The 144,179-nt window shown below is 44.5% G+C and overlaps 2 protein-coding genes across 4 annotated transcripts; one reads left to right on the top strand and one right to left on the bottom strand.

Annotated features, from left to right (window-relative positions):
* The first annotated feature begins 34,902 nt into the window (after nt 1–34,902).
* PITRM1 (pitrilysin metallopeptidase 1) lies at nt 34,903–66,794 on the top strand. The gene is made up of 27 exons (XM_028750564.2): nt 34,903–35,050; nt 39,487–39,595; nt 40,776–40,882; nt 41,229–41,380; nt 42,743–42,857; nt 42,955–43,051; nt 44,535–44,695; nt 45,964–46,090; nt 47,600–47,688; nt 48,923–49,051; nt 51,889–52,002; nt 52,195–52,291; nt 52,499–52,633; nt 52,853–52,991; nt 53,772–53,888; nt 54,678–54,810; nt 56,905–57,025; nt 57,304–57,380; nt 58,086–58,251; nt 58,635–58,735; nt 60,298–60,418; nt 61,590–61,661; nt 62,958–63,070; nt 64,077–64,202; nt 64,968–65,113; nt 65,525–65,627; nt 66,221–66,794. Exons 1-27 carry the CDS (start codon nt 34,995–34,997, stop codon nt 66,312–66,314), a joined length of 3,117 nt encoding a protein of 1,038 aa, XP_028606397.2. The 5' UTR covers nt 34,903–34,994; the 3' UTR covers nt 66,315–66,794.
* Nucleotides 66,795–67,688: 894 nt separating this feature from the next.
* PFKP (phosphofructokinase, platelet) lies at nt 67,689–121,997 on the bottom strand. Of its 3 annotated transcripts, XM_077936766.1 has the most exons (23): nt 121,346–121,991; nt 110,155–110,228; nt 103,605–103,682; nt 101,017–101,206; nt 99,309–99,474; nt 97,653–97,697; nt 97,456–97,564; nt 95,816–95,911; nt 92,955–93,047; nt 91,912–92,037; nt 91,044–91,108; nt 89,868–89,937; nt 86,621–86,767; nt 84,368–84,438; nt 83,646–83,733; nt 82,596–82,748; nt 77,058–77,210; nt 74,253–74,417; nt 73,854–73,915; nt 72,193–72,304; nt 70,763–70,862; nt 69,086–69,191; nt 67,689–68,264 (listed from the first exon to the last, which is right to left on the bottom strand). In XM_077936766.1, the coding sequence occupies exons 1-23, from the start codon at nt 121,425–121,427 to the stop codon at nt 68,126–68,128; spliced, it is 2,490 nt and encodes an 829-aa protein (XP_077792892.1). In that variant the 5' UTR covers nt 121,428–121,991; the 3' UTR covers nt 67,689–68,125. The 3 variants fall into 3 exon arrangements, with proteins under 3 accessions (XP_077792892.1, XP_028606048.2, XP_028606047.2); XM_028750215.2 differs by lacking the exon at nt 82,596–82,748 and having other exon boundaries at nt 121,346–121,997; XM_028750214.2 differs by lacking the exon at nt 77,058–77,210 and having other exon boundaries at nt 121,346–121,996.
* Between the last annotated feature and the right edge of the window lie 22,182 nt (nt 121,998–144,179).

Genomic DNA, 144,179 nt, shown 5'->3' with positions numbered 1-144,179 from the left:
ATATCCAAGCCCCATTCCCTCTCCTACTAGCTGTCTACTTGCGGACATTTCCCCCCTATACACTTTCAACCATTTGATTCCCCCCCCCCACACACCTGAAATGACATAGCCCATTCTACTTCTCAACACCCTCATTCATCTTTCTGCTTCTTGCATAAGACCGGGTCTTAATGCCACAGAAATGGAGGAGGGTGATAATTGGTGTTGTCAATAACCTGCTCAGGAGAGGACAGGTATCCCCAGCAGATGTTTCCCTAAGCTTTGCAAGAAGACCTCCATTGAAGGAGAGAACCGCCCATCCTCTACGTAATTGGAGCCATTGTTGAACTGTTCTTACCATCATGACATTTCATGCCACATCCAACCCAAATCTACCCTCCTGTAAATGATTCCCCTCAGATCTCCTCCTGCCCTCTGAGGCATCAGAGAACAGATTGCTGCCCCCGGAGGTTGGTTCCTCAGGGCAGGTATGGGCCCTGCCCCATCACCCTCATCCTGACCCCAGCTTGCCTTCTTTCTTTCTTACTTCCAGGCAGCATTCACACAGCAATTTCTTCCCTTCATGTAACGGGAAAGCTACTGCCAGAAATCTAGCAGGGCAGAATGAAAGTTTATCACTCATTTCCATGTTAATTGATTGTAGGAAAAGGGAAAGGAAAAGGGTTTGCAACCCCATTAGCTCAGAAAAATCATGCCCTCAGAAGTAGCAGCAGGAGAGGGACCCTGAGCAACTTCTAGGTGCTTCTAGGACTAAGATGAAACTGTGAAGCTGCCTTGTAATTTTTGCTTTTGGGTTTTGCATGCCATTTAAGTAACCTTGTTATATTTATAGTATTGAAATATGGGTTACATTGTGTGTTATTATATTTTCTACAGTGGTACCTCAGGTTAAGAATTTAATTTGTTCCGGAGGTCCGTTATTAACCTGAAACTGTTCTTAACCTGAAGTACCACTTTAGCTAATGGGGCCTCCCGCTGTCGCTGCGCCACCGCCGCACAATTTCTGTTCTCATCCTGAAGTAAAGTTCTTAACCTGAGGTACTATTTCTGGGTTAGCGGAGTCTGTAACCTGAAGCGTCTGTAACCTGAAGTGCCTGTAACCCGAGGTACCACTGTACTGTTTTTCTGTGCTCTTAAATTGTCACTATGTTATTGTGTTACTGTTATTGTTTTACTGATATTTAGCTGTTGCTTCATTATGAAATAGTTTTTGTAGTGTTTGTTTGAAATGCATTCTTGGTTTTTGCCTCTCTCTTTTTTTGTAAGCCGCTGTGAGCATGGTGTTTTGGGGGGTTTTTGAGAGGAAAAGCGAACATACAAATAAAATTATGGATTTTGGAGCAGTATACCAGCATGCATACAGTTCTTTTCTGCCACTTTCATGTGGGAAACAGATGCACACATGGGCGGAATCCAGGCCAGGGAATAGTGATGTTGTCCAAAGAAGTTTGTTGTGTCACCCTGCACCCACTGGTGTGAATGAAATTTAGTGTGACACGCCGGTATATCAGACTAAAAGGCACAGTTTCTGTAACACAACAAGGACTGCAGTATGAAAGGAATGTTAGGAAAAGAGCCAGAATACTAGCATTACTATCGGGAAAATGAATGCAACATTTCCTATGCCTGAACAGGATTGCTTATCAGCTTCCTCCTCATTCTCAGCGTTGCAGAAATCAGCAGGAAGGAGGACACAACTAGATAGCTGGATAGCTCAGTCAGGAGAGCATGAGACTCTGAATCCCAGGGTTGTGGGTTCGAAACCCATGTTGGGTGTCAGATTCCTGCATTGCAGGGGTTGAAACAGATGACTGTTCCAACTCTACAATTCTGTTATTTGCCCTGGCTCCACTTACTTTTGGGTTCCCTGCCTCCCCCCCCCAGCAGACCCAATGGGTACCAGCCCCCACTGGTCTCTGCCCCCTCCCATGCGCCAGTCCTTCAGATAGTTGAAGAGGGCTTTTACATCCCTCTCACCCTGCTCAGCCATTTTTTCCTCCAGGTTATACATACGCATTACCTAAAAGGACCCGTTTCCCACACGCTGACCATCTCCAATGCCCTCCTCTGAACCCCGCCTGATTTTGATACATGCTTCTCTAACACACACACACACACACACACACAACAAATGGTGTTAGTGCCTTGCAAGCTCACTTTCGACTCATGGAGCATTTTACACATGGCTCCCCCACTGGAAAGAAAACCTCGTTTGCATGCATTTTTAAAATGTTGTTTCCGAGCTATTATTCTAAGGGTCATTATTTCTTCAATCACAGGCTTCCTAACAAGATTCGGACAAGATTGCTGTTTTACCTGGTGCGTAGTTTGAATTCCGAAGAACATACTGGCACCTAGTGGGCTCTGGTGGTATGGAGACCATGGAAGCTCTTTCAGGATGAGCTTTAATTAAAAGGCAGCAGAATTATTTACTTAGTAGGGTTTCTCCTGACATTACAGCTGGCCCAAATGGATTCTTTTGATGTTTGGAAGCGGGGTGGCTGGTGGAATTCCACACACCTCCTCTTTCCCATCGAGGAACACCATCAGGGAAGTTCTCCAATCCAAACCTCATTTGAAAGAACAGCAGCGACATGGAAATGAGCTAAAATATTGGAAGGATGTAGATATTGTGGGATTTTTGTACCTATGGTTGTGGGAAAGGGCCCTTCACTAAGTGAAAAAGCAATTTTTGTATGTGGAAGGTCCCAATTTCAGGTGGTCAAAGGTTTGGGGAAAACTTTTTGGAAATCCGAATAGACTATATCATTCTTCCACAACCTAGTGCCTGCCAGGTGTTTTGGACTACAACTCCCAAGATCCTTCAATGTTAGCCATATGGGTCAAGGCTGTTTGGACCTTTGATGGTCTAAAACATCTGACAGGCGCCAAGCTGAGGGAAGGCTGAGTGAGAAAAACCAATGGTCTGTCTCCAAACATGGCATCTTCATATGTTGTAGCAGGATTTGTCAAAAAGAGGGATGTGGGAGAAATACAGTTCAGTTCACTTTTTATAGGTGAATTTATGTAATCTGCAGGGACACAGGTGGCGCTGTGTGTTAAACCACAGAGCCTAGGACTTGCCGATCAGAAGGTTGGCAGTTTGAATCCCCACAATGGGGTGGGCTCCCGTTGCTCGGTCCCTGCTCCTGCCAACCTAGCAGTTCGAAAGCACGTCAAAGTGCAAGTAGATAAATAGGTATCCCTCCGGCGGGAAGGTGAACGGCGTTTCCATGCGCTGCTCTGGTTCGCCAGAAGCATCTTTGTCAAGCTGGCCACATGACCCGGAAGCTGTACGCCAGCTCCTTCATTAGGTGAAAGTCCTTGCGAAACACTTGTCGAAACTGCTTACAAAATTGTGTGATTATTAGGAGAAATTTGCACTGAAATGTAGGTGAGTTTTCACAAGGAATTTTCTTTTTGATGGCTGCGGCTGCAGGCAGGTGTGGAACTGAATTTAAGATAGGAAAAATGAGAAACGGAGACAACTGAATTTGACAGGTCCTCCTTCCATCCCTAGTCAAACTTACTGCAGATTTCGCAATGGCTGCATCGTGAACATGAATTCTGCCAATGACTAGGTCACTGGGACAGAGGCTATAGTGCCACTGTCTCTGAGTCTGGTGCTGAAACAGAGAATAGCAGCCAGGATACTGCTGGACCAGAATCCACTGTTCCAGGGCCCATAGAATTTGAGGCAGGCACCTTACAGACACAAGGAATCCGGGGCCAAAGGAACCGGTTGCTTCCCAAGTAGAGATGGGGAGAAATTAGATTCAGTTCACATCTAGAACAAAATCTACCTAATTTACACTTTCCATAACCACTATATGAACTGAAACATAGCTGTGCTTTGAATTCACACTGCTCTGAATTTTGCAATGCAGTTCTTCTTGTCCAGTAACCAAGGCAAACTGTGCATAAAAATGCATATATTAGTGGTGAGGAAACATACAAAAATTCATTATAATTGGGACAATATGCTTTGCAAAAAAAAAGGTGCATATCAGAGGAAATTGCATACAGAAATGTGTATATTAGGTGCAAGTCACTTTAAAATACTGATAAATTTTCATGAGGATTATGTGGAAATGTGGAGAACTGGAAACTGGGAAAATGAGGGACTGAAACTGAGTGATTATCTGAGTCATCCTTACTTCCACGTTAATTCATGGGTCTAGTGGTGCAGAGACTGTACCAGGCAGTTGGTGCAGCAAACGTGCATGTTCTCAGGCCAGGTCTCTGGCCCTTTAAGAGACTCTTATTCTCCAAAAAGGAAGCACAGCATAGGAAAAACTGATTGGAGGCAGAGGCTCAGAAAGGCTCCAGTTCACCGCCATTTATTTCTCAGAGCAAATTGCTTACTGGGCACGCTCCTGTGGGTTTCTTGGCCAGGGTGGAAAAAAGCCAAGCCGCCATGTTTTCCTTGCCGATATAAGCAGTTGGAAAGACACATTTCTTTTCTTTTTATAATTTTTTATTCAATTTTACATATAATTTCCATAAATCATATAACATATATTCATATCTGTCAGGGGCTCAGGAGCAGAGGCACAGGAAAGGGAGGAAATAGAGAGCGAGGGGGAGGAATCCGAAGGAAATGTTAGCGATGACAGCGGCCCGAGGTCTCTGAGTCTTTCCAGCGAATCGGAAGATTCACAGAAAGGGGCTCCCATGGTCAGAGCAAGGGGGGTGCCTAGGGGGACACCCCAGGAAGAAGGGGCCAGAGGGGACTCAGAGAGCAGCAGTTGGAAATCAGGACCAGCTTCCCCACCAGAGCGCAGTAGGGGGGAGGAGTCCCAGGTATCGGGATCAGGCGGCTCACCGCCAGCGGGAGGAGATGAGTCAGGATTGGCCACGCCTCCATCGGAGAGCGAGGAAACGGTCAAGAGGAAGGTTGGAGGCTGGGCGCGCGCGCCAAGTTCAAATGTACAGGAGGGCGGCGCAGTTGGCAGCCCGGATAGGGAGCCAGGTCCTAAAGCCCGCCGAAAGGAGGGAGAGGAGTCAGGGGGGTCAGCGTCAGCGTCAGAAGAGTCCAGAAAGGAGGGGCCCCCGGGGGGCAGAAGGACCCAGAGGAGAAAGGAGAGACGGAAGAGGTGGAGTAAGGTTAGAGTCTTAAACTGGTGTACAGGGGGTGGAGACTCAGATGGAGCTTTGCCGGTCTAGCTTCTAAGACGTAGAGCTGCGCGCTGCGGCTTGAAAATGGAAACTGTACTTCAATAAAGACTTTTGTACATTACTACCGGCTAGCGTTGGTCCTCTGTGAGCTGGGACCTGGAGGCAGCTCTGACAATATCTTATACAATATTTTGGACGTCCATCAACTACATCTGAAGGTTCTTCAATCTTAACTAATAATTCTTCTTAATCCTTAACTAATAATTCTATTCATAATTTTTTTTCTGCAATATTTTGTATTGTCCTCCTTACAAAACTTCTTGCAGTCCTACTAGCGTAATCTGTTGATTACAGTTGCTTTTCAAATAGTTCACATATAATAATAATAATTTAGCATTTATATCCCACCCATCTGGCTGAGTTTCCCCAGTCACTCTGGGAGGCTCCCAATCGAATATTAAAAACAATACAGCATTAAATATTAAAAAAACTTCCCTAAACAGGGCTGCCTTCAGATGTCTTTTAAAGATAGGATAGCTGCTTATTTCCTTCACATCTGAAGGGAGGGCGTTCCACAGGGCGGGCGCCACTACCCAGAAGGCCCTCTGTCTGGTTTACTCCAGTCTTTTGAGAACCTCTGGTCCCTCTGGTTTCAGATCCTTCCTGTCACCTTATCCAATTCTGCGTAGTCCAGGAAAGACGCATTTCTTGAAGGCCTTTTTTCTGCACCATGTCCAAGTTAGGATGGATCGTGAGGGAACTAGGGCTGTGCACCAGAGTCAGCCAATTCCCAAGCCAAACTGGGCACATCTGGAGGGACTCAGATGAGTTGTATACTTGCAGTTGCGGATTGTTCCAGATTGAGGTGTCTGGCCGAGAGCTATCCATAGCTGTTAGTGTGGTTAGGGCAGCAGGTGAAAAGGGGAGTCAGGTACCAGGAGTGGAAACCCCACGAAAAGGCCGAGTCCTACCTCCAAGGCTTGCTGTGTCTTCCCAGGAGAAGGTAGCAGCCGCCTGACTTTCCTTCTTGCCTGATGCCCCTCCTTGAAGGAGCACCATGCAGGATTGACAGCTCTGTCAGCAGAGACACTGATCCTGCATGCTTCAGGGTGTTTCTTTGCAAGCTGCTTCCCTGTGGAGAAGCCCCTCGTGAAGGAGCACCCCACAAAATGGACCCCACTGCTCTCGGTCAGGAGTGGCGGCAAGCAGAAAGAGACACAACTTCTCCTTTCCCTACCTACCTTCCAGCTGTATGGCTCAATTGGTTTCTTTGTTTTTTAATAATAATAATAATAATTTATACCCCACCCATCTGGCTGGGCTTTCCCAGCCACTCTGGGCGGCTTCCAACAAAATATTAAAATACAATAATTCATCAAAGATTAAAAGCTTCCCTAAACAGGGCTGCCTTCAGATGTCTTCTAAATGTCTGGTAGTTGTTGTTCTCTTTGACATCTGGTGGGAGGGCGTTCCACAGGGCGGGTGCCACTACTGAGAAGGCCCTCTGCCTGGTTCCCTGTAACTTGGCTTCTCACATTGAGGGAACCGCCAGAAGGCCCTCAGCGCTGGACCTCAGTGTCCTGGTAGAACGATGGGGGTGGAGACGCTCCTTCAGGTATACTGGACCAAGGCTGTTTAGGGCTTTAAAGGTCAACACCAACACTTTGAATTGTGCTCGGAAATGTACTGGGAGCCAAAGTAGGTGTTTCAAGACCAGTGTTATGTGGTCTAGGCGGTCACTCCCAGTCACCAGTCTAGCTGCTGCATTTTAGATTAGTTGTAGTTTCCGGGTCACCTTCAAAGGTAGCACCACGTAGAGCGCATTATAGTAGTCCAAGAGGGAGACAACCAGAGCATGCACCACTCTGGAAATACAGGCTGCGGGCAGGTAGGAACTCAGCCTGAGTACCAGATGTAGCTGGTAAACAGCTGCTCTGGACAGCCCCACCCCTGAACTAGTTTGGGACCAGATCCAGGCTGGGACAAGTGGTCCTTGATCTGGCCCAGGATGGGTCAACCTGACTGATGAGATCAAGACCATAGGGTGAACTTTTGGAGGGATGTGCGGCTTTAGCGATACCTCTGTGTTGTGCGGCAAGGATTTTTTTTTTAATGCAGCACTTTTTAACATGCTGACCTAGTACAAACATTTCCTCTCTTTCTATGGCAGAGGCAGTCTGTGGGAAATCATCACCTCGTGCCTCGCCTAATTCCATTTCACGTCCGATTACTCTGCCTTTTGCCGTACTTTACATGTAGCAGGTACCCGATTTATCATGCGGGGGGGAGTCCCTCCTCCCTTCAGTTTTAAGTAGCACTTACTGCTACAAGTCCCTTGCTTCTTACAGATGGCAGCACCCTGTCAGATCTAAGATTACATGATGGATTTGCCTCGAGTAACCTTTGCCTTAATAAATCCTTCGCAACCATAAGCTACGTGCCGCACTCCAGACCAGATCCTCTGCAGCCGAGTGACTCAATCTCACTGAAGCCGCCGGAGCAAAGATTGTGTTACATCTGCTGTAGACTCATCTGCGGGAGGGCATTAATGGGATTCTCAAAGCTCTCTTCCTTTTGTTGGCCAGCGTAAGCCCAGAAAACCATTTGCCTCCTCTTAAAGGCATCCTCCTTGCATGTTTCTTTCATCAATGTATTGTTTTTAAAAGCATCTATCCCACCTTCCCTGCCCAACAGGAAACTATTTGCAAAATAAAATAATGCCAAAAAAAAGTGAACATACACATCAACCCTATACCAGTCAGTAATCATTAACACAAGGGGCCAAGAACTCTGTTAAGCAGCGAGAGCAGCAATTCATAAAACAGCAGTCAAAAGAGAAATGGATCAACACACAGTCAGCCAAAGGTCTTTTGGGACTATGTGCTAGTCACTGGAGCACTCAATGTGACCTGTGAGCATTCCAGTTGGAGAACAGCCTTTACCAAAGGTGTCATGGACTTTGAAGAAGCACAAACTCAGGGCAAAAAGGAGAAACGAGCTAAGAGGAAGGCACATTTGGAAAACCCTCACCATGATCAACTCCCACCCGGAAACTTATGTCCCTACTGTGGAAGGATGTGTGGATCCAGAATTGGCCTCCACGGTCACTTACGGACTCACGGTTAAGACCATGTTCATGGAAGACAATCTTACTCAGCTACGAGTGATCGCCAAAGAAGAAGCTAGCCAGCTGCCCAAAAGCACACGGAAACAGGGATTGATGGATCTCGCCTGAAAGGGCATTCTGCAAATTGGGCACCACCACTTAGAAGTCCCTACTCCTCATAGCTGCACCTCAGATGGCAGAAAAATCTGGAGCAGGGCCTCAGGTTTCAAATGAACCATGGGGGGAGGAACCTATATATATGTCCCAAGCTACTGAGGTCTTTCAAGCTTCAAAGCAGCACCTTGAATTGAACTGGGAGGAGAAAGAGCAACCAGAACAAGTGTTTTCATTATTGATTTGAATTTGTTGACTGATGCAAGCACTCACTGCTGAGTTTGCAAGACAAAATCCAGGGCCCACTGACACTTTGCGGTAGCGCTAAACCAATTTCCACCCCAAGTTTCCCCCCCCCCCAAAAAAAAACCCTCCCAATTTCTCCATGAATTTATGAGAAAATAAATTGGATTCAAAATTCCTGGAAAGGGAGATATTTTGGGGGTAGAAATTATCATGGGTGGTCTGCAGACATCTGACTTTCAAAAGGGTTGATGAGTGTTTGTGAGTCTACCCTCTTTTGTTCAACAAAATTATCTCTGCCATGGCCTGGACTTCCCTTAAAAGCAATCATTAGCCAGTGTTCCCAGTTGCTCATGCTTCAAATAAACCTCAAGGGAAGATGTCACAAGGTCACAACAAGTCCAACCCTCCCCCCCCCCCCATTTTTTCCCTAAAGTGCCCCAAGAAAGAGGCAGAAAAGCAAGAGCCTCTTTCATAGGGGGAGAAAACATTTGAGAACTCAGACAACCGATTTTGACACAGCAGTAGTTTGTATATATATGTACATATTGGTCCATAAAATGTGTGCTGAAGTGGTTTCTCTTTCATCGTGTACTAATGCCGTTCCAATAAAATGACCCTCTAATTTGCTTTGCATCTTATTATTATGTGACACAAGCTCTCTATTAAGCCTAGAGAACCCAAGCAGTGTCAACAAGCATTTTTTGAAGCAATATAATCACTGAAAGGTCAATCTAATTATAGAAACAGATTCGGTCTAATCAATTGTCTGTAATATGATAATCCATATACAAACATGCAATTAAATCTAGGTGAAGCCCATTAAGTCAGCAGGAAACTTTGAAATGGAACTAATCCTAGGAGCAATAGACTTCAAATCAAGCGGAGTTTCAGGCATCTAATGCTGCCCATTTTCTGTCTTCCTGCTGCTCAATCCCTGCTCTGTCCCATTCCCTTTTGTGTGCCATTTCTCTTTCTTCGCAAGAACACCCACAAACATGAAATGCACAGCTTTTAATGCACTCTTCCATAAAACATGCATTCTGTACACATCTTTGATGTAAAATAAGTATATTTGCACATCAAAAATGCATCGCAACATCTGGAGGAGGACATGATCTGATTGGGAGTTTACGATCTGAGCCATCAGACTGGGTTTGGTCCAAAAAGCGGACCAAATCCCTGTGGTTGGCAGGGATAGGCTGGTGAAATGGCCACGTCTCTGGGACAGAGCACCTGCTCTGAATGCAGACAGGCCCCAAGACTGACCCCTGGCATCTCCAGGTAGGGCTAGGAATGTTTCCCCTGTCTGAGCAGGGACAACCATCACTGGTCAGAGTAGACAGTACTGAACTCGATGGGCCAGTGTTCTAAGGTAGTTTCCACCGTTCTTACTGGAAGCAGCACTGGAGGCACCTACCCCAAAGCACCAGCCACTCAGTACTCAGCAACAGAATTATTGAAATATAGAGTTGGAAGGGGCCCTGAGGATCATCTAGTCCAACCCTCTGCAAGGCAGGAATATGCAGCTATCCCATATGGGGATCATACCTGCAACCTTGGCGTTATCACCACCACGCCCTAACCAACTGAGCTATCCAGCTTGTCATATTATTATTATTATTATTATTATTATTATTATTAAATACCCTACCCATCTGGCTGTGTTTCCCCAGCCACTCTGGGCAGCTCCCAACAGAATATTAAAAACACGACGAAACATCAAACATTAAAAGCTACCCTAAACAGAGTTGCCTTCAGATGTCTTCTAAAAGTCAGATAGTTGTTTATTTCCTTGACATCTGATGTGAGGGTGTTCCACAGGGCAGGGGCTACCACTGAGAAGGCCCTCTGAGGCAGCTGAAGCCGCCATCTTCATTTCCCTTTGGGCCTGCCTCCAATGTACACTGCATAGGAGCCCAGATGTTGGCTGCGTGACATTCCTTTCCCCCCATGACGGGCACTGATTTAAAAATAAATAAATAAATATAAATAAATAAGTCAGAAGCATCTGGAGTGAGAACTCTGAGGTCTGTGAGCCACGACCTTTGCCTGACCATACTGTCTGTGTGCTGACAGGCAAACACTGGTTTTGCAGTCTGGGGCAAGCAACCATTACAATTTATGGAGCAACCTTGTTGGGTCACCTTACAAGGCCTGGTGTACTGTGTTAATCTTTGCGAAGATCGCCGATTGCTCGGACGTGACCGTCAGTGTTTGGATTTCAGGTGGTTTCATCCGACTCAATGGGCTGGCTGGACGGTGGTCAGGTTGCTTGTTTTCAAATTCATGCATCTCTCACTTTCCCCCCTTGAGGAGACAGTCATCAATCCACTGCCCCCTCTTCAGCAGAGGTGACTACAGCCTGGTTCACAAAAGGGTTGAGCCGGAATACTTGAGCCGAAGATGAATGAGCCCCATTGATGTCAATGGGATTCATTTATCTTCATTCTGAGCATTCCGCTCGCAACTGCTAATGGATCATATAGCCCTGGGTCCTTGTCAGAATACCAGATCACAAGAAAGAAAGCAGGGCTGTTTGAGGGAGGGACACACACATTCAGAATAATTCCTGTGACCTCAGATAAGGACAAGTACGGCGATTGTTTTCTAAGTCGTTTCTGCCTGTGGGTTGCCATCCTCTATCTGCAAACTTTGATTGGCTGTCTTCCAAACCATTGGAGGTTTGTTTCCAACATCTTTTTCCGGGACCTTACTCGCTTCTGAGAGTCCTGTGGGGAGACAGGCTGTTCGCAGCAGCCAGAGAATTATGTCAGCCTGCGCAGATATCTTGCAGGTCCTGAGGTGAACTTGTGGAAGGATGCAAGGCTCATCCTGTCTGGCTGAGACTTAACTGAGGGAATCCCTCCCCCTTCTTTACTGGTCAGAAGTGGAGGAGGAAAACATTTGCTCTAAATTGACCCTTCCAGCTCTACAATTCTATGATCATTATCTGTTCATCATCCTCTAAGTGGTGCAACGTGGACCAGACATTTAGTGCATGCACCAGAATCAAAGAGCTTGATTGTTGGTAGTTGGCAACCCTAATTAGCAGAAGTCCTGGGGCCAGCTTGTGTATTGGGCAAGCCAGTAAAGTAATTCTTGTTAGGGACATTCGTGCTATTGATATATGTATCAAACTTCCTTATCCTACTCTACTCTTTTAAAAGTTGATTAAAGTTGTGTTTAAAACCCAGTTAGATTGATTGTTGGCTTTGCAGAGCAGAATGAATCAATTGTAGAAAAATAACAGGTTTACTTCCAAGGTTGTGGGGAGTTTTTCTTAAAGGCTCAAGACACAGGCAACGGGAAGAAGAAGAAGAAGAAGGAGAAGGAGAAGAAGAAGAAGAAGAAGAAGAAGAAGAAGAAGAAGAAGAAGAAGAGTAGTAGTAGTAGTTTGGATTTGATATCCCGCTTTATCACTACCCGAAGGAGTCTCAAAGCGGCTAACATTCTCCTTTCCCTTCCTCCCCCACAACAAACACTCTGTGAGGTGAGTGGGACTGAGAGAATTCAGAGAAGTGTGACTAGCCCAAGGTGACTAGCCCAAGGACTAGCCCAGCAGCTGCATGTGGAGGAGCAGAGACGCGAACCCGGTTCCCCAGATTACGAGTCCACCGCTCTTAACCACTACACCACACTGGCTCACCGGGGAAGAACTTCTGCTTGAGACTCTGGAAAGCAGCTGCCATTTGGGGCAGAAAGTCCTAGGCTAGGTGGACAAATCCATGAAATAAGGTACGTTGCCGTCTCCAAGTACAGAGCAACTTGTCCTCCGCTGTGGAGCTGTCCATGGTTTGGTGGACTCTGCTTTGCAACCCTCCCTCCCCAGCAATTTATCCTCCAGTCCCAGTCATGGGGTTCCCACCAACACCCTGCCTTTGCCTCATGCTTTCCTTCCCTTTGCTTTGAGTCTCACAGGAATTCTCTCAGAATTCGAGGGGACCGGCAGGGCAGAGAAGCATTTGATATTCCAGACAGAAAGAAGAGAAGCAGGGAAAGAAGACAGGGAGAGAGAATCAGAAAGAAACTGAGAAGCAGGAGGGGGGAGAGAAAGCTTCTGCATGTAGTCAAGATCTGCAAAGGCGAGGAGTTGCATATTGATTTGAAATCAGCTGCAAAGCTAAGGATGGGTAAACCTTTGAATTTCAGCTTCTCATCTTTCATTCAGTTTCCCACAGTTATATCATCAGCATTATAGTGCCAGTTTCTCCATTTTGTACATGGTTTTGCCCTACACACACAAAGAGAGAGAGAGAGAGCAGTTTTCTCACTGTGTACACACACACACACACACACACACACACACACACACACACACACACATTTTACTACAGTATATGCATACTTGTTATCACTTTGCCGACAAAGGTCCGTATAGTTAAAGCTATGGTTTTCCCAGTAGTGATGTATGGAAGCGAGAGCTGGACCATAAAGAAGGCTGATCGCCGAAGAATTGATGCTTTTGAATTCTGGTGCTGGAGGAGACTCTTGAGAGTCCCATGGACTGCAAGAAGATCAAACCTCTGAAGGAAATCAGCCCTGAGTGCTCACTGGAAGGACAGATCCTGAAGCTGAGGCTCCAGTACTTTGGCCACCTCATGAGAAGAGAAGACTCCCTGGAAAAGACCCTGATGTTGGGAAAGATAGAGGGCACAAGGAGAAGGGGACGACAGAAGACGAGATGGATGGACAGTGTTATCGAAGCTATCAGCATGAGTTTGACCAAACTGCAGGAGGCAGTGGAAGACAGGAGTGCCTGGCGAGCTCTGGTCCATGGGGTCACAAATAGTCGGACACGACTAAGCAACTAAACAACAACAACATGCATACTACTCAGCTGGAGAGCAGCATTGCAAAATGTGAAGAAGTCACAGTTTCTGAAAGATAGCTGCTTGTTCTCTGAAGGATAGCTGTCCTGTTGTTCAGAAAAGTGCTGGCAGGTACACCTTTAAATGTTAAGTGAATTAAATGCCTTCCCCCACCCCTGAGCCAGAGTGGTGTAGCAATTAATGTGCCAGGCTAGGACCTGGGAGACCAGGGTTCAAATCCCCACTCAGCCATAAAGCTGCTGGGTGACTGCCTTGGGCCAGTCACTGTCTCCTCTCAGCCTCACCTACCACACAGGGTTGCTGTGGGGACTCACTGAGGAGGGGAAGAACCATATATGCCCCCTTGAGTTCCTCAGAGGTGGAACAGAAATGCATTAAAGATAAAAACCCGAACTCTAGTCAATTGCAGAAAAGACCCATTGCAGAGCTGGCACACATTGGCAAACAATCTTGTTCCTGAAAAGAATCCCACGCACAATGAAGTCTTCCTTGCTCTCAGCTTGTCCTTTTACACCAGAAATGACAGCAAGGCAAATGTGATTGACTAGAAAGGGCTGTTATGTACTCCTGTGTTTCTGCTGCTGAACGAGGTGTACGCAACAATATACTTCACAGCTAGAAGGAGAGTCAAGCCCTTGAGTGAATTACTCTGTCTTCAATCCAATCATGAGCAGGACTCACTTTATATATAAGCTATCTGTGTAAACAGCGAGCTGCAGCCAGGATATTAGAGGTGACTACTTTTTAATAACATGTCCTTTCTACTTCCCCCCACCGAGAACAGATGGAAGGAGAGTCAGGAGGAGCGAGAACGATAATCCTGTAAACACTAATCTCACATTCAATTACAATCCAGCAATATACTCGGTGTCAGAAAATCTACTGAAGCCTCTCAAATTCTTGTTTACTGAAGGAACAAGCCATGCTTACAAGGTGAAATCTTTTGGCAAGATGTAATGCTGGTGTGGTAGGGACGCGGGTGGCGCTGTGGGTAAAAGCCTCAGCGCCTAGGGCTTGCCGATCGAAAGGTCGGCGGTTCGAATCCCCGCGGCGGGGTGCGCTCCCGCTGCTCGGTCCCAGCGCCTGCCAACCTAGCAGTTCGAAAGCACCCCCGGGTGCAAGTAGATAAATAGGGACCGCTTACTAGCGGGAAGGTAAACGGCGTTTCCGTGTGCGGCTCTGGCTCACCAGAGCAGCGATGTCACGCTGGCCACGTGACCCGGAAGTGTCTCCGGACAGTGCTGGACCCCGGCCTCTTGAGTGAGATGGGCGCACAACCCTAGAGTCTGTCAAGACTGGCCCGTACGGGCAGGGGTACCTTTACCTTTACCTTTAATGCTGGTGTGGTGCATCCATGCAATGGTACCACATTCCCGGTTTCTGTGTGGAGAGAGTTGGTGGGTGTTATCTAGGTGGCCCCAGAAGATGGCGTCCCGGTTTGTTGTCTTGACGTGTTGGAGGGTATGTATTAGCGAGGAAAGGAAAATCTGACACTCACTGTCCAATAACAGCAACAAGTGACCAAAGGTGCAGACAATCGGCTCCAAATTCACCCTTAGAAACACTGGATCAAACAGCAACTATGCCACTATAAATGGTAAGGGTGGAAAGGCCTTGTATCAAGACCAGAAGGGTGTTCCCAACAATGTTCTCTTCCCAGAATGCACTGGTGCTGGCCAAGGCTGGCTGGCAGCCATTACAGTTCTGAATCTGCACCATTATTTCAATCCTTGGTCTCAGAGACTGTTGTTGCTGCTGCCGCCGCAATGTCTCTTTCAGCCTCAGAAGGAAGAGTGCACCACAAATGCATAAACATGTCGAAAGCAGGCTGTATTAATTCCTGTTTTATTATGTTGGCACTCCAAACGGTCATTTGGGAACGAGTGCTATGCCTGGGGTTTGGTTGCAGGACGGTCCAACGTAGATTAATATACAGCCCTTATATATATAAAAAATGGCGATTTGCAAAGGCGTTGTTGACTTCATGTCAGCTTGACCCTGGTCAGCCTCCTTTCCGTGCCCTGTCTCAAAAATTGGTTGACATCATTCTTTCCAAGACAGGTTTTATGGCCGTTGTCTGGGCTGGGCGGGTGGAGGGTTATGAGTGGTGCAATTTTGGCTCGGAAATAAAAAGCTGTTAGCAACAGGAACAGGGTGGTTTGAAAAGAAAAGAAAAGAAAAGAAAAGAAAAGAAAAGAAAAGAAAAGAAAAGAAAAGAAAAGATAAGATAAGATCAGCGGTAAGTTTGCCCCCCCCCCGCCAAATATAAAATATCAGTTTTAGGATTTATTGGCAGCAGATCATCACAATCATCCTTTGCGATATAGACTGCTGTGTGAAGTTAATAGAGGGAGCAAATGATGTTGGGTGCCTCCTGCCATGTTACATTTATGTGACATAGGACTTAGGTAAGAGGAGGCCCCGATTTAGAAACTGTAGGCAATTTGGATGCCCACCAAGACCGCTCCCATCAAAAAAAGGGCCTTATTTATGCGTGTGGTGTAGTGGTTAAGAGCGGTGGACTTGTAATCTGGTGAACTGGGTTCGCTTCCCCGCTCCTCCACATGCAGCCGCTGGGTGACCTTGGGCAAGTCACACTTCTCTGAAGTCTCTCAGCCCCACTCACCTCACAGAGTGCTTGTTGTGGGGGAGGAAGGGAAAAGGAGATTGTTAGCTGCTTTGAGACTCCTTAGGGTAGTTATAAAGCAGGATATCAAATCCAAACTCTTCTTCATCATCTATTTTCTGTTTGCACCTCATCCACACAATCAGTAATGGTTCTGAATTCCAGTTGCTCCCTCTCTCCTTCCGGATAAGCCACAGTGACACCAGGAGCTTAGCATGTGATCATTCTTGTCCTTTTTTTTTTACAATTTTATTTTGATTTTCAAAAGTTAATTACATATTTGGTCATCGTCCCCCCCCCATATTTTTAACAAATGTAAATTTCCCCTCCACGGTTTCCTTGTTTCCCCTTATGGTGCTGCGTATTATACCTGACATGCCTCTTCAGCCTAACTTAATAAAGAAACCATTTGCGTGTTAATCTGACTATTATGTTTCTTCAAATATTCCGTGAAGGGTTTCCATTCTTCTCTAAACATAGATTCCTCCTGGTCTCTAATTTCTGTGGTCAAACTTGACAACACCACATACTCTTGTCAGTTTCTTCAGCCAGTCTTCCTTGGTTGGTATATCTTTCTCTTTCCACTTTTGCACATATGTTACTCTTGCTGCTCTCGTCACATACAGGAATAAATTAAGTAGCTTCTTAGGGATATCCAATTCCATTATTCCCAGAAGAAAGGCTTCCGGTCTTTTGGGGGAATGTTGTCTTAAACATCTTCTTCAATTCAATACATATTGCCTCTCAAAATCATTTAGCCTATTTGCAGGTCCACCACATGTGGGAAAACGGTGCCTTCCTTCTCTTGACACTTCCAACATAGGTTCAAAGGATGACACATTCTTAAGTCCATGCCAAATGTCAATCAGCATCAACTGATGCCATCATTCTTTTCAAAGTACTTGAAAAATTGTTTTTGGGACTCCCCCCTCCCCCACAGAATATGCATTTTTGTGTGTGTTTTACCCTAAGATAAGCATCATGTACATATTTTATCCTAAAATGTATACAAATCCACTTTAACCTAAAATGCACACTTTTATGTGCATTTTGTTGTTTTTTGAGCTGAGGAATGTATAGTAGACGCTCGGGTTGCGAATGTGATCCGTGTGGGAGGCATGTTCGCAACCCGCAGCGTCCGCAATCCACACCGCCACATCTGTGCACACGCTGGTTGCGATTCGGCGCTTCTGTGAATGTGCAAAGCACAATTTAGCTCTTCTGTGCACGCGCAAAGCACCGAAACCCGGAAGTAACCCATTCTGATACTTCCGGGTTTCGGTGCGTCCATAACCCGAAAACACGCAACCTGAAGAGTCTATAACCCGAGGTATGACTGTATTGCAAAATTTGAAGAAGTGCAAGAACTGAAGGACAGCAGCATTCTGAACAGTAGCAGTGTGAATCATGCTGGTTCACTTCAGAAAGTGGACCCGATAAAATATCTGAGCATCCCTAAGATCAACTCTTGTCTCAGACATTTCTAAAGTCTTGAATCAGAAACCGCTTGGTTTTAGGGTACTTCATGAACACTTTGGAAGCAACAGACAGTCAAAGCCTGATCTTCAGAAGCCTTGCCTTCCCCTTGGAGAAGTGGCTCCACAATATTTTTATAAGCTTGTAATTAACCAACTGGCAACTGAGGTCAGCGGTCTTTCTTGAAAAGTCCTCCAATTGAAGTGCATGTGTCTCTCTTCCTGCTTTGTTTTGGTTTCTGAGGTATTAGGGAGAGCGGCAGACGCTCTTCAAGCGATGCTATGTAACTATGCGCAGAGAGTAAACAACAACAAAGCAGCCCTGGTTGCGGTTTCCCCTCCCGTCATTCCTTTTCCTAAATGAATGTTACATTTTGAGTGAAACTGAATGACTCAGGAGACTTTCAAGAAGAAATCCTAAATATTGTGGGGCTTGGAAAGGAGAAAATCAAAGGACTTCTCTCGGCATGACAATGGGACGGTGAGTCAAGCCCTGCACATGTGTTTGACATTAAAATCCAGCATTCAGTCCGAGACCAACTTAACCGGTGGAAACTCATTGAAGCCGGTGAGGCTGAGGAGAAGCAGTTCGTATTTATAGAATTTGCTGAGCTGGCAAATTCTCACTCACCCAAGGCAGCCAGTGCAACATCTGTGGATTAGTATAGACACCAACCATGCTCCTGAAACCTACAGATAAAATAACTGATTTCAGATAAAGGGATAAATGTAGCAAAGGTGGCCACTATCTCCCAGCATTGGTCGTATTTCTGACTCAACACTTCTTGTTGTTGTTTGTGTGGACAGCTGTGATATGTATTTTTCCACGCAGGCTATAAGCCATCGATGAACGGAGTCCATCCACCAAGAATCCTACACTGCTTTTTTGTGTGTTATTCCAGTCTCAAAAAACTCTTTCGAATATCAGAGTATATGGAAGAAGGCTGTACAGCCTAGGGCACTGCTTGTGGGACTTTGGTAAAGCTTCCTATATCAAGGACTTCCATGCATCGCAAGACTTCTTTGACAACAGTTTCCATTTCCTGAGGTAGTTCTGCTGTGACCTAATGCCATGTTTGTTCCAGGGTGGCCATGGACACTACTTTGATGCCCTCTGTTTTGAAGAGCTGTTGGTCCTCTGTTTGAAGGCATCTCATATTGTCCAGTGCAAATATCAGAACAACTGGAAACCTTGAACTTAGCCATCAACAGTTTTTAGCATCTGAGCATGCAGGTCTTTACCCCAGCTGGAGTGATATATATTGTGATTCTATTTAAATGACCGCAGTTATTTATAAATGTGCGTCCCTACATATGAATTACCATTTGCAATTTTCATGCAAATCTGTGTCACCCTTTTTTTACAACGCATAAGCCGCCACCCTAGATTTTTCAACTTGCCAGTGAATGTCAAACTGGGTTTTCCAAGGAATCTGGGAACTCCTCTGGGAACTTCTCAGCAGACCCTCAAAGTTCATGAATGCCCAGATGAGCATAAAGACAACTTGCCCACAATTCCCTGCCCTCTTCTGTAATATGCAGCCATGTTCACATGGGGCAATGATCAACATGACTCAGAGTCCTCCACCATGCACATTTATGTGCTCTGATTCAGAGCAGGGGTGAGACCTTTGAGGAAGAAGACTCTGAAAGGGAGGAGGAAGAGGGGATCACACAATGGAGCAGAGCCCTTTAGCAAAGCCCCTAACATGTTCAGACTGAAAACATGTTCAGACTGAAAACTGGGATGTGCATCTTCCCAGCCATGCTCCCACGAGTCACGTGACCCATGCAAGATCACGGCGCTCAAAAATGGGATGTCCCAATTTAGTCAGTTGAGGGTTATGCTGTAGATGACTTCTCCCCTGCCTCTGAAAGCACTACTGATGAGGTGAGGAGAGGGGGTCACATGTTGACATAACTAACAGGGTTGTTCACGTACCTAAGGGACCGCCTCTCTTGATATGCCCCGCGGAGGACCTTAAGGTCCACAAATGACAACATTTTGGAGATCCCAAGTCGCAAGGTGGTTAGATTAGTCTCAACTAGGGCCAGGGCCTTTTCAGTACTGGCCCTGACTTGGTGGAATGTTCTGTCACAAGAGACTAGGGCCCTGCGGGACTTGACATCTTTCTGCAGGGCCTGCAAGACAGAGCTGTTCTGCCTGGCCTTTGGTTTGGACTCAGTCTGACCCGTATTTTTCCCTCCCCTTATGGTTTTGCTCTATGGGCTACTTTTAAAATGAGGCTGCATTTTAAATTGCAGTTTAACCTGTATTTTAAATTGGTGTGTTTTTTTCCTATTATGTTTTTAATGTCATTTTACTGGTGTTAGCCACCCTGAGCCCGACTCTGGCTGGGGAGGTTGGAGTATAAATAATAAAAAATATGATGATGATGATGATGATGATGATGATGATGATTTTAATGGGTCTACTCAATTTGTTATTCTAATTTATTACGTGCCCTTCACCCTAAGGTCCTAAGTTGAATGCAACCCTATGTTCCTATGACAAAGCGACCTACAGATTTGTGTTTCTTTTTTTAATGGATCTTCTTCCAAAAAAGTAAATAAATCTTTTTTTGTGATGCACTGCCCTGTCATCAACATCATCACAGAATGCTGCCTTAAGCTTCATTTCTGTTTGATGGCTGCCTCGTGCCTGCTCTCCCAATACTTCCCCAAGACACAGTTTTATGACTCAAAGGCAATAATGTGTTCGCTTTTATAGTAACCTCTTTGACCACCTCCCTGGAGCAAGGAGGGGGCTTTTTCATAGCAGTAAGTATCTGCACCCAGTACAAGTGATCATCATCTCTCCTGCAGGGGTCAAAGGAGCAACGGAGGGTGGGGGAGGCAGAGGAGGCTTTTTTGGGGAGGGGTTCTTAGGATGGAGGAAGGGGAGAAAGGGGAGAAACAGCAGGGGAGCAGTTATTTTTGCAGACAGCTGTAAGTTGAAGCTCTACTGTTTCTCCAAGGGCAAAATAACCAGGATGGGGATCAAAAGCATGAAAAGCAAGTGAAGGATATGTAGCCCTGCTCCTGCATCTTGGATCGTGCTCGCAGCTGCCTCCCCGGGTCTGAAAACCGCATCCTGCGATCCCTAAACATTTAACGTGTCACGGGGTGAATCTCGTAACCTTTAGCAGCGTTTTAAATAACGCGCCCAGGGACGGATTGGGTTGATGTTTTGATTCTCATATTCATTTTTATTGGGAAGAGAGCAAAAGTAGGTCACTGTCACACTAGTAAATGAATGAGCCGATTGGTAAAAGAAATCTATACTTTTCACTTGAGGGCAAGACAGGGTGATGATGGAATTGAGGAGAGCGAGATTGGATTAATTCTGCTGATGTGTCACGCCTGGCCATTATTCCTTACGCGGATCAATAGGAATGGGGATGGGGAGTTTTTCTGAAGAACACGGTTGCTTTCTGGGAGACAGGGAGCTGTCTAGGTGGCACAGATAAATTCCCAGAGTTCTGATATGTTATTGCACGCTTCTACCTATGGGCCTGGGATGCGGGTGGCGCTGTGAGTTAAACCACAGACCCTAGGACTTGCCAATCAGAAGGTCGGCGGTTCGAATCCCCGCAACTGGGTGAGCTCCTGTTGCTCGGTCCCTGCTCCTGCCCACCTAGCAGTTCGAAAGCATGTCAAAGTGCAAGTAGATAAATAGGTACCGCTCCGGCGGGGAGGTAAACAGCGTTTCCGTGTGCTGCTCTGGTTTGCCAGAAGCAGCTTAGTCATGCTGGCCACATGACCCGGAAGCCGTACACCGGCTCCCTCGGCCAATAAAGCGAGATGAGCGCCGCATCCTCAGAGTCGGCCATGACTCGACCTAATGCTCAGGGGTCCCTTTACCTTTACCTATGGGCCTCACTTTTCCCCTGAGAAGTGATCTTGTGACAGATTGGCAAATATGACAGGTTCAGTTTCTCTCCTTTTTTTCTCTTTCCTCCCACCAATCTTAAATTCACTTCTCCATATTTTCACATTTACAAAAAGGTTCTCGTGAAAATCCAGCCATGTTTCTCAGCATTCGTCTGAATAGGCACATTTGTCTATGCTGTTTTCACTAATTTATATTCATTCAACATGCACATTTTGTCCTAGTCAATGCGGCAGGTGCAATCTCCGAAAGCGCTGGAGAGGATGGGACTTAGGCGGCGGTGGGAAGGTGGAGACTTTCAGTCTCGGCAACTGATTTCATGGAGTAGGGCCCACAGGGAATGAGGTGCTGTGCTCATGAGGCTTGACGCTCAGCCAAGTTTGCGGAAATCATGTTTTTGCTAATAAAGAGTTAACTGTGATTTACTGACCGGCGCACTCTGTGACAACACCCTACGTTTAAAACATATTCATTCAACACACATGTAACAACAACAACAACAACAACAACAACAACACAATAATAACAATAATAATTATCCCAGCCACTCTGGGCAGCTTCCTACAAAGATCAAAAATACATTAAAATACATTAAAATGTCACACATTAAAAACTTCCCTGAACAGGGCTGCCTTCAGATGTCTTCTGAATGTCAGGTAATTGTTTATCTCTTTGACATCTGATGGGAGGGCGTTCCACAAGGCGGGTGCCACTACTGAGAAGTCCCTCTGCCTGGTTCCCTGTAGCTTTGCTTCTCGCAGTGAGGGAACCGCCTGAAGGCCCTCAGTGCTGGACCTCATTGTCTGGGGAGAACGATAGGGGTGGAGACGCTCCTTCAGATACACTAGACCGAGGCCATTTAGGGCTTTAAAGGTCAACACCAACACTTTGAATTGTGCTCGAAAAAGCACATGAGTTCCCCCGAAGAATGCTGGGAATTGTAGGTTCCCACTCTCAGAACTACAATTCCCAGTGCATCTAGCAAACTACAGGTCCTAGAACTGTTTGGGAGAAAGTGGTGTTTTAAGTGTGCGTTGGGTGGGCTTTAAATGTACAGGGTAAATCTGTGCAAGCGAGCTTCCTGTGATTCTGTCCTGCTGTTGAAGAGTCTTCAGTGAGCTGCAGGAATCAGTAACTGTGCAACATATGAATGGAGAATGCTTCTCCATTTGCACAGATGCCAACGGAAAAGACCGGTCATATGTCTTGCCCCCCAAAGAGTAAATAATTAACCTTCTTCTCTTTGTGCAAAGCCATCTCATGTGAAGCCAATGGACTGTAGACAACACTGCACAGTGTACAAGGACTTCTCTGATATTCCACAGTCTTTGAAGTTTTGCTTCTTCTCTCCCCCCCCCCCCCCCCCGGAGGTTTGTTTTGCTGCTCTCTGCTGCCCTCATGTGTTATTTTGCCCTCAGAGCAGCTTGCCACAAACACTGTTTCATAGAGTCATAGAGTGAGAAGGGACCACAAAGATCATCTAGGAATCTTTTGCCCATTGCGGGTTTCGAACCCACGACCCTGATATTAAGAGTCTCATGCTCTACCAACTGAGCTTTCCCAACTGTTGTTTGCTTCATTTATATTCTACGCTTCCTCCCAAAGCAGCCTGGGGTGGAAAAAACAATAGTGTGTGTGTAAACATTGAAAAACAATTGCAAACTTTTAAAAAATAGCAATATAAAAACATGTAAAATGATCACCTACCCTCAATTACAAGGTTGCCAGCAACACTATCTTTCAGTCACCAAATGCCTGGATTAACAGGATTTCAGCTGTTTTGCTAGATAGTAAGCAGGAGCTAACTGAATTAACTGAGGAGCTGGTTGCAAACTGCAATAAGGTGTTGTTTTTTTTTGCAGGATTCTGGATATTTCTTATATATGTTTGGAGTCAGATGCGGAGCCATCCCAGGAAGTGCCCAGTTTCCAATATGTTATTTCCATTTTTATGAGAAGAGTTGTGGTTCTGTGCCTCTTGAGGGCAGGGAAGATGACCGTGTAAAGCGAAAACCATTCTGAATAAAATGCAGGTGAATCTATTTAGATTTTGTGCAATGGTCCTACTATTCTTAAAAGATGGAGTAGCTTCTCCCAGGCTGGAATCTGACTGGCTTGCAAAATAAGCTAGTTTAGGCTACCATCACCCCAAAATCAGAAAGAGCTGCTCATTTTCTAAGCCATAGGAAGCTAGGTAAAGGTAAAGGGACTGGACCATTAGGTCCAGTCGTGACCGACTCTGGGGTTGCTGCCCTCATCTCGCTTTACTGGCCAAGGGAGCCAGTGCATAGCTTCCGGGTCATGTGGCCAGCATGACTAAGTCATTTCTGGGGAACCAGAGCCATTAACCTGCGTTAACCTTCCCGCCAGAGCAGTACCTATTTATCTACTTGCACTTTGACGTGCTTTTGAACTGCTAGGTTGGCAGGAGCAGGGACCGAGCAATGGGAGCTCACCCCGTTGCGGGGATTTGAACCGCTGACCTTCTGATCGGCAAGTCCTAGGCTCTGTGGTTTAACCCACAGCGCCATCCGCGTCCCTCCATAGGAAGCTAGCTTGTACCAAATCCAGACCTCTAGCCTGGATTTTGTTGTAAAGCAGGAGTGGGGGACTTTTCCTTAAGCCCGAGGACTGCATTTCCTTGTGGATATAGTGTATGCACCAACCTTACCAGAGCCTCAACTTACACCCCTCCTGATAATAGTGGCTCACCAGCTGGAAAGCTTGTGTAGGTGCCTCCAGACCAAAACACTGTCCGCTGCTGCTTGTGGGCATCCTTGCCCCCAAAGCATTCTGGGAGCTGTTGTCTGCTAAGGGTGCTGAGAGTTGTTAAAATACCCCTATCCCTCTCCCAGAGCTATAATTCCCAGAGTTGCCTGGGAAGAGGGATTGTTTGTTAAACCACTCTGTAAAGTGTAGCTCTGTGGGTCTCCTAGCAAATCTCAGCATCCTAAATATAAACAAAGCCCACAACTCCCAGAATCTTTTTGGGGGGCCCATGACTGTTTAAAGTGATATTATAGCAGTTTAAAGGTAAGGTTTCAAACCAGTCACAATCTTTCAGCTGCACCTACCTCACAAGGTCGTCGTGAAAATAAATAGTGCTATAAAATAAGGGCAGGGCAAAATTTAATAAACTAAATTTGCATGCCCCGCTGTGCATGCCTTAGCTCCTCCTCTTCCACTCCTTCCCAAGAAGGAAATTGCAGCTAGGTAGGGCAATGTACAATGGTACCTCGGTTTTTGAATGTAATTCATTCCAGAAGGTTGTTCGAGTTCCAAAACGTTCAAAAACCAAAAACTCAGTACGGAAGCCTCAATACAGAAAACTCAATACGGGAAACTTAATATAGAAGCCACATGGCATGTTCGACTTCCGAGGCAAGTTTGAAAACCGAAGCATTTACTTTCGGGTTTACAGTGTTCAAAAACCAAAATGTTTGTCAACGTAGATGTTCAAAAGCCGAGGCACCACTGTACTCCGTAGTGGTTTTTGCTTGTCACTGGTAAAACCAGTGAGAGGTTATTTACAATAACCTTCTATACCCGTTCAAACATATTATCCTAGCAACCCTGCCAGCATTTGATGCAGCTGGGAAATGTGGCAATAAAGAAAAGCAAACATTAATATTAATTCAACAGGAAAAAAACAGCTAGGGCCTATTTATTTTGCACATCTAGCATCTCGATCGTTGCAAGAAAATATGCTTTTAATATAAAGTTGGCAAACCAAATGGCGGGTTAATATAGCTGTGCAATCTACTTATTTAAAGCCCTTTTATTCATATTTACAACTTAATACGCATGATTCTGTTTAATGGAAATTTATGGGCAGCCCAGCGTGCTGCAGTTATGTGGGACAGATTGAAATCAATGAGAGTCGCAGGAGGAGAGGCTGGCGAGGTTTGGAATATCAAACTGGCAAAGGAGGGAGCTTTTAAAAAACACATTATCTCAGTAAGATACCACGCCGTGAGCTACTTCTGGCATGTATGCTCATCCCTGGACTGCCAGCACCCAGTCAACAGCTTGAAGAGATCAACAAGACCCCATCAGTACCCAAGCTTCATTTTGCTAAGATGCAAAATTGGACCTTACCTGCAGATACTAACACACACCTTCCCCGAGCCTCTTTTGTCACGATGAGGTCTTCAAGGATGTACAGTGGTACCTCTGGTTACGAACTTAATTCGTTCTGGAGGTCCGTTCTTAAGCTGAAACTGTTCTTATCCTGAGGTGCGCTTTCACTAATGGCACGCGCCTCTGGCGCACGATTTCCGTTCGCATCCTGGGGCAAAGTTTGCAACCAGGAGCAGCTACTTCCCGGTTAGCGGAGTTCATAACCCGAAGTGTTCGTAACCAGAAGTGTTCGTAACCCGAGGCACCACTGTACAGTGGTACCTCGGGTTAAGTACTTAATTTGTTCCAGAGGTACGTACTTAACCTGAAACTGTTCTTAACCTGAAGCACCACTTTAGCTAATGGGGCCTCCCGCTGCTGCTGCCGCGCCGCCAGAGCCCGATTTCTGTTCTTATCCTGAAGCAAAGTTCTTAACCTGAAGCACTATTTCTGGGTTAGCGGAGTGTGTAACCTGAAGCGTATGTAACCTGAGGTACCACTGTACTTCATAATGTACCACTTCACTGCTCTCTATATTATGCAGCTGAAATGACTAGGAAAGCTGAAATGACAAGTGCGCATTCGCCTGTAAGCTGCAGGTGAGATTGCTGCAATGCGCTCTATATGGGGCTGCGCTTGCAGCTGGCTCAAAAGGTGCAGCTCGTGAGAAAAGCAGCAGCTTGACTGCTCACCAGGGAAGAATATCGCCATCATATGCTGCTGTGAAAAGAACTGAAGTTGGCTGCCAATTAGCTACCAAGCTAGGTCCAAGAGCTGGCCTTATACATCTTTGGACCAGGATATCTTACAGATTGACTCACCACCAGCCAACCACTAAGTTCTGCAGGAGAGGGCCTTTAGTGTGGCAGCACCTACCTTGCGGAACTCCCTCCCACTGCGTATCAAACAGGCGCCTTCTCTGTTACCTGCTGAAGACATTCTACTTTCAACAAAATCTTTATTCCCGTTGCTTTTGAATCATTGTTTTTACATCCAACTGAGATCTATCCATTCCGCATTGGAAAGAAATTGATCTTTTAGTGTAGCGGCACCTTTGGAACTCCCTGCTTATTGATACCAGGCAGGTGCCTTCACTGTACTCTTTTCAGAACTTGCTAAGAACATTTTTGTTTAGACAAAGCCTACCCAGAGATGTAGGATCTTGAGATGTGCTTTAATCTGTTTTTAGTTTATTGCTGAGCTCAATTTTTTTAAAAAAAAAACAAACAAACTGATAATTTTATTGCCTTATTATTTTTGTAAACTGCTTGAGGGCTTTTTAAAAAACAATCAAGTGATTTATAAACTTTATGAAACAAATGAATAAGTTGTAAATTGCTTCAGGACGCCCCATGGGAAGCACTGCATAACTGAAATAATCGTAATTATTTGCCCGCAGGAGCACACGCACTCTTAGAGGCCTGCACTGTCTCTCTTCCTTCCTCCTGCTGAAATTAGGCTTGGTACCAGCGTTCTGTTATATTCAACAAAACTCAGCTGCAATGTGCGCTTGGTTGCAGTGTGGTGTGTGGCCCATGGCAGTTTCTCTAATTTGTAAATCTGCCTGCCGGCCCAGAAAGGTTTGCATACCCTGCTATAATTTGGGGAGAAAGGCTACTCGAGGTTGTGGGTTTTGGGAACAGCCAAGGCTGGAGAAATCACTTTCCCTTTTCTAAAACACAAACACACACATGCTATATCTCAAATAACAGTCCTGGATTCCAAAGTGTGTTAAGCAAAGCAAGGCTAATTTAATTTAAGGAGACAGCGAGGAAAATCTGAACAGCCACTTGGAATCAATAGATGTTGACAGAGTACAGTGTAACCAGAGCAAAGCCCAAGAATATCCCATCTAACCAATGTGAATCCTCGAGTTATTCTTTCTTTCTTAAACAGGATTAAGTTGGCTTATGCTGTCATGGCATTCTGCCTTCCAGGCCTCAGAAAAGGCATTTCTCTCTGGGATCGTGGCTGCACTGAGAGATGCACGCTCTGACCTTGCTACCTAAGCAGATCAGGATACTGACCCAATTCACACCTGCTCCCTTTGGAAATGGAGAAGGCAGTGATCCCAGGCTCACAAAGTTGGAAGCAAGCTGCCTTGAACTCCCCAGGGTTGACTTCCCAGTAAACATGCCAATCCTGAGCAAATTCACTGCCAGTAAATCAAGGTTGCCATATGTCTGGGAAAACCAGGACATGTCCTCTTTTGTGGGGCCAATATGCCCATCTGGGCATATTTTTACACTTTAAAGGAGATGTCTGGGTTTTAAAGGAAATGTCTGAGGCATGTGGGCATTATGGTAGGCCCATGCACCCGCATGCCTCTTTCCATGGGTTGGGCTGGCAGCAGCTATCCTTTTTTGCTCTACAAGATATGGCAACCCTAGATTACCCAGATGTCTTTCTGGGTAAAGGTAAAGGGACCCCTGACCATTAGGTCCAGTTGTGAATGACTCTGGGGTTGCGGCACTCATCTCGCTTTATTGGCCGAGGGAGCTGGCATACAGCTTCTGGGTCATGTGGCCAGCATGACTAAGCCACTTCTGGCGAACCAGAGCAGCGCACGGAAACGCCATTTACCTTACCTATTTATCTACTTGCACTTTGACGTGCTTTCGAACTGCTAGGTTGGCAGGAGCAGGGACCGAGCAACAGGAGTTCACTCCGTCATGGGGATTCGAACTGCCGATCTTCTGATCGGCAAGCCTTAGGCTCTGTGGTTTAGACCACAGCGCCACTCAACGGACTGCATGGCTGTTTGTCTACATAAGCTGAGTGTGACATAAGACCCATTGAATTCAGTGGGAGGACTTACCCCCAAGATAAGTGTGCAGCCACAATCTCCTGCTGCGGTCCTGGTTTAGACTGGGGGGCGCCATGCTGGCAATTTGCACAGGAATAAAAACTTCCATTGGCTTCAACCACAGCTTTCCCCTGCCCCCTATGCAAATGATTTGGTCCTTAAATCTGGTAGCAAAATAGAAATATCTCCTTGTTCTTCATATTGATGAGATGTATCAACTAATCGATCACATGACACGGCGCACACACACCATTTGAATGGCAATGTTCATCAACTTGGGGCAGGGCCTCAAATATTCTATGGTGGGGGCGAAGACCTCTGATGCCCCAGAAGTTGACTCTCATACGCTGACAATGTATATACAATGTGAACCACCCTGCACCAGCCTCCGACAATCTCACCTACATGTGCAGAACATCTAGGTCTGATACACACACACATACACACACATACAGTGGTACCTCAGGTTACATATGCTTCAGGTTACATACGATTCAGGTTGCAGACTCCGCTAACCCAGAAATAGTACCTCGGGTTAAGAACTTTGCTTCAGGATGAGAACAGAAATCGTGCTCCGGCAGCACGGCAGCAGCAGGAGGTCCCATTAGCTAAAGTGGTACCTCAGGTTAAGAACAGTTTCAGGTTAAGAACGGACCTCCGGAACGAATTAAGTACTTAACCCGAGGTACCACTGTATACACACACGCACACATTTTTTGTAATACCCACACCAACCTTGTGAAGGTTGGTTAGATGGCTTCAGAAAACTTTTGTGGGTTTTTTCCCTCCTACTGATAGCATAGGCACTGGAAAACAAGAAATAGATTTTTATTATTAAAAAAAAACATATATTGATTGCTCTTGGCTTTCTCCCACACCCTGTCCTTACCAGTTAATACTGAAAAATAAAAAAATGACTTGGTTAGGAGAGAATTATATACAAGAAAGCCTGCAAGATTGCAGTACTGTATTTTGCTGTAGCTACCACCCCCAAACTGTATATACCAATTATCAGAGATACTGATGAAAAATAAGGGGTTGATTCAACTTTGTCCGAGTGATCTTTTGCCTTCATTCTCCTGATCTCAGCATCCAGGGATCAATGGCAGTGTATCTCACCAGGAGTTAAAGGAAGAACAATACCTTAGATAAGAACTTTAGTTAGCTATATACAGTAAAGATCTTCCTGAAAGAAGAAAAAGGGATGGTTTTTTTAGGTGTGTGTGTGGGGGGGAGTTTGAAGATATGAGTGTTGGAATGAATAAAGTTAATGGATGGGGGAAACCATAGATCAAAGGACAACATACAAACATGACCTCATTAGCGACACTTAACTAAAGTAGAAAATGATTAAAGGAGATCTAATGTCAAAAATGCTGCAGAAGCACATCTGTTTCGTGACTCTCTTTTTTCAGTCCTGAGAAAGTACAACAATAAAGACCAGGGTTGCCTGACCTTCAGGGCTGACCTATCATAGAATCACAGAATTGCAGAGTTGGAAGGGACCCCAAGGTAATCTAGTCCAAACCCCTGGAAGGCAGGAATCTCAGTTCGCTCATACATGATAGGTGGCCATTCAGCCTGTGTTTAAACACCTCCAAGAGAGTCCACAACCTCTCATAGGAGTCTGTTCCACTGTTGATTACCTCTTACTGTCAGAAAGTTCTTCTTGATGTTTGGTCGGAATCTCCTTTCTTGGAACTTGAATCCATTGGTTTTTTTAGGTCCTAGCCTCCAGAGCAGGAGAAAACAAGGTTACTCCATCCTCCATTGCCCTTGAGATATTTGAAGATACAAGGTGTGACCAGAAAGTTCAGTGAATGGTCACAGAAATCGGACAGCGAGAAATATTTGCACATACAATCGGCATCGGAAATCCACGAAATGCTCACAGTTGTGTACGGAGATGAAGCAGTAACTCAAAAGACAGTGTATGAGTGATTTAAGTGTTTCCGTGAAGGGAGGCAAACCATTGAAGATGGCCCTCAGTCTGGCAGACAGTTGATGAGCAGAATGGCGGCAAGTGTCAAAAGAGTTTGTGAGTTATTGCAGGATTGGCGTTTGTCCCTCCGAATGGTGGTGGAAAAATTGCATATTCCATGTGAAATCGTTACTGAGGTTACTGAATTGTCCCACCCTCCATATTCTCCCGATCTGGCCCCACCGGATTTCTTTCTTTTTCCAAAACTGAAATCTGCACTGAAAGGGCATGGATTTCCCAACATTTCGCACGTCCAAGCTGCTGTTGACAAGGGAACTGAAAGCAGTATGAAAAGAGGAATTCTCCAGAAGTTTCCAACAGTTCTACAAACGTCAACGGTGCATTGTATCAGAGGGGGGCCTACTTTGAAGGCATGTATCTTTGAATATTTCTCGCAGTCCGATTTCTGTGACCCTTCACCAAACTTTCCGGTCACACCATGTATCTCTTCTCAGTCTCCTCTTTTCCAAGTTAAACATACTCAGCTCCTTCAACCTTTCTCATTAGGCGTGGTTTCCAAACTCTTGACCATTTTGGTTGCCCTCCTCTGCACATGTCCCAGCTTGTCTATATCCTCCTTAAATTTTGGTGTCCAGAACTGGACATGGTACAACCAAGGCAGAATAGAGTGGTACTGTTACTTCCCTTGATCTGGACATTATACAGTGGTGCCTCGCAAGACGAAATTAATTCGTTCCGCGAGTTTTTTCGTCTTGCGATTTTTTCGTCTTGCGAAGCAGTTTCGGAAAAGTTTTGGGAAAGCTTCAAAAATCACCAAAGTCTTCAAAAACCTCAAAAAAGGCTACCACACTCCTCGAAGTCAAGTCGCAACTGTATTAACGGTGTTAAGAAAAAGGAAACAAACTTGCAAGACGTTTCCATCTTGCGAAGCAAGCCCATAGGGAAAATCGCCTTGCGAAGCAACTCAAAAAACCAAAAACCCTTTCGTCTTGCGAGTTTTTCGTCTTGCGAGTTTTCCGTCTTGCGAGGCATTCGTCTTGCGAGGTACCACTGTACTTCTATTGCTACAGCCTAGAGCAGCACTCTAAAAAAGCAGAGACATCACCTTGCTAACAAAGTGAGAGCTGGACGATAAAAAAGGCTGATTGCCGCAGAATTGATACTTTTGAATTATGGTGCTGGAGGAGACTCTTGAGAGTCCCATGGACTGTAAGAAGATCAAACCTATTGATTCTTAAGGAAATCAGCCCTGAGTGCTCACTGGAAGGACAGATCCTGAAGCTGAGGCTCCAATATTTTGGCCACCTTATGAGAAGAGAAGACTCCCTGGAAAAGACCCTGATGTTGGGAAAGATGGAGGGCACAAGGAGAAGGGGACGACGGAGGATGAGATGGTTGGACAGTGTTCTCGAAGCTACCAGCATGAGTTTGACCAAACTGAGGGAGGCAGTGGAAGACAGGAGTGCCTGGTGTGCTCTGGTCTATGGGGTCACGAAGAGTCGGACACGACTAAACGACTAAACAACAACAAGAGTAGCACTAGATTTTTTGCTGCTGCTGCATCACACTATTGACTCATGCTGAGCTTGGGGTCAACTAAGAAGTCCAGCTTTGCCTGGCACCCTCCAGGTGCCAGAGAGAGGACTTGAATCTCCAAGTGGGAGTGAGTGCACTTTAAATATATGGTGCGGATGTGGCCTTACCTCTAAGTAGACAGAGGAGAATCTCTGCCATCCCTACCTGGAGACATCAAGGATTGAACCTGGGCCCTTCTGCCTGCCACACAGATGTTCTACCACAGAGCTACATCCCTTTCCTGTGTATAGGGCTGCGCAGACAGGCAGTAGCACTGCGTTTTTTGCATATATATATATATATATATATAATGCAGAGAAGGGATCCTTGAGCCCTTGCCCCTTCCCATCTACTCCTCCAGCTTCACTTCCAGATGGATCAGAAATAATAATTAGAATTCCCCCCTCCCCATTTACCAATCTAGCCAAGAATCTGACAGAATATCTCCTCAGTTGTCTGTGCCTTTAATAATTAAGCAGCGAGAGGTAGCAGGTCTTCATTAGGAGCGGAGATGAAAGAGAATCCTCTGCTTCAATGGAAGGTAGGAAAGACATGTTGCAGAACATAATGAACCTCATTCTGCACCCGAGTACGTGATATCATTCCCTTCATTTGGGTATCGCGGGGAAGATGAAACAAGAATATTCATGCATTCTGGACGTGTTCATTCAGAGCTTCAATCCATTGACTGTGGTTAGGGTTATTTTCCCCCCAAGTTATTATTATGCTGACAAGCTCTTTGCCAGTCTTGAGGTTTCAGGGGGCACATTTCCTACTTGGGAGATGATTTAGAGGAAGACTGACCTATGCCGACCTACCAGCTGCCCACTTAAGAGCAGAAGCATCAAGGCCTTCCTGCTTTCAGTTACGCCAGCCTTTGTTGTTCGGAGGAATCCGTTCTGCAGTTGGCAACCAATCTTATTTTAAGTTTATTTTATTTTGCAATAAGCTTTCCGCTTGTTGCGTCAAAAGATACACTTTGCAATCTAATTAAAATAAACTTGGGCAACCGGAGCATCGCCTCAGATGATTCGGCTTCTTTGCAAATCAGGACACATTTTGCTGAACCTCACCTGGGCTGGATCTACACTGGCCTTTATAATGTTATTAATATATATATATTCTTCATGTTGCAAGAAAGGCGATTCTGACTAAACATTCGGGGGGAAAACTTTCTGTCAGCAAGAGCAGTTCAGCAGTGCAATAGACTTCTTTTTATCTTTATTTTCTCTTTTTCTTTTCTTCCTTTTTTCTCTTTTGTTCTTTTTATACATGTGTACTTATCTGAAATATATATGTATGTATTTGCATTATTTTGCTTATATTTTGTAATAATTATGTTAAATAAATTAATAATAACAAAAAAACAGAGGTTGTGTGGCCGTCTGTCAGGGATGCTTTAGCTGAGATCCCTGCATTAGATGACCCTTGGGGCCCATTCCAACTCATTAGATTCTATGATTCTAGAAGGCTGCAATCCTATGAACCCAGAAACCAGGACCGGATTTAGGTTTGATGAGGCCCTAAGCTACCAAAGGTAATGGGGTCCTTTAAATGTCCAGCTGTCCTTTGTCTACAACAAATTGTTGCTGTTTTTTGTGTTGAATATATGCTATATAGGGATGCGGATGGCGCTGTGGGTTAAAACACAGAGCCTGGGGCTTGCCGATCAGAAGGTAGGCGGTTCGAATCCCCGCTACGGGGTGAGCTCCCGTTGCTCAGTCCCTGCTCCTGCCAGCCTAGCAGTTCAAAAGTACATCAAAGTGCAAGTAGATAAATAGGTACCACTCCGGCGGGAAGGTAAACGGCGTTTCCGTGCGCTGCTCTGGTTCGCCAGAAGCGGCTTGGTCACAGTGGCGTAGCGTGGGGGGTGCAGGGGGGGCCGCACCGGGCGCAACATCTGGGGGGGGGGGCACGCTCGCCGCCTCCGGAGTCGCCGAAGAGCCTCGGGCGCAGGCTGTAGCAGAGCCCCATGTCTCGCAGAACCGACGAGCTGGCAGCGGCTCTCAGCGCTCACCGCGGTCCCCACCGCGGTCCCCACGCATCGCCGCGGAGGGCGTGCCAGGCAGCCCCTCCTCACAGCCCCGCCACCGCCGCTGCTGCTGCAGCTGCTGGGCCATGTTGCATTTTCCTCGCCTCTCTGCCCTCCTCCTCCTCCGGGCAAACGGCTTCGTTTGGGCGGCAGCGCCAGCGGCAACTCGCCTCAGATCACCTGACACAGACCCGCCACCGCGGCTACCTTACCGTAAATACCCCAGCCCAGGCAGCAGCAAGAAAAAGCTGGCAGCGGCGGCAGGTTAGGGGTTAGGGGGCGCAAATTACTTGCCTTGCCCCGGGTGCTGACAACCCACGCTATGCCGCTGCTTGGTCATGCTGGCCACATGACCCGGAAGCTGTATGCCGGCTCCCTCTGCCAATAAAGCAAGATTAGCGCCACAACCCCAGAGTCGTCACAACTGGACCTAATGATCAGGGGTCCCTTTACCCTTTACCTATATGGCAATTTATGGACCTAATAGGTATCTAAAGCCATTTGCACATGACAAATAGGAGCCTACACAACACAACACACTGTTGCTGTATGTAGGTTTTATTTTATTTGTTTTTTATCTTATATTATGGAAATGTACATCCAGGGGTTTTTTTCCCCTTTAACTTTTTTGGGGGGACCCAAGAGAGTGGGGCCCTAAGCTATAGCTTGTTTAGTTTATACGTAAATTTGGCACTGCATCCACCTCGCGCAAATGAATCCAGTGAGCTGTAAAACTACAGTTCCCAGCACCCTGAACAAACTACAACTCCTTATTCCCTTTAAAGGGAGGGCAGATAGAGCAGCGCCCAGCAAACGCGGGCAGGACTGAATCGCCAAGCTGCGCCAGTGAGCCCTGTCGCAAAGCTTCCCAGGGAAATAAGAGCGATGCGAGGAGCGGGCGGGGAAACAGCCTCGCTAGGGAAAGGGGCAGAGCACCGCAGCCCTCCCTCACCCGAGAGGCCCCGCCCCAGGGGCGGAGCTAACGCCCGTCTGGTACCCGCCGCGCCCCCGCCGCGAAAAGGTCCCGCGCATGCGCTCCGCGGGGTCGTCCGGGGCAGCGCGGCCGCCTCTTCCGTTCTCTTCCGCGGTGGACACGGGGGAGGTTGCGCTGCGCCATGTGGGGCCGGTTCTGCGCGGCGGGGCGGCAACTGGCGCGGACGAGTCCCGGCCGGTGAGCAGCATCCGCCGCTTGTCGACTCGTGGGGGTGGGGGCTTCTCCGGGCGGGGCGAAGAAACACTCTGCACGTGCTCAGAGGCTCCCCTTCTCCTCCTCAGCTTTCTCCCGCGGTTATGAAACCCTGTATTCCGAGCCGGGGTTTCATCCCCTAGAAATGATCGGGCTGCAGCTTCCCTCATCCTTTTCCATGGGTCATACTGCTTGGGGGGTGTTAGGAGGAACCCCTGGGGAACCGACGCCCAGAACCCCCGTTTTCTATTATTTGAGTTTCTTACTGGAGAGTGAGAGGTAAAGGGAGGCTCTGAACATGTGCAGAATGCACTTTCTGCATTTGGACTGATGGGGGAAAGGGTTTTGCTTTTTTATGGTTGTCTTTGACCCCAGCACTTGTTGTTTTTAGTACTTGGCCACCCATAAGCCTATTTTTTCTGCCATGCGCTGCCCGCTTAAAACTCTTAAGCAGAGGGGGAATAATAACCTTTCTGGAAAATCTGATGGATGAAAGCTTGCTTTCTGACATTTTTCCCCCTGAAGGAGGCTTTTTTTGTCTTAACTGTCTCTCCCTGCTGCCACACCTACCTCCTCTGCTGGCCTGGGACTGATAAAAGAAGAGAGGAATTGTGGGTGGGTGGGGTTGGGTGGAAGGCGCTGCTGAAAACATCCCCCATTTCTCCCTGGAATTCTTGGCGGCTGGGTTTTGTGAAGTATTGGGAGCAGTGGTCTTATTTAGGGGTGAGAAGCCCAACTTTCTGACTCTGGCCGGCATTCCCTGCCCGATTCCCTGCCCGAGCTGCTTCAGGTCGTGGCGGATGTTCTCCTGGAGACACCTAGCTTGGTCATCCTAGGGGATTTTAACATCCATGCCGACACGACCTTACAAGGGGCCGCTCGGGACTTCGTGGAAAGCATGGCCTCCATGGGGCTGTCCCTGAATAAGTCTGGCCCAACCCATAGCCGTGGACATGCCTTGGACCTGGTGTTTACCTCTATGGATGTTGGTGATCTGACACTAAGTAAAAGCGAAACGAAAGAAGTGCCATGGTCAGATCACTTCCTGGTGCAACTGGACTTCTCTGCGACCCATCCCCTCTGCAGGGAGGTGGGACCAATTCGGATGGTCCGCCCCCGCCACTTAATGGATCCAAATGGTTTCCAGAGAGTGGTAGGGGATGCTTTATCCCATGTTGATGGCCTTTCAGCTGATTCCCTGGTGGCCCGCTGGAATGTGGAGTTAACCAGGGCTATTGACTGTTTGGCTCCGAAGCGCCCTCTCCGATTGCATGGAGCCCGGACAGCCCCGTGGTTTTCCACGCATCTGAGGGCAATGAAACAATCGTTGAGACGGCTAGAGCGCCGGTGGCGGAGAACTCATTCCGAATCTGACCGGACACAGGTTAGAGCTCAACGTCGAGCCTACCAAGTGGCGATAGCGACGGCGAAGAAGAATTTCTTCACCGCCTCTATTGCATCTGCAGAAAACAGCAGCAGGAGACTTTTTCAGGTGGTTCACAATTTAGCGGAACCACCTGCAACATCGGGGCCCAGTACGGGCCACATGTTCTCCTGCAATGATTTTGCAAAGTTTTTTGCAGATAAAATCGCCCAGATTCGGGAAGAAGTAGACTCCACCGTGGGAGCAGGGCCGGGGCGGGAGAGTGCTAGAGTTCTGTCTAGTCAAGTTGAGTGGGATCAATTCCAATCTGTTACCTCCGAGGATGTGGACAGGCTGCTTGGACGAGTGAAACCAACCACCTGTCTCCTGGATCCTTGCCCATCCTGGCTTATAAAAGCTAGCCGGGAAGGACTGGGCAATGGGCTTCGTGGGGTGGTGAATGCTTCCCTCCGTGAGGGAGCCTTCCCAGACCCGCTGAAAGAGGCGGTTATTAAACCGCTTCTTAAAAAACCATCTTTAGATGCGGCCACGATGGCCAACTATCGCCCAGTCTCAAATCTTCCATTCCTGGGCAAGGTGATTGAGCGAGCGGTTGCCGAACAACTCCAGTCGGGATTCAGGCCTCATCATGGGACTGAAACTGCCTTGGTCGCACTGGTTGATGATCTCCGGCGGGCTAGGGACAAAGGTGAGAGCTGTTTCCTAGTTCTGCTGGATCTCTCAGCGGCGTTTGATACCATCGACCATAGCATCCTTCTGGGCCGTCTTGAGGGGCTGGGAGCTGGGGGCACTGTTATACAGTGGTTCCGCTCCTTCCTCCTGGGCCGTGTTCAGAAAGTGGTGGTGGGGGATGAGTGTTCAGACCCCTGGGCTCTCACTTGTGGGGTGCCTCAGGGTTCTGTCCTCTCCCCCATGCTTTTCAACATTTACATGCAGCCGCTGGGAGAGATCATCAGGAGGTTTGGGCTGGGTGTTCATCAGTATGCGGATGATACCCAGCTCTACCTCTCTTTTAAATCAGAACCAGTGAAGGCGGTGAAGGTCCTGTGTGAGTGTCTGGAGGCGGTTGGAGGATGGATGGCGGCTAACAGATTGAGGTTGAATCCTGACAAGACAGAAGTACTGTTTTTGGGGGACAGGAGGCGGGCAGGTGTGGAGGATTCCCTGGTCCTGAATGGGGTAACTGTGCCCCTGAAGGACCAGGTGCGCAGCCTGGGAGTCATTTTGGACTCACAGCTGTCCATGGAGGCACAGGTCAAATCCGTGTCCAGGGCAGCTGTTTACCAGCTCCATCTGGTACGTAGGCTGAGACCCTATCTGCCTGCGGACTGTCTCGCCAGAGTGGTGCATGCTCTGGTTATCTCCCGCTTGGACTACTGCAATGCACTCTACGTGGGGCTACCTTTGAAGGTGACTCGGAAACTACAACTAATCCAGAATGCGGCAGCTAGACTGGTGACTGGGAGCGGCCGCCGAGACCATATAACACCGGTCTTGAAAGACTTGCATTGGCTCCCAGTACGTTTCCGAGCACAATTCAAAGTGTTGGTGCTGACCTTTAAAGCCCTAAACGGCCTCGGTCCAGTATACCTGAAGGAGCGTCTCCACCCCCATCATTCTGCCCGGACGCTGAGGTCCAGCGCCGAGGGCCTTCTGGCGGTTCCCTCATTGCGAGAAGCAAAGCTACAGGGAACCAGGCAGAGGGCCTTCTCGGTAGTGGCGCCCACCCTGTGGAACGCCCTTCCAGCAGATGTCAAAGTGATAAATAAGTACCTGACATTCAAGAGACATCTTAAGGCAGCCCTGTTCAGGGAAGTTTTTAACATGTGATATTTTATTGTATTTTTGGTTTTTATGGAAGCCGCCCAGAGTGGCTGGGGAGGCCCAGCCAGATGGGCGGGGTATAAATAATAAATTATTATTATATTATTATTATTATGCTAGTTTATCTGTAAACACCAAATGCTGGGAATCCACAGTGCTGGAAGGCATGTGTTGTCTTCCTGGATGGAGGCATCAGACTTGTGAACCATCAGTTCCAGGCAGCAAAATAGTCGGTCAAGGATGGTGGGAGTTGTAGTCCCAAGAACCGGAAGACCACAGGTTTCCCTATCCTAAGATTTGGTGTGATCCAGCAGGACTCTTTTAATGGTTTTGTGCTGTAGCCTGGACTGCATAGTTTGATTTTTGAAGGCCTTGCCTTATAACACTTGGGCTGAGCTAAGATTGATATAGTTAAGGATTTACACTTGCATCTCACCTGTTTGCTGGTGCTCTCAAAGTCCAGGACTAGAACAAATGGGCTGAAGGTGCGAGGGAAGCAGATTTCAGCTAAACTTTATAGGAGAAATGTGCGGTAAGGGGCTGTTCAACAATGGAAGAGGCTGTCTTGGGAGATAGTGGGCTCTCCCTTCCTGCAGATACTTTGAGCAGAGGTTGGGCCAGGGGTTTTGTGGTTGCATTTCACACTGCAGAGCCTACATTGGAGTGGAGGACCTCCAAGTTCTCTAGAAAAGCCCATTCCAACTCTGACTCTTAAGTCCTGAATCAACACTCTCCATTCCAGTCAAGTGGTGTTTTTAAAGAAGGCTAGGCCTCCCCTTCTTAAAACTAAGTTGATTCTCCCACTAGCTAACTGTGCTGTGTGGAAGTGTATGCACAGTGGAGCTTCCCTTTTACTCCTCCAAAATTGGGAGTTTTAAAAGTCTTGTTTACTAAGGTATCCTACTAGTGTGGCCCTAAACACCAGCTTTCTTAGAGATTTCACATCCTGGAATTTAGCTCCTGAGTTATAGGTACTTATTGCAGGATTTGGCTCCTAGCACTCCCTCCCCCTTCCATTTTCCTGTGCCCTAATTAGTCTAAGCTGTATTAATTATATAACTGAATAAATGGGTGCCACCTGCCCTGTGCTCACACATTTGCTTAACTTGATGCATTGGCTCCTAAGCCTGAGGTTCCCCACCCCAATTATTATTTTTTAAAGGAAGTCTCATTCTTTGCTTTCTCCTCTTCCCCTCTCTTTTTATGTATATAGTTTCAGGCCATTTAATCAGAGACTCTGGAGATGGAAGAGTACTTCTGCCAGCGAAAGGGCACTGCAGTACAAAACTGGAGATCGCATCCATGGATTCACAGTAAACCAGGTACTTGTCTGGTCTTCCTGGTCGCTCAGGGCTCTGGCTGTCTTCTCCCAAGAAAGTTGGGGTCTCCCAAGAAAGTATTGTCTGATCTGATGGTAAAAAAAAAAGCTTGAAAACTCAGGAAGGCATTTCCGCATCAGCTTCTCAGCGGAGGAACACACACGCTGCATTTTGTAGCTGATTCTGGGGGCACAGCCAGTCAGTTTATAAACAGCTAAAAGCATAAGGAGAGCCCTGCTGGGTCAGACTAAAAGACCCATCTAGTCCAGCCTTCTGTTCTCACAGTGGCCAGCCAGGTGCCTGTAGTAAGCCCACAAATATAGCATGAGAACAGTTGCATTCTCCTGCTCAAGGTTCCCCAGCAACAGGGGTTCAGAGGCATCCTGCCTCTGCTAGTCGCGGTGATATATAACCCTGGATCGCCTCATCCTCCATGTAATCTCCCTTTAAAGCTGGTGGCCATGACTGCATTTTGCGGTAGCAAATTCCGTAGTTCAAGCTGTGCACATCCTCTTGTCTGCCCCGAAATTCCTACCATGCGGCTGCTTTGGGCGATAACCAATGCTGGTGCTGCTCAGAGTAGGACCCGCTGAAAGCAATGGAGAGGTTGCTTAAGTCCATTGATTTCAGTGTGCCTGCTCTTGAGAATTACTAGCATTGGGTATAGGAGGGATAGCTCCGTCCCTCAGTAGAGCATGAGACTCTTAATCTCGAGGTTCTGGGTTCGAGCACTACGTTGGATGAAAGGTTCCTGCATTGCAGGGGGCTGGACTAGATGACCCTCATGGTCCCTACATGTTTTTGATTCTGTGACTCCAGGCTCTAATGTTATGAGAGGGAGAATAAATTATTTGGATCCACGTTCTACACACCATGCGTTATTTCATACGCCTCTTATTTAATGTCTAACCCCTCTTTTACCTTTTCTTCTTTTTTTGCTTGGTGCTTAACTACCTGCTTGCCTTCTGTAAGAATTGTGCGCAGGCAACTTGGTAGAATAGCTTGTGCTCACTGGAGAGGCCCTAAAGCTTTACCTTTGCCTTTATTTGTTTGTGCATTGTTTCACTTCTGAGATCGTTGTTAGTGTGAGTCAAATAGCTTAACGATAATAAAAACGATTGTGGCCATTTGTATTAACCGAAATAAATGTGTTTGTGTGTGTGTGTGTGCTTGACCACCGTAGGTGACAGCTGTCCCCGAGTTATTCTTAACTGCTGTCAACCTGAGCCATGATCAGACGGGAGCCAAATATTTGCATGTGGCAAGAGAGGATTCCAACAATCTCTTCAGGTAGGTGTGTTGGGATCAGGGTTTGCAAGTCTCGCTAGGGATGGGGATAGAATCGTGACTTTACGGGATTGCCATTTAGAGCTTGCAGGTATGTTCCGAGACCCTCCTAGGTGCATCTAATGGCCATCAATTTGTGTGAAAGGTCCCTGGAAGGTCAGAGATCAGTATAAGAATTTGTGAGTTTCTACTGCTTTCTTCTTAAGGTGCCACTGAGAATGCAGCTCCCATGAAAAGGAGGGGAAATCTGGGGTCCAGCAATATAGGAATAACAAATTATTTTTATGTGTGCGGTGATGTTTTACTTCCGTATTTTAACCTCTCCAACCTTTTCCTGATCACCTTACAGTGTTCAATTCCGTACCACTCCAATGGACAGTACTGGCGTCCCCCATATCCTCGAACACACTGTGCTTTGTGGTTCGCAGAAGTATCCTGTCCGAGATCCTTTCTTCAAAATGCTAAACAGGTCACTCTCCACCTTCATGAATGCCTTTACAGGTGAGCAAACGGGAACAAGCAGGCTCTTGCGTTTCTCCCGTGCAAACGGCAACGTACTCATATGATGAAATCTGTGGTGCCTGTCGCTCCATCCAATTCCAAACACGAGTGGAGAGTGTCGGCAGGACTGTAGCCAAACCAAAGCTGCTGGGAAATGAGAGGGGAGGTAAATGCATGCTTGGGGCGGTGTGTATCATTGCACGAGAACAAAAATAAAGAAAAGAAAACTAAGAGGGTAAAAAAGCCACAAATCAGGACTGAGCATGCTCTGCAGATATTGAATGTATAGTTACAGTTGGAAAATAACATGGTAGGGAGGGAGAAGAATGAAGTGCCTTGCTTGGAATGTTCCTGGAACATTAAACTCCCTTTAGGCAGGAGGAAATGCAGCAACATTTTATTGCAGGCCTCAACTGCATGTCAGTTGCTGTAGAACTGGTTCAGATATGTGGAAGGAGCCTTATGTGACTTACTGAGAGACCCAGCGCTTTCTTTAAGCAGCAATTGGAGTTCTGCACGTTGCGTTGAGACCTTGGAAAAATGCAAACTGCAGCCCGATTTTGATGCATAGCCCATTTGGGATGTCGGCAAGGTAGACCCTGTTCCCAAGATCCCCATCAATATATGCTTGTTGTCTGTTTACTGACGGAAAGAAAACTGACTTGGAAAAAAGGAGACGAGAGCGCAGTGCTGGGAACCTTCTGCAAAACTGTCCGCTTAACGCCTGGCTCAGATCTGGAGACGATTGCTGCCCTTGATAATGTGCCCGCCCTGCTTGGTTCAAAGGCGGAGCAAAATATATCATTTGCAAGCAGAAGCCTCTGGGTTTAACCCTTTGGCATCTGCAGTTGAGAGTCTCTGGGGATTGTGAAGAGCCCCTCCCAGTCATTGCAGATGGTAGTGGGGTAAATGGAGGATGGCTGCAACTCTGTGTAAGGCACTTTTGGGTGTAGATAGCCATGGAATCGTGGTCTTGGGGAGCGAGTTACAAAAAACCCCACCTGCCACCCTGATCTGTTAACTGTAATATCTGAGAGGAGCTCTGTTAATAAACGAGATGAGCAAGACTATTAGAGCGAAGGGTTAGCAATAGCCCCACCATCTCCTGTCCATCCTGGGAGCATGGATCCAGTGGATCTAAAACCTCGCCCTAGAACACACACAGAATTGCAACAGACGAGGGGGGTTGCAGCAGCAATCCTTGCTAGGAAGGGGCTTCAGAGGACAGGCCTCCCTCCCAGAAAGAGAGAGCCACAGAATCCCATTGTCCCTGGGACATCCTTATTATTATTATTATTATTATTATTATTATTATTATTATTATTAAATCCTTGATATTTATTTTGTTATCTTTCCCCACAGCTAGCGACTATACTCTCTACCCGTTTTCCACCCAAAATCCCAAAGATTTTCAGAACCTTCTGTCTGTATACCTGGACGCGGTGTTTTTCCCTTGTTTGAGACACCTTGACTTCTGGTAAGACTTTCATGTTTTGGGCACATATACACACACGGGGCGGTGCTGCCCAAAGGAGTGTTGACCCCTCTGTGTTGCGTGTCTTCATCTTGCACAGGCAGGAAGGCTGGAGATTAGAACATGAGGATCCAGCAGACCCTCAGACGCCGCTAGTCTTCAAAGGAGTTGTCTTCAATGAGATGAAGGGAGCATTTGTAAGTTCCTTTTTCAAAATTGTTTTAATTTAAGAACGCAATAAGAGTCCTGCTGGATCAGGCCAAAGGCCCATCTAAGTCTAGCATCTTGTACTGTCAGTGGCCAACCTGATGTCTATGGAAGCCCACACACTGGACCTGAGTGCAAGAGCACACTCTCTACTTGTGATTCCCAGCAGCGGACATTCATAGTTAAGCTCTCCTAACCATGCATACAGATTGGCTTAGCCACTCCTCCCTTTGTTCTGCTGCTTCCATCACCCTCCTGGAAAAAACCTGCTCTTTAGTTCTCAATCAGAGCTAACAGGAATTTGGATTTTCCCCAGATTGCCATTTGTTCTGATATATCACTAAAGAGCTGTTTTTCCATTGGAAAGGAGCAGGGCAAGGGAAAATCTTCCTGGACCCATGCGTAGAAAGCATGGGTCTAGCGGAAAACAGCCAGGACATGTGTTTTCTAGGCACAGCACATGCAGAAGTCTGGATGAGCGCTGTATATTTATATATATACAGCACATTTTATATATATATAGTACATTTTACAATTTTTAATGTGCTGTAAGCTGCCCAGAGTGGCTGGGGAAACCCAGCCAGATGGGTGGGGTATAAATAATAAAATCATCATCATGTCCAATTGAGCTATTGGCTGTATTTGTTGGAAACCAATGTTTCTAGCTCACCGTGGTTTATTGTGAAACAAGCAGTAGATTAGTGTGCACACAGCTCCATCAATCTAGCTTTGCTTCTTCCTGGCATGAGCTCGGGAAACAAACCCAAGAATCCACAGTTTAGCTCGGCTTCCTGTGAGCCCCAAATACAGGGTCCTGAATCCTTAACAAGCTAGAATTTGTAAGCCGTCAACAAACCATTGCTTAAGTCTGGGTGGTCACCCATGCTTGTAGGAAGCAGCCATTTACATCATGGGATGCTCCTAAATCTACACTACAGGTAAGATCAATTCTTTCTCATGTCAGAGGAGTAACGCAGGAATGATCAGGTAGCATGTACCAGTATGATGCTTCTTCACAAAAACCATAATAAGCCAGCGACATTCACTCATCACAATGTTTCAGTGCGTTCACAGCATAAATCAGTCCTTTCCTATCAATCTGTATATTTTTCCACAATTTAATGCTGAAATGGGGAAGCTTCTTCAGCCTGAGGGCCGCTGTCCCACCTGGGAAACTTGCTGAGGGCCACTCTTAACTCCATCCTGAGTCTTGGTTAAGAACGGGGTTGGACTAGATGACCCTCAGGAACCCATTCAACTCTACAGTTTTGTGATCCCTTCCATTGTTTTCTGGGGATTATTGGGTTTTCCAGGACCCAATAATCCCCAGAAAACAGTGGATTATTGGGTTTTCCAGGTTTCCAGGTTTCCTATTATTTTCCAGGTTTCCTATTATTACCTGACATGCTCCCTGAAGTAGCAGGTGAGTTTTGCTGAAGCTTTTTTACTCCTACCTAAACGATTTCTTTTAAGACAGACAACGAGAGAGTATTCTCCCAGCACCTTCAGAACAAGATTCTCCCTGACCACACGTACGCAGTTGTGTCCGGCGGCGACCCGCTGAAGATCCCCGATCTTTCCTGGGAACAGCTGAAGCAATTCCACGCAACACATTACCACCCTAGTAATGCAAGGTGAGAAGGGTGTGTCTGAAAGGGAAAAGAGTGCTTTGTAATAATCACAGGTGTGCCCAACACAGCTAATGCAGCTTCAGTTCTCCGTTGGGGGAGCCAGGAAATTAGTCAATCCTAGGTTGGGACGTGGGTGGCGCTGTGGGTAAAACCTCAGCGCCTAGGACTTGCCGATCGCATGGTTGGCGGTTCGAATCCCCGCAGCGGGGTGCGTTCCCGTTGCTCAGTCCCAGCGCCTGCCAACCTAGCAGTTCGAAAGCACCCCCGGGTGCAAGTAGATAAATAGGGACCGCTTACTGGCGGGAAGGTAAACGGCGTTTCCGTGTGCGGCTCTGGCTCGCCAGATGCAGCTTGTCACGCTGGCCACGTGACCCGGAAGTGTCTGCGGACAGCGCTGGCTCTCGGCCTCTAGAGTGAGATGAGCGCACAACCCCAGAGTCTGTCAAGACTGGCCCGCACGGGCAGGGGTACCTTTACCTTTACCTTAGCTGGGTGTGGGGTGTGTGTGTTTCATTTCCTCTGAGTTTTAAGGGCGAGGTTACCCCAGCTGGGGCTCAGGAAAGTTGTTCTGCTATGTTGGATTCCGGCTAAGGCTGACTAGGCCAAAGCTGCCGCCTTCTGATGAGACACTCATTTTATCACTTTCTACGAGTGCTTCATTGTGGCCAGAGAAATGAATGAGCCATTTTTTAAATAAGGGACACGTTTCTTCCCAACCACATGCCCCTATCTCTGTGCCTCTAGTGAGGGAGCTCTTGAACAATGCTCTGTTCACTTTCCAGTCCATTTTTTCTATGGCTTTCTAGACCAAGAATGCAAAAATCACTGGTTTTCAGTAGCTTTGCAGCCTTTCGACTCTAAGATTAAGTGTAGAAATAATTACTTTTTGCTTAGGAGCGATGCTGAGGTATACTGCTCCATGAATTGTCATTTTAGGATTAATGATGTGTATCATCAGCATTGGTAAAGTATAAATCAGAAGTGAAAGATCTGCAGAATAATAGCATCATAGAATTGTAGAGCTGGAAGCAAGGATCATCTAGTCCAGCCTTCTGCAAGGCAGGAATCTCAACTGGATCTTACATGGCAGATGGTCCTCCAGCCTCTGTGAGTCAGAGATGGGCCTTTGGGCTCGACCATGGTCTAAAACATGGAACATAAATCTTGTGGCATCTATGTGTGCAAATGGGAGTTTTGGGATTCAGGATTTTTGAATGTGCAACCTTATTTTGCCTATTAATAGTAGTATATAATAAAAAATAAAATTCCAGGTTCTTCACTTATGGTAACTTCCCACTGGAACAACACTTGGAACAGATCCACAAGGATGCCCTGAGTAAATTCCAGAAAATTGAGCCGAACACTGCTGTCCCAACACAACAGCTCTGGGATAAACCTGTGAGTATGTCGTTGACCACAAGATTTCTACTCTGGATTTCCATAGGTGACTCTTGAGACTCACACAGAGGCCATTTTGTCCTTGGTCAATTTCCCAAAGAACACTTTCCGGCCTAAATGTTTAGCAGGGATGACCGTAACAGCCACAGTCAAGTCAAGTGTGGCTTCTAGTTATCTTGTGAATAGTTCCTGATTGAGGAAAGATGAAAATCTGCCTGGCTTTTTCATCTCCTCCCACTGTAGCTCTTCTGGTACATTTTGAATGTGGAAAAATTTCTAGGAAATGTTTAGTCGCAGTTCAGTTTGTTTACATGCCATATTTCCCACAAATGCATAGGAATGCGCCCTTTTTAAAACAAAAAAAATCCATATACAATAGCATAATAACAATGCACAAGAAAAAGAGATAATATCTAGGGCTGTGCAGCCTTGGTTCTGAACTAGATCAAGGGCCTTGTACAGTGTTTAATTAAGGGTTTAAGCACCAGGCAGGTACCCATAGGGGGAGGGAGTTGCCCAGTATGGGCCCCACTGCGGAGAAGGCCCTGTCTCTATTTTTTTTTTTTTTAAGCTGCCTGTTTTACCTCGGGTGGAAGAGGCTGGGTTCATGGGCAGCTCTGCCTTACACTGAGTCACACCATTGGTCCACGTAGCTCAGAATTGTCTGCACTGTTTGGCAGCAACTCTTCAGTGCTTCAGGCCAGAGCCTGAAGATGCCTGTTTGGTTGACTGAACCTCCGACCTTCTGCATGCCGTGCAAATGCTCTGAAAGACTGCTATCTTCAGTGAATAGATCTTGGGGAAGCAGGGCTGGATAAAAACCCTTACCTGAAACTTTGGGGATCCACAGCCAGTCGAGCCTCGACTATCTTGGGTGATTCTCTGCTTGTACAGTTGGAGGCAATCGTGCTTCTGAATACCTGGAAACCACAGGAGGGGAGGGTGCTTTTCTGCTCAGGTACTGCTCCTTGGGTTTCCCACAGGCACCTGGTTGACCAATGTAAGAACAGGATGCTGGACTAGATAATAATAATTTATTACCCCGCCCATCTGGCTGGGTTTCCCCAGCCACTCTGGGCAGCTCCCAACAGAATACTAAAAACACGATAAAGCACCAAATGTTAAAAACTTCCCAATACAGGGCTTCCTTCAGATGTCTTCTAAAAGTCAGATAGTTGTTTATTTCCTTGACATCTGATGGGAGGGTGCCACTACCGAGAAGGCCCTGTGCCTGGTTCCCTGTAACTTCTTCTCGCAGGGAGGGAACCGCCAGAAGGCCCTCGGCACTGGACCTCAGTGTCCGGGCTGAACGATGGGGGTGGAGACACTTCTTCAGGTATACTGGGCCGATGGTCTGATTCAGTGTAAGGTTGCACATGCTCAGCTACAGCATCTCGCTCTCAGGCATCTCTTGCCAGTGAGCTTAACTCTGGCACTTCCATATATTGGAGGCAGAGAGAGAGGGCTGCATTCCCCTGCCTTCTCAAATCATCGGTTTCTCTTTTGCAGAGGGAACACCATGTGACCTGCGGGACTGATTCGCTTGCTGCAGACTCCAAGAAGCAGACGATGGTCAGCGTCAGCTACCTCCTAGCAGAGTACGTGGAATGGGAAATGGATGAGTTTCAAACAGCTTGCCGTTCCCTGCTGAACAGGGAACCCTGAAATGGGCTCCCACCATCTCTGCCTTCTCCAGTTGTGCTTAGTGCATATTGAACCCAGTCACCAAAAGCATAAAATGGCTAGTTTGGTGATGCTTAGCCTCTCCCCTTGGGATCCTGGCTCCCTACCCCCCCCCCCCATACTTTCTTTTCAGCAAGGCTTAGCTGAGAAAGGGGTGCAATGGTCATTGTTGTTTTTCAGAGGGCTAACTTGCATTTCTTTATTACATTATAAAGCAGTCTGCCCATCTCCCAAAAGCTTGGGGCAGTGTCCATTGTCTCCCAACAATAATCCTACCAGGTAGTTAAGACTCAGTAGCAGGCAGTAAATGACTGATAGAAAGTCACTAGGCTTCATGGTTGAGTAGTGATGTGGAGCTGCACCAGGGGGCGCTGCTGTCTTTTGCTATGTTGTCAGTCCTCTGACAGATAAAAGCCATGAAGGTTACATCCCTGAAGTTATATGATGAGCTGGGGTTACACATTTGCAGAATATGGCGGAACAGAGTTGCCATAGGTCCGGAATTTTCTGGACATAGCTTGTATTCAGCCTCCTTAAGCAGTGTCTGGGCAGAAATTGCCCATGCCAGTAGTGTAGATTTTGGTGATTTTGGCTTTTTTCACAAACAACTTCGGGCAAAAACAGAAAAGAAAAGCTATAGGCTGGTGGCACCATTGCCACTTTCCCACCCTCATAATGTTCTGTGAATCCACAGCTAACTCAGCACTGGACACAATTCCCATTTTAGAAGGTTATAAGTGATTCACATGTGTTACTTTGTTATAAAACTTACCACAGCCTGCTCAGGTAGGTCAGTCAGCCTTCTTTTGGGGTAGATTGAAGTGGCTCCTCAGCTACCTGATTTCAGGAGTCGTAAAAGGACAAATTATTTGGCCATTTTCTTCATTGATTTCGTACAACAAATGTGGGGAGAGGCACGTAATCTACAGAGCTTCCTGTCAATAATCCACAGCTACTAAGAATGTTTCTGGAACCTATAAAAATGTCGCAGAAGACTCTCTCCCATTTTCTGCATTGTTTGCCAGAATAACTTGACCAGCCTTCTGTAACTCTGCGCCTGGATTCAGGTTTTGGTTTGGTCTTAACTGCCGTCGCCGTCCTTTGTATGCTGAATCCCATGGTACTATTGTTAACTTTTTCTCTTTTTAGCATTACAGATAATTTCGAATCCTTCACGCTGAACTTGTTGTCTTCGCTGTTGGTTGGTGGCCCCAATTCCCCCTTTTATAAAGCTTTAATCGAGGCTGGTCTGGGTTCAGATTTTTCGCCAGATGTTGGGTAAGTGCGTTGGCCGCGTGCAGCAGTGTAGGCCTTCGCCCCACAACTTTAGTTCAACTTGTTGTTTTTTAATTAAATTACTCAGGTTGGGCATTTAAAATAGGGGCAAAGCACACTTTGCTCTTTATTTCACTCTCCCCCCCCCCCCATCCACCTAACCATTTTATATACTGCTTAACACTGTGACTTCTAAGTGGTATAAAGTAAGGTTGTAACAAGGCAATGTGATGTTATGATCAGAGTGTCGGACTAGGACCCAGAAGACCCGGGTTCAAAATCTCCACTCATTCCACGAAGTTTACAGATTAACTTTGGGCCAGTCACAGTTTGTTGTTGTTGTTGTTGTTTAGTCGTTTAGTCGTGTCCGACTCTTTGTGACCCCATGGACCAGAGCACGCCAGGCACTCCTGTCTTCCACTGCCTCCTGCAGTTTGGTCAAACTCATGCTGGTAGCTTCAAGAACACTGTCCAACCATCTCGTCCTCTGTCGTCCACTTTTCCTTGTGCCCTCCATCTTTCCCAACATCAGGGTCTTTTCCAGGGAGTCTTCTCTTCTCATGAGGTGGCCAAAGTACTGGAGCCTCAGCTTCAGGATTTGTCCCGGTGAACACTCAGGGCTGATTTCCTTCAGAATGGATAGGTTTGATCTTCTTGCAGTCCATGGGACTCTCAAGAGTCTCCTCCAGCACCATAATTCAGAAGCATCAATTCTTCGGCGATCAGCCTTCTTTATGGTCCAGCTCTCACTTCCATACATCCAGTCACACTAGGCTGACACAAATGAAATATTTCACACTGCTGTTCCCTGATTTGACTTTGAGGGGGAGAAAAGAGTTCAAGCCAAGACCAGCCAAGCAAGTGAAAACACGCCAACTTCAGGCGACTCTCAATTTGGGGTTATGTTCCGGGAGAGAGAGCGTGCAAAGCCAGAATCACATATAGTCAAAACTTTGGGTTCAGTGGCAGATGGCGCTGCCAAAGTCTTTCCCTTTTTAATTTTTTAAAACATTTTTGCCAAGTGCATAAAGTTGAATGCGTACAAGTTAAATGTGTGTAAGTTGCAAATTACCTGTACTGTAATTTCACGGATAAAATCTCCTGGGAACTTGGATCAGACCCACACCTTCTCAGGATTCCTGGTTGACTGGATCTCAGTTCGTGGAATGTCTGGACTTCCCGCTTCTAAGTAGTGCTAAATGCGCTAAAAGCATTCTGGCTTCCTGAAATTTTAGAACTAGCCTTTGTAGCTTTGTGTTATAGCTTCCTTCTGGCGAATGGGCTGTTCGCCTGTATTTCTACCCTTTCTGTTTGCCTTTATGCACCCTGTCTGGGCTCTGCTGTTCTTCTGCCGCTGGAACAAGTTTAATGCAGTGTGCCACTTCTTTCCCACTTGCCCTTTCCTTCCTGGGGCACAACTCTTTCAAGACTCAGCTGCCCAAGAATCATAGAATAGAATCATAGAATCATAGAGTTGGAATAGACCACAAGGGCCATCGAGTCCAACCCCCTGCCAAGCAGGAAACACCATCAGAGCACTCCTGACATATGGTTGTCAAGCCTCTGCTTAAAGACCTCCAAAGAAGGAGACTCCACCACACTCCTTGGCAGCAAATTCCACTGTCAAACAGCTCTTACTGTCAGGAAGTTCTTCCTAATGTTTAGGTGGAATCTTCTTTCTTGTAGTTTGGATCCATTGCTCCGTGTCCGCTTCTCTGCAGCAGCAGAAAACAACCTTTCTTCCTCCTCTATATGACAGCCTTTTATATATTTGAACATGGCTATCATATCACCCCTTAACCTCCTCTTCTCCAGGCTAAACATGCCCAGCTCCCTTAGCCGTTCCTCATAAGGCATCGTTTCCAGGCCTTTGACCATTTTGGTTGCCCTCCTCTGGACACGTTCCAGTTTGTCAGTGTCCTTCTTGAACTGTGGTGCCCAGAACTGGACACAGTACTCCAGGTGAGGTCTGACCAGAGCAGAATACAGTGGCACTATTACTTCCCTTGATCTAGATGCTATACTCCTATTGATGCAGCCCAGAAGGCCGAAAGCCAGAAGTGGGCAATCTCAGTCCCTAGGGACAAAATGTGGATCTTCCAAGCCTTTCCATGTGGTCTTCAAGCCACACCCCTTGGTAGTCCTGCTGTTCACCTTCTTTGGGTGCTTCTGCCTGGCTGGGACACATGCCTCAATTGCGATGGTGCCTCTTTCTTGCCTGGATGGGGAGAATAAGTGTGTCTCTCTTTGTACAAACCTATGTAGTGCTATGTAGACGCGGGTGGCGCTGTGGGCAAAACCTCAGCGCCTAGGGCTTGCCGATCGCATGGTCAGCGGTTCAAATACCCGCGGCGGGGTGAGCTCCCGTCTTTCGGTCCCAGCTCCTGCCCACCTAGCAGTTCGAAAGCACCCATAAAGTGCAAGTAGATAAATAGGTACCGCTTTCTAGCGGGGAGGTAAACGGCGTTTCCGTGTGCTGCTCTGGTGCCGGCTCGCCAGAGCAGCTTCGTCACGCTGGCCACGTGACCCGGAAGTGTCTCCGGACAGCGCTGGCCCCCAGCCTATAGAGTGAGATGGGCGCACAACCCTAGAGTCGGACACGACTGGCCTTCGGGCAGGGGTACCTTTACCTATGTAGTTCACAGCTAGTATGTCGCCTTCTCTACAAAGTTAAAGTCACCTTTATTGCCCCGCCCACTTTCTCAGGCTCCACCCATAATTGTCTCGTGGCCCCAAGGAGGCTACAATTGAAAGGATGTGGACCTTGAATTGCAAAATGTCTCCCCACCCCTGCTGTGAGCAGCCAAGACAATTTTTCCTTTGTTTTCTGTGTTCTGCAGGTTCAACGGCTCCACAAGAGAGGCTTATTTCAGCGTTGGCCTTCAAGGGATCGCCGAAGAGAACATTGAGACTGTGAAACAAATTATTTCCAGGACTGTCGATGAAGTTATTGAGTAAGTAAAAGCTGTGTGGGGTTGTTTTGTTTTGTAGTGGCTGGGGAGTGTGTGAGTCATTGAGTGTGTGAGTCTTTTTTTTTTTTTTTTTTTGCGTGTTCTTTAATGTTTCAATGGGAGTGGAAGTCTCCCTTCTGTGTGTGCTTTTAGAGCAATATTAACTGTCCGCCTGCTTGTTTGTTTTCTCCCAAGGAATGGGTTTGAGGAAGAAAGGATTGAAGCACTCCTTCACAAGATTGAAATCCAGATGAAGCATCAGTCAACTAGCTTTGGACTTGCTTTGACTTCAGTAAGTGCTGTTTCCCCATTGATGGGTCCATGGCTTGTCTCCTCTCGAGTTAACAGCATTTCTTAACAATACCCTGTTAAATACGTTGGTCATATTCTTGTGTAATGGGGTAGGAAATGGGTTGATCACAAGGGAGAAATGACAGCATTTATCCAGTTCCAAGTCCAGTTAGCTTTTAAAGTTGACCTTCCATATTCATCCCTCAAGTATATTGCCTCCTGTTGGAACCACGAAGGAGACCCCGTTGACCTTCTAAAGATCGCCGAGAAAGTGGCTCGGTTCAGGCAGTGCCTTAAGGAGGACCCCCAGTTTCTTCAGAAAAAGATGAAGCAGTACTTTAAGGTAAGGACCCAGTTACAGGGTAGGGGACGACGACTCTGGACTTGCAAAGGTCCATCACATCCAGCACCCTTGTCTCTTGACAGTGGTCAGCCAAGTGCCACAGGCTGAAGACCACCCCTCTCCCATGACGGCCAGGGTAGATCTTAAAATAGCAGGCTGTTCTTTGCACTGATGGGCACTCCATTGTCTGTTTTCTTCGCCTTGGTCCTGGGCAACTAGGGTAACCCCCATAGGCTGACGCTGTCAATGAGTCCAGATGGGGCTTTCTATGAGAAGCAAACCTCGATGGAAGCGGCAAAGCTGAAAGAAAAACTTGAGGCCCTTTCTGAAGAAGAGAAGAAGCAGACATATGAAAAAGGTGGGGCTTTTACTGCCTTCTTTGACTCTCTTACGTTTATGTGGATGGAGGGATGGACAGAGGATGTGAATAAGCTGCAGCTTGAGTTGGTGGTTGATCTCTGCGCACTTCTTGTTCCCCTTTCCCCCATTTCTGTATTAAAAGATAACAGAAATTTAAACCACATTCGTTGCGGTTTCCCATTTGAGGTCAATGCGCACTTTGAAAACGGACGTTTATTTTTGTGTTTTTATATTATGAACCACCCTGTGGCCCTCAATGAGTAAAAGGTAAAGGTACCCCTGCCCGTACGGGCCAGTCTTGCCAGACTCTAGGGTTGTGCGCTCATCTCACTCTAGAGGCCGGGAGCCAGCGCTGTCCACAGACACTTCCGAGTCACGTGGCCAGCGTGACGAAGCTGCTCTGGCGAACCGGCACCAGAGCAGCACACGGAACGCCGTTTACCTTCCCGCTGGTAAGCGGTCTCTATTTATCTACTTGCACCCGGAGGTGCTTTCGAACTGCTAGGTTGGCAGGCGCTGGGACCGAACGACGGGAGTATAAAAGTTTTAAATGAAATAAATATGTGAGGGGAAATTTGTATCCCTTTGTATTCCACTGCCTCTCCAAAATTTGGCAGCAGGGGACTTAACTTTGAAAACCACCAGGAGCTGTTTGGGAAGCAAATTCATTAAATTCCCAGGAGAACGTTGTCGAATCCCTACTGTTGCCGCTGAACCTGAATCCCTGTTGGATAGTTTTTGTCAGAACCGCTGACCGATGGTACACTTTTCCTTCTAGGGCTGGAACTGCTTGATCTGCAAAGCAAGCCTCAAGACACATCTTGCCTCCCGGCTCTGAAGGTCTCGGATATTGAGCCTAGGATTGCGTTTACTGAGCTGGAGACGTCACTTACAGGTAAGACAGAGTCGCTGAATGCTGATATTCCATTAAAAAAACAAAAAACGTATAGAGCCTGTGAATGTAGTTAGCCTTGTGTTGGAATAGCAGCTCTTTCTCAGGTACAGGCTGACGCCACTCTGGGTTCCTTCCCAGGTGGAAATGCAGGCAGGTTTCGGTTAAGTATGAGAGGGCTCTGCAACATTATGCTTGGTGGATATAGTAAAATTTATAAATAGCCTAATCACAAAGTCTCTAGACAGTGAAATAATTATCAATAACATACAGATAAAATTACTGCAATTTAAAGTCATGTATGCATAACTGATTTTTGCATCCAGATAGACTGGGGTGGGACAGGGAGGTTTTAGCAGCTGTCTTAAAGGAGCCTGCATAATGTTGCACAGTGAGTGTTCCTGTCCAGGGTTTCAGCCAGCCAGTCCATTTTTCTGGGTGCTCCATTCCATTTCCCATGTTTTCCGAGGAAACTGTCTCCTCCTGAGTCAGACCACAAGTCTATCTAGTCCAGTATTTTCAACACTGACTGGTAGCAGCTCTTTGGGGTTTCAGAAAGGAGTTTCTCCCAACTCGTACCTAGAGATGTAAGGGATCAAACCTGGGAGGTAGGGCAGCTTGGAATGGGCCTGTGGGTCCTCAGCTTTTATACGAGCCAAGAGAAGGATTTGGGCTTGAATTGTACGGCGCTCTATATTTCCGAAGGAAGCCGGGCTTGTTTCTGAAACCCTGCTCCCTCCACTCTCCAATTCTGCCACCATATATTGATGAGTTCTTCTCATTTGTCTGTAGCTGAGGATGTCCCGGTCCAGTACTGCGCTCAGCCCACAAACGGCATGGTGTATTTCAGAGCGGTTTCCAGCCTGAACACTCTTCCGGAGGAGCTCCGGCCTTACGTCCCACTTTTTTGCAACGTCATCACCAAGTAAGGAGGAGCTTTCTATTTGTGCTTTGGGGATTTATTCCAGAGAGAGCCCATGTGGTGCTTCCAGATGTTGGACTGCCAGTTTCCCATCAGTCCTGACCACTGACCGTACTCCCTTGGGCTGATGTGATGCATAGTCCTACAACAGCTTGGTCGGAATAGCTCAGTTGGTAGAGCACGAGACTCTTAATCTCAGGGTTGTGAGTTCTGGCCCAAGTTGGGCAAATGATTCCTGCATTGCAGGGGATTGAACTAGATGACCCTCATGCACCTTTCCAACTGTACAATTCTAAGATTCTGTGAACATCTGCAGGGCACCCCGTGGGCTATCTCTGCAATAAACTTCATTCCAGCAAAGGTGGTTAATGAACACTATCTCTTCCCTCTCCCCTCTTTTGGGGTTGATGAGTTAACCTAAATTCAAATTATTTTTTTGCGGGAAGACTATTGGGGTGCATGTTGTGGAAATTGCTCGTTTAATGGTATTACAGTCTATATAGTGTAATGAGCTTGAACAAAATATGTATATCCTTGGCCAAGAAAGTTATTAATGTCAGCAATGCATAGGCAAAATGAAGATTTCATTTTGGACTTTTTTTTTTTTTAAAGATATTTATTAGAATTTTACAAAATGAAAAAAGAAACATACAAAATAAAAATAGATAAAAAACAATTCCATCTTTCCATCACTTTCTTTCATTTGCTTATTTCCCGAACCTCCTCACACCTCCCTTTTTGTATTCCAGTTCAATTTGTTAGTTCAGCAAATCCTTCCCCTTTTTGTTTATCCTAATCTTTAATCTTAAAATAATGTAACATTAAATTTTTGTCTGTTAATAGTCCATTTTTTCATACTCCTTATAGCGTTATTCATTTTGGACTTGTTATGGTTTGAAGGAATTCTATAAATTTTATTGCGTATGTACATGGTCATCGTGTTGCCTATACATTGCTGACGTTCTCTTTGCAACACAGGGGTTTGTTTGGTTACTTACTACAAGAAAGTTATTAAACAGTTCTCCAAGCAATTGTGGGGCAGGCCCTCTGGTACTGGGGCTGGTGACTTGGGGTACAAAGTTTTTGGGAGAAGAAGAGCACAGCTGTGATTTCTGCATTGCAGGAGGTTGGACTAAATGACGGTTTGGGTCTCTTTCAACGCCACCGTTCTGTGATCCTGTAGTTCTAAAGGAAGGTGCCTTGTACCATTTGCGGTGGCTTACCTGCAGCCTTCCAGGTGTAGCCCCTATCAGCTGCAGCTGTCTGCCAGGGGTGATGGAAGCAGCAGTCAAACCACATCTGGGGGGGGGGCAGTGATTTTGCCATCCCTCCCTTACACGGACTGGCAGTGGTCTCTCCCAGCTCTGCCTGGAGATGCCCAGGGATTGAACCTTGGAACCTTTCATTCATTCATTCATTTTATTGCATGCTCAAAGTGGCTTGCAACAAAGAAACATCTCAAAACAAAACACCACAGTCTCATAATAACATAGCAAAACAAGAACACAGTAACAATTTCAAAACAACGTAGCAAAACCATTTCACAGTAGCAGCGAAGCAGAAACATAATAACATACCAAAAAACTGCATTTCAATACTAAAAATGCAACAAGATTACTTCAACAACAGGCAACATCCAGTAACAGAAACAACCCTAAAGCTGTTGCTGTCTAGACTTGGTTGCTGAGCTACATCCCTGGGATTGCGCAGAGCTGGGTATAATTTCTTCTTGGCTGCTAAGGTTTGCTGCCCCAAATCTGCTATGCTACTCGTAGAAGCTGCAGGGAGGGAAATGGGGAGCTTCTAAGCTCCAGCAATCCCTCTTCCTGTTTGCTGCTGTTTGGGGCCAGCAGGTTTTAAGAGGACACCTGGCATGTCCTCCTCTAATGCTGCCATTGGGCTTTTGCCTAAATCTTCAGGTCTTCCATCCCCCAGGCTACTCTTTCCCAGCTCTTTCTGCTGTTCCTCTTAGGGCTCGGCTTCCAAAACCCTTCTTCCAACATGTGCAAAATAAAGGCCAGGAGAGAAATTACTTAAATGCCGCAAGCTTTTGCTTGGCTGGCTGTCCACACCCTACTTGCTCTCTCCTTCTTGCAGAATGGGCTGTGGCGCTCTCAGTTACAGAGAACAGGCTCAAGAGATAGAGCTGAAAACAGGGGGCCTTTCCGTCTGCCCCCATATCACCGTGGACGACTCCCACTTGGACGTGTATGAGCAGGTAAGTCAGTCTCCAGGTCGGGTGTCACGTGGCGCTGGGGCTCTTTCATGTTGGGGCTGTGTCGGCTAGAGATGTGAATGCCTCCCTTGCTGCAGATGAGATGCAAACCTAATTAATGACTGGCAATGTTGCTTCCTATTTCTAAAGCACCATACCCAGTAAATAACTGTCTGGGAATCACAACTGAGCAGATAGCTGTTATTCCTTAAGTAATTATTTGAGGATCTCTTATTGGTTTGTCTACTGATCTGAGTTTTCTTGTTAAATTTCTCCTTTAGGGTGTGCTCTTTTCTTCTCTCTGCCTGGATCGAAATCTGCCTGACATGATGCACATCTGGAGTGAAATATTCAACAGGTACTCTGTGTGTGTTGTTTGCAGTTGTGTGCTTTCCTGCTAAAAGAGCTAAATGGCTTGATTTTGATATATGTCACAAAGCTTGGAGATACTAGAAAACATGGCCATTCATTTCATATCACCCTAAAAATGAAATAAGTGCATAGCTAAATGTGCACAGGATTAAACATGGGTTTTGTTTGTTTGTTTAATTCATAAGAAGGTAATTTATTTTTTAAAAAAATAATAGAAAAAATAAAATTTTATTTATATCCCGCCCTCCCCAGCTGAAGCCGGGCTCGGAGTGGCTAACTCTTTGTGTGGGAGTCACATCAGGTGTAGCTGGATGGAGTACTTGAGAAGCTTTTGATTCAACATAGCTTGCTGGGTTATCTGAGCCCAGAACTAGGCTGCCTTTATATCTAATCTAGAAGCCGTGGCTGGTGCAGAACGCAGTAGCCAGGCCGCTTGAATGCTCAGAAGAAATTGCCCTAAAAACTAAGCAGCTGCTGAGATCATCTCTCAACACTCTAGACCTTCCAGATGAACGACCAGGGCTGGTGGTTATAGCTGGATGTTTTTTGCCCAACTCTTGGTGATTATACTTGGAAGAAGTTGGTCTTCAGCGATGGCTGCTTCTAAGCCCTTTCAGTGCTTTTCTGCTGTGATTTGCCCCCGCCGCCCCCCAACTGATGCCTTTCTGCTTCCTCTCTCCACTTTCTGCAGCCCTCACTTTGAAGACGAGGAACACTTCAAGGTTCTAGTCAAGATGACGGCTCAAGAGCTCTCGAATGGGATTCCCGATTCTGGGCACATGTATGCCTCGATTAGAGCCAGCAGAACCCTGACGCCAGCCGGAGAGCTGCAGGAAATGTTTAACGGCATGGAGCAGGTAAGGAGACAGCCGAGAGGAGAAGGCTTCCATCATTCCGGAAGGGGAGAACTGGCTTAGATGAAGGTGTCTGATTTGTCTACCCAGCCCAGTGCTGTGCACTCTGCCTAACAGCAGCAGCTCCACAGAGATTGAATCAGTCTCTCAAGTAGCCTCTTCTGCACACTGCTGTTTCTATTCCAACAAGAGTTCTTGCCTGAAGTTTCTAGGGAAGCACATTGAAACAAGGGAGCAATTCCCAGCAGCCATATGTGGGGAAGAAGCCCCCCCCCCCCAGTTGTTTATAGTCACATATTTTAAGGTCTCGGGTCTGCTTGGTGGGTTTTCATTGCTTTTGCTTTACTATTCATTCTCTCTCTCTCCTTCCTGCTGCCCCAATTCAGGTGAGATTGATGAAAAGAATTGCAGAGATGTCCGACATTAAGCCAGTGCTGCGGAAATTGCCACGCATCAAGAAATACCTCTTAAACAGCGACAACATGCGGTAAGGCTCTGTTAATGTTCGCTTAATGTGACCCTAAGCTAGCCCCGAGTGGATTTCTAAGTCCTTTGCTGGCTTCCTCTCTAACCCCCTAATGGTGAATCTTGCATGTACACAACCGTGTGAGAGACAGGTATTCTACTGAGCATTCAGTTATCAGGCAGTGAGCATTTAAGAGAGCATTAGTCTGCCTTCTTGAGCGTTATCCGGGAATTCAAGCATCTGAAACTCTACTGCCAAATGAAAGCATTAAATAAAGATTTTTTTGAAAGTAAATTACAGTTTTACATAGTTTGGAAACACTGCTCGTTGGTCTGCAGGAGGGGGGGAGTACATGAAATCTGTTGCTGATGCAACCATCAGCAACAAAGGAGAATTATTGAGCACCCCTCCCTCCATTGACTCAAGAGAACGCTGTTACTCTGTGTTCCACTATTTGCTTGTTCGTAGTATTTTAAAACCGAACTGCCCTGAGTTCCTTGGCCAGGAAGGTTCTGTATAAATGCAGCTGGCAAATAACATACTACTTCTCAAGATGGCGGCCTTTGGAGTCCACAACTCTTGGCTGCTCAAAGCAAGAATTCTGGTCTCCATCCCTCTTACCAGCAGGGAGAAGAAGGGAGTGTGACTGCTTGGGTTACCGTGGTTTGAACACAGCTCCTGATTTCAGGCAGTGTCAAGTGCATCGACCTAGCTTGGGAAGGCGTGGCAATGAGGGGAGTGTCGTGATGTAGCAATTAGAGTGTCGGACTAGGACTTGGGAGACCGGGGTTCAAATCCCCGCTTGACCAGTGAAGCTCACTGGGTGACCTTGGGCCAGTCACTGCCCCTAGGATTGACCCTGCCTTGCAGGGCAGGGCATGGCGATTAAATGTTGAGAGGAAGAACCATGTACACCACCTTGGAGTGAAAAAGGTGGGCTATAAAGTAAATGGACGCAGGTGGCGCTGTGGGTTAAACCACAGAGCCTAGGACTTGCCAATCAGAAGGTCGGCGGTTCGAATCCCCGCGAAAGAGTGAGCTCCCGTTGCTCGGTCCCTGCTCCTGCCAACCTAGCAGTTCGAAAGCACGTCAAAGTGCAAGTAGATAAATAGGTACCGCTCCAGCGGGAAGGTAAACGGCATTTCCATGTGCTGCTCTGGTTCGCCAAAAGCGGCTTAGTCATGCTGGCCACATGACCCGGAAGCTGTACGCCGGCTCCCTCGGCCAATAAAGCAAAATGAGCACCGCAACCCCAGACCCTTAAACTTTAACTATAAAGTAAATAAATAATCTCCCAGCTTTGTAGCTGGGGAAGTTGCAGCGCTGCTGCCAGGACCTCCAAAACCTCCCTGCTGAGCCTCTTCAGCTTCAGAGTTGGAGGGAAGCCTGGCTCCATACTGCCCTCACCACGCAGAGCCCTCAGAGACCAGAATTAAAGTCCGCCCAGCATTTTTTAAAGCCAGTGATATTTGATGGCTAAACAGAACTCGACTTGGAAAAGTGGGGAGGTGTAAAAGCGCAGTTTGTTCCTCGCAGACGGTGTGTTTGTGCGTGCGACTAGATGCAATTTAATTTCTGCCTAGATGTTCAGTGAACGCCACCCCTCAGCAGATGCCACACGCTGCGAAAGCCATTGAAAGGTTCATAAAGGGCATCGCCCGGAGTAAAAAGGAACGCAAGTCCGTCCGCCCCCATGTGATTGAGGTAAAGGAGGATTAGCAGAGAAAGTGTTTGTGTTGCAGGTGACTTTCCAGTTCTCATGCAAATGAGAGGCAGAATTGGCTACATATCCAGTGCATTTTTCTATAGCTTATGGAAATACAAATCTTGCAACACGGGCTGCCAAGGGCGCCTCCCCCTGCTCTCACATTTCCTTCCTGCTGTGGTTCCTACAAATGTTAGCATGTTTCAAGTACTATTCTTCCACCCCTTCCTGAGGGAGCTAAGGCTGAGATGAGAAGGGGCAGTGCCTTTTGGTTCATTGGTATTATAGCTGAATTCTACAGTTGCGACCAAATTCTCCTATTATATGAAGAAACTGAAGATGTTGCTGAGTCCAAATTTGATCTGTGCAATAGAATTTGAGGGGTATTGAGAGGGAGAGAAGACATAGACTGCTTTCCTCCAAAGATGCTGTTAGCTCTGTAGAGGGAGATACCCCAACAATGCTTGTATTTCTCTCCAGTGGGCCAGATAGCTTCTGGGAGTGGGATGGGGACTTAGATCAGGAAAAATGTCCTACAGCACTCCAATAATGTATGAAGCCCCCTGCAGCAGTTTTTTAAAGCCAGAGGACGGATGGAAGGCTGATAGCCCATGTCACTTCTACTTTGGCTGTTCTCATTGCCTAGGTGGGAGCCTATTTCAGCCTGGGAGCCGCATTCCTTTGTAGAGAACCTTCTGGGGGCCGCATGCCAGAGTTGGGTGTGGGCAGAGCAACGGCTGTGACCCTTAGCTTTGTGCAATAGGCTGCATTTTGGCCCCAAATCGCAAGTTCCTGTACACACTCATATCCCCGTTCTCCATTAATGCATTATTACAGTTTAAGTTAGGCAGAAAACTGGCGGCACAAAGCAGATGTCCTAGAGGGATTCAGCCTGGGGAGAGGGAGTTTTCAGAGAGCCAGATAGAAAGACACGGAGGGCCACATTTGGCCCCTGACCCAGAGGCTTCCCACCCCTGTCTTACATTGTAATCCTCACAGGGTACCCCAGCATTAGCACTGCCCGCAGGACATGTTTTGAATGCAACCCTTAGTGTGATCAGCAGCAAAATATTGGACACAGCGGAAAGGAAATGCTTGGGGAAGCTGTGCTGTTTACTTGGGAGAAACCAATCGGATCTCTGTTGTTTCAACCAAGTTTTCTCTTTGCAGAAACCTTCAGACCCCAAAACCGATGGCAGTGAGGTGCTTGCTTGCTCCCAGATCACCAGGAAGCTCATTACGGTGAGTCTTAGCTCATTTGCCTTAGGTCGAAGTTGCCAGTATTTGTCACTACTCCCCAAATTGAGCCTTAACTGCTCTGAAGATTAATGTGCTCCTTTCAGGGGGGACCTGAAGCCTTAACAGGAAGCTAAAATTGGGTAATAACTCGGGGAAGTAAAATGTTCCCCATCCCAAAAAAACAATTGTGTGCTGGTGGCACCCAATTCTGCTTCCATGAGTTGGTTTTTCTTTTAGAAATATTGCTCCATGCTGGCTGGACAGAAAAGAAAAAGCCACCGCAGTGGCAAAAATCAAGATTTCTTAGAGTTGTTTTGTTTTTCTAAGTGCTTTCTTCATTTATGAGAAGAAGAAGTGGCTGGCAATCGAGTTGGTTGTTTGTCACCTGCACAGGAAAAATGCCTTAGAACAAAAATGGCAATCCTGTGCCCCATTGTTGTTGGTCTCCAACTCCCATCAGCCCCTGTTCGCAGAGCCCAGTGGTCAGGGTTGATGGGAGTTGGAGTCCAGCAGATTCTGGGAGCCGTAACTTTTCTGTCCCTTCCCAAGAAAGACTTGGTTGTACTCCTCCTTCTATGTAAATTCAACAATGGCAGGTGCATCTAGGGTGCAATTTTTGCCCCACAAACTGGATGGAGGACGACGACTTACCTATGACCCATCTCCGAAACATTTTTTTGCCTCCATAAAGTTCTTCAAAATAGCATACGATATCTTTTTTTAAAAAAAGTTGAATGGAATATAAACAGTCTGCTCTTGCGTGCCAAAGATTGTCTCCCGATTTATCCCCACTTGGGGCTTCATAAAGTTATATTTCTAAAGCTACTAACATAGCTAACCCAAGCCCTGCCTTCATTGCTTATAAAAGGCAACACTAGGCTAGGAAGGGAGGGAGAAGAGAGTTAGTTACATGTCAAGTGAAAGTGTATTCTGTTGTACGCCTGGGAAATGCACATCCCCTTTGCAAACTGTGCCCCCTTCAAATGTGGGGCTGTGCTGAGCTGTTCCTTGCCTTTGACAACTACTGCCTTTAAAAAACAATAATAGGAGGTATCAAATTCTTAAAATGCTTTCCCTCTTCTCCCTTGCTGTCGGCTGTTCTGAGCCCTCCAAGCAATCACATTGAGACTCTGTGGTCTCATTTTCCTCCTTCCTTCTCTCTCCAAGTAACCAAATGCAGAATTGACTGTTAACCTTTCTGGACTCCTTTTGATGCTCTTGAATGGGTAAGAATTGCTCTCTCTATACACTCTCTGCCAGAGGTGATCTAAACCAAAAACAATGTGACTTTTCCTCCAGGATCCCACTTTCCAGCCATGCCAAATGAAGACTCATTTCCTTCTGCCCTTCCCTGTCAATTATGTTGGTGCCTGCGTTCGGACAGTTCCCTTTACAGCCCCGGACCACGCAAGGTAAGATGATGGGAAGTGCTGCCAAACAGATTTGGAAATGGTGCATGAGTTGAATAAAAGAAATCTCCAATTGCGGCTGTGTTGAGAACTGCATTCAGAAATAACCGACGGTGCTCTCGGGAAGACGTTTGCTTTCAAAACACAGGGATGTTTTCTGAGTTAGAGGCTGCTACAAGTAGTGCATTTATGTCTGGACTCACAGGCAGGGTGACCCACAGCTCACAAAATCAGGCTTTCTTTCCCCCACTTGCCTGTTCACTCTGTGTTGCTGCCTGCCTCTCAGCTCAGGAGAGCATCTGTGGGGCACAGGTGGGTTTGGCTTGCAAGCTTTGCTTGCGGGTGCGGCTTCAACAACACTGCTTCCCATGTGCGTCTTCAGGGGGCATTGCTGCCAAGGTAACAGCAGCTGATAAGGGACCACTTCTGAGTTAATGACACCTGTGCTCTCCTGGCACTCATTAGGTGGAGGCGCTGCTTTGGAGCAGCAAGAAGGAACCAGGTAGCTGGCACTGATTCTGCCCACGGAGCCCCCAGTTCACTCTCCCCAAGGGATGTCTAGGACAGGGGTAGCCACTGCTACTATTCCTATCATCCTTACCTGGCCTTGCTGACTGGAGTTGGGAGTCTTAGCAGCAGCTAGAGGCCACCATGATCTAGCAAGTTCATTAAAACTTCCACTTGGAGAAGCACATTCCCTTACATGCATAAGTCTTGTGCTTTTAAAAAGGAGAAAAAATGTGGTGTGGAAATGTGGAGATCAGAGATCTTGACTTCTGAGGGGAGACAAGTTATGAAATCTTCCTGAGTCTGAAATTTTGCCGATTTGGTACATTTGTTCATGCAGACTTATAATGATGATGATGATGATGATGATGATGGTGAGGAATAAAGAAAGGGCCAGGGAGAGAGCATCTTAATCAGAATTGAAGAGTTGAAAGGTCATCTAGCCTCAACCCCCTGCAATGTAAGGATCTCTTGTTCACTAACGATCTCTCTCTTTTTTCAGCCTCCGCATCCTCGCCCGGCTAATGACGGCTAAATTTCTGCATACAGAAATTAGAGAGAAAGGAGGTGCATATGGAGGTGGTGCACAACTTGCCAGTAATGGCATATTCAGTTTCTACTCCTATAGGTAACTAGTTGACTGAGTGGAACCACAATGTCTTCCTTTGACTGTTCTTGTTTGTTTTTCTGTTTTCCTTTTTTTTGTAAACCAGCGTTCTCTGCCAAATAAAATGAGTTCAGGAACTGGAATTGTACAAATCATTGAGTGGTAAAGGGAGAGTAGATTATTGCTATCTGCCCCAGAGCACTCAGATCAGTGCTTTTAAATTTTGAGGAAATCCCATAACGTAAAAAAGCACGAACACGTCAGTGATGGGAAAGCTGCGTAATTGCTTTCCACTTCTGCAGTGCTGAACAGAATGCTGAACAGTGGCAGGGGAAGGCTGTAGCTCAACGCTAGAGCATCTGCTTTGCAGGCAGAAGGTCCCAGGTTCAATCCCCGTCATCTCCAGGTAGGGATGAGAGAGGCCCCCATTTGAAACCCTGGAGAGCTGCTTCCAGTCCATGTAGACAATATGGAGCTAGATTGGCCAAAGGTCTATTTCAGTTTGAAGCACATTCCTATGTTCCTATGATTTCAAGCTTTCTAAGTTCAGGGAACCCAACAGATTTATTTGTTGTAAGTTCAATACAATGTCATTGGGACAGAATTAGCCTTCAGAAGTCAACACTGCTTTTTAACAGTTGGGTTTTCATCTATCTGTGATCACAGTGTGAGGCAAAGCTAGAAAAAGCAACCACTTGAACAAGAGCAAGTCACTTTGTGGTGTCATTTCTCTGTAAAAAAATAAAATGGCTGTATAAACTTACCCGTGCCTTCCTTGCATTTTAGGGATCCAAATTCAATGGGTACCCTGTCTACTTTTGAAAAGGCCGCCGAATGGGCCAAGGTGGGAAAATTCACGCAGCAAGACATTGACGAAGCCAAGCTTGCCATGTTTGCATCTGTCGATGCCCCACAAGCCCCATCAGACAAAGGTATGTTGACTTCTCATCTTAGGATTGAGCCAAATGAGTAGAGCGAATAGCCTTTCCTGGATCAAAATAGCCATCAGTCTGAAAGCCAAAATATGATTTTGCACATATTTTAGTTATCTTTGATGCTTTTGAGTGGGGGGGGGAGGCGGACCCAGTTCCATATGTCTAAATCGCAGCCAAAAAGAGTTTCTGACATTATCAGGCATTTCCAACATGGAGAAATTATCTAAAATTTGTTGCATAATTCTTGGCTACATGTGCCATTCCAGAAGAATTGAGAGTGATCTCAGTGCGTTATGAAACAGATCTGTCTAAAAGTAGGAACTGCAGGATGGAGGTGTGGTTTGCCACCTGCTGCTTTCACTCTTAAGAATCAAGTTAGTTTTCTTAACGTTCGTGAATTCTTTGTAGGAATGAATACCTTTTTGTACGGGATCTCCGATGAGATGAAGCAGAGGCACAGAGAGCATCTTTTCGCCGTCTCCAAAGATAACCTCATAGATGCAGCCAACAAGTGAGTTTGTGTGCCTGACCGGGAAGTGCGAGACTTCTCAGATAGCTTTCAGAAACCCACAAGGGGAGTGGGGGCAACTGAGGTTTGCCACACAGCCCTTTAATTTTCAGGATTGTGGGTTTACTGTGGCATGGGGCTATTGAATGGGATAATGGGACAAATCAGTTGGATGTGTAAAACTTACACAGAACCTAGATTTGTGAATCAAATCTAGCTAGTTGGATGGCAGTATGCGTGGTGAAGCCCTAGAATAACTCATAAGCAAGCCAAGCATGAATTGCAGACTGAGCAATGTGTACATACAAATATGCTCTACTTCTCCAGCTTGAACAACCCTCCAGCATCAAGTGAAAGGGAGCTCCAGAGACTTTGATGCTGTCTAAAATTAAAACGTTTTTCAGAATGACGTGTGCTGTTCAGTTTCTGAATTGCCCTTTATCAATAATGATCCCAGTGCAGTTTAAAACGAAAGCATCACTTTTGCCCATTGAGTCCTGAGAATTGAAGACTCCTAATATTCCCTACACTTATCCGATGAACAGACAATTGCAAATGAACAGTAGACTAACGGTTCATGCTTTGTTGACTTTCAGATATCTTGCCGCTGGGAAGAGAACAAAAGGACTGGCTATTCTTGGCCCAGAAAACCCACACACTGCCAAAGACCCTTCGTGGGTTATACGATGATATTTGCTGCCGGCTCAGATTAGATGCAATCGTGTGTGACGGATACCAAAATAACTTGGGGTCCTCCTCCTCTATAGCAGTGCTGTCAGGACCGGACAGCACTACACTTGTGTCATCTTAAAGAGCTTGACTCCACAGTGGTGCTTACTTCTCAAGCGGGATTTCGCCCTCTGTCAGTCTTTCACTATTTGCCAAACTGAAGCTCTGGATTATGGTCCCAAACTAGCTCAATAACCATGACTAATTTCCCACCGGAACTACTGTTGGTTCTGCCTAGAGCCGATCATGATTAAGTTTAACTAGGTGGTACCTAGCACGTTGTCGAAGCACACAATTAAGTTTTCTGTTTTCTTTAAATCATGTCTAATAGAGTTAGGGTTTCCTCTTTTTTCTAAGATTACTGTCATTGACCATCTTCAGTACTCTTATTTGAATATTGTGTGTCTCAACCTTGTGCCATTAAATATTTCCAGCCTCTGATGAGTTGTTCTGCGTAGTATCTTGTCATGAGACTTCTTATTCCCGCATCAGGTAGCTTATCTTTAGAGACAACACAGCAGAAGGCAAGTCTGTGCCTGCCACTTTTTGTTTAGTGATGGGGTTGGCGAGAGGTTACTCCTTTCTTCTCTGGTGTTTTAGGTAGTAAAGGATGTACTGGCAGAAGCACTCATATCAGCACTGAGAATTTTAAATACAGGGTTGCTCCTACCATCTTAATATATATACAACTCCTGCAGGTGGTGATTTTACACATGAGGATGCATTCCAGCAGTCTTCGCCCCAGCCTACTTGGGTACCATGTGGCTGCCCTGCTAACTCCACCCCTGGTTGAGGGCTCTAAGCATGGGGAGAAGTCACTTGTCTTCAAAGCAAAAGTCACACCCCATGCCAGTGGATTCCAGAACAGATCTAACAAGCTATCTTTACATCTGCTTTGGAATCCAAGCCACTGCAGGGGTTGTGGCAAACATTAGTTTTGAAGCTGGGGTCTCTTTGCAATTACAGCAGAGAAAAATCATAATCTTGCATTTGCTACTTTAACTCTTGCTCCTTAGATATCCAAGCAGCTGGACTGAAGTTGGTTGCACTACATAAACAACTTGCTACACAAGCAAGAAATTGCCTTGAATTTGTAGGCCTTGAAATCCAATGCTTTTTTTTCTTTTATGAGCACGTTCAGCTAGTGCACGTTAGCCAACTTGGCACCTTCCAGATGTTGCCACACTACAGCTCCTATCACCTCTGACCATTGGTTACATTAGCTAGGGCTGGTAAAGTTGTACCAATAACATGGGCTAGCCCTGAGAAGCTCTAGCCAGTGGGTAGGATGAAGCAAGCTCGTCCCAGGTTGTACAGAACAAATGACTCCAGTGCTTATTTTTAATATAGTATTTTATTCTGTTGGGGGACATATATAAGTTTCCTTTTTAGTTTGACACAAAACTAAGCCTCTGTAACATACTCTAAGTGTAAACACTATCTGGTAAAAGTGCAAGAGATGAATAGCATCACACGGAGTGCATAGAACCGTTTTTGCACAGGTTATTGGTAAGGAACACATTGGTAAGTTGGGTTTTTTTGTTGTTAAGTTAGGCTCTAGGGTGTTTTGTGTGGTGTCTTTTTAAGAAGCCTAGGACAATACCAGGTAGAGAGTGTCTGTGATGGCGGCTTTTTGTTTTTCCACATAAAGTGCTGGTACAATAACTTAGATGTTACAAAACGAAGCTGCAACAAGTATTCTAAAGCATCGTTGACACACAATGGAGAGCTATTGCAACCTTTTAACAGTAGGACACCTTGGACCCGTCGGCTCACGCTTCTGCCTGTTTTGGTCTGAGCACATGCTCCAACTGGCCCGAATCTGACACATCGTAGCTGGTCTTGTATTTGGCCAGAATTTTCATCAGGGGCCGTAACTTCAGCCACCACTGTTCGCGGGGAATTCGGTGCCTGTTTAGCAAGAAAGAGGGGAAATGCTTTTAGAACTCATTTAAGCTTATAGGCAGGCTTTAAGGAACACCAACTGAGGGTGCTGATCAACTTGAAACAAGACACAGGAACTTTGCAATAGGGTCTTGTCACTCTGTTCATGTAAATAGATAGTTTATATGGGGAGTTAGTGCTAGTGACATGCTGTCATGTCAACTTGTGCCCAGCAGATAAAGTAGCTGCCTATTTGCACAAGCGATGTAATAGGAGAGCCATTAGATCATGGAAACACACTCCCCTTCCTCCATTAAAACAAGGATTCTAATTTGCTGGTTTTAAACAGCTCAGGCTGAGGTCTTTACAGGTGCCACTAAATAATACTGCAGAAGCAAAATGTTACATGCAAAGTTTATGCTCTTCCGCTGGGGCATGTTGCTTCTCTTAAAATCCAAGCTTCAGACTTGGCACCTAGCTTGGCTGGGCAAAAAGCCCAGTAGAGATGATGCAGGGATTAAGAGAATTTTGAAAAATTCAGCAGCTGCCATGCTACCCAATAGCTGGGCACCACCCACAACAGCAACAGTACATTGGAAGCATTTGCTATTAAAAGATTAAAAAGGGGGTGAAAGAATATTGTGTCTGGTTCAGCGCTGCCAGGTCCTTGTAAAAGAGAAATTCTCTTTTCAATAATCCCAGGAGTTGTTTTTTTTTTTTGGGGGGGGGGAGGCACTTCAAGTCTGAAGTTGAACTAGAGTCTACCGTTTGTCCCCAAAGAGATACCAATTCTTAATGCTAATCTTCGTGTGGACAGCGGTGTTTCCCCCCACACTGTCTTTACTTACACAAAGTCTGTTTCATCCTTCAGTTGAACCACAGGCTGGAAAATAAGGTTCCTCCGGCGCATTCCCAGGAGGCAAACACTGTCCTCAGTGTTGGCAAATACCCTTCCTTTGAAAAAAAAACATACATTTTCTCATTTTAGCTATAAAAGAGTAACATACGGGAATAGTGTACGGGGGGGATGAAATGTTAAAGAATTCCACATAGGGTTTTTAATTGAATTTGGTTAACTGAAATGTTACAGTGAAGAACGACAACAAAAAATAGGGACTGAAACTGTTAGAGGGCATGGTTTTCAAATCGGTAATTAGAGTGAAAGAGAATGGATAAATAACTGATGTCATTGGCCATGGTTAATTTCGTTAGAAATCGTTCAACATTACAGAAAGAACTGTTCCTCAAACCTGATAAAATTGCAAAAGAATGAAGCGTGTTACCTTCATCTGTGATCCATGCAGCAACCAAGAAAACAAAACAAGAAAGGAAGAATATATGTAACTCACGCGGTGCATTCCTATGTTTTTACAAATTATTGTCAGGAACTTTTAAGTCTTGGGGAGTTAGGTTTGGAATTCTGAGATTACTCACACATTTTAGCACAGTTTGAGGAGTCGGTCATAATCAAAAAAAGTAGAGCTAGGATAGCCAACATGGTGCCTTTCAGATGTTTTGAATTATAATGCCCATCAGCTTAACCAGCCAGAAATGATGGAAGCTGTAGTCTAAAACACTGGACAGCACCAAGTTGACAACCCTGGAGTAAAATATCAATCAACATGACCAAATCATGGCAAGATTTGGTAATTTGCCTAATATTCTAAGAAATCTGAAGCCTTATCCTACGCAGGTTTACTCAAACAATGTACCATTAGAATTTGGTGGATCTTACCCCCTGAGTAAGCTTGTCTAGACTTACGTTTTGCTCAGAAAATTAGAAGTCAGTTAAGTGAAAGGATTCCTTAGTAACTGACTGGTTTTTACTTAGTTCTGTTGCAACCACTTGAATGTGGCTTGATATATAGAATACCATGAGGTATACCTAACATTCATGGATACTTTAGCCCCTGTAAATAAAGTATTGTGGATTAAGTTTTCTGAATTATCAGCCTCAAATATTCTTGAGAATGCAAACAACCTTGGTCCTAAACATGCCTTTTCAAAAGAAGAAAGGGAGCTGGCCTACTTGCTTAAGAAATATTAACAGCCGTTTGTAAATGTTTGCTATATTATATTTTAATATATTTATACTGTCTTTCTGCCCTGAAGTGGGCCTGCAAAGCAGTTTACAAGCAATATAAACGATGAAATCTTTTTTAAAGTCAAGAAAAAAAATGTAAACAAGCAGGATTAGATACTTTCCCCTGTAAAAGCACATCAAAACACAGCCTGCTTTCAAAAGGCCAACAGTGATTCAAGACTCCAGTCTTCAAACTGGAAGAGCATTGTACAAATGAGGTGCCATTACTGGAAATAATGGCTTCAATATTTCCAGCAAGCTACGGAAAAATAAAACAGGGCAGCTAAGCCTTTTTTCATCGATGTGATAACATACGAGAGAAGAAACAGGTGTGCCTCACAGACTCAGTATCACATGTTTGGCACTTTCCTATTGATGTTAGCAGCTGACACATTAAACTAGTTAATTTTTATTTTTTTTAATGCCATCAGCATTTCCTTACCTCTTCGATAGCATTCTTTGAGTTTCTTGGAGAGCCAAAGCACAGCTTTCGCCGAAATTTTTGTCCCAAAGTTTCTGTCAAACGGTGAAGGAGCGCCACCCTGTGAAATTCGACACGTACGTTAACAGTGAGTTGAAGTTTTAGGACTCTGTTCAGAGTTACAAAACAATTAGGAGGCTTCCTGCCTCACACTTAGGCGGAAATTGAGGCATGGCCCATAGTCATGGACAGCAACTAGGGATCCAGGTTGCAAGATTACCTGCGCCTGCAGTGAACTTGGTCTCCACTGAACAAAGGCAGCATTATAAACAAATGACTGCTTCTACATACAGTTCTTTGTGCAGCATCAGATAGTTATAATTTAAGTCGTACTGACATACAGAGCTGCGAGACCTCAATTCAATGGCTGTGGTCCCAGTGCTAATATCTTCATGCCTCGGTGTTACCAATGAATTAGTATTAAAACTAGTTAAATGCTATTAAACTTAGAAGTAGAGAATTGTAGAGTTGGAAGGGACCACAAAGGTCAATTCAGTCCAACTCCCTTGCAAGGCAGGCCACCTTCACCCAACGTGGGGCTTGAACCAACGACTCTGAGATTAAGAGTCTCCTGCTCTGCCAATCAGCATCTTAAAAAGCAGAGACATCACCTTGCCAGCAAAGGTCCGTATAGTTAAAGCTATGGTTTTCCCAGTACTGATGTATGGAAGTGAGAGCTGGACCATAAAGAAGGCTGATCGCCAAAGAATGGATGCTTTTGAATTATGGTGCTGGAGGAGACTCTTGAGAGTCGCATGGACTGCAAGAAGATCGAACCTCTCCATTCTGAAGGAAATCAGCCCTGAGTGCTCACTGGAAGGACAGATCCTGAAGCTGAGGCTCCAATACTTTGGCCACTTCGTGAGAAGAGAAAACTCCCTGGAAAAGACCCTGATGTTGGGAAAGATGGAGGGCACAAGGAGAAGGGGATGACAGAGGACGAGATGGTTGGATAGTGTTCTCGAAGCTACCAGCATGAGTTTGACCAAACTGTGGGAGGCAGTGGAAGACAGGAGTGCCTGGTGTGCTCTGGTCCATGGGGTCACGAAGAGTCGGACACGACTAAACGACGAAACAACAACAACAACTCTGCCAATGGAGCTATTTGTTATGTAATACTACCTGCAACACTGAAGTAGGCAAAAAGGTCCCTTTCAAGCTATGTAGATGTATGTGCATCTATGGCATCTATTTGCATCTATGGCAGATTTTGTCCCAGGTGATGGATGCAGAAATTAAGCACTGGAAGCCATGTGCCCTGCAGCATTTGTCCTGGGAGGTTTCCAGTCCAGGAGGAAACATGAAACCAGCTCCTGCACTCACAACTGCAGCACTAGAATAACACTGTAAGCCTCCTGCTTCATCCTGGAGAATCTGTAAGGTATGCCTACCTGCTGCATGTGACCCAAGACGTTCTTTCTGCAGTCAAAGACTCCTTTCCCTTCTTCGGAATAGAGCTGGTAAATGAAGTCTGTTGTGTAATTCTCGCTACTATTTTCATTCCTGTACAACACAAGCATAAGTGTGGTTGGCTTATATTTTATCGAGTTACACGTATATCCTGCCTTTCTTTCGTTATGGAACCCAAGTCTTCCGCCCACGCACGGACCAGACCCAAACATCATGAGCTTTTTTTAAAAGAACAAAACCAAGGAAAACAAAACCGAGAAAGGAATTTCGTGCCCCTAAACTTGACTCTCAAACAAGTAACAATAACAGTGGTGCAAATACGACTGAAGGGAATTGTCAGTACAAATCCCTACAGCTTATCGCCTTCAAAACTGAAATAGGACACTACATTAAAAAAATAAAAAATAGCTGTCCAGCTGCAATGTGGGGACAGGGAGAGAGACAATGACTGAGCATAAGTAACTGCCCTTTAATCAGGCTCAGTATTGTCGTATGGCACTGACAGCTGAGCTGGTTTGGGTCTAATTGTAGTCCCAGTCTGGCCTTTTCTTGGTTTGTGTGGCGGCTGGAAGCTGCTTGCCATTCCAAAATTTCTTGAGTGAAATCTCAAATGGCAAGGACTTTGCCACTGCTTGTGGTGGGCTATTACACTGCCACTGCCAACCACAACAAGTATGGGTGGGTGAACTGACTTGGCAGCCAACATAACTTTTCAAAGGTGCCCCCTTGGGAAGTGGAGATGGCTCTGTCTCTACTAGGCTAGACACACACTCTCTCTCTCTCTCTCTCTCTATATATATAGATAGATAGATAGATAGATAGATAGATAGATAGATAGATTTTTTTGGTTTACAAGAGTATGTGCAATGTCTCTTTTTTCAAGCTACATTTTCTACAAGTCAGTTTCATTTGTTGAGACATTGCTGTTACATTGGGAAGAAAAGGGGGAAGAGGTAGAGGGGGCCATGGTGAGTAGGGGTGGGGTCGGGTGGTAATGTTTCTGTTTTACTTAATGTATGTGTGGGGTTTTGTGTCAGTGTCCTTTGTGCAGGTTCTCTTTACTATTTGCTTGTGTTCCTTTGGTGGTGGGAGAAATTGGGGTTGGCTTAGGGTGCGGTTACTTGTTTGTGATTTGCTGTGGTGATCTTTGTTTTCATGGGGGGGGGGTTGTTTTTAATCAGGTTAGCCATATTGATTCATATGCTGTTGATGGATTCTTGTTGTTGTCTTGTTGGGCTGTGTATGTGATAAAAGGGAGCCATACTGGGGTGAAGGCGTCTTCTTCCATTTGTCCCCGTGTCAGTTTTAGTTTATTGGTTAATTTTTCTAGTAAGGCTGTTTCCCATACTATTTGGTACCATTGGTCCAGGCTTACTCCTATACTAGGCTAGACTACTGGTCCAACTATTCCAGTCTGGTCTCCTATAACTGGCAAGAGCTCTCCCAAAAGTTCAGGCAGAGGTCTCTGCTGTTCCTTTTATCTGAGATCCTGCACTCTGGGATTGAACCTGCACTCTGTCAGTGAGCTACAGCACTTTCCAGTGGTGACATTTGCCATTCTTCTCCTCCCCCCATCCAAAGTACCATCCCAACAACAAATTAACTTCCTTTTACAGTGCACTTTAGTGAGCAGTCAGCTTACCTCAGCACCAAACCACGTTGAATGCCGGTTTTCATCTTTTCAGTCAAATGTTCCACGTTGGCCTAAAAAGAATGCATCATTTATGACTGTGAGTCAAGTGGTGTAAATTTGCTTTGTGCACAAAGGTTTGCTTTGCTAACCTTTGCTTTGTGCACATCCTTAAAGTGGCCTGCCAGACAGAAATCCCATTACTTTATATCACCCCTAATGCAACTCTAGTCAAGAGAGAAGAGTTCTCATATGCAGCATTGAGCCATTAGCCAGTGATAAATCTGTTGATATACCTGCTCCACAGACATTGAATTTACATATTATTACTTATTGAGCTCAGTCCACATTCTGCCCTTCCTCCCAATGGAGCCCAAGGTAGCCAATAGGTAAAATATAGGATCTGCATACCTGGAGCTCTCGAATATCAAATTTCTCTTCAAAGATGTATGCAGCATCAGCTCCTGCAGCGAGGGCACCCATATTTGCCAAGTAGCCGCAATAGCCGCCCATAGTTTCAATGATGAACACACGTCGCTTTGTCCCACTTGCCGACAGTTTGATTCGGTCGCATGTCTAGCAAAGAATGGTCTATTAGTGACTTTCAAACCAAAGTGCTCACCATCCTTTAAGGATGATATTTTAGTATCATTCGGAGCACAACTGCTTTGTTTTTATGATGCACCATGAGAACTAAAAATAATTAGTTCAGAAACATTTCTCTGAGATTTTCACATGTCATCTGCAATGCTTCACACAATATTAGGTGAAACTTGGCATAAAAAAACCAGTAGTTTTTTTCAGAAAATCTTACAAATGCCGTTTTTCTGGAGCAAAAATCCATGACTCCTCTTGATTCTTAGATTTCAACATAAGCTATGACTGAGATCAAGTCTTTTCCCTCTAATGACACAGGCTTGAGCTGCAATCCTAACCCCACATTATTGGAAGTAAGTCCCACTGACTTTAACAGGACTTACTTCTGAGTAAGCATGGCTAACATTGTGCTGCCAGATCCAAAGTTGCTCTTCAGTACATATAAGAGAGACGACCATTTCCAACTGCTCTTCCCTTCATCTGCAGCCCCCTCCCCAAAATACAATATATCCCCCCCAACCTTCCAGATCTGATTTTTTGGGTAAATGTAGGAAATGAAAACAGTAAAGGCCCATTCTAGAAACACTGTTCCATTCATGGAAATAAGGTGTATATAACTTGCAAGGAAACAGACGTTATATACTTTATAATATATGGATCCAGATAGAACGGTTACTTACACTTTACTACCTTCTAAAGCAATCAGTTGGGTAACTTAATAGCCTGACATGTGATATATATATTGTCATAATATTAACTAACAGTTTCTTCAACTGCCTGTTTTATAGGACCATGTGCCTTGGGCAGGGAAGGGAGAGAACTGAAGGTGGTACATCTAGCATACCCAGTCCTCTGAAAGCTTCTTGCAGCAGGGTGGAAATGCTCTTGGGCACCTCCCTACTTCTTATGTTTCAAGAACAAAACATTTCCCTCCAAGTAAATAAAAGAGACTGAGCTACACCAGCTTCAGGGCTGGCTTGAAAGAGTTGGAGGAGTGGCAAAGTGTTGGGTCCTTCAGATCGAACCGCCCTGAGACTTCTGGGCATGGGGCAGTACAGTGATACCTTGGTTTACAACCATAAACCGTTCCGGAGGTTCGGTTGTAAACCAAAACAGGTTGTAACCCAAGGCGCGCTTTCGCCAATGGGGCCTTCCAAAAAAAATAATGGGTTGCAATCCAAAAAAAATGGGTTGTAATCCAAAAAAAGGGACACACATTTCAGGGTTTGATGTGGTTGCAATCCAAAACGGTTGCAAACCAAGGTACCACTGTATATAAATTCAATAAATCATCATCATTATCATCATCATCATCATCATCATCATCATCATCATCATCCAGCCTTCCTCTGATCAACCTCAGCACACATATCCTTCTCACCCCTATCACCATCTGGAGCTGTGACACTGCAGGCAATGGGAATCCAACATCAGAACTGCCCTCTATGAAGTCAGAGTTTTCTCTTCCACCTGGAGAAGATCTCGTGGTTTTGATTGTCCCTAGAATGCAACCCCCCCCCAACCTGGCAGCACAGCGCCCATTTATTTAGAACATCAAAAGCACCTGTCTTTGTGCCGGCTCATCTTTACTCTTCCATAAGGAGGGAGTTTGATGCACAGCTGGCAGCCCTAGCCTCTAGGATCAGTGCTCTTCAACCTTGTAACTCACCCACATCTGGAAACCCAACTCCCATCATCTTTGGCCTGTGGATGACGGGAGCTGTGATCCACCAAAGGTTGAAGAACACTGCTTTCAGCTGTAGGAGACTGTGCCTTTCTAACATCTCTGTTTTGATCTTACAACACTCTTCTGAATTCCTGGAGGATAGCAACCACAAAGGAAGTATCTTTAATAATAACAGCAACAACAACAGTAGCTTTTTCTAGGGGTACTCAAGCAGAGGGCCTTCTCGGTAGTGGCGCCTGCCCTGTGAAACACCCTCCCATCAGATGTCAAAGAAATAAACAACTATCTGATGTTTAGAAGACAACCCTGTTTAGGGAAGTTTTAATGACTGATGTTTTAATGTATTTTTACTCTTTTGTTGGAAGCCGCCCAGAGTGGCTGGAGAAACCCGGTCAGATGGGTGGGGTAAAAATAATAAATTATTATTATTATTATTATTATGCAGTACCAACACTGTTTTTCTCTCCAAATGTTACAAGTGTGGCACTTATTGTAACAACTTCATGGTGAGTACCAGCACCTTTCCCCCCCAAAAAATCACTGATGACGATGTAATAGTAATAATAATAATAATAATAATAATAATAATAATAATAATAATAATAATAATTGTTGCAATTAAATGCTCGTGCCACCTTTCTGCTCCAAAATCGCATAGTTAAAGCAACTAAAAATTAGGGAGCTAAAATGATTGACGGTTGGGAGCATAACCTGGCATTTTGACTTCTTCCTGTGCACAAACCTATGGCGCATCCTACTTGAGATCTGGTGCATGGGATCCTGGCTAAATTTCAGGAGTTTTGATGCAGTGACCTTCAGAATTTGAAACCACAATTTTGATTCAGCCCCAATAACTTAGTGGCATAAAACCAAAGGGAAACCTTTCTTCTCTTTCATCTTGCAGACATGGGTTTAAGTATTTTCCGTCTTACCTCTACAATGGCGTTCAGGGAAGTGTCAGCACCGATACTGAGGTCAGTGCCGGGCACATTGTTGCTAATAGTAGCAGGCACAATGCAGATAGGAATGCAAAACTCCTCAAAACGGGGCCGTGCTTCAAATAACTGCAGGCAGCCATCGAAGGCCTGAAGTGGTGGTACAAGGAATGATAAGCAACACGCATGGTGCTCTTGCTTTGTATAGTTACTGATTAGGCGTTATGCTAGTGGCTCTTTGTGCATGGCAATGGAAGGTCTGACTTTCCGAGGGTGCAAAGACTTCCCAAGCTGGTGATTTTAAGAAGGGTTTTGCTCGTGTAGACCCACCACAGGTTGCTGTGTTTGCATTGGTGCAGAAGAAAGATCGGCAGAAGTTAGAAAGGTGAAACAAGCAGAAAGTGGGAAAGCACAGAAAGATTGAAGTCATTTAGTAGTAAAGGAAATTAGCAACGGTTCTGTTTTCTGAAAGGTTAAGGAAAATAACCATTTAGGTTATTTATACCCTGCTTGTCAAACTCAGCTTTCAAAATGGATTAGGAGCACGGAAGAAGCTAGGCACAGCTTACTAGCCGGCCATCATTTGTGGGCGCTACTAATCTTCCTCTCCAGTTTTCTGTATATGCCAGAGAGGCTAGGGACAGTCATATCATCACACTGGGCTGTGGAGCAAGCCAAGGCTTGCCAAAGCTAAGCACGACATGAGACAACTCTTCTTCTATCTCCAAAGTCAAGGGGACAGGGTGTTTCTCATGTAATGCTGAACACAGGCCACGTGAGAGGGCCAAAGCAAAAGGTAAGCAGATTGGTGAAGGCCTGTCAAAAGCAGACCTATCGCAAGATGCATTTATCCCTGACAAAATGCATTTAAATTCTTACTTCTGAATGATGCAAGCACTAACTTAATAGAACTGAACTTTTTATATAGCAGTGTTCTATCAAGTGATGAAAATCTTCAGATTTTGGCTGTGTGGTTCTATTTTATTCATTCATTCCTCTCAAAGAAGTTTCTCCCAGAAGTATAGGCACTAAACCTCCCACTGCAGCTGGTGCAGAACTAGGTCGCTGGCTCTGACATGCCATTCACACCGTATAACATCTGATGAGGGAACTGTACTGGGTGCCAATAGGCAACCCTACCACAAGTCAAGGATTTACTTTAGCATTAAAACCCCTAAACAACTTGGGACAAAGTGACCTAAAGGATTGCCTTCCCCAAATAACAGTGCCTGTCAGCTACACTCCTGCATTGTACTGTATTCACTATAAAGCAGGCTTTTAGTGTTGCAGCTCCAGCCCTCTGGAATGAGTTACTAACTGGAATCAGACATGCCCAGGAAGTCGGGAAAGTAAGATATAAGAAATTAAGGGTTGAAATTATACGTGTTTTTTATGTTTGTTACGTTTATTGTATGGTTTTGTTTTGTTTTGTGTTACAAAAAACTTTTGAAACTTTCAATAAAAAATTTATTAAAAAAAAAAGGAATCAGACATGCCCTGAGTATTTTGACATTTGGGCAGCTAATCAGGATATTTGTGTTTAAGAAGGATTTCCATGAAGTCTGACCTTTTCTTTTACTAATTGTGTGATTTTAGAAATGGTTACGTTGTCTTCGGTTTACAGAGTGTGTAGCCTTTTGCATTTTATCTTATTTTATCCTGTTTGTTAACTTTTGGTTGTGAAGCGATTTATAAATCTGCAAATTAAATGTAAAAAACTTATTCACGTTTATAGTCTATCCTTTGCACTTAATGCATTTAGACTGTTATGTGCCACACTGATATTGCTGCTTCCTGCTCTGTCATGGGAGAGTAGCAGTCTGTGTGACTGAGAAACATCAAGTGTAGTGAAGAGGCATACTTAATATTTGAAAAACCCTTCCTATAAAGAATCCTTTTTTAACAAACTGGACTACACATGTTATGCAGAATGTGGTGATAGGTTTCTATGGATAGGATCATAACTTTTTAATTCCCCTGAATCAGAAAAAGGAGGAAGAAGAACTTGTAGAAAACTTATACGTCAAACAGAAAGTGTTAGAATAACAATCACCTTGATGTGCAGGTAGGATTTTGTTTTTGTTTTTGAAAGACCACATTGAAGAATATAGCTATCCCAAGTACCACAATCCATAATTTCCACAACTCCTTCTGCATAACGTGGAGACCAGTTCCTACATTTAGTGAACTAACAAACCAAGAATTTGACAATCAGTTTGAAGGAGATTTATTGTATTACCTATTTAAGCTTTCAAACAATCCTCTCTCCCAAGGATCATAGGCTAGCATACGTGAAGTATTGATTGAGGATCCAGTTTATCCACACAATACTGTAGGGTATGTCAGCTTGTAACTGTCAATGAGCCTGATGGTTGAATAGGGAATTGAGCCCAGCCTCCCTAGTCAAGGTCCAACACTAACACATATCACTATACTGATACCTAGTTTGATGCAGAGCCAGTAAGAAGCATGCACTGGGTACAAGTGTTCAACCAGTTGTGAATCTGCTTAACAGTAGTTTTGTTCAGCCAACAAAATGAAATCAAGATATACTATGTCCATGGCATTCCCATGATCTACCAAAGTAGTCATTCTCTCAGTAAAGGGGAGATGGTTGTCTGGCAGGACTCATTCTTGATAAACCTGTGAAAGCTCCTAGTAATCAGTGCATTCATTTTTAGATGCTCACAGATGGACTGCTTAATAATATGTTCTAGACTAGAGTTTTGCCCGGTATCAGCATCAAGCCAACTGGTCTATGGTTTTCTAGATCCACCTTTCCCCCCCTTTTTGAAAATAGGTACGTTTGTCTCTGTCCAGGCTCTCAAACATTCTCCAAGAATTCTCAAAGATTACAGAGAGCAGTTCTGAAATAAACTCTGCCAGCCCCTTCAGCACTTTCAGATGTACTTCATCTGACCCTGGAGAAGTCAACTTATTTAAAGTTCTTATGTGTTCTCTTCTCCAGCTATTTCCTTACCTATCCTGGACTGCAAATCCATCCATATATCATTTGTCTAACTTTTCCTGAAATGGGAGTTGAGTAGTTCTACCTTCTCTTCATCCTCTGTTAACACTTCAACACCTTTCCTAAACAGGCAATTTGCTTGTTTCTTGACCTTCTTGCTCTGAACACAGAATCCATTTTTGTTGTGTTCAGAAACACCTGGAAGCCTTTGTTCATTCTGAGATTTAGCCTTCCTGACACAGTTCTAATGGGTTCAAGCCACTCTACTGTATTTGTCCTTAGTTAAATGCTTTTCCTTCCATCTCCATACCTCTGTGCAGCCACAATGAATTATTTAGATGTCTCCCATTTTCTCTCCTCCTTGGAAATGCTTGCAACTATGACTTCAGTATTTCACTTTCTACAATCTCTCATCCCTCTTGAACATTTATCTCCTTCAAAATTTCAGGCCATGGGATTGTACTCAATTTTAATCTGAGCTCTTCCTAATGTTCAGGGTACACCTCCAAATACACATAATTTTCACATTGCTTACTGTTACAAATTCCAACATGACGTGGTAACTTTATTCCCAAGGTTACTTGGGCAGTAAGACTTGCTCAACTGGTTATCAGTTGTGGCCTGGAGTGGCCTTCAACAGAGTGGCCACCACAGTGGAGGAGGCAGATGGGCAGAAAGAGGTGGCTGTAAACTAGAGTTGTCTTTTTAAAAAGCACTCCTGAGCCCAAGATGGCTGCAGGGAGTGAGAAAAGGAGACAGAGAGGGAAGCAGAAAGGAAACAAGATGGAGGACAGAGAAACTGATGGGAAAAGAATGGTGAGAGAAGAAAAATGGACAAAAGGACAGACAGGTTAAGATCTCACAAAATCAAATGTAACAGCGAGGACTGGGAGAGAACAATCTCAGATGAAGACAGGAAAGGACAGGTGAGAACAGGTAACGACATTGCAATTCTCAACTATGTTGCACTTCCTGACTTCGGACAACAGGTGGCAGCCTGATGGGCAGATGCCCAAGGCCAAAATAAAAGCTTGAAAGCTAAACCTCCATCTGGAAGCAATATATATGCCAGTGATTTAGAACTTCCTTTCTTCATCAACATCTTCCAGGTTGCAGAGGATTCTGAGTTATCTTTAGGGCACATGGTCAGTTCCTGTGTGGAGCAAGCTGTACCTGTTGGAAACGGAGTATGCATTCCATAATCCTCAGTGGCTGAACGTGGTAGCAGAAGATCACAGTGGTGAGAAATCTCTCTTCCTTACCACCACTGGAATACCATTTGAGAACTACTGACCGAAGAAAATAAATGCTAAACCAGCCACAATGCTTCCCTCGTATAGAAGCCACAGCGATTCTAAGATGGTTCAGCTTCTACTGAAAGAAATGTAGAAACTACCATCTACCTACAGTCTAGTCCAACTTGGTGACATCTGCATTTTGAGCATAATGCAAAAGAAGGAGAAACCATTTCTTTCAGAAAAGTAATCTACAGGTCCCAAGAAAATCCATGAAGCAGAGAGGATAACAAGAAACATGCAGGAGACCATTACTCACCTTAGTTTGCCTATAAAACTAGAGGTGGAGAATGTTATGTACCAGAACTGGAAAGACGTTAAGTATCTTGTGAGGAAGGAAACTTTAATTGCCAAGAATGACATCAGCAGGAAAAAGCAGAACTGCTTTGAGCTCTTGGTGTCTCTCTTTTTTTGCATCTAATAAAGCACCTATGAAACCTGTTACAATCAAACATGTAAATTTTACAGCGTTCTTTAAAGATTTATATAGCTCATTGCAAGTTGCTGAGGGATGCTCTGCCTTTCAACACATGTAAAAGCAGATGTATGACAAATCATAAAATGTTTTGGAGACACCAGAAAGAACAGTTTGCCAAACAGAACGGAGAAAAGAAGCTGCTTGAGGAAAATTTACACCAAGTGCCCTTGGAGATGGAGAAGCAGCAGTGCTTTGCAACAGAAATAGAAAATTCTATTTAAAAAGGTAAATCCTCCATCAGAAATCCTGAGCATGCTAGCCATGAATTCAAGTCACACAGATGTGCACAAGCACATTGGAGGTGTCCTGGAAATAAACAGGCTTCTTTCTATCCTCAGAGAGTAAATAGCCAAAGAGTGATGATTAACTAAAACCATTCACCCAAATTCATAATTACAATCTTTTAGATGCCAAATTGAGCTTTTAATGGTTATCTGTCTTCGCTGCTATTTTCTGACTGAATCCATTATTATATATGTTTTTACATTGTTTTAAGTATTTGTAAAAACCCTTGAAGATCAAATTTTTGGAAAGGTGCAATATAATTTTTGTATGAATGAATAAAGTAAAAATGTAGTTTTCAAACTTTCTGAAATCGATGGGCTAATCAAAGAATTTTTCTTTCTCTCTCTCTCTCTCTGTGTAGCGTGCACGCACATGTATTTACACCTCATTTCTGCCACAATCATGTTTTGGGGGCGTTCTGGTTCACAAAAGTCTCCAGCTCCAGCCGTGGTCAGCAGCACCTGGGATAGCTATGTTAGTGAGCATGCACCAAGAGAAGAGAAACTTACATCAGTGATAGTGTTCAGAGCAGTGTCTGCACCAATGCTGAAATCAGAACCCGGTACATTGTTGGATACGGTTGCAGGAACCATAACCATGGGAATACAGAACTCGTCAAATTTCTCCCGGGCAGCGGACAGTTCCAAAAGTCCCAAGTAGGCCTGATGGGCACATGTGGTAACGAATGCAGAATTAGAGGGGACAACAAGAGGACAAGGCTTGCAACATGGATGGGGTTTGGGCAGAGGGGTTTGATTACTGTATCACAAACACACACATGCTGGAAATAGTGGTTTGTTTGGTTTTTTCCAGAGAGTCAAAAGTGATTTGAAAGAGGGAATCACTGCTCATGACACATTTGGTAAACAGGCTTTCGCAATGTTTCAAAATTCTGTTTCACTGCAGATGTTAGTAGAACAGAAACAAATGTGTACTAGATGGGAAGTGAAGCCTCTCTCTCAATGCACTTGAAAACGACTATCTATTGCCAGCCACAGAGACACACTAGGAAAGGCCAAAACAGAATATATAAGACAACATAATACTGTAAATACATCTAAGCATTCCTCCAAGTATTGTATAACACAGAGAATAAAATCTTACAAATTTAAGGTCCCCACCCCCAATCCTACACGGATGACATCAGTATATCAATAATGTTGATTAAATAACAGGTTTATGAAAGCCCTGTTTAGGAAAGTTGGACTCCTGAACAGGAGTTTGGCTTTCAGAATTGGCACCATGCTGTGGGAATATTCATTAAATGCAATTCATTAAAAAAAATACCCACTGCATAATTCTAATCATAATAAGAAACATGAAAATAGAAACCGCACATAGAGTTCCAACTCCTACTACATAACTGCAACGTAACTTAGTTAATATCTAGACATTTAACATATTGGAACCTTGTGAACTGATTTGTTAGGTTTAAATTAAATAATCTTGCTGGTCTTACTGGAATCTAAATTCTAGCATTAATCGTTGACTACAATGTTTCAGCTGTTACATGCTCATTTAACAAGAATTCACAAGGGAAACAAAACAAAGTGACATACCTCAAATCCACCAATTACCAAGAGGGCATTGATGTTATGAGTTCGCATTTGTTCTGCAATCTTCTCCAAATACTTTCCAGGGAGTGCACTAAAATATATACACATCTCTGTTAAAAAGGCTTTTTGCAGGGCACTTAAGGCTATATGATTAAAAGAGACTATAATTTTTTACACTAAGTGTTTTTCCACATCTTACTTTTGAAGGTTACACCCAATCTCTAAACTATTACGTTATAGCACTTTGTGAAAAGCCTTTGCTTCCTGTGATGACTGGTTGACATTGTCTGACCTACACACACTTTATGCCTCATAAAAAATGTAACTGCAAATTAATTATGTTCCTTAAAAAAATTCTATTTTCCCCTTTACAATATCTATAATACATGCTGAGGTAAAAAGATTTAAATTTCAGGATCAAGTTATAGAAGGTCCTTCTATCACACCATTAAGCAAGTCTTCTCTCCCTTTTTATAATAAGCATTAATTAAAACTATGAGGCAGAATCCAATGTTGCATGAGCAGATCTGCTCAAGAAATGGGACTTCACAGTCCTCTTCTCTCGCTCTGCAGCCCCTATGACCTTCCAAAGTCTGCATTAGCAATGTTCACAAAAATTTCCCCTTTATTGACTGCTGCATCAAGTCTGTATATAAATCTTCACACACACACACACAAGTGAAAGTTAATTTTCTCAAAGATATCAGTATGAAAGATCACATTACCGTTTTGTGCCAAGAATTGACCCGCCTTGGCCAGTCCAACCTCCAACATCTCCCCAGCTGATTTCTTTGATCTATCATTCAAAACAAAAAAGACATAGTTTTTGAATTACTATGCCCTAGTTTAGATACACATTGTAGGTCATTTCTGTAATGGATACAAAAGTTAACTTCATTCAGCACTACACTGTACAGCGTGTCCAAACCAGTGTTTCTTACAGTTCAGTTTTCGACTTCCACTTTTCCAGAGAGGATAATAGACAAGGGTACCATCTAATGAAATAGGGAGGCCTACATGCCTTCTGTCCTGAACAATTGCACAAAAACATTGCACTCCTTTAATATGAGAAGAGAAACAAAAACAGTGGCAGGTCACAGAATGTGGTGCGGGGCTCTGACACTCCTTCAGATGTTTTTCGTGTGCAGATGGCCTCTCAATATTCTCCACCCTGTGAGCAGAGAAACTGGGGAAATCAACACATTTTTCCAGGGGGAAGATAAAGACAGCGACAGCTTTTCCGAGATGTGGATCGGTATTAGCAATGGCAACAGCACAGTTTCTTTCTCTCCACTCTCACAATGGTGTATGTGTGTGTTTTGCTGTTGTTGCAAGTGCTAACTGTGCTGGTAGTCTGGCCACCATTTTGTGTCCTCCACAAAGCCCCAGATCTAGTGCCATTCAAGGACATGGAGGGACAGAGAATGGTGGCTCCAACAAAAATATGGCACAGAACATTTGGAGTGGCTTTCTCTTTTTTCTGGAGTAGAGGGGGTTCAGAAAAAGAAAAATCTCAGAAAAATGTCTTCTGATAAATTTTGGCTCAGCTCTAACTTTATCTAATGGGTTAAACAAAATGGAAGTCCAAATGCATTCTTATAAGAGACCTCCAGGTATAGGGTGGTCTATTAAATTTAATAAATAAAAATAATAATAAAAGCTACAGATAAATTTATATTTTTAGTACTTTTGAGCAATGGTCTCTCCTTATGGTGGAAAGCAGACTGAGCCTAAACTCGTCAATGGTTTGGGAATGAAATTTTGCAGGTGGTATTAATTTATGTTTTATTCAGAGAAGACACACTGAAATGATAGATCCATTAATTTCAATAGATCTACTCTGAGTAAAACTTAAGTTGACTACCACTCTGCAGTCCTAACAAGTGTCACAATGTGATGCAGTTGAGAGATGCTCTGAAATGTTCAAGCCAATTTCTACCTGTTTAACGAAGAGGCAATCTGGTTTTTTTCTGAACAATTTATATTAACATATATAATATATTATAGACTCATAAGCATGCTGCATCAGGAGTCCCAGGACTGGGCACACTATAAATGTAGCATTCAACAAACACCACCTCAACTGAGAAACAAGAATCAAACACAACAGATTTTGTGATATAACTTCAGGAATAGTTATCTAGCGTGTATTCTTATCTCCATAGATTTCATACTCCCACAGCTATTCCAGGATAGGCAAACTGCCAAATATGGCCTCTTGCCAAGGTCACTTCAAAGCTATCCTTGAGACCAAATACGGTATATTGACTCTGATATGGAAGATTTCTCACGAAGTATCAAAGAAGCAAACGCTTCATGTAAACATAGTTAATCATTTCTTCTTCAAGAAGATTTTAAGGGTATTTTTGAAGACGTACAGGGGGGGGGGGTAGAATTAGCTGCAATCCAAGCAAAAATAGATCAAACCGTTATGCTTTTACTATATTTGAAACTGCCTCTATGAGGAGAGCTCCTGTGGGAGATGCACAATATCCATCTGTCATAACAAGACTCCTGCTCCGTGTTGTTTGGTGGTGTTGGTCACTTGTGTTTAGTGTTCTAAAAATACCTCACAAACACCCCTCCCATAACAAATTTCATTAAATTTATCTCTGCAGTCAACATATGTTCTCCCCAAGGAGGACCCTCTCTTCTCCATTCCCATTGCATAGTATCTATCAGTGGAAAACCTAGCTCTGGTTTCTTTGAATTGCAATCTTTGTATGAAAGTGCATTTTGAAAGCTGGAAAATTAAGTTATGGGGGCCTGCCAGAGGGCAAGTTAAAACAAAATTAAGAATAAGAAAATAAGAAGGGCCTGCTGGATGAGACCAGTGGCCTATCCAGTCCAGAATCCTGTTCTCACAGTAGCCGCCTGTGGGAAACCTTCAGGCAAGACCCTGAGCACAATAACTCTTTTCCCTCCTGTGATTTCCAGCAACTGGAACACTTCCCATACAATTTTTGGTATATACGAACCAGCCCTCTAGAAAAGCCTTCAAATCCATCAGTGACAGCAAACATTTTGTGTCCTTCGGTTATACCGATCCTCACGGCAGAGCGAACGGCAGCATTCATGCCAGCTGCTGGAGCACCAACATTTAAAACAGCTACATTGAAGTTAGTCTGCAGCAGAAGAGAGAGAGAATATAGTCAGGAACATAAACCCCATGGCAGGAAAAAGGAATCATCAAGCGGTAAATCTGAACATCCAGTTTACCTTTTAGCCTGCTGCTAACCGTATCTCCAGTGACAAAAATATAAAAGTGCATCAAAAGAGAGCAAGACACACACCTTACCTTCTGAACCCCATCACATTATATAAAACTTAATTTTAAAACTAATCTTAGATTGTGGGGTCAACCCTTCATAGCACTCAGGGAGCCTTCAGTTCTTTGCAATCAGCAGCAGGTCCAAATTAAAATGTGAGGCATTGAACTATCCAGTCCAGATTCTGGCATAACAATAACCCAGCATAGAGAAACAAGCACATGCATTGCATACAGAAACAAATTTATACAGAATAGGAATTGTAACCCAAATAACCATATGCATGCATACATGGCTTTTGTGCAATGTTGTTCCTTGGCCCATTGCAACCAAAGTATGTGATGCCACATGCTGTATTGTGTTGAGCTATGGCACAAGCGATTGATTCATTATTGCCAGCACCTAACAATGTTTTAAAGTATCTGAGAACCCTATCAGTTTGGCATTTGACAACCTCTCTTTTCAGTGTTATAAAACTATTGCCATATCATCTGCCTTTAGGGTGCTCAAGTGTGGGATATAACATTATTCTAGCACCTTTTAAGCACCTTTGATGTGTACATAAGGTAGAACATGAATTTTATTTTTATTTATTAAATTTGTATACCATCTTCATCCGAAGATTGCAGGGCAATTCACAACGTAAAAATACAAACTTCAAACTACACAATTGCCACAAGCAATTCTCTTGAGGAGAATACAGTCTGTCACAATGGGTTATATGCTGTATTACAAGATTTTGATTTTCATATTGATGTTTAATTTCTTCATCTACTGCCCTCAAGGAAGCACCACATTCTCGTGGAAACAAATTTAATGAAGTAATTATTGCTTGTAGTTCTGTAACCTAAGTACTCAAAATGCTGATCAACAGAACACCACTATCATCTCTTTTGCTTTCAGATAAACTGTCATGAGAGGATGCGGGTGGTGCTGTGGGTTAAATCACAGAGCCTAGGACTTGCTGATCCCACAGAGCCTAGGACTTGCCGATCAGAAGGTCGGCAGTTTGAATCCCCGTGACGGGGTGAGCTCCCATTGCTCGGTCCCTGCTGCTGCCAACCTAGCAGTTTGGAATGTGAGCATGTCTTTAAGGAGCATGTCTTTAAGGAGGCTAGTCTACTCTTATCTAGACAATTGACTAAATCGGCAATTACCAGCCCCCTTGAGAGAAAATTTGGACTCTTGGAAAGCACAGGCCTATATTTCACCCCTCTGACTGAGGCCTTATGCCTGCCTCTGCACAGCATTTCAGCAAAGAGCATGTTCCTGAAGAATCTTTCTCCTGTACTTTCTAAGAAAGAAGCTTATGTTGGGAGTGCCTCCCTGGAAATCTGGTTCCCTTGTAATCCCTCCTTCCCTATGGCTCTCATGGTCTCTGGTAATTAATTCATGCTTGCAAATGTTGCAAGAATGGCTGGAATTCTCCTAAGCCTGCCAGCTTCTGTGGCATAAATGAAAAATGAGAGCCACTTCAAGGCCATTTTAATGTATGATCTTCCTCTTATGAGTCTCAGAAAACAGCAAATAAAGCACAACCTGCTCATGCTTGTTCTACCTTCTTAATCACAAAAAGGGCAGCCCTGCTGGAGAGTCTGGTAGCCATTTATGTCACTTTTTGTATGGAAAATGAGGAGGCCTCACAACAAGGGGTATTTTCAGAGGACCATGTCTGCCTATGCCAAGTCATATAAAAATAGCAGAACTGAAAATGAGGAGTATAAAAGTCATGCGGTATTTCAAGCGATTCTTGAAATGCATGGCATTTTTCTACCTTTTGACCATGACAATAAATGGGGACCTTTCGCATTTTCTGGAGAATTCTTTCAACTTCACAAGAAGCACGTCTTATTCGCTCTATTAAAGCTTCTGCAAAGTTACGCTTGGTGTAAATCAAAGTTGTGGCAAAACTGAAGAGCATACTGGTTGTCCAGCTTTAAGCAAAAAAGTGCACAGTCGAAAAGCAAAAATAACTATATATCAAATCCCATTGCCATGCAAAAATAATAGAGCCTGCCAACCTAGCAAGCAAAAGACCTTGCTAAGGTTAGTCACTTTATTTGTTTATTTTTTTACATACGCTACATGAGATATCACCCTGTTAAAGAAAACAGAAAGATTTAAAAGTAAAACTGTAGCTGCAGATATTTCCCACTTACTGAGCCATTTTGCAAAACCAGTATGTACATTTCTCCCGACATACATTAGCACTGGGCAAAAAACCTTGTTTTGAAATACTGTTCAGCTGACCAGCTTGTAGACCACTGTAACACAGCTTGCTGTATATAGATGCATTCAGTACCTCTCGTTAGGGACACCTTTGAATTTCACAACTAGACATGGAATTGGTTATCTGAGAAAGGCCTAGACCTTTCAGGAAAAATGGTATTTTGGTAGTTTAAACAAGGAAATAGACATGGCAATGTTTACAAAATTTAGACTGTTTACAAAATGCTGTATTTACAAAATTTAGATCACTGCCTGCCAGGCTTCAACTCAGTATACAAGTCCATAGTCCATAGATGTTTCCATGGAGACCATTTTCAAAATTCTGAACAACCTGCTGTGTGTGTTTAGATGCTTTCTCAACAAAACACGTAGCGTCTTCTACTATATAGAGGACAGTCCTCTATTTGAAAGCAGTTGAAAAGCAGGAAAAGTATAAAGAACCATAAGGAGGAAGAGGAAGGGCCAATCTACAGATTGGCATGTTTGCTGTAAGCCATCCATTTATTAGCTCCTGGGACAGCAAACTGAGTAAGGAGAAAGGTCTTCCCCACAATGGCAGGATGGTGTTTCTATTTAAACTGTAGCAACTATTTTTAAATTCATATACATCAGCATTTTCAATTTTTATGCAAATTGGCATGCCCTTTCTTGGTGATGCACTTAATTGGCCCTAAGGACACAAGAATTAGGAATTAACCAGACAACTTGACAACTATCTAAGAAGTACCTTGGGAAGGTCAGCAGCCGTCCTTTTGGTAGACAGCAGCTTGTAAGTATTCAAGTTGTTCTCAAAACTCCTGCAACAGAAAACGATATTTTCATGCTGTTTGAATAATAAAGCTATTTCACAATGTTAGAGAATACAGAGAGGTATTTTTCTAACCTAAAGTGTCACTCAGAGCATTTAGTAACTATATATCTTTACTTGTTACTTGGTAGATTGTATTTGAGACATAGGTTGTAGCCATTGGTGTCGCTCTGCTGACAGAGTCACCAATTCCGCTTCGGACACAACCTGGCCTAGTTGGCTTGGGAACCAATGGAACAATGTGAGATGTGGTTTGGGGGACTGAAGGTGGAAGGGGGAACTGGTGAAAAATTCCCCCCTTCCTAGCTAGGGTGGTAGACTCCTCCATTTCCACCAGTGCTTTCCATCATCAGCCCTTCAACATCATTGGATAGAAATCATGGAATGTGAATGATTTTCCCTTGTGCAACTTGTTTTATTTTGGAGAGGACTGAATGGGAAATATCTTCACTCTGCTTTCAACGGTTTGATTTCACCTCCAGAGGTGCACTCCAATGTCTCTTGAGATAGACAGATGCGAACAACAACAACAAATGTCTTATATACATTTCAGATAGGCAAATGGCCAATTATGATCTGCCATTTGAGGGAATCTTTCAGAAATTACATTTGCTCCTCCCTGTGCAACTCCACAACTGATACCCACTTAGCATTCAATATTATGTGCTCTATGAACTGCGAAAAGCAATGCAAGCACCATTTCTGATGAAATGGCATTTTAAATTCTGCAGAGATAATACTGGTGGTGAATTTCTGGTATAGAATTGGCCTAGAATAGTCATATAACTTTGGAGGGATTTGGGGGTTAAAATGTGTACACTAGAAACTAGAGTAAAAGAATCTATTTCCCCCCTGTTCCTTAGCTGTAAAAAATAATCCCTTAACACAGGAATAGGCAAACTTGGCCCTCCAGATGTTTTGCGACTACATCTCCCATCATCCCTGACCACTGGTCCTGCTAGCTAGGGATGATGGGAGTTGTAGTCCCAAAACACCTGGAGGGCTGAGTTTGCCTATGCCTGCCTTAACACAATTAGCTATGATTTATTGGAAAAGTTACTGCTGCCAGCAGAGAAATAAACAACAGAGGAGTACCTTCCACGAAGTTGCACAGCCTCACCGAATCTTTTTCCATCCATGGCTTTCTGTACATCTTGGGTCTTTTTGAAATAAAGAAAAAAAAGTCATCATTTATTAGAAAATGATATTATCTATCACAATACTAGAAGGCTATGAAGTAGTTCCGAATGGTGACAATCGCTATAGCCTTGCTCGGGTTAGTAAATTCAAATTATTTCAGTGGGATTTATAATGTAATCTGTCTACTTAGAAATAAGCCCCATTGAGTTCAATGGGACTGGTGTCTCAGTAGACATGTATATAATTGGACTCTTAACCAGCCCAGCACTTCAGCCAATGTTACTTCAATGCCTGGGAAAGTTAAAGCATAAATTTTAAAATCAGAAATAAACAGGAAAAGACCATCTTTTATTAGGTTCATGGTCTCCAATCATGCATTATAAGACTGCAACATACAGAACACCTCAATTGAACATTATTGCGAAGGTTTTGGGAAACCAGAATAATCTCAGCATGCAGCTCATTGGGTATGTATGTGTATTATGGTATGTGGGTGTTACTGTGTAGTCACTAAACTAAACTAGAAACAAGAAATGAGAGTTTAGATAGCAAGAGACTCATTGCGAATATAAATGTGCAGATACTATGTTAAAGGCATCTGCATTACAAAAGGTAAGCAGTGCTGTTTGCTGTCAAGATTCATGGGGCAGTAACGAATAGCCCAGTTACTGTCACTGAAGGAATGACTGGAGTTCATTGTGCCCAACGTGGATAAGAGTTCTGCTCACATCTTTCCAGGCTCCAAGTAACAACCGACTATTGATGGCTAACCAACAAGAGAGTGTCAATGAACAAACACAACTGCTTCTTTTCAGCAACTCACCATCTGCACACACTCCATTAAAGGCAGGCGGACAGCTTGGTTTCCAGACAGAGAGACTACACAAGCAGGAGTTTCAGGTGTGCCCTCTAGAAGGGCAAGGACAGCCTCCACACCCATGCGACTTGCCTGAAAAAGAAAAGAAAAAAAGAAATCCATAAGAAACCTTTAACCATACGTGAACATTTTGCATGGAGGCTATGCCAACTTTGATACATGCCAGCAAGCATCTACAGAATGTTCTTTGTAAAGAACAGTTTCACAGAATTAGAAATAGGGAGGGATAATTATTACAATACTGTAAGAACAAATGACCACAGGTTGCTTTAAAATCTATTGCAGAACAGATGAGAAAGCAAAGAGCCCCTAAATCATGTACATAATTCTATAGCTGATCAAGAGTCTACTTCTTTATCTATATGGTCTCTACTTCCATTTTGCTAAGCACCTATATACGTGCTTGGAAGTTTCAATGCTATTCCCTGATCAGCAACTCATTGTGCTGGAAAGTCAAATCTTGCAGGAAATAGGGCAAAAAAGAAGTCCAATCCCCACTGCCACAAATATTGCTTATCCACTCTCCCCTTCTTCCAATGGAGAAGACAATGAGCGGTGGGCAGATAGCACCCTTCCGAAGGCTAGCTCTGTGCTAAGGACCTCTTATGCTATGGCTTCATTTGCTCTGGACCAGCCATTTTGATGGAATGTCACAACGGGAAATTATGAGACAGACAGAAAACTGATTTCAGTGTTAGATGCTGTATATGTATTACAGAACTACCTAGTCCTCCTTGGTAAGGGTGACATACATGGTTCTACCTTGTTTTATCCTAAAGGTTGGCTGAGAGACACTTATTGTACCAAAATCCAGAGAACATAATGGCTGAGTACAAATTTTAATCCATGACTTGCTCATTTATGTATGACCTTCTCCTCACTACCCCACACACTAGAGAGCCGGTGGCATTTGTGACTGTTCTACAATCTGAATGAGGGAAAGTATCTATGTAACACCCTAAACACACAGGCTGCCTGTGTCTACTTACCAAAATCCTATCAAATGCAGAGGGAGTGCCTCCCCTTTGCACATGGCCAAGGATAGTCACGCGAGTGTCATACCCTAGTCGCTGCACCACAAGCTGCAAAAAAGACGAAGTGTCAAGTTAAAGACGAGAACAGGATTATGAGCTGTAACAGCTGCAGAAACACACTGGGGTACTATTGTGCCTGAACAGTAGGTGGAAATCCTAGTTTAAAACTCTAAGAATGCATGCAATACAAAGATTATGAAGAGTTAGGATTCTTTAATAGCGATGGAGCAACGCTCTCAAATCCCTTTAACCTTAAGACAAGCAAAATTGATCCCTATGGAAGCAAGTATTTTTAAAAAGTGAAGGTGGCAAGGTTTCAGAACCAGTTTGACTAGAAGCAACAGCAGGATAATTAAAAAAAAAGTGTGTGCAGCACTGGCAACGATGTCACCACTGCTCCCACTTCGAGTCTTTGAAAAACTATTGTTTATCTTCATCCTGAAAGACTGTTTAGTAATTATTTACTAAATTATTTACTGTTTAGTAAATTAGTAATTATTAATTACTAATAATTAAAGTAGAACATTTTGAAATTACTTAACTCTAGTGCACAAATATTACACTAACAAAAGACTAACTTTTGATGTATCTTACAAGGCTGAGGTAAAAATATCTACCACTGTATACAGAGGAGTAAGAGCAAGGAAAAAACCCAGTTATGTCCTATTCCTTATTATAATCAAGTCTGTACTCTCCTAACTGCAGATCTGTGAAAACTCCCCCCACCCCCGAACAAACAGACTGGAATAGTCCGCTCTGTTTGTGGGGCAAGATTCCTGGAGAATCTGGCCTCTTTCCAATCAAGATTAAGAATTACAACCTGACAATGGGTGACCCTGTAACCCCAGACTTTGACTGGACATCTTAGTGGGACTGTTTGGGCATTAATCCTTCACCTACCTCCATGTATGGTAACTTTGGGACAAGGCCTTGAGGTACAGAAGTGAAAGCCTGAATGCAAGGTCTCTCTTAACCCAGGATGCAGAAAGTGATACAGAAAGGGGTTTTGGTATATGGGGTTAGAGAGAGATCTTTTATCTGAACTACTGTGAGATCTCCCTGTTTGGCATTCCCTTTTGTACAATGTGAGGAAGTGGAGAAGGGGTAAGGAACCACACAAAGCACTTGAAAGCTTGCAGTGTGCTGAGGTGACAGAAAGTAAAGTCCAAACAGTCCAGGCTCTACATCTGAGTCAGAGGTGGTTTAAAAGAATTTTTACAAGTATAAATGTGTTGGCGGCAGAAGCAAAGGTAAAGTGTATGCAGCAGGGAATGGCCACACAATTTTGAAAGGCTGTGTGTTCAACCCCACCCCACCCCCACTTGCAAACACAGAAGAAACCCATACTATGTCAAGGTAAGTTATGGCCTCCTAGTGGTTTGTGCAGCAGCATCTTACTCATCTTGGAATTATTTTCCATTCCACATTAAAGTGAAGATTTTTCTTCCCTTTTATAGCACTTCTGGGTCACTGTCTGGCTGAACATTGTAACAGTTTGTTCTGAGAAGCCTTGATGATAGAGCAGGCTCAAATTGCCGGGATTGTAGCCAAGTTGATAAGTGCCAAACCTAGTTCATATAATGGATATAATTTGATAACAAAAATCAGTTCAGCACTGAGAACTGAAGGCATCCTCCTTGTTTTGAACGTTTTGACCAGGTCCTACAAAATACTCATAGTATACTCATTTGTATTTGTATGTTTGTTTTATGCCTTTCAAAAGGCAGCAGCTAGGTTATAATCATAATTACTGAGATTACGTTACTGCTAAAGGGCACAGATATAATACTTATTGTATCGCCTGAAATGATTAAAATGCAATCAACCATATAAAGGCTAATTATGTTCATAGAGAAATGATACACGCTTCACACTATGTGGAAGAGAAGCATTCAGTTACATACTGTATTTTTCGCTCTATAACACGCACCTGACCATAACACGCACATCGTTTTTAGAGGAGGAAAACAAGGAAAAAAATTCTGAATGAAACAGTGGATGTATCATTTTTGTGCTTCATGCTGTGGCCACAGACATGTGATCTGATGGTGAATTTGGGGTAGCTCAATGCAAAGATCCTGAGGATCCATGTGGATCCATGCTTTTTAACCACGTTTTTGCACCATTGCAGCCCCAGGCAACAGTGGGTGTGTGATTTTAGGGGGGCAGGCTGCTATGTGATCTGATGGTGAATTTGGGGTGGCCCAATGCAAAGATCCTGAGGATCCATGTGGATCCATGCTTTGTAACTACATTTTAAGTGGGGAGTGAAGGAAAAACACAGAAGGGACAAGAGAGCGGTGTGCAGAGAAGCAGCTGGCTAAGAAAGCAGGAGAGGGATTTTACGGGAGGGAGGAAAGAAAGGCAAAAGTTTCCACAAACCGAAGCCAGCTTTCTCTCTCCTCCTGCATGTTTTCTGGCTGCCTGCGAGGAGCACGGAGAGGAATTAGAAGGAAAGACCTCTGCTTTCCCCTCTGCTTGCCTGGAGGGGAGGGGATTTGCCTGCTCTTTGTTCCGTTTGAGCAAACACAGCAACGAAACAGAGGAGGGTGGGCAGTAAGACCCTGAGGCAGAATGCAGGAAAGCAACCACTTCCTCTTTTCAGGTTTCCCTCTCGGACACAACGCACGATTGATTTTTGCTTATTTTTGTTCCTGCGCTCCCCTAATCGGCTCCAGGGACCCCCCCCCCCACATTCGCTCCATAACACGCACAGACATTTCCCCTTCCTTTTTAGGAGAAAAAATCTGCGTGTAATAGAGAGAAAAATACGGTATATCCTTGGTAGAAGATTTGATTGGCAGCTTGATACTTACATCCTTAACTTGCTCTGAAGTTATAGGCTGGTTGTGGCAATCAATGGCACCTTCTGCTACAATTATGATGTTCAGCCTTTTCTTTCGTGCACGGTTCTAGGGTAAAAAAATGCAGAAAAGTCATTAAATTTGCCTCATGGTCTGAGACCACAGCACATAGCTGAAGTTCAAAGCTGGGCTGTACCTTGAAAGCTTCTCAGACTATTGCAACTACTTAATGTGTTGTTGCCATTTCGAAAATGAACATTAATCACCCCACAGACCTTGCTAAAGCAGGATAAAAATAATGCCTCTTAACACATTTTTACCACCTCGTTACTGCTTGTTGGCAAATAACCCTTCCTCCTTGCAACAGTAAAAGGTAAAGGTGCCCCTGCCCGTACGGGCCAGTCTTGACAGACTCTGGGGTTGTGTGCCCATCTCACTCAAGAGGCCGGGGGCCAGCGCTGTCCGGAGACACTTCCGGGTCACGTGGCCAGCGTGACATCGCTGCTCTGGCGAGCCAGAGCCGCACACGGAAACGCCGTTTACCTTCCCGCTAGTAAGCGGTCCCTATTTATCTACTTGCACCCGGGAGAGTGCTTTCGAACTGCTAGGTTGGCAGGCGCTGGGACCGAGCAGCGGGAGCGCACCCCGCCGCGGGGATTCGAACCGCCGACCTTTCGATCGGCAAGCCCTAGGCGCTGAGGCTTTTACCCACAGCGCCACCCACGTCCCTCCTTGCAACAGTAGCATCATCATATAGCCCATGGGAGGTAAACTAAGGCCCGGGGGCTGGATCTGGCCCAATCGCCTTCTATACCTTGCCCGCAGATGGTCTGGGGATCAGCATGTTTTTACATGAGTAGAATATGTCCTTTTATTTAAAATGCATCTCTGGGTTATTTGTGGGGCATAGGAATTCGTTCATATTTTTTTCCCAAAATATAGTCTGGCCCACCACAAGATCCGAGGGACAGTGGACCGGTCCCCTGCTGAAAAGGTTTGCTGACCCCTGATTATAGCCAATCAGGTCTAAATCCTCAACACTAGCAATACCTTTCATTCTGTACATTAGCACCAAAGATAAGAGTCAGGTGGACTACAAAGCAGTTCACAAGGGAGTGCTGTCATTGGTCACCTAAATGCCAGGTGCCTGCTGGCAAGGGGGAGCCTGCTACCTGAACATGTTCCACAGACAGGGCCGGCCCACACATGAGGCAAGGTGACTGCCTTGGGTGGCAGGATCCACAGGGGCAGCAGATTCCAATGTAAATCTTTATCCCACCCCCCTTGTTCCTGATGTAGTTTTTCACCCACCCCTTCTTCCCTGGCAGGGAGGGGGGCACAATTTTGTAGTTCAGCTCAGGTACCAAAATGCTTTGAGACAGCCTGGATGTGCCTTCCCACTACACTGCCCCATGGGTGGGTGGGTGGTCTTTACTAGGTGGAAATGGAAAGATGATGAAAAAAGAGGACAATTTTTAAGTAGGAATACAATGCTGTGGAACACTTCTTCCATTTTGGCTCTAACTAGGACACTGCGAGATTGAAAGCTTTCTGGCCATCCCTGATCTTTTCACTGAGTAACCTAGAAAGCTTTCAAAGAAGTCTAAGAGATCCCAGGACACAGTTTGAAAGCCACTGCAGAAAATAATTACCTCAGAAAGCCTAGAACACATATGATCTTCCCATCCTTCCTCAGGTGGATATTCAGGAATAAAGACATAATCTGCACCACAGGCTAAGGCACTAACAAGAGCTAGGTACCTAGAACAGAATCAGAAAATCCAAATGAGGGCGTGAACTATATATTTTGGCAATTTTAACTAAATGTGGTGTTGGCAGACATACGTACCCACAGTGTCTCCCCATCACCTCCAGGACAAAGGTCCTCTGATGGCTGTAACAATTACAATAAATATTAACAGTGTCACAACAGCATCAAAGTATGAAGTGATATGTACAAATGCACAGAAAGAAGACAAACGATTGTTTGGCACTGCAGAAACTACATTTGTACTTGTGTTTTCCATCTTCCCCCAGGCACTTCTTAACTTTCTGGTTTGCAGCATAATATCATGTGCCATGGGATGAGGGTGGCACTGTGGGTTAAACCACAGAGCCTAGGACTTGCTGATCAGAAGTTTGGCGGTTCAAATCCCCGCAGCGGGTTGAGCTCCCATTGCTCAGTCCCTGCTCCTGCCAACCTAGCAGTTCGAAAGCACGTCAAAGTGCAAGTAGATAAATAGGTAACACTCCGGCAGGAAGGTAAACGGCGTTTCCGTGCGCTACTCTAGTTCGCCAGAAGCGGCTTAGTCATGCTGGCCACATGACCCGGAAGCTGTACGCTGGCTCCCTCAGCCAATAAAGCAAGATGAGCACTGCAACCCCAGAGTCGGCCATGACTGGACCTAATGGTCAGGGGTCCCTTTACCTTTTATCATGTGCCATTATTCTTTGCATTCTTATTTCCCTCCCAAACTAAGATTGCAGACCACTGTGTCACACTAAATTTAATGAAGTCATGCCATTTAAGAGAGCGTACAGGTTATTCTTCAAATCTTAATTGCCTTTCAGTGATGGCTACTATTTGAAAAACTGCAAAACTAGGCAAGTCCTCACAATCAAATGTCAATCTCTCCCCCCACCCATTTGTTGACAGAACTAAACTACATAAAAAAAAGCAATGTTAAAGCAAGGCCTAACTTTAAAGCCCCTGACCTATGCAAGATGGGCTTTCCCCCTCTTTTGACCTCCACATGCAGTTTTCATGCCACTGCATGTGTCTGATGATGTGATAAATACCAGCCCAAGTGGTGACAGGACTCAGCTGCCATTCCCAGGAATCCAGAAATGCCTTCCAGAGCTCCATTTTCCTCTGGCTACACAATGCAGAAGGCTGCAAGCCTCCACAGAAGCTGCTTAAATTCCATTGATTTCAATAGTATTTAAGCAGACTGCGGTCAAAAGTTTGAATGCAACGCCAATCTGTGTTTTAGCATTGTGTGAATGAGTAACTGTAAGCCTTGACCTGCTTCCTGCTTCTCCTCTGGAACTGCTGTGAGGAGATTGGAGGTATGTGCTTCCTAGTTTAAACTAAGCAGTTCCTCAATCCATCGGAACTGGGTGCTCCAGTTAGTTTAAACTGAGAGTGATAAGCCCTTTTTGTCCTGAGGGCAGCATTCTGCACATGCCAGTGGTGGCAGGGTAAAAAATCATAGTGGATGCAGTCAAAGACTGCCACATCTTTCCACAAATACACATCACAGGAAAGGAAGATAGGGATGCCATTTTTGACATCCTTGTTTGGATTCTCAACTAGCTCCTCTCTTTGTCATAAAATGCAACGCAGGTGGGTTTTCCGTGTGACATAACCACCTTTCCGTCTTTGGCAAAAGGATGAAATTAATACAACTGTGGTGCACTTTAGTACTGCTAAAGAAAAGAACCATGGCTCTTAACCGTTGCCCAAGCGGCCATCTTAAAATCTCACATCCTGAGTTCAAAGTACCTTTGAGCAGTGGTCATAATGGCATCCACAACTTCAATGATTCTGTGCAAGGCAGAGTCAGTGCCAATGGTCATATCGGTACCACAGAAGTCATTGTCGATGGAGCCAACCATTCCCACAATGTTGAGGTAAGCGTACTTCTTGATAGCCCCTTTTTCAATATCACCTGCCAAAAAAGCAAGAGAAAAATAGATCCAGAAATGTCTGACAAACACCCCCCTCCCCTGAAGTTAAAGAAATGTAGCTTTGTCATTTATTACAGTCTAGGCGTGTGTAAGAGGCAAGAAAATGCTCTTTGTGAAGAAAGGATTAAGTGAATCAATGCTACATGAAGCTTCACCAATGAATGGGAGTTTTATTTCTGCCTTCAATTATTGGGAAAGAATGGGGAGTGGGCTGGGAAACCAGAGATGTCCTCACTTTATTGGGGTCATGGAACTGAAGTTTTGATATGACTGTGCTTGTATGAATAGACAAAAACAACAACTATTAACCTTTAAATGTAATCTGTTGTGCTCAATACAACACAAGGTGGCCTCAGAGCCACTTCTGCCCCCTAAGTAATGTTTAGAAAGGTAGAGTGCTTGTTCAGAGTTTCACTCTAAAGAAAAAGCAATTGTTTTCACACAAGAAGAGAGAGCTCACATTGAAATTTTTAGGTTTAAAACTCTTTATCCCTTTAGGTTTTGTGGTGTGAAAATATGATTGCCAGATGTCACTAACTGTGCTTCAGAGTTTGACCAAACTGAGTACTGCTTGAGAGGCAAAATACACTTCTGTTTCCCAGAGTACTTGCTGGACAAGACAGCACCCACTGCAGAATACAGTAGCTGGCCAACCTGAAATAGTGACTCAAATTCTCATTTGTCATCCATGTATTACAAATGCCGGCCATTTTCAAAGCAGCCATATGCTCTTTATTTGTTATTAAGAGTTTCACAAAACCAGTTAATTGTATCAAGGGCCATTATAGCTCCTCTACTGTGAAATAAGATGTTACCTCAGTGCTACGCACTCTCAACCAGGGTAAAAACTACAGAGCAGTGGCTATCAGTACTGGCTTTTAAGGACAAAAGCTAGGATTAAGAGCCTAATTCTGTGACAGAGGCAAGTGGGAGAACAGAACTGTCTAGGTACAGTTTGTCTCTCAGATGCCTTCTTGGAATCAGCAAGGAAATAAGTGACAAACTGCATCATTGTGTAACACTAGTACCTCAATCCAAGCACCTTCACCTCTGTATACACTTGCAATCCTAGTGTAAATGCTCCCCAGGTATGGAATACTCTCCCCTCCCAGCTTTGACCAGCACAAACCTTGGTTATATTTTAACAACAGCTGAAGACTCTCCTATTCCACAAAGGGTTTTTGAATGGGCTGTCATGTGTCCAAGTGATATTTGTCAGTGCATGTCTAATCTGACAGATATATTTAACAGAAGGGAGAAGGTTGCACTTTAAAGTATATTCTACTTGGTTTTTATTTAATTGCGAAATGCTCCGAGATCATGGTGATGTAGGGAGGGATATAAATATTATGCAATAAACTAACAACGTTAAGCGCTTGTACAGCACAACAAATACATTTTCTGTGCACTTATGCGGCACTTTTCTGCTGATGTACCAAAGGTGGTTTGCAATTTAAAAATACTAAAATAAATGACACAGAACGTGAGGAGCTTAATGTCCCACAAGCTTAACCACAACTTACCATTTTGTGCCAGTTCCTCTAAAAGGCCATTCCACTCCTCACGGAAAAGATTAGCCCCTGTTAAGCTGCCATCTCCACCAATCACACAAAGGTTGGTGATGCCACACTTCACCAGATTGCAGGCTGCCTTCAAGCGGCCCTCCCGGGTCCGAAAAGCTTTGCAGCGGGCACTGCCAATGACCGTTCCTCCCTTCAAGATAAAAGAGAAGAATCTGGTTGAGAAAACAAGCTCTCCAGATTTTACTTGCATTGCTATAAACACTAATGCAGAAGCTGGTGTTGGCAGGAGTATGATGGAGTATATAGTCCATGGGTAGGCAAACTAAGGCCTGGGGGCCGGATCTGGCCCAACCGCCTTCTAAATCCGGCCCGCGGATGGTCCAGGAATCAGCATGTTTTTACATGAGTAGAATGTGTCCTTTTATTTAAAATGCATCTCTGGGTTATTTGTGGGGCATAGGAATTTGTTCATTTCCCCCCAAAAAATATAGTCCGGCCCCCCACAAGGTCTGAGGGACAGTGGACTGACCCCTGCTGAAAAAGTTTGCTGACCCCTGATATAGTCTATATACATTTCCTATCTCTGTTGTCAGCTGTAAACACTACTTGGTTAAAGAAATATGCAACACATATACATTTCCTTGTCCTCCATAAGACTGAAAATTATTTTAAGCTATTGCGCTTATTTTGTAGCTCACTGGTTCCAAACTATTCCTTTTATTCTAGGGACAAAATTCATTATTAGCAGTCAAACAACAGCACCAATGATGAGACAAAAGGTCACCTTCACAACCCGCTAGGGCTCTGACACATGGTTGATACTTGCCATAGCAATGCCTTTATTAGCAGGGAACTGAGAACTGAGGATGGCAGAGAGGGAAAGCAAGGTGGCAGAGAGAGTTGACTCAATTGCCGTAACGAGAGAGACACTTCCTCTCTGGCCAGGAAGCCTGGAGGTGGGTAGCTAAGAGTGGGTTTCCTGTCAAACCTGTTCATAAGTCAGCTAGGCACCAGACAAGAAGGATCAGTCCTGGAAACCTCAGCTGGTAAAATGTTGAGGGCAGTAGAGAGCGTGGGGAGAAAGGAGGTCAGCAGTTGCTGCTTCTCTCTCATGCCTGAGATCCAGGCTAAAATAAAAACAGAGAGCATTGATACGGAAAGGTTCCCTATACCATGTGCAGTGCTGACATAGAACAGCAACAGTATGTTGGTTTTCTGCAGAGGTCATTTCATTTCAGATCAGTTGGATATTTGGGGGAGGGAGCAAGAAACAAGAAAGGAGAGACTAGGGTCAATGCTGTGAATATAAAATGGGATAAGCCCCTGCGTGCTACACTGAACTCTGCAGACAAAGGGCAGGATGCAGGTGTGAAAGTACAACATTGACCAGAAGATCCAATATCTTACATTTAACAGACTTTAATCCTCTTTCCTTGGCTTACGCACAAAGCATAGCATTTATGGTCGTCTGGTACAGATGGTGACTAAAAATGATGGCTGGTTGTCAGTTATATATAAACTTGAATTATAGATAACAGATGTGATAATAAAGTGATTGCTACTGGGGAATAAACAACATTAATGACAAGTTCCTTAATAAGTAACACATACATTACTGTTACTCATGACTATAGGACAAAGCAGCATTTCAGCCAGGTTCATTTTCGCCTTCCTGCTATCATTGCACAACAGTTTCCTTTATTTCTTTATCTATTTTTTCAATCTGGACTTGGTATTCTGTTCCTCTACACCTTCAGAACTGCTGCTGTGCAAAAGTCAGGAAGAATCAGTGTTTCAGCTGAATCTTATGAAACAGATAATCTGTTCCGTTAGTTTTATAGTATATGGTTCAAAAGCATAAATCCCTTCGGTCAAGGTTTAAATCACATTTATTATCCTTGACTGAAGTTCTGCCACTGGTCAGAAGTATTTTTTGCATACTAGAAGAGTGTCAATATAAGAGAAAAGTGTTATGTAATTTCCTTTGCTGAAAACATGCTAGTTGCTGATTACGCAATATTAATTCCTCTTTTTTGATGCAGGAAAAAGAATTAAAGCTATGTCCATATTTTGCTCTCAGAACGGTGTCAATTTACTGTGGTACAGGGCTCATCTACGCTGAAAACATTTCTTGGCACTACCATACCCATACGTGATGCAAGTCACGGCAGGCGGGGAATTTTCCTGCAAGAGGAGCCAAGCTCAAGCCAACACAAAACAGTTATTAAATCCTGAAGGCAACATAGGAACATTTTTTATACTGACTCATACTAGGAGGGGGAAATAAAAAGCAAAGAGAGCTCTGCTGGCATCCTTCTGCTTGGATGCTGCTCCATTTCTCTTCCCTGAGCATAAAGAGACAACAAGGCTGTCCAGATATTTGTGCACTGAAAATATTGGATGGTGACAGAAGCAAAAATTCTAAGTAAGTTTATCTAAGACTTACTTTCAAATAAACAGGTTTGGGACCGAAACACAAAGCTGTTTAGTGCAAAGCATTTTGCTTAATTGCAAAAACATTTTATTCATTAGATCTTTTTAGAAAAGTAACACACTTGCATGAAAATGAGTCTTAATTCAGGACCTACCACTTGAAGGATGCTTGAAACACTTTCCCATGTGACTTCAACAATGTTGTCACCTCCATCAACCATGCCCTGGTAACCCTGTGACAAGAGAGAAACATTATAGAAACCTGACATATAAAAAAGAGCATTTATTTAAGAGGGGATTAAAGACAATTGTAACATAAAAGGGTTTTTATGATAAAATTTACGCTAAGTTTATGATCAAGTAAGATGGATAGGAAAGAACGAGAATGGTGTCACCATTGCCAAGTTACAGGGAACCAGACAGAGGGCCTTCTTGGTAGTGGCACCCTCCCTGTGGAACGCCCTCCCAACAGATGTCTAAGAGAACAACAACTACCAGACTTTTAGAAGACATCTGAAGGCAGCCCTGTTTAGGGAAGCTTTTTATGTTTGATGTATTACAGTATTTTAATATTTTTTTGGAAGCCGCCCAGAGTGGCTGGGGAAGCCCAGCCAGATGGGCGAGGTATAAATAATAAAATTATTATTATTATTATTATTACAAGCAATAAGATTTGAAATGAAAGGCTAAAACAGTTTATAATATCAGCAACCACAGGAGCCAACTCTTAGGGGCAGTTATATGGAGTCAGGGCAAATTCAAAGAGGTCCCATTGCTGCAGGAGAAAGAAAAATGCAAAACCACACACATGTAGTCTTTGGGGGAAGCTATGACAGCATAAACATGTTAAGAAATATACATCTGTAGTGTAGATAAACCTTTTGTGTAAAAATTCACTAAGGCTGGTTTATGTATACGGTGTTAGGGCACTGTGATTATCTGCAAAACTCCTAAGTGCTACCTGTCCCTTTCTCTGAATACACATTTCAGAACAAATCTCTTATCTATAATTTTCTCTAAAACATTGTTGCTTTTTCTTTTCAAAGAACTGATTGCTTGATGGAAGCCTTAACATTTACTGTGTATCCATTTCCTACATAGTTTGACTGTACTTCCAGCTGAGGTAATGTAAATCAAAACAAGTTTGCAGCTGATAAACCTGAGAATGTTGCAGTGTTCACAGAGTAAGCATAGAGACAAAGGCGTTCACACACAAACACAGAAAATTCTACACTAATTACAAGTACAAGCATGTTACAGCAACCATGGCTACTCTCCACTGCAGACAGAGGGCAAATCACCAGAACAACAATGTCCATTGAAGCTGCTGTGCTCATGATGGTTTCTGAAGTGGAGCGGAGGAAATCTCTGTCCTTTCAACATATCCTTTGGAATTTCCCAGCCTACGTGCCATGGCACCGGATTTGCCCGATTATATTCTGGTACCTACAACAAATACCTCTTTGTGGCAGACCCAGGCATTCAAGAGATGTTGGCTATGATTTATTCTTCAGCTAATGAAGCATTCAAAAAAACAAAACGGCATCTCATCATATGCTCCAGTTCTCCCAGGGTAGTCCTGAATTTCTGATCCCTATTACTAAAAAAGAGCTGGTCAATTTTCTCACTCTTGATTTTTGAGGTTTGGGATGGGGAGTACCTTAATTTTGATGTTTAAGTTGGTACAATATGCTCTAGAGTTGCCACATTATCCATTTGTTACATTTCAGCACCATCCCCAAAGTCTCGAGAAGCAGATGCCCGTCACTTCTTAAGCAAAGATTATTTCACAGACTGTAGCTGGTAAGGTTTACTTTGCCTTATAATGCTAGAAGGCATTTGTGGTTTTCTAGTTACCAGAATCTCATATCACACACTTCTTAAAAGAAAAACCAATGGCCAGACTTTTGTGGGTGGTGGGGCAGGGGATAGAATTGCAAATAAACTTCTCCCTCTATTCCCCCAACACTCTTCTATCCAGATAATAGATGGTGCTGAATTAAATCTATTCTATAGTAAATCCTGATCCATTGTGAGGTTAAGCAGTGTATTAAACTTCTCATTTAGGACAAGCTAACTGCTGCAGTCTAAATACATTCAGCATCCTTTTCTTCTTGAATATATCACAAAATACACACACACACACACACACATATGCTGAGCTAAAGTGGCCCACTTTTTCTTATCTAATGTTGCTTTCTCATATACTTGAAAAATATTATGCTTAATAAAGGCATAATCTGACAAATTCCCAGATATCTAATTTCTCTTGATTTATACCTAGAGACTATTAGCCACTTAATAACCTGCTCATCCATATTAATGAGCAATAATTATAATTTCTCCTCATAAACATTGTACCCTGAAACCTTACCACAGGGTAGGGAATCTGGGGTGGAGGTAAATGCAATACCCTGTAGCCCTCTAGATTCTTCCAAGGGCATACCCCTTACTAATCCTGCTCTGAGTGCCACAGAAGTGCTTTTGCCTGAATGTGGCTGTGTGAGTGCAAACCTCTGGCTTTCATGTGGCTGGAGCATTGCCAACTGAGCCTCTTGGGCTTGCCAATCGGAAGGTCAGTGGTTCGGATTCCCACGACGGGATGAGCTCCCGTTGCTCTGTCCTGGCTCCTGCCAACCTAGCAGTTTGAAAGCATACCAGTGCAAGTAGATAAATAGGTACCACTCTGGCAGGAAGGTAAATGGCATTTCCGTGCGCTCTGGCTTCTGTCACGGTCCTCCATGCACCAGAAGCAGTTTAGTCATGCTGGCCACATGACCCAGAAAGCTGTCTGTGGACAAACACTGGCCTGAAAGTGAGATTAGTGCCACAACCCCATAGTCGCCTTTGACTGGACTTAACCGTCCAGGGGTCCTTTATCTTTTTTTACCTTTACCTACAAAGATCACATCTATAACTCCATTCCTCTGGATCCTCACCCACTGCTAGCTGGCATGTAGCCACCAGAAGGTTAAAATAAAAATAAATTAAAGTTGTTTTATCATATACTTTTAATACTTTCGGGGGGGGGGGGGTTGGTAAGATTTGTAAGATTCACCAGAAAAGTGGTATCAAAATAAATAGTTCAAGGTGTTTTTTACTAGATTATTTTATGCCGAGATGGGATTCCAGTCTATTAATCATGACTAATACAAAAGGTTCACACACCAAACACTTCCGTCATTCCAGGGGGCTCTTAGAGAAAAGTTAGTTTTCTGATAGGCACTTGTGTGTTTAAACAGAAAGGGATATTGAAGACAAACCACCCCACAAGTTGTCCGCAGCCAGTTTGCATTTCTGCCTTTGCTAAGTTACAGTCAGCCCAACTTCCAGGTTATCGCAGCTTGGAATGCACAGCTGACACAAAACGGCAGCAGTGCTGACATGGGGGCTACTTTTCCCCATGACCTCGACGCATAATTACTTCACTGAACAAATAAAACTCTCGCTGGGAGGAAACGGGATAAAAAAAAGAAGCAGAATAAAGATGCTAGGAACTACAACTCTGTAGCACATCAATGGAAGACCAGAAACTCCACGACTTGGCTCTCTAATCAGGGTACAATTATCCTAAACACAAATAGGCTGCAATTATATGCAGCAGGTAGTAAGACCCACTGAAATCAGTGAGACTTACTTTGGAGTAAGCTGTGCTATTAGTCAAATTAAACTTTAAAAAAGGTATCAAACATTTGCCAACCTTCCCACCTTCAAAGGTCAAAACATTGGAAGGAAGCAGGAGTTAGCTATTACCTCCCAAGTTTTTCCTTTGACCTTTGGAACTAAAGAGGAAATAGTCTCAGAGCATAGTTGGGTTAATTACGGATATGAAGCTATTATGCTGCCTTGTCCAAGTCAGCTATTGGTACATCTATACAGTGCAGTCTACATGGAGTGGCAGCATCTAGTTGTCTGACTAGCTTTACCTAGAGATGTCAGAAACTGAACCTGAGAACTCCTGACTGCAAAATGGGTGCTCTACCATGAAGTTTATCTTTTCATAACCTTAGGAAATTATCTTTTAACTACTAAGATGTTTTAAGAGTCTTTTTGAAGCATTTGCTTAAAAGAATGTTAATGGCCTGAAATAACTTCCATCATAGAATAAGTTTTCTGCGTGAACAAAAAAAAAAAAAAAAAAAAAAAAGAGGCAGCATTCCAAATACATTGCATACAGAAATGGAAGATTGAATCCAGAATGCCAGTGAAATCATGCCAGGGATAAACCATTAGTGACTGGATCTGCCCACCAGTATAGTCTCCATATTCCTGTTAAATTTATCCATTGCTTTCTGCCACTTGAGCAAAGAGACAGGCAAAGGGCTGTTTAACACCCTCCTTCAGGGTAAACAGCTAGAGAGACTTTCTTTAGTATGTATCTTATGCTAAATGTAATGTGGGTCATCAGGGGGGCCTGTGCCAAAGTGGGGCTTAAGAGGCCCTTTGCCTGAACCCCAGCTCAGAGATTCTGTGGAGAGCCAGTGTTCAGTTCAGAATGTGACCCCTCGCCCCCAAGTCAGTCGGCACTATAAGAGGACAGATTTGAGATAACTTTTTGCAGAGATAAGGGAAAGAAAAATCTTTCCAACCATAAAAGCACCCAGCTTCTTTCAAGCAAGGTGGCAAAATACTTTTCAGTAAAACAGTAAAACAGGAACTTCCAGCGCTGGCATGACACACAAATACTTGGTTAGTTGCTGTGGCAATACTACAAAGGATTGTGGTGCACCGACTTCCGCTTGCCTGCAGATTCATATGTTTTACAGTTCCTCGACTCACAAGTTATGGAAGTAGACAGGCATGGGCCAGCAAAGACAAAGAGCCAGACAGGAGAAAATACTCTTCCGTATAAAAACACTTCCTAATGCACTTTGAATCTCTACAATCACATCAATTCAGATGCAACTTTATCAAGAGCTGAATGCTTTATTAGCTTATGAACTTAAGGACAATAGGCTCTTTCTATGGCTTTGGAAGAAGTCCAATGAACGTTCAGCATGCATAGATTCAAATATATAGTACGTCCTACAATAAGGATACCACCCACTATAAAAACAACTTGGATGGATATGCAGAATGAAGTCTTAGGGCCAGCAATCGAGCTTCATGAACTTGGGCAGAAGGGAATTTTCCAATGTATATTCTACCCTTAAGTTCCTATAGACACCGTCACCAAAGTTAGTTTACAAAATAAAACAAAGTCTACCTTCCACATCACAAGAGATTTTCCCTTGAAGTTGAAAGGACTGTGGGGCGCACAGGTGTCAGTAATCCACATTACATGGCTTTCGATTGAATGCACACCTAAATGCACATGTTCATAGGGATGCACACTCAAGTGCAAATCTGTTCTTGCTGGTAGCAGGCTACATGGCACATCGGAGCAGTAAATAACGTCATCTGCCCTCCTTGCTGCCTCATAAACCACTAGCCTTGTGTTGGTTGGGCTGCCTGAATGTCAGCTGCATAGGCAGCAGTGATGTTGGAGCCAGAAAACGTGTGGCCAAGTTTCTCACTGGTGGAGCGAAGCCTTTGTTACTTTAAATTAAGCCATGTTATGGTGCACTTGTGGGTCACCTCAGAAGGGCAACACCAATACTTCCAATGGTTATGGAAGTGCCATCCCCTTGCTACTGGTGTTCTTTACCTGTGAGGTTTGTTCATTGTTGTTACTTTTGCTGTGGGCTCAATATATGTTGCCTGACATAGCAGAGGATGTACAAGTCTTGTCACAAAGGAGAAAGAAAGTGGTGTGCGTCCCACAGGGTGAGAACGTACTAGAATAAAACCGTGCCTCCATAGGGTGAGAGCTGCAGTGGGGAGTAGGGAACAGAACCATTGTTCTTTGTGTGGTTGTCATTACATCCCAAGTGAGAGACATGGGCTGGGAGGCCAAATATTATTAAACAGCTACTAAAAGGTGTTTCTGGCCACTGAGACTACCTCAGCCTCCAGTAACAGAGCTGGATCCAGAAAGTGTACCACATGCCCCAGAGGTGTTTTGTTTGTACTAGAAATTGGGCTTTTAGTGTTGCAGGTCCAGCCCTCAGTTACCATTTCAAGTTAGACAGGTGCTGTGTGTCGTGATATTTAGGTACCTACAGGAGATACCTTTTCATTAAAAAAGGCTTCCACTGAGCTGTGACCCAGTCATCAATGGAATAATAATTGTACGCCTTATTTCATTGCATTTAGAACTCGTCTTTTTGTACTTTATCTCATTTTTATCTCACTGTAAACCACTTTGGTGGCTTCAGGCAGTGAAGCAGTTTATAAGATTATGAAAAAGAGCAATAAATAAATTTGTACAGTATGGACAGACAGCACCAACATGCACATCCAGTTTAGACTCCTGGCCTCAGATCGAGGAAGTGTCATGCAGAGAAGGCTGCTTCCATGTGTGGACCTCCTTAGTTGGATCAAGGAAAAAAGCAAAGGTGTGGAGCAGAGGAGGAGAATAAAATCAGGGGGGAAATCCTTACTTTCCCTCTCTGTGTCGCCATATTTTTCTGATCCCGACACTTATTTGTTTCCTATACTTTCAGTCAAGCATGTAGTACTGAGAGACAATGGCTGCATTTCCCAATTTGTCCCTGCTTTTCCCCTTGTCATTCCGCACTTTCCAAAGGAGTGTTCTCTCTCTCTCTCTGCATAGACCAAAAGATGGACCGTGGGGGCATACATATAACAAATGTGAACACCAACCTCATAGATAAAATATACTTTTGCTTCAACATAAATTCCCATACGCACTACTGCACGGACGGCTGCATTCATACCTGGAAAGGAGAAAGCAAAGAGAGGCAAGGTTAACATTGTTACCAAACAAACAGTAACTTGAAGTGTCTTTAACGATAAACAAACTGTAATTTTTAGCATGAAAGGCATATTACAAAACTAATTCTGATTGTGTCTGGAGAAAGGACACTGTGTATTGTAATTATACGCTTTGTTGCCATATATAGAGAGATTAATGAATGCTTGAAGCAATGTACTGCAGTTGACCGGCACAGGAAGCCCATGTAGAAATGTGCAGTCTCCCCATGAAATTCACGCGGCATCAAGGAATGGTTGAACATTTGTTGATGCAAAATTCCAGGATGCCCCAAAGACCCACAACCAACAGGAAACCATCACACCACCGGGCCTGCACAGTGCCAGCATGGACAGAGATAGAAGAGAGACAATTCCCTACTCAACCATGAAGCTCATTGAATGAGCCTGAGCCAATTACTACCTCTCACCTGAACTATTTCAACCAATAGTTGAATTCTTCATGTACATCAATCACCCTGAGCTCCATGGGGGAAGGAAAGATAATGAACAAAATAACAAGATCTCCTCCAACATTGCCCCATTTTCTTCAGTAAACTGCAAAATGTTCTGTGTGTGGTGTGACAAGTCACCATGTGTTTGCTGAATAACCCCAGGGCACAACTGTGAACCACAGATCTCTGCAGAATTTGGTTTTGAGTAGTCCTGACAGCAAATTTCCAAGAACAGCAATTTCCTTTAAGGACAAACTGAAGGGTAAGTGTAAGGCAGTATAATGATATTGCAATAAGTCACAATAAAGAATTTCAAATATCTGTGATGTGCTTTAATTTGCCCTGGATAGCACACAGTAATCTCTAAGTGGTGGAGTGCAGGATTACCCTACTGGGTATGAGGGTTACATATCAAGGAATTTGTAAATGGAACACAAAGGGATCTAAATCGGGAAGTGGAATGATGTAGATGACGGAGCTAGCGGCAATCATACTGTAAAATCTACACCAAATCCCCCTCCCCCCTTAGTTATCTTAAGAAAAAGTATTCCTGTCTGGCAGTATTCCAGAACACCACTCCAAACTCCAGCCTTACTGTGTGAATGGTACAGACCCAGTTAGGTTCATAAGAGCTTTCTTTGTTTGCAAGTTTCACTGATTAGTAACAAAAGGCTGTGCAAGCTACCATAAATTACTTGCTTATATCCTTGTTCCAAAAACTAGGGTTCAATACTTTAAAAGCTTCTTGTTTTACAAAGCATAAGGCAAACATAGGCTAGTGGTTCCCAAGCTTTTTTACAAAGGGGTCTGTAAAGAGAATTGTAACCCACTGCCCCAAATGAAAACTTTTTCCTGTCCTCTTCCCTGGATCAACATACTTTCCCAACAACTTGATGACCCACTCACAAGGCTCCAAAGATGAACCAATGGCATCACTGGAATCAACTGCACAAACCAGTGAACAAGATGACCCAAATACCTAATCCCATCACTGGTGATGAACATTAATATGGCCTGACTGCCTGTATGACAGCAACGTGCTATTGCCAAATAGGTAACTGGATCCATTCACCTTCCTGAACATTCAACTGTGGTTTTAATTGCCTGAAGGGATATTATGCACTGTAGATCATTTATGGCTTGGGAGCACAGGCCCACAACAGCAGAAAATAGATCTTCAGGGATCCAATACCAGCTTGTGAAGGACAAATGCCCCTTGTGCCCTGGCAAGGCAGCATGTCCAGCAGCACACAGTGCCCATCACACAAGTTCACAGAGAATGTGGGGTAGAGTCACACTAAAAACTGATGCAGACAGAAGTATATGAGTCAGTTGCCTCCCGTCCCTGAGTCATTTGGTACATGTAGAGAACCCTAAAATTATGACTATTTAAATACCATGATCAACTGGACATGTGTGAGCAGATCTAAACTTCAGCATGTGCCATGGCAAGACTATTCTTGCAACAATTCTCTCACATAATCTGGGGAGCACATGGTTCTGTGCCTTCAGCACAAGTGCACAGCTAGTACACATTCAATTATTCTAAAATCCACTGAGAATCAATGAGTTGACCAGAGAGGAGTAACCACATGTGGCCTGAAACAGAGATATCGGGGAGCAGCCAACATATGCCTCCTTTGGTGGGATTACAGTTCAGCTGTAAAGTTCGTGTCTCACATGAAGGAAGCCCCAGGCATCTCTAGTCAGCAAGATTTGGAAATACCTGGCTCGTTATAAGGTAGCTTTGTGTTTGTATTTGTTAACGGCCCCCTTGCACTCTCAGCGCTAAATGAAGAGAGGGGAAATTGTCTGACTACTGTTCTGCTTCAACAGCCTCATCAAAATTCCAGAGAAATTTGCCAGAAAATACTCACTCTGCCAAAGACTACAGCCAGAACCTAGGTTACTTATTTGTGAGTTGCATACGCCTCAGAGGTTTTTGGATCTTAATAGTCATTGAACTACGGTCTTTAAGTACACCTCCCATCGGTACTTAGGAGGTTCACCTGCCAAACCACTATTGACATCCAGATTTGAAAGTCACAACCTTGTAAAAAATTTCAGAGGGGAACCCTTGCAGTCACCCCCTCAAGAAAGCCACAAAATTATATTGGGGTACCTTAAGTACTAGCTAAATTTTATGATATATGCCAGGGTTAACCAATGTGGTACCCACAAGGCACTGCTGCACTCCAACCCCAATCAGTCCTAGCCAACAGGTGTACCAACAACACCTGAATGGTAAAATCCTGACTACCCCTGGCATAAGCTTTCATGAACTTAAGTCCACTTTGCCAATGTTCTACTTTGTATACCTAAGATTTCGCTTCATGCATTTCACCTTTCGCTTTCACCTAGCAATGAGATGGATTGAAGTCAGTGTTAACTAGAATTTAAGTGTATGTTAAGTAAACACACCTTTAACCTTTTACAGAAGCAGATTGATGATAATGCAGTCAACCTCAGCATTGCTGAGTGAATTAACACCTGCAGTTGGGCATGGAGCTAATCACAAGCTACAGTTATAGATAGCACAGATGTCCAGGCATTGGTAATATTAACACATGTAGTGTGTTAAAAATCCTTTGTCTGTATTTAACCCACAAGTGATGGCACTGAACTTCTTGATAAATTGTGTTTCAGCTGTTTCATGCTGTATTCTTCCATGTGGATTCCTTCATTGCAGAATAGCCGCCTGAATTAAGATCAGTTAGAAAGTGTCTTGGGACACCAAAACATTCTGCCACTGGGTTATAGATACTGTCATTTCTGTCCATTCATTGCTTTGCATAGAGACTGACCTATCTGGCCCAGTGTTAGAAACTGAGATGTGAAAGCAGGAGCTAAATGGCACCTTAATCCTAGGTTATAGGTGCCACAACAGAATGTCTAGGCACACTTTTTTTATAACAAGAATGCAAAGCTGAAAATGAATGAACTGCAGCTAAAATATTATGTTCATTTTTCACATGGTTTAGTCCTTCCCCTGCCCACCCTCCTAATATTCTTAGGAGGGTTTCAGAGAGTAGCTGGAAGTGGGGACGTTGCAGTTTTCATCTGAAATCTTAGGTGCCGTACTGCACCCAGAGCTCAGAAACTGCTCACGCTAATGAAATTCCTTGTCACAAAATGCGTCTAGAAAAATGGGTCTGGCCTATGCAGAATGAAGCAGGGCAGTGTGGGCAGATGATAGGTAAAGGTAAAGGGACCCCAGACCATTAGGCCCAGTTGTGGCCGACGCTGGTGTTGCGGCACTCATCTCGCTTTATTGGCCGAGGGAGCCGGTGTACAGCTTCTGGGTGATGTGGCCAGCATGACTAAGCCGCTTTTGGCTAACCAGAGCAGCGCATGGAAACGCCATTTACCTTCCCACTGGAGCTGTACCTATTTATCTACTTGCACTCTGATGTGCTTTCGAACTGCTAGGTTGGCAGGAGCAGGGACCAAGCAACGGGAGCTCACCCCGTCACGGGTGGGGATTCGAACCGCCGACCTTTTGATCGGCAAGTCCTAGGCTCTGTGGTTTAACCCACAGCGCCACCCGCATCCCTTGTGAGCAGATAATAGCATAGCACAAATCACCCTGGAAAATGAACAAGTGAAAGAATCCCTGATGTTGCAGATTACATTATTAAGTCTTAGGATAATTTTGCCACAGTAGCTAATTGGGCCTCAGTCCACGAAAGCTCATGCAATAACAACAAATTTGATAATCTTGAAGACACCACAGGGTTCTTTGTTGTCTTTGGCCTAGTGTGAATGCATTCTTCCCTAGTCCTCTTCCTGAACCCTCAATTACAGTAATTTGAATCTGATCTGATTGTTATCCAGACAGCTTGGATTATGCAGTTTCATGTTGCCTCCAACCCGAGGGAAGTCAAGTGCAGCCTTTATTCTGAGTGCTCACTGTGTGGGTGTAGGAGAAAATACAGCTCTGAATTCAGCGGTATCAACCTATTCGCAAGAATCCAGATCAATTCTCTCCAAACCAAATTTAAAACCTGCTGATATCTAGCCCTTCTGATGCAAACCATGTCAGACAAAACGGTTTCAGCCCCTATCCTGATCAATGGTGACGACTCAAATTTCAACAGCTCAAAATAATCAATTGCTCATTGATGTTCATTATCTATCAATAATCAGCCCACACCAAAGTCAAAAGAAAGGATCGGCCATATTGCATAATGCAACAGCGTGAAACACCATAGTACAGTGGTACCTCGGGTTAAGTACTTAATTCGTTCCGGAGGTCTGTACTTAACCTGAAACTGTTCTTAACCTGAAGCACCACTTGAGCTAATGGGGCCTCCTGCTGCCGCCGCGCTGCCGGAGCACGATTTCTGTTCTCATCCTGAAGCAAAGTTCTTAACCTGAGGTACTACTTCCGGGTTAGCGGAGTCTGTAACCTGAAGTGTATGTAACCTGAAGCATATGTAACCCGAGGTACCAATGTACTGAATTATATCCACTTGCAGGATCCCACTTGTACAACAGACTTCCACTAGCATGTATGGGGCTTTCCCTTCCTCTTCTCTGCCCCAATGACACAGTTCCTACCCCACCCCACAAAATCTGCTCCAGCAGGTTGAGGAATTTTCCAGAGAAGACTGAGAACGTGAAGGCTGCAAAAGGAGGAGAGAAGGAAAAGCCCGAGCACGCCTGCTGATGTGATGCTGGACCTCTCGGATAGTACCTGCAGGTCTCCAATAAAATGAGACAACACTTATTGTTTCATTTTGAACAGAAGCAATAAGGTGCTTTAATCAAAGCCATGCTGTATTTCAATAAAAATAGTATCAGATATCCTATAGCCATGATAATCTCATAAACCATGATTAAAGCTGCATAATTTATATTTCCCAAAGGGAACCCAAAATCTGCCTTTCTTAGTAAGTAGTGGCCTCACTTTAATGAATTTGTCTGGTAATCCTTTTTTATAATAAGCTTTCTCCCAAATTAGAAAAGTAAAACGGAATAGGTAGGTTAATGGGGTCCCTCCCCCCTGCATGCCTTCTATATTAATGAAGCTCGGCTGCTGATTGCTCTTGTTAGGTAACATGTCATTTTCAACTAAAATGAAGGTGTCCGGACAGATCTTCGAGCTGTTTCCTTGCAACTTGATTTCCCCTCCCCAATTATTTCCGAGCTATAGTTTAGTTACCAGGCCCTATTCTCTATTCCACTGCTCAGCCATGGAGGACCTGCAGCAGAAAACCATGGTGTCATTTCTGAGTGACTGCAGCTGACGCCTATATGTTTGAATCTAGGGACAAGATTTCTAGGCCATGGGATATGGCTTAAGCCCTAACACCTTCCTGCTTAGAAATAAAGCACTGTGTTGGATCACCCAGCTGGAACACAAGAGGTGCTAAATTCAGGACCATTTAAATGTGCTACGTGTTGGGTCAGACCAAAGGTCCATCAGGAGCTAACCACAGGCCTCCAGAAGTTCACAACCAGGAAACAAAGGCAATGGTCCTATAGTTTGTCATCAGCATAGCTCAGCTGGTTAGAGCATGGTGCTGATAACGCCAAGGTTGCAGGATCGTTCCCTATACAGTAGTACCTCGGGTTAAGTACTTAATTTGTTAAGTACTTAATGTTTTGGGACTACAATTCCCATGATCCCTAGCTATCAGGACCAGTGGTCAGGGATGATGGGAACTGTAGTCCCAAAACATCTGGAGGGCCGAGTTGGGGGGTGCCTGCTTTAAGTGCTTCCCTATTTTAAAAAGGCTCAATATTTGCACATTTACTTTCTATTTCTGTATATATCACATGGAAATGTTTCTTTATTTTCAGATTGCTCTGACCTTTAGCTGCAAGAAACACAGTTTGTATTTTATTGTTAGGCAAAAATAATGTTTAAGTGGTTGTTTCTACAGGCTCCTTTTACCAAATATATTCTCAAAACCATTTGGGTTGGATCTAGTCTTTGTTCCCACTGAAATTAAGAGGGTTAGGTATGACTAACATCAGGCTGGTTTCAATGGAACCAAAATTCAACTAACTCCAATCCAATGTCAGCTCTCAACACTTTTAAATGTCTTGTTACTTCTCAGAGAACCCAAGACTTTTGTCACCGTTCACATTTTCAATTTAATCTTGAAACTTCTAAGTTTCAGGCAACGAGAATATGCAGAGACACAGAGGAATGGTATTTTAGTTAGAGGGCTAATGAGAGGCCATGGAAAGCAAGGCTTTATTTTATTACCCTTGGTTTCTTTGCTGCCGTAATAGAAATTCAATTATATCTACAATAATGTAATTATCTTCTCATACACAGAAAACTATCCTCAAGCATTAACTGTGCTCAGTCATTGCTGCACAGCCACAGACATCAGATTTTAGCAGCAGCTTATGAGTATGCTGAGCCTTTTATTTTGGCTGCGAAGGAGTTTATAGATGGATACTGTTTGTTTGTTTGTTTGTTTGTTTGTTTGTTTGTTTGTTTGATGAATAGATAGATCTACTAGACGCATGACATGATAATGCAAAATAACTTACAATTCCGTACTATCAATTTTTACAACAACCTGTCCCCTTTAATTCAGCAGGACAAATACAGGAGTAAACACAGTGGATTTTACAGAAATAGTGGCATTTTAGTATAGGTAGGTTTTAGTGGTTGGTGAATTACAAAGAAATTTCATCCTCAACCACAGTATTTATGTCAACTGTTATAAATATTGCCCTATTCCCAATATGCGCTACCTAGCAATAATAAACTGTTTGCAAATGGACTTCTCTCAGCTCTGATCAGTTGATGGGCACTGAGACATCTCTTGAAGGGAGTTTGCGTAAGAGTTTGTACCAAAACCGCAAATGGACTTCAAATGCTAGACCCTTTCCATTTGTCGCCTGACATCAGAATGATGATGCTGAATTCTATCCGCTGTGAATATATCCCAGAGCATACCATAAGGAGCTGGTACAATTCCGGAATCTGCCCTGAGATACATTTTTTGCAGTGCCTGAAAAGGCAGCCTTGGAATGTCTCGCACATCATGAGCATACAGTACTGTCTTCACTTTCAGACAAGACATTGGCGAGTATTTTACTGAAAAGGAGCTATAGCAGTGTGCAGCTTAGAAAATATGCAGCCCAAATCATATGCATCCGTAATTGAGAGTCCTGCCAAAGTCAGTGAGACTTACTCCTAAGTAATTGTGTTCATGACAACATTCTTAATCCTCGCTTTAAAATATGAAGTATTCATATCTGTATGTATTCTCCAGTCTAGTTCGACACACATACAAAACTAAAATTCTAGGATTGTATGAATATACAGGAGCAAATAAGGAGAAATTTGATATAACAGAAATGTGCAAATGTGACGCTTAAATCAGTGGTTGACTTTCAGAGCAAGAATGTGCATTCAGTTTCAAATTTCCAGCTCCGATTAATGATGCGTACAAATGACATATCTCCGACTATAAAGCCTGTTGAAAGAAAAAGTTTGGGCACTGAAGGACCAGCAAACGAGGAAAAACTAGTGGATCTAAAGAGCTGCTTTGCATAAGCTTTCCTCTGTAACCTCCAACGTTGCAACTTTTAGTCAGAAGTTGCACTTGCTCCACCTTGTCTCAATGACCTTGAAAGATTATGACTCAAAGGCAACCAGTGCATGCTTACTCTCTCCTTCCGGGATGTGGATACAAAACCCTGCCTGTGTTTCTGTTTCCCTGGCAGGTTAATAAAACAGAAACACACACACCTACTTTTCCCAGAGGGGTCCCTTTAATCTCCCTCCAGAAAAAATAATCATTCCAAGTCTTTAGGCTGGATTCAGCCCGTGCTTTTCCCCTCCTGGAAGAAAACAAAAGGGTTTGGCTGATGTCCACCGCGTTTGCAATGCAAACTTTTCTTCTTCCCTCTTGGCTGTTCACATGCTACAGTTGTCAAGGGGCCATTTAGGTAACCAAATCGAGAGACAATTTCAGGAGAAGGTTTAAATGTAGCAATGGACTGCCTTGTGGCATAAATGTATTTTTCCTCTCCGTCTCTCTCAACCCCCGCCCCGCCGCTGTTGCCTTTCTTATATAAGCCCCAGTCACGCTGGAATGTGTGCCAGGGCTCGCCCTCCGAATGATGCAGTTTATTTCCTGGGAAAAACTAGGATTTGCCCTCCTCCTACTGCCCAGAGGCAGCACTTGAGTGTGGATTACTCGGGTTGCTACCTAGTCACCTTCTTTCGCCGGCATGACATGATGAAAGTTTAAGTAAGCAGAGAGAACGCGTGGAGGAGGGAGGGGTAATAATATTATTTGACCCCAAGTAGTTCAGTGAAATTGCTTCTGTGAAACTTAATACCACTTAAGAACCTTCCGTTTGGAAAGCTAGCTTCACAGCACTGGCGAGGCGACTGCCCTCTGCACACTCTCAGGAGAACGGTTTTCCTTCGCGTGTACTCAAGGAGAACCCGCAGGCTTTAGCTCCCGGTCTCAAAGCAAGCCCTGGTCCAGCCACTAGCTGATGGATGGGCAACGTTCCCGGTGGAGCAAGGCAGACGGGGAGAAGATGTGCCGCCGGTGCTTCCAACATGCGAGCGTGACGTACCGAGGCACAATCCGCAGCGACTCGCAAAGGATCACGTACACACTGGAGGCGGAGCCTGCGCCGGCCAGAAGAGCCCTGCCTCCAAGGATACCGGGAAGAAGGGCACGCGGGGGCCGCGAGCTACAAGCGGAGTCATAGAATAATCGAATCACAGAATCGTGGACTTGGAAGGGACCCCAAAGGCTCATCCAGTCTAACCCCGTTGCAAGACACGAATTACAGCTAAAGCATGCCTGACAGATGCCTATCCAAGCTCCGGTTAGAAACCTGCAATGAAGTCGGTGGGCTTTACTTCTGAGTAGACCCGTTGCACAGGGCATTCTCATCTAGTCCAACCCCCTACAATGCAGGAATCTCAACGGAAACTGCCGACTCAGTTAGTCGCAGGGGAGTGATCTTGAGCCGGTTCAGCCCTTAACGGAAATTGTGGCTCTTGATCGTGTTGCAAATTCCAGAGGTGTTAATCCTCCACTGCCTCCCGAGACAGACGGATGCCAACAGGAGCAGGCGAGGATCAAACTCCAGTTAGCTGCCGCCCAAGGAGGAGCCAGGCGTCTTTGCAACGCGATTCTACCACCCCCTGGAAATCCCATGCAGCCCTATTAGTCACCAGTTGCAACTGTTGGGGGAAGTTATGAATGAGACGCAGGGTGCTACCCTGGCCCTCGTTAGACACGTGCGTGATTCCCATGCACGTTTACCACCGCGCCATCGCCATTTCTTCCTCTTAGGGCACATGGTCAAGTTCGCTTAACCGCCACTGTCTTGGCCCTCTGAAGGCTCAGTGCATGATTCAAATTGTATGAATGCAGAAGGAAGTAAATCCAGAATTAACTGTCCAGAATTAACGCGTTCGTTGCTGGAAACCGCAGGAAGGGAGGGGTCTCAGGTCCTGCTTGCTGGTATTCTACAGGCATCTGTGAGAACAGGATGCTGGACTAGATGGGCCTCATCCAGCAGCCTGTTAAATTCTTAAGAATTAAAAATCGATTTCCTCTTTGGCCAAACACACAAGTCATACTACTATTTCCACTAAGTGGCTTGTTGTTTTTAGCCATATAAGGCTGTCTTTATATATATGTGTTATATAAAGTGAAGGGAAAGCCTGAGGATATCAGGTCTGGCAGAACCAAATACCACAGATGGTGGTATTTGACTAAGCAGACCCAGTGAAACCATTGAACACGACTAAGTTAGGTGCCTTAGTTTCAACAGCTCTGAAATGAGTAAGTTAGTTGAATACCACCCAGTGGGTTTCCTCTTCACTCTTGTAGCAGGCAGCCCCATCACTTCCAAAACCAGCCCAAACAACAAAGGCCTCCCTCGGCCTTTCCCCCTCCTCTGGTCTTCCCTCTCCTGCCAGAGAGGGGAAAGGCATCCTCATCTGAATGATAACCGAGTTCCCAGAGAGCCTGGCGGTGCTTGGTCCTTTAAGAGGAAGGTCACACGTTTGGGAATGTGATGGGAGAGGGAGGAGGAATGTCAGAAGCAATTCCCCCCCCCCCCCCCGAGTCTGTTTCAATCTCACTCCAAGCACATTTTTAACTCAACGTTTGCAAAAAGGTTTGGGTTTTTCTCCTGTTAAACTGGAGCTCAGTTCTTAGCTACTTTACCACCAGCAGAAAAATATAAAAAATAATAATCTTAGCTACGCAGCGCGTGCCCTCTTTTACTTTATCCCTCCACCACCTATGCTTATTCCTGCAATCTTCACCTGTCAGCACCCCCCACCAACCCTTCCCCCCCCCCCCCCTGCTCCTGCATATATGAATCCCCACTGCTTTCTGGCCCAGCCGTCTCACGTCCACTACCCTATGCCTTCTTAGGGACCCCTCCCTTTCCACCTGTAACGCTTCCAGTTTCTTTCCCGGAGCCATGCGTGCGCAGCTGAACCCTCCCTGCACGGAAACCACGTCCAGTCCCCTTTCAGGTCGTTCCCTGCTCCTCAAACCACCCCCCTAGAGGCATCTGGCAATGAGCTCCCCCCTTCGGTGGGGTTGGGCAGTGCGCATAGCATTACCCAATCCCCCCAGCAACAAAAATAAAATCCAGAGTAACTGTCTTACCTTGCGCATCGCCTCCGCTGGTCAACACCCCGATGGCTTTCCCTTTTCCGGAGAGATTCTCGAAGAACTTCTTGTCCGGCATGCTGTTGGAGGAAGGGATGAAGACTTTCGGGGCGGGATCCCGGGCGGCTTTGTCCCTGTCGCCGGGGGAAAGGAGCTGCTGGAGCGCAGGCGCCGAGCCCTGCTTTACTGGCGCGCCTTCCTTGGGTCTGGCTCCTTCGTTGGGGGAACGAGCCTCCCTGGGCGAAGCGGCTTCCTTGGGTCTGGCTCCTTCGGTGGGTGAAGGAGCTTCCTTGCGGGGCGCCCCTTCCTTGGGTCTCGCTCCTTCCTTGGGCGAAGCGACGGCTGCTTCCTTCGGCGAGGCGGAGCGCGGCGCCTCGGAGTGCTGCTGCTGCTGGACGGCACCCTCGGCCGGAGGAGGGCTGTGCACGGACTCCACGCGCAAAGTTTGGATTTTGAAGGAATAATAGACCTGGCTGCTTCCTAGATCACGGGGAGGAGGGAGGGGGGGAAGAGAAAGAGAAACGATGAAACCCGGCAGAGAGAGATGCTGTGCGTGCAAACCGGGCGGCGCAAAGCAGGAGTCCCCCTCCTCCTGCAGTGGCGACACGATATAGACTCTTCCTTCCCCTCTCGCCCTCCTGTGACAGCTCTACGCCAAGCAGCAGCAGCCCCGCCTCCTCCCCGGAGAAAGCCGCTTGTCGGCACTTTGACGGGCAGGAAGAAAGAGCCAATGGCGACGCGCAGGCAGGGGCGGGAGGTAGATCTTGCGTCGGGTTGCGAGTGACGTTGGGCTCGGAGGTGTAAAGATGCTTAGGTGGAGTGGAAGGGAGGATAACGCGTGGAGAGCAGAGAGGAGGGAAGAAGAGGGGTTGGGGGGGGGGAGTCTAGTGTGCCAGATTTACGTATAAGCTAAACAAGCTATAGCTTAGGGCCCCACTCTCTTGGGGAACCCCGAAAAAATTAAAGGGGAAAAACTGGATGTACATTTCCAAAATATAAGATAAAAAACAAATGAAATAAAACCTACATACAGCAACAGTGTTTTGTGTTGTGTAGGCTCCTATTATGTAAATAATGGGCCCCATCTGCTAGCCTGCTCCCTAAAATGTCACTGGTTTGCTCATTTCTATATACAGGGTGCCTACATTCTGCATGGACTGGTTGCATGGCAACATGTGCAAATGGCTTTTGATCCCTATTAGGTCCATAAATTGCCATATAGCATACATTCAACACCAAAAAACAGACAATTTGTTGTTGACAAAGGACAGCTGGAAATACAAAGGGTCCCATTACAGTGGTATCTCTGGTTGCGAATGGGATCCGTTCCGGAGGCCTGTTCACAACATGAGCAGAATGCAACCTGCGTCTGCGCGTGCGTGGGTTGCGATTTGCAACTTCTGCGCATGCACGAGCGGCGAAACCCAGAAGTAACCCTTTCCGGTACTTCCGGGTCGCCGCGGGACGCAACCTGAAAAGGCTCAACCTGAAACAAACGTAACATGAGGTATGACTATACCTTCAGTAGCTTAGGGCCTCATCAAACCTAAATCCGGCCCTGATCTAGTCCCAGGATCCTGGTCTCACAGTGGCCAGCTAGATGCCTATGGGAAACCAGTGAGGAGAATCCCAAGCCCAAGAGCACTCTCCCTTCCTGGGGTTTGTAGCAATTATTATTATTATTTATTATTTATACCCCACCCATCAGGCTGTGTTTCCCCAGCCACTCTGGGCAGCTTCCAGCAGAGTATTGAAATACAATGATTCATCCAGCATTAAAAGCTTCCCTAAACTGGGCTGTCTTCAGATGTCTTCTAAAAGTCCGATAGTTGTTTATTTCTTTGACATCTGATGGGAAGGTGTTTCACAGGGTGGGCACCACTACCGAGAAGGCCCTCTGCCTGGTTCCCTGTAACCTCACTTCTCGCAGTCAGGGAACCGACAGAAGGCCCTCAGTGCTGGATCTCAGCAACTGGCATTCAGAAGCATTACTGCCTCTCACTGTGGACTAACAAAGGTTTTGTGGCATAGGCTTCCTTCATGAACTTTGGTTCTGTTCCATATGCCAGATTTGAATGTGATTTTTATTCCAAACATCTTTTGTATGCCCTTTCTGAGAGCTTCTTGGGTCTGTAAAATGGAAAACAAGTATTCCAAATAAATAAATAGGTTGAAAAGGGCTGGGGGAAAATGTTGCCAAGGGAAGGCAAAGGTAGACATGATCACTTGTAAAGTTCAGTTTAAATGCCCCCATAAGCAACCTCTTTTGTATCTATAGTCAGCAACAGCAGAGCAAGTTAACAAGATGTATCCTAGCTGGTCAGCAGGTGTCACCTGCAAAAAGGCCCAAGGAAGCACTCTTAAGTGAAACAGCAACAACCCAAAGCTTTGAAAATGAAAACCAATCTGGTTTTCTGGGTCTCTTTGGGGAGGAAGTTCCATTACCCAAAATGCCCTGCTTTCTTGTTATCATTAGTCTCGCCTCCAAGAAAGGTAACACAGAGAGCAGTTTCCCACAGTACAGGACATTCTGGACCAATACAGTGCCATTTACAGTGTCAAAGGTTACAATCAGTTCTTTGAATTCTGCTCGGAAACAAATTGGGAACCATTGCACAGCTCTTACTAGCAAGTCATTCCCACTAAAACAGAGGCTAATGCATTTGGAAGTATCTGAAGTTTCAGAGCAATCTTCAGTGACAATTCCCCACATATTATAGTAGTCCAGCCCAGAGATTGCCAGGAAGTGCGTCATATAGTTAGGCCACCCTTTTCTTGGATTGGTTACAGCTGGCAAACCAACTTCAGATTCATGGATCTGACTGCTACCTGAGTTTTGAGAACAAATGAAGGGTCTACCATGTCCCCAAGATTGTGGACCTCAGCCTTCAGAAGGAATCCTATGTCACCCAGATCCACCAGCTCCAGGGTTAACACCATCCACAAATCTGTCTTACATAGGTTAAAGGAACAGTTAAAGCAGCTTGCTGAAACCATTACAACCCTACATTTATTGCCAACCTGAACCGTCTGACTGTGGCAGAGGCTCTAAGAGCAGCTTTTATATGGTTGGTGCATAATAGGATTTTCGTTAGCTAATCTAGTTAAATCCTACCCTACAAAAAAGTGTGAAATGCAGCTATCTGTGCAACCCACTCACACGCAGTAACCAAGTTTGGGAAAGATTTTGTTCCCTATGATGCATTTATGTTGTTACTGTTTTATGATGTTTTGCTTAACAATCCCAATGTATCTTTTTAATGTCTTTTGTATCGATGATCTGTAAAAAGAGTATGCCTACCACTTTAAAGAAAAGCATTTATGTTGCTTTTTGTTTACACCAAAGTTTTCTCTGAAAAAGCGAGAAGGATTTAATTATACTAATTAAATCAAATTATCAGTCCAAGCAGAAAAACACACTCATAGCCCTGTCCTATGCATGTTTATTTAGAAATAAGCCACAATGTATTTAACAGGAATTACTTTCAAATATGTGGCTATGAGACACACATAAACCAAGTTATTTCAATGAGTTTAGGACAGGCAGAGGAAACTGAGCTGAAGCTTTCTGTGGGTATATGCCACTGAACTCTATGGGGCTTAAAGGTAAAGGTACCCCTGCCCGTACGGGCCAGTCTTGACAGACTCTAGGGTTGTGCGCCCATCTCACTCAAGAGGCCGAGGGCCAGCGCTGTCCGCAGACACTTCTGGGTCACGTGGCCAGTGTGACAAGCTGCATCTGGCGAGCCAGCGCAGCACACGGAACGCCATTTACCTTCCCGCTAGTAAGCGGTCCCTATTTATCTACTTGCACCTGGGGGTGCTTTCGAACTGCTAGGTTGGCAGGAGCTGGGACCGAGCAACGGGAGCGCACCCCACCGCGGGGATTCGAACCGCTGACCTTTCGATCGGCAAGCCCTAGGCGCTGAGGCTTTTACCCACAGCACCACCCGCATCCCCCTATGGGGCTTACTTCAGAGTAAATATGTTGAAGCTTGGGCTTATATATTTTACTCGAGCCTGCAAACCTTCTCTCCACTCCCTGCCTTGCATGATAGCCCAATTAAGTATTAGAGATTCGTCCAGACTAACTAGATTGGAGTCTATGATCTGTATCATCCCTTTACCAGGTAACAGCCCCTGTTTTCTGGTAGCTATGTTGATAAATCATTGTTCCTGCTTGGTCCATATTTTATGTTTTGGATAAATTTGAGGGTGCCTTTCTTCCAAAAATATTTATTCATGTGAGTTGCTAGAGTTGTGATTCTTCAGATTTCAGCCCCCTGCCAAAAAGTCTCTAGAATAAGTTAGTAGGGGTAGGATGGACATTGACCCCAGGCAGCATGAAGGGAAATGCATGCAATGTCCTTCACCCCTTCCCTTCCATACCTCTCCCCTATCATGACAGCAAATGTACTTGTATGTTTTTGAGTTTCAGTTATACTGTAGTATAATCAGATCTATCATCAAATTAAATCTTCTTTCACTAAAGTAAATGATTATGGTCACTTTGCTATTATATCCTTTCTTCGGAAGTTAGCAAAGGAAAAACTCATGAATTAAGACAGCGATCCTAACCCTACTTACCTGAGAGCAAGCCTCAATGAATTCAGGAGAATTTGCATGGTTATGATTGGGCTGACAGCAGAGAAAAGTCTGCAGTCCAAGTCCCAATATATGACAACTGGCATTTTTAGGATTGCCATATTTCAAAAAGTAAAAACGAGGACACCCCGAAACTTGTTGAGTAGAAGTGGAAACACAATTTTAAATCTCTTACAGCTGGGCCAAAAAATTAGGCATCTCCTTTTCAGGTGTACATAGATAGGGAAAAGAGCTGCTATACTGAACAGCTGAGAAAAGTGCTGTCTTGCAGTTACTAAACTGGCAACAGGTCTGCTAACCTACATACAGTTGGCTAGTGTTATAAACTGCTTTTAATATTGTATTTTAAATTACTGTATTTTAAATTACATGGGGCCTTATGGTAAAAGGCAGGAAATAAACTGAAATTATTTACCATTGTTATTATTTTGATTCTGGGTGTAGTTTTGACAATCTGCTCTCAAATATCACTTTGATCTGTTTTAGAAATCTCCGGGAGGGCCCCAGAAATATCTTATTGGACTAGTAACTGAACTTAAACTAAACCCGTTTTGGTTTTGGTCTTCTTCTTTCCTGCTGGGTTTGCCTTAATATCCTGCTATTTTTCTCCAAGTTGCTCAAAGTGGCATTTGTGGTTCTCCCTCTCCTCAATTAATCCCTGCAACAACCCTGTAAAGGTAGGTTAGGCGGACGCGCAGCAAACTGGCCCAAAGTCACCCCAGTGAGCTTCATGGCTGACTGCGGATTTGAACCGGGGTTTCCCAGGGCCTGGTCTGACCCTCTCACCACTATACAACACTGCCTTTATATGTTGGAGTGGAGCTGTATACAAACCCCTTTTTATTTTTTGCACACACAAGTTCATACTTCGTATAATACCTAATTGTTCCACGACTGCCTTCATTTCCCCCCTCACGAATTTTCTGTTCTGCCACTTGCATCCATACCTTTCCTTTACCTGAGTTTCTGGTTTCTTTTCTAACGCTGAGCAATTGCTGCTCCCCAAATGCGGGCGCCTTATCTATGGCTTTGAAACCGCGAGTGCCCTGTTTTCTTCCTCTGTGCTCCAATGTCACCCACCTTCCTTCTAATGCTGTGCTCCATCACTCATTCCCTTCCATTTACATCATTTAAAAACCTTTCCTTATGGACTTACTGTCCGACATCTTGCTGCTGCTGCTGCTGCTGTATATACCTTTCCTTGCTCCAAAACCCTACAAGACCTATGAGCTCTGCTGGGATTTCACCCCCAGACCAACTGCCATCAACTGCCATCAACTGCCATCTCCCTGCTCTCTCTCCCCCTCCCTCCATTTCATCCCTGTCAGATCACTGGGTGAACCTTGGGCCAATCACTGTCTTCCAGCCTGACCTACCTACCCCACAGGGTTGTTGTGAGCATAAATCAGGCCTTAAAAACAATAAAAAATACACTGTTTCCAATGTTCTGCTTGTGTGGAGCTTTGCTCATGTGTAGCCCTCATCGGGAGGGGTGTATGTGTGTGTGTGTGGTAGCGATAGAGTTATTATTTGCATTTTTTTTTTAAGGGCAGTGTTTTTCTGCCTATCTAGGGAGTCTGGTGACCCGGCAAAAGCCACTTGTCTTGCAGTGGCTGGGTGGTTGGTGGGTAAGGTCGCCAATGAGGGGAGATTTTTAAGCATTTTTAATTTACTCTGTTGGATTAATTTGCATTTATATTACAGTGGTACCTCGGCTTAAGTACTTAATTCATTCCGGAGGTCTGTTCTTAACCTGAAACACCACTTTAGCTAATGGGGCCTCCTGCTGCCACCGCGCCCCCAGAGCACAATTTCTGTTCTCATCCTGAAGCAAAGTTCTTAACCTGAAGCACTATTTCTGGGTTAGCGGAGTCTGTAACCCGAAGCGTATGTAACCTGAGGTACCACTGTATACGTGTGTCTTGTTCATGGTGTGAACAAACACTGAGCACATTGACAGCCAATGGGGTGTAGTGGTTTGGGCGCTGGATGGAGACACAGGTTCTAATCCCTGTTCAGCCCTGAAGCTGACTGGGTGACCTCCAGCTAGTCATTTGGTCTTCCAGCCGCACCTACCTCCCAGGGTTGTTGTGAGAATAAAATGGGGAGAGCTGTGCCTTGAGCTCCTTGGGGGAGAAGATGGGGCATAAATGTAATAAATAACAGGATAGCAGGCCTATCCTCACACCAAATTTTAAAAAACCTACAAAACCTGAGCATTCATTGATCAAAATTTGGAGACTGTGGTTAGGATTGTTCCGTGTCTCACTTATGAAACCATAACTCGTTAAGGGAAAGCAAATATTTATACAGCATAAACTTCACTATCTTGTTTGAAATTCATTTGGTTCACAGACTGCAATATGTTCCACGGAGCCCTTTTGCAAATATGGTTGCCAGATGGGGAAGGAGGGCACTTCTCTTGAACTGCAGCTTGATGGCCAGTTGTCAGCAGCCGATTCTGCATGGAAATAAACATTATCCACCTGCTAATTGTCTGCCTCTCAAGATGATGTTAGTGTTACAGGCATAGTTACAGGAGGCAGGTTGAGAAATTGGCCACCCTATTTTGTCATTTGTGCAGCAGGTCAAAAGGGCCTTTTAAAGAGAGAAATCAGCCTTCCTTAGCTTCAATGGGCTATTGCCTTCCATGGGATAGGATCTGAAGGGGCTTCATCCAGCATGCGTGATAGGAGTATGGTCTGCATAGCTGTTTTCCTGGAGAGTAAAAAAGATGGTGGAGGAAGGGAGGAAAATGCCATTATGGTTCTTTTGTCATGCTAGCAGAGAGGAGCAAACTGAACTAGTTCAGTGTGTTTGCAACAAAATGCTAACTACAGTGGTACCTCAGGTTACATACGCTTCAAGTTACATACGTTTCAGGTTACAGATCCGCTAACCCAGAAATAGTGCTTCAGGTTAAGAACTTTGCTTCAGGATAAGAACAGAAATCGGGCTCCAGCGGCACGGCAGCAGCAGGAGGCCCCATTAGCTAAAGTGGTGCTTCAGGTTAAGAACGGTTTCAGGTTAAGAATGGACCTCTGGAACGAATTAAGTACTTAACCTGAGGTACCACTGTATAGTTTACTGTGACATAGCTACAAAGCCTTTGCTGCTTACTTGGGCTCCTTGAATCATGCTTTAAGGGTAAAAAAAACAGTGGGTGAAATTAATTAAAAATGAAAATAAACACTCCCTTGGGAGAAGGAAGTGAGGGATTAAGCCCCCGGTTAATAAAGGAGCAGCATGATAGTATAAATGAAGTCATACTTGTATATTTACATGACAGCTTTAAGGTGCAAGGTCCAAAAGCCTGTTTTGGATATGTTCAAAAGCGCATTGCTAAAAAGCTGCATAGACTATATTAGCATTATCCTGGGGAATAATTACAAATGGTCCAAACGACAGGGGGAGGCCTTTGCCTCCTGCCCTCCTTAAATGGTATGTACAGGCAATCACATACATTAACTATGAAATCTCTGCAATGATTCTGTTTGGTATTGCCTTACACTACAGATGGTGAGGCGTTGTAGCTGAGAATTGTCACTTTTGGTTTATATATTTTCTTAAAAAACAATATAAACAGTGAAGCAAATAACCACCCCAATTTGCTACGGTTCAAAATAACCAGAGTAAAAGCTTTGGTTTTCTGCAAGTCAGAGACCCAAATTCACATAACAATGGTTTCTTTTTATAGGGCGCATGATGCAGGGAGGGTGTGTGTGTGTGTGTGGAATTGGCCCATCCACACACTGAGTGGGTGTGAAAGGCAATGTTGGTGCTTACATAACAGCACTCAGCCTGAGACAGCAGAAATTCTTGCCTTTTTGGGGGGTGGAATCATTGTATAACGTGTTTACTGGACTGAAATAATGTGATGCATATATATAAATATGCCAAACTCTAGAGTCGGGTGGGCCCCAATGTGTGCCCACATTGGGGCACACTCCTAGTTTAGACATTTCCCCCCGATGTTTAATATAAATCTACCTTTTATTAAACCCCATTGCTCCTAAGCTTCTGCCTAGCTGATTTTTCCCTGAGATTGTTTTGAATATGTGAAGATATACAGGGTCTGCACAACTTGTACAACCCAAACAGACTTCAATCCACCTGCCACAATTGGTGCCCCCCCTTTTTGCTTTCCCTTCCTGGGGCAAGAGAATAGAGGGAATTTTCTAGCCCACGGAAGGCCACAAGATATGGCCCCTAACGTAGCAAGTTCCAATAGCATAATTTATATACCCAAAGACATTTTACTTCAGTAGTTATTGCACTTGCCAGTCACCTTTCTGCCAAGGCACTCCAGGAGTTATACCATTTTAAAATACCAAAACAAAGGATATAAGATGTAAAGTCGGCTGTTGTGTTCTAGGAGGGAACAGTCGAACCTGAGCAGGCCCTGATGTTGCCTATCCTTCCTTTCACAGGGGACATAGTGTCCATACAGATATCATTTATCTCAAATGTGCAAAAATTCCAATGGGACCTAAAAAATTGATCCATTGCTGAAGAGGAGCAAGCTGCTTCCTTTTGACCGTTTGTACTCTGTGTGAGAGACTTTCACACCAGGGCAAGCAAGAAAGGGAACACCAAGCAGAGACTTTAACAGGGTTTATTTGCTAAACAAGAAGCATAAAAGCATGAAAGAAGAGATCTCACAGCCCTCTGGGTTTCTGGGAAAGCTCTTCCAGAACAGCAGCATGTCCTCCTATTCCTTCAGTGCAGCTGGCAGTAGGATCTTCAATTAAGCAAGGATACTACTGGGCTTTATATTGTTCTTAAATATCCTATGGCGATATCACCAAGCTTTCCCACTCTCCCGACTGGGGAGGGCAGAGGCCTGGCCAGTGGCCAAGGGGGGTGGCTCATTACTTCTATGCTGTCATCGTGCATCAGTGAAGCCTGGGCAGCTCTCTGGTGCCTTATCTTGGCGGTCTCTGTGGGGAACACACCACCAGTATGAGTGTACTTTCTCACCCTGTGGTCTTAGCAGAACGCCACATCCCTTCCTCAGAAGTCCACACATTTCTACACAACTTATGTAGGATGCAAGAGTCTATTATTAGCTCTTTCTTAGTTTGGGGTTTAGCTGCATAAGGCCTCAGAGAGATGAAATCATCATCATCCCACCTTTCCCCCAGAACCAGGATTCATGGCGGCTCACAAAAATGAAACCCATTGAAATGCCAACTCTCTCCTTGTGATCCCAACATGTCTTCCGTATATTTTCCATACAGCCCCCAGGCTGAAAAAGATTTCCCACCCTTTTGTTGTGGTCTCTCCTCTCCTCTCCTCTCCTCAACTATTTATAATAATATCCTGATAGGTTCACAGGTTGCTGTTGAGGCCTGAGCATCAAGGTCATTTGCCAGCGGTGATCAGGGCAACAAATGTAAGTTTCATCTCTGCACAGCAGTCTATTGTCTTCACACAGCCCTCTCAGTCCTCCATGCAAAGAGTCCAAGGACGCATTTTCGCCAGGCAAAGGGCTCTCTAAACGGTCTGGCAAGTTTATTATAGGGACACACTGAGACTGAGAAACACGTCTTCTGAAGATCAATGACTGAGCAACCATTTGCAGTGGAAGGATGATCTTAGAATCATAAAAAGTGGCACCAGCCAAGGTTTCCATGTTCAATTATATATAATCATAAGGAAAAGCACTTAGGCCAATATTGCCCTGAGTCTGGCTCTGAGACGTAGTTGTGGCTTCTGTGTTTTTTAATAGCTACATATAACGACATCCTCTAAGACTCACTGTTGCTGCAGCCTGAGTGTTATCAGCTCGCTGTATCTCATCAAGGTCAAAAGCCATGTAGAAACAAAAGAGTCTGGGAGGGAGTGGACAAACAACTCTCTGTTCCATCATTTTCACAACAGTCATTCAAAACAAACATTTTGAGGTAAAACTAACCCGATATTTAGAGTCCAAAACCTGTAATCAACACTTGGTCTGTGTTTACCATTGTCATTCTGCACCTTCAACTCAGTGGAAGACATTGAACTATAAGAGCCCCTCAGAGCACAATGTGGCCGCAAGGCCTCTCATCCTTCTGGAGGGGAGGTGCTGTGAGCGGGAGACGATTCCCGCATCATGCAGGGGGCGTTCTGCCCCCTGCCCTATCCTCATGGCTGGCGCGCCACGCCCCCTGTTGGGCACCCAACCGGGAGGCTCGGTGGGGGTGTGGTTTGCTGCTCAAATTCTGCCGCGCCAGCCATTCTGCCTCATTGCTCTCACTTTTCGCCTCAAATCACCCACCCACCACTCCCTTTAGGGCTTAGCTTTTCTCCTGACTTTGCTATGGACCTATGGTTGGTCGCCCTGGTTGCCCAGGGGGCCTGGTAGGAATTTTTTCCAACCGGCAAATTGGCACCGGCCTTTTGGTTTTTTCCGCCTACCTCATAGCAATCGTCACAACTTTCTTGGTATTTGGTGGTTAGGAATTGGAATGTGTTGTTGGTGTGTGAAAGGGCAAGGTGTGGCCATCACCTTCCCCTTCATTTTGGGTATTCCGTTAAAGGAATCCAGCGGTCGTGGATCCTGTCCGATGCCTGTGTGGCGGGAGGCCATGGCACACCCCACGGTGACATCAGGGGAGAGCTTATAGTTGTATTAGCATCAACAGGCTCCCCCGACTGGTGGTTAACCCCTCTTCAGACTCACCCCTCTCCGAGTGGGTGGAGTCAAATCTTCCGTGGTCCAATGCCTATGTCAATACCTTCTCACACAAAGTTGTGGCCTTTTCTTGCCCATTAACCTTACATTCTGTGTCCATGTGTCTTTATTCCACAAGCGGGGATCGGGTCCTCGAATCACAACACATTTCACATATCCACCAATTTGCTGCAGCAGCAGGACTAAGCTTTCTGGTTGAATTATAGAATATAATAATGGAATATGGATGATAGAAGAGGAGGTTCTGCATATCAAAGTATGCATCCTTTGACTGTTTATTGGATTATGAACGCATATCTATTTCACCTGACTAACGGTCTGGACAATATTTAGATCTTGTCTCACACTGGTTTGGATTTACATGTTCACAGTGTTTACCTCTGAGTAATGTCAAGTGCTTAATTTGATCCAGTATTCAAAAATGCTTAGTCTAAATTACATTTGCACTTTCATTTCCTGCTAGATATGCCCATAACTTTTGCAGGCATTGTATGGAACCAGTGGTAATTTTCTGTTTAACTATAAGGTTTGCTCGAGAATCTGTCTTGAGTATTTATTTTTAGAAGACAAAAGGTGGAATATAGATCTCCTCAAGAAAATAATAATTAAGGTAATGCATCTTAAAACAGGTGTAGCTGTTCTTCTCTGTTTAGTGTTAGAGCTTTCATAGTGCTTATTGAGCATCAGTGAAAAATCAAGGCATTAAACATTTAACTTGTAGAATCAGAGAAAGTACAGTATATGACAGTCGAAGGTGCTATCAGCAGAGATTCCTATTAAGCTGGCTCTTAAAGCCAACTGCATTGTTCCAGAATGAGTTTTCCAGATCCTTTTAGTGGTAAAAACACTCAGTGAAGAAAAAGATCAAGTAACAGCCTAATAACAGTGAAGGAAAACAACCAAGATGTTTATGCCTTTCATCACCTTTTAAAAATAAACAGGCAACCCTTTGGTTTACTTTACTGGAGATCTTCCAAAGCAAAAGATTTGGAACTTTTTAGAATGAAGATGCTGCTCCCACAGTTTAGGAAGGAATTATTACAATGGTTCCAACTGGCAACGAAAACCTGAATGGATAGTAGTCTCTTGTATTGATTCTATGTAAGGCAAATGGAAAGGTTCATTTTATAATAAATTATGCAGTCTTGCACTGACCAGAAACAACAGCAAATGAGAAGGTTACTTTTATTATGTCACCTGTCAGGGGGAAATCTATTATATCCAATTACGATCACAATTGCAATTCAATTGTGCATGTAGATGTCACTACAGAGGCCAAGAACCTATCAGCTAACTAGTGGGGGGGGGGGAGTCATCTATCCACATCATTCCCAAGGAAATATTTCTTTGGCTGCTGTTACTCATACAGAGGATTGTGAATATGCCATCATTTTCATGAGCACAAAAGGTGGCATGACCACGTCCACTTTCATTTTTTTTAAAGAGCAATCTTCTAGTCCTTATGAATACAAGGACTTTTGAAAATGTGTGGACAATGCCAAGGTTGCAGGTAAAGGACAGCTGCATAGGACCCTCATACCTATGGGACCGCCTCTCCTGGTATGCCCTGCAGAGGACCTTAAAGTCCATAAATAGCAACACTCTAGAGGTCCCGGGCACTAAGGAAGTCAGATTAGCCTCAACCAGAGCCAGGGCCTTTTCAACTCTGGCTCCGGCCTGGTGGAACGCTCTGCCTCATGAGACCAGGGCCCTGCAGGATCTGATTTCTTTCCGCAGGGCCTGTAAGACAGAGTTGCTCCACCTGGCCTTTGGCTTGGAACCAGCCTGATCCTCTCCCGCTCTTTCCTTTTCCTTCTGTGATGGAACCCCTATTTGGAACTTCCTTGGCTTTTCTAGCCCACGTAGGACCAGACTGGATAGTTGGCCTTGGTGAAGATTTGGCGTTTTCTCCCCCCAAACAGCTTTTGATCTGGGCTTCCACTGAAATGAGGCTGCATTTTAAGTAGTATTTTAATCTTGTTTTTAAGTTGTATTTTAATCAATTGTTTTTATACCTGATGTTAGCTGCCCTGAGCCTGGCCTTGGCCAGGGAGGGCGGGGTAGAAATAAAATAAAATAAATAAATACTCCTGCATCGTTGAATGCAATGCATGAGATCATGAGATGAAGAGCTATTTAGAAATACAGTTGTTATTATTATTATTATTATTATTATTATTATTATTATTATTAACAACAACAACAACAACAACAATAGCCAGAATGCTGAGCAAGAAATGCAAGGCTACACTACTTGACTGAGTTGTTAAGCAAATGTATATTATGTACACTTGTTCTCCACAATGTATTGTTATTTGCCTAGGCATGACAAACAGCAAGGTGCTATGGCTGTGCCAAAGCACTGAATTCAAAATCCAGCTGACATGATGATCTGCAGGTGTTGCAGACCGCAATTCACATCAGCACTAGCCATTGGCTACACTGATTGGAACTAATAGGAGTCATCACCTTACAACTTCTGGAGAGCACAACATTTTATCGCTAGCCTAATCCCCCTTTCAATGCAAGTTCTGCCAAGCTCTTCCCTGGTTTCTGAGATTTTATCGGGCACTGGCAAACCAATATGTTTACAAGCTTATCTCCATAACACAAGGGCTTGAATCTCATTATTTTCTCTAAATGAAAGCTGACATTCTCGGTATCCAGATTCTGAGTTTAAGTGGGACAATCATGGATGTATGAAATACATAAATAGCCAAGACTGGATAACATTAGCCTCTCCATAAGACTTTTGTTGCTCTGTAATAAAATGTGAACAATGTGGAAAATGCCCCATTTCAGACTTGTTAAAATGTGAAGTCTGAAATCCCTAGCTTTCAATATATTTGCCAGAATGCTCCATTCTGATCACACCTATCATTTTGTAATGATCAGTTCTCCAGAAGAGAAACAGTGGTCATGATTTATCAAATCAATACACTGTTTTGCTACTTTGTTTACTGCTTTTTAAAGCATCCTTGGCAAGGCTTCTGAAGACCTCTTCAGATATTCCCCCGCCCCATCATATACTGAGTCATTCATGGCAGTTCAAGGAAGGATCTGCGATGACTCAGCTTGAGGAGAGAGACATCTTGTCTACCGAGGCATCTAGAGAGCACAGACAAGCGCATAAAGAGCTTTGCTTGCGGCTGGCCATCCTGACTGTGAAATCTACATTATGTGCTGTGCTGCATCTCACAGTGCGCTTTTCAGAGTATATTTTCATCACTGAAAACCCATAGGGGGTACCAATATGTTTTATCATATTGTGGAATGTTGGAAATGCAGTGAACATTGCGTGTCTGCATGTCTCAATTCCTGGATGCTTGGACAGTGAGCAAAGCAAAGACATCTGACCGAGGTCAGCAGGAGTCTGCCTTAATGTTTACTGCGCAGAATCTAAGCCAGTAGAACAGGATGTGACACCATAGTCTACCCAAGGCTCATATTCAACTGAGGAACCACGTCACTAAATGTCCCCCACCCTCATTCTTCCAAAAGATCTTCCTGACATGCATATGGAAAGCCCAGCAATCTTTGAGTTCACAGCTCAAAGTCTCTTTAAATTCCTGCTGGCTTGCGTCTAAGGGACACTCAGCAGGTCTCCATTGTAATTCAGCTATTTGATCTCAGACTTGCTTTTGTTTGTGGAAGCAGAGATGCTCTCACTGAGATCTCTCCCTCCCTGGCCCTGCAAACTCATGCTATTTGGAATCTAGCATCCTGTTGCCTGACACCTGATAAGGCTAACCAGAGCCAAATGCCCCATGCTCCCTGCAGAGGTAGGACATAATATACCATTCATGCTTAACTCAGCCTTCCCCAAACTGGTGCCCCCCATATGCTTTGGACTTTAACTCCCATTATGAATCACCATTGGCCATGCTAGATGGGGCTTATGGGAATTGTAGTTTCAAAACATTTAGGCAGCTTAAGGCTGAGAAAGGCTCTCTTAGATGATGAAGAACACAATAGGAAACATCAAAGAAATCTGAAATCTACCAGTAAATTTCAAGACCAACCGAAAAATTACCCGGTTTTACCCTTGATTATCCTTTTTGGTTTTTTTAATGGGGACATTTTTGGTTCTTATTGCCCACCTACCAGCACGCGGGTGGCGCTGTGGGTTAAACCAGAGAGCCTAGGACTTGCCGATCAGAAGGTCAGCGGTTCGAATCCCCGCGATGGGGTGAGCCCCCGTTGCTCAGTCCCTGCTCCTGCCCACCTAGCAGTTCGAAAGCACGTCAAACTGCAAGTAGATAAATAGGTACCACTCCGGCAGGAAGGTAAACATCGTTTCCGTGCACTGCTCTGGTTCGCCAGAAGCGGCTTAGTCATGCTGGCCACATGACCTGGAAGCCGTACACCGGCTCCCTTGGCCAATAAAGCGAGATGAGCACCACAACCCCAGAGTCGTTCACAACTTGACCTAATGGTCAGGGGTCCCTTTACCTTTACCCACCTACCCTATTTCTCTCTCTCTTCACATCTACTTTTACTATGTAGTGCAAATTACAAACACTGCCTGAAATCTCTTTCACTAAGCCACATCACCACACCAACATTGGTCGTTTTAATATTCCACATCACTTACTAATAAAACTTCAGAAATTGTCCCCTTTGGGGGATGTGTTCATTCAAGTGCATCTTAAGATCTTGTGCTATTTTAAGCTTGCCTTCTGTGCTGCTGAACAAGCCAGGCCACTTAATGTGCTGTGTTACATTTTTTTTTTTGTTCCAAACAGCAGCCTTCATGAATGGGGTGAGTTTTTAAATTTTAAAAAAGCATGCAAAAAACCCACGATTGCCTCTGTGACACAGACAAGGCAAAGATTTCAAATTGCTTGCATGTCTAGAAATGCAGAATGAAACAGACAGAAATGTATTGCTCAGCAGATTTCTGAAATGTTTAGTAAAGGTAAAGGGACCCCTGACCATTAGGTCCCGTCGTGACCGACTCTGGGGTTGTGGCACTCATCTCACTTTATTGGCCGAGGGAGCTGGCGTACAGCTTCTGGGTCAGGTGGCCAGCATGACTAAGCCGCTTCTGGCGAACTAGAGCAGCACGCAGAAATGCCATTTACCTTTCCGCCGGAGCAGCACCTATTTATCTACTTGCGCTTTAATGTGCTTTCGAACTGCTAGGTTGGCAGGAGCAGGGACCGAGCAATGGGAGCTCACCCCGTCACGGGGATTCGAACCGCTAACCTTCTTGATCGGCAAGTCCTAGGCTCTGTGGTTTAAACATTTATTACCTCTTTAATAAGGGATAGCATTCCTCATAGTATTCCAGCTTCACTGAATCTTACACCACAGACATCAGGTCCAGTGTATTTGGCCAGAAAAAGCAAACACCTTTTTGGTTCTATATTCACAATCAGGAAGGCATACTTGACTCCCTACTTCACCTGTTAGCATGGATTGATCACCACCCCAATTATATGACCACAAAAGTTTTGTTATAGTGTGTTGAGGATAACTAACCTGTTCTCCATTAAGTGACCACGAACTTTCCTTTTAAAGGGTACATCAAGAAGGTAGCTCCTCACAAACCTTGCTGGGTGGTACTGTGTACATTTAGGAGCACAATATTTCTCCCAGGACGTATTTTACCCCATGAGCCAGTTGCCTCCTGGGAAATCAGCCAGAAGCGCTTGTTCTTTCCAGCTGCTCTGTGCCAAAACACCTTTCCGGTTTAGAGAGGGTGGAATGTAATTTTCCTTTCCCGGCAAAAGTGCCATTGCTTTCCTTCCTTATAACAACTTCAGGTAGATGAAGCTGCCTCTTCTCTTATGTCATTTAAATTTCCCTCTTTCACAATGATGGATCTTGACTTTGTTTTATTTTTCAGGCCCTTTTGCCTGAAGGAATATAATAGAATCAGAAATAAGAAAGAATAAGGTGGCTATTAGTCTCAACAAGAAATCAAAACACTAAAATACCTCATGACTGCAAATGATCATTATAAAGATGCCCAGTTCTTCAAAAAGATTAGTGTAATTTTTTTGTTAAATTTGAATATTATCTCACTAGTAACAGAAACTGTCCCCTTCTGTCAGGGTTTTAGAAAAGACAGTTATTTAGGATACGTGATATATACTGCATGTAAATTTGTCTGCATGTAAGTGATTAATTGGTTAAAGGCCAACAAGTAATTTGTTTAAAGAAATCTACTATCCCTATTCCTATTCCATTCAGATAAGGGTGTCAGAATGTCAGCTACTTAGGAAGCAGGAAGCCCTGCCTCTTCCGGTTTTCTTTGTCAGACTCTTGAGCAGGAAGATGTGGTTATACTTGAGCTCAAACTACTTTATCTTCTTTTTTGAATCATGTAGTTCTCCCAGAAGACTCCTCTAAGTATATAACATCGATACTTTTCAAGGCTGTTTCTGCTATCCCACCAGCACTTTCTCCTCCATTGAAAATTGCCCTTAAACATGTCAGAAAAATGCCTTGTCATAATTTATAAGTGACAACATAAATAGCATCTTACATTGTCAGACACTTTGATGGAGGAGTCTGGCCTTCTCTTCTCCCCTCTCCCAATTAACCTCCATCTCCAGGGCCCACCCCATGACATTGCTAGGGGCTTCTTCATGTCTCAGGGTTGAGCCTTCAAGCCTCAGGGTCTGGGATGCTCCTGATCTGGCAATCCAAATTATAGTGCTGGTGTCCCAAGTGTGGCAACCATAGGCTCCACAGTTCCCTCACACACACGACTGGAACTTGACAAAGCCTCCTGTTCTCACTTGTCTTTCTTTTTAATTTTGTTGTTGTTTTGTTGGAGGGCTTGCCATAATAATAATAATAATAATAATAATAATAATAGTAATAATATAATATAATATAATATTTATACCCTGCCCATCTGGCAGGGCTTCCCCAGCCACTCTGGGTGGCTTCCAACAAAATATTAAAATACAGCAATCTTTCCCTTGTATTTTACTTGTTGTTTATGGGTGATGTAGGAGTTCTTCCTATTGGGGTTTTGTTTGGGGTGGGTGGGGGAGAGGAATCTGAGCATTGCCTGCTTCCCTTCTGTGAAATGGGTATTTTGTGGTAGCCCTTACAGTTCCTTAAGATTTCAAAATGCCCCCCCCCCAACAAGGTTGAGGTTAAGGTAAAGCTAAGGGACCCCTGACCATTAGGTCAAGTCGTGACCGACTCTGGGGTTGCAGCACTCATCTCGCTTTATTGGCCGAGGGATCTGGCGTACAGCTTCCGGGTCATGTGGCCAGCATGACTAAGCCGCTTCTGGTGAACCAGAGCAGTGCATGGAAATGCCGTTTACCTTCCCACTGGAGTGGTACCTATTCATCTACTTGCACTTCATGCTTTCGAACTGCTAGGTTAGCAGGAGATGGTACTTAAACTAAACAAAATACTACAGAAAGAATGCTCCCTTGCCTCAAGGCTTACAATCTAAGAATAGCCATGACACAATTGGAAAAGAGCAGGAAGAACAGAGAAGGGAATCAGATAGTATGGGAGGAGATAATGCGTAATTTATAAAAGCAAATGCCTTCGTCAAAATGGACAAGCAGTGTTACAAATTGATGGAAATTTCCTTTGGGTGAGATATATGCAATACACACACACAAAGAAGAGAAATGTCAGAGAGGATAAAGCAAGAGAAAATTAATTCGTCAAAAGAAGTACAGTATTTTTTAAGAGTAAAGCATCATAAATAGAGGGAGGAAAAGAATTCCAGTCTTAGGAAGAAGTGGAGAAATACCACTGAGGTCACAAAACTGCCAAAAACATAATGTAAGAAACGGTTAGCAGTTCCTGTGAATGTTGTCACAGCTTAGTGGGTCTCCAGCTGTTTTTGGACTCCAGTTCCCATCACCCCTGACCATTGATCCTGCTAGCTAGGGATGGTGGGAGATTTAGTCCAAAAACAGCTGGAGACCCAAGTTTGGGAAACCCTGAACCTCACACCACTTGGAGCTTAGAGTGGTGCATAATAGTATTGGATCTTATTGTTTAGCTGTTTTTTTATTTGGAATTGTTTTAAAATGTTGCATATGGAGTTGTTTATAACTGTTCAATATATGAGCCCACTTTTAATAGTTTTTACACTTTTCTTGGTTTAGAGTTGTTTATAGAGTTCAAATTGCTATGTTTGGGGGGTGGACTGGGGAAGAGTACAGTGGTACCTCGGATTAAGAACTTAATTCGTTCTGGAGGTCCATTCTTAACCTGAGGTACCACTTTAGCTAATGGGGCCTCCCGCTGCTGCCACGCCGCCGCCACGCAATTTCTGTTCTCATTCTGAAGCAAAGTTCTTAACCCAAGGTACTATTTCTGGGTTAGCGGAGTCTGTAAACTGAAGCGTCTGTAACCTGAAGCGTCTGTAACCCAAGGTACCACTGTATAAGAAAGAACAGAGCAGCTGGTGACTTCTTCCCATCCTGGTATTTTATTGTAGTCTCCTCTCATTTTCTCTTTCAGCAGGGAAGTCATTCTCAATAGACAGCTCCAGACTGCTCTCATGTGGTGAATTTCATATATAGCCTGGCTCTGAAACAGCGACATTGGTTTCTTTTCCAGATTTCCCTCCTGCTTGAAACCACATGGTGGCGCAGGAAAGATGAGCTTATTGTAATCTGCAGTCCAGTAGATGTTGTATTTCTGATTTATTTGGTCAAAACTTCCTTCTCATGACCCCCTTCCGTATTTTCACACACATTAGCCAAGTTTGGAATGTTATTTTATTGGCCTTGCTAGAAAAATCAATAGACATGCGTTACAATGAGTCATATTGTACAAAATTATGCTTTCCGATTTTTAAAGAGTACTTAGAGCAGGGTTACGGAAACTGTATGGCCCTCTAGATAGAAGGTGCTGAACTAAACTCCTACTTTCCCTGGCATGCTAGCTGGGCCCATGGGAGTTGGAGCACAACAATTTCCGCAGAGTCAAACTCAGTAAAAGTTTTGGGAGCCAACAGATCTTTGCAAGTGTTAAGGACAGTGTTCCAAGCAAAGTTACGAGTTGCCTTATACTGACTCTATCCTATTGCCCACTTAGCCTAATATTGTCCTTTACCAATATGCCTTAAGTGCTATTAATTAATTTCCCAAAATAAAATTGGGTGTACCCTAATTTCTAAGCGGTGAGAGATCTCAAGAGTCCAAGCTCATATGTTGGGTTGGGTTTCCTTGGAATGGAGGTCACTGGAGGTAGATGGGGTTTTCCTGTGATATATGGCTTGTTTGCACTTATCTATGGGCTGAGCATAAGGTGGAAGATTCACAGCATTGACACTACAGCAGATATCTCCCAACAGGTGTCTAAGGAGTGGACTCCCCAATGTCATGGCACTGGATTGTTATAGAGAGAGAATTAGGTCTCTCTGTTTCCAAGCCAATTCCATGACAAGACTGCCAGCCTGTTGTTCCCTTTCATACACTTATACCCATGATGACCACAGCCAGGGGAAGGAGAAAACGCATACCCCCTTCTGTTTATCTCCCAACTATTTAGTTTCTACATAACAAAGCAGATATTTAGCAGACCTAGCTAGGACCATTTACTCAACAAAGAAACTGCTTTGAACATTTTAGCAATAAACCAATAACAACAGTGAGAGCTTTGCAATGTGCAACTTATTTCCATCAATTTATGCTCCCCCCCCCCCACTGAATTGCAATTTGGCTGTTTCAAATGAGCTTTCCTTGGTCTTACAGTGGTACCTCTGGTTAAGAACTTAATTTGTTCCGGAGGTCCGTTCTTAACCTGAAACTGTTCTTAACCTGAGGTACCACTTTAGCTAATGGGGCCTCCTGCCGCTGCTGCTGCGCTGCTGGAGCACGATTTCTGTTCTCATCCTGAAGCAAAGTTCTTAACCCAAGGTACTACTTCCGGGTTAGCGGAGTCTGTAACCTGAATCGTCTGTAACCCAAAGCATTTGTAACCCGAGGTACCACTGTACTTAGCTTGCTTTGTTTTCATATTGTTGCTGATACTAAGTTACTCCTGTGTGTGGTGAGTGGGGACCATGTTGCAACAGCTTATTCCCTTCAATATAGATCAGGCTTACTAGCCGCTTTGCTTCTCAATATACTCTGGTTGGCCTCTTTTATTTTTCTCCTACCGATAGGGAACCCACTTAAGGACTCTATAAGGCAAGGGTCAGCAAGGTTTACCTCGCCTGGGCCAGTTGACTCCAGTGGAGATCCCTCCGTGGGCTACATTGCGTGCGTGCCCGTGATTTCCAGCCTCTGCACAGATGCGATTTCCAGCACCGCGGAAGCGAGTCCCCGTGTGCACTGTACTGGTTTAGTGCAGCACCCGGGGACTCGCCGAGTGGGCGGCTTGGTTCGGGGGTAGCTCGTGGGCCGGTTAAGCGACCCCCATGGGCCTCTTGTGGCCCATGGCCTTAGGTTGCCGACCCCTCCCATAAGGGCTCTGGAATACCCCATAAGGGAAAGGGAGCAGTTTTTTCTTATAACATTAGGATACATTTTTCTTCCATTTGGATTGCTGGTTGTGCATGTGTTTTAACTTGAGTTGATTGTACATCACTTTATGCACTTTGAATAAAAAGTAGTATTTATATTTTGTACGTAAACTTAACAATTACGATGAAAAAAACCAGTATTTTGCCAATAAATTCAGCTGCAGCAACAAGTTGCTTGCAAATAAATTTGCTAATGATGCTGCTGGGAAAAGTAATTTGCAAACAAATTCAATTAATAGTAATGTGCACACAAGTAAGAAATAGTCAAGGAGCTTGCCAGTATATCATAGAATCATAGAATCATAGAGTTGGAATAGACCACAAGGGCCATCGAGTCCAATCCCCTGCCAAGCAGGAAACGCCATCAGAGCACTCCTGACATATGGTTGTCAAGCCTCTGCTTAAAGACCTCCAAAGAAGGAGACTCCTGGCCAATCAGAGTTTGTGTAGAAACTAGCGTACTGCAGAAAGGTAAACTGCACATTTGTTGTCCTGCCCACTTTCCCCTCTGGCCCCACCCACCACTGCCATGTGGCCCTCGGAAAATTGCCCAGAAGTGAATGCGGCCCTTGAGATGAAAACATTTCCCCAGCCCTGAAATGGAGCAAATGAGTGACACCTGATGTTCTATTCAAAATACATTTATTATAATTAGTTTTGGAAACAAATATTATTATACAGGTATATTCAGTGCTACAAGGCTGTGGGGCACCATCGGCCGACTCATGGAAGCAGAAGATTCTTCACCTCAGTTCTACGCTGTCGATGCCGTGAAGCAGAAATGTCAAGTTCAAGTTGTTGGAAAACCACCATGACATCTTCGCGAGCCACTTGCCAAGTGCAGTGACTGCTCCCCTGTTTCAAGCGAGGCAAACACACACAAAAAGGAATCATCATTACTGTAATGTGTTTCTATATTTATTACCCGCTTTACAGCCCTTTATATACTGTGCTACTCTCTGGCAGGTGGTTTGTTTACTCCCATATAGTCATGGGTCCATTTTAGTCATCTGGTGGAATATGTTGTTGCAGGTATTACCATATTTTTCCGTGTATAACATGCCCCCGTGTATAAGACGCCC

This window comes from Podarcis muralis, chromosome 12, assembly GCF_964188315.1.
Source record: "Podarcis muralis chromosome 12, rPodMur119.hap1.1, whole genome shotgun sequence".
NCBI lineage: Eukaryota > Metazoa > Chordata > Lepidosauria > Squamata > Lacertidae > Podarcis > Podarcis muralis.
This window is presented reverse-complemented; position numbering and strand designations above follow the sequence as displayed.

Coding starts and splice junctions, on each gene's coding strand:
- PITRM1 (XM_028750564.2), top strand. CDS start 34,995: ATGTGGGGCCGGTTCTGCGCGGCGGGGCGGCAACTGGCGCGGACGAGT. Junction 43,052..44,534: donor ATGAGATGAAGGGAGCATTT/GTAAGTTCCTTT, acceptor ATTTCTTTTAAG/ACAGACAACGAGAGAGTATT. Junction 58,736..60,297: donor TTAAACAGCGACAACATGCG/GTAAGGCTCTGT, acceptor ATTTCTGCCTAG/ATGTTCAGTGAACGCCACCC.
- PFKP (XM_077936766.1), bottom strand. CDS start 121,427: ATGCCGGACAAGAAGTTCTTCGAGAATCTCTCCGGAAAAGGGAAAGCC. Junction 83,734..84,367: donor TCAATTCTTGGCACAAAACG/GTAATGTGATCT, acceptor TATATATTTTAG/TGCACTCCCTGGAAAGTATT. Junction 72,305..73,853: donor CAACGTGGTTTGGTGCTGAG/GTAAGCTGACTG, acceptor TGTGTTGTACAG/GAATGAAAATAGTAGCGAGA.